Below are 139,983 nucleotides of genomic sequence, written 5' to 3' on the forward strand. Positions count from 1 at the left end.
AACCTGTCTCCAAAAGCGGTGAATGCTCCAACACTGGAAGTTTTTAAGAAGAGACTGGATGGCCATTTATCCGAAATGGCGTAGGGTTTCCTGCCTGAGCAGGGGGTTGGACCAGATGACCTCTAAGATCCCTTCCAACTTTATTATTATTATTATAGGTGAAACACAATGACCCAAAGCCAGTATGTTTGAACTGTACATAAAGTAATTTCTCTGTTTTTTTATCCTAAGGCTCTCCTTGCCTTGTAATGGTGAGAGACCTCTCTTCTTACTTATATATCAATAAAGAGATTTTAATCGTCCATTCTAGGCCAGATTCTATTTGGCAAAGGGCTCAGCAGGCTTAGAACCTTGCTGTGCTTTTTTTTGGGGGGGGGGGGGGGCCTTGCAAAGCCTGTTTTTGAACAGGCATCTTGGCAGCTGCACTTAAAAGCCACTTGAGTCCTCTTCTGAATGCTAGGAAATCGTGCAAGAATAGAAATGGAACGGAATGTGCCCAAGAATTGGACAATATCCACCAGCTTTAGGCTTTCTTATCTTAATTCTAAACTGCTGTTTCTCAAGCTGAAGATGCTACTGAGTCAGGTAACAGAATATCTGCAAGCAAATAACTGAGATCAGAGAACACCAAGGACTCCACAATTCTGGAGTTGAAATCTTACCCACACTGGCAGGGGAATTCTGGGCGTTGAAGTTTATCCATGCAGTTGGGGAATTCTGGGAGCTGAAGTCCATTCATGCAGCTGGTAGGATTCTGGGAGTTGAAGTCCATCTATGTGGCTGGAAAATTCTGGAATGTGAAGTCCACCCATGTGGCTGGAGAATTTTGGGCTGTGAAGTCCACCCGTGCTGCATGGGAATTCTGGGAGTTGAAATCTATCCATGCTGGCAGGGGAATTCTGGGAGTTGAAGTCCATTCATGAAGCTGGCAGAATTCTGGGAGTTGAAGTCCACCCATGTGGCTGGAGAATTCTGGGATGTAAAGTGCACCCATCTTGAGGTTACTGAGATGGTTGAGAAACACTGGTTTACATGACACTAAAACTGTATGTAACTGCTTTGCCTCCGCATGGCTTCTCAGCCATGCTGGTTTGTGAAACAAGGTTAGTGCACACCAAGGTAATTGTGATTTATCCAACAAGCCACGTTTAGCACAAGCCAGCAGCCCAGCTTCACTTCAACAGGAATTTATAATGAGCTCTCAATCACCACCTTCCCTTTAAGAGCGTGAGAGAAAGGGGAGATTTAATTCAATTCAATACAAAAAGGAATAAAGTTGTTTCTTTAAGAATGAGGACGCTCCGTCCCACCGGGAGGTTTCAACTCGATAGCCTTCGGACCGCAATGGTAGTTCCCATCCGCATCCCCCTCTCCCTCCGCCTTGATTGGATTCGCCCAGTTTTGCTCGCAGAGCTTCTACGGACGAGACCACTCGCCACCGACTGATTTCATATTCGCCGCGTATCTCCCCCTTTCTTTACCGGTTGGTTGGTATTACCCCCCCTTAGAGGCTGCTAGGATTAGCCCGGCGCCTCTTTTCCGGTTCGACACCCCCGCGGACCTGTTCAAAATGGTCTCGCCCCGTAGAAATCGGTGTAGACATATCCGGGAGAGACCACTTCAGGGCTTCCAGAAGGGGAGGAACTAGGAAAGGAATCGATGGGGCTTCTCTGAATGTGGCTGATTGTGCATTAATCTGAAGGCAAGGAAAAAATAATTGTGCATGAAGGTAAAATGAGTAGGGGGGGGGCTCAGACTGCCGCCCCCAGGTTTGGTTGTAAGCCGGTCGCTTTCTGTGCTGCTCAAAAGGCTTTTGTGTGCATGCTGAATTAAACTGCATTTATTTATTTTTTTGCACTTCTTGAATAAGCCACGATTGGCTGAGCTCATGCTGGGCCTTACATCTGACACACGATTGAACCAACAACAGTGGCTTGAGTTTGCATAAATGATCAAACCATGTTTGCACGTTGATTTAGTGTAATGTGCAAATCTAGCAACAATACAGCACATCTGGGGTTTTAAGGAGCCTGGGGTTTTAGCAAATTGGGGCAACGTCCCTGGAGTAGAATTGCTACCAGGCTGGGTCTAGTCCAGTTTCTTTTTTAATTTCCCATAATGCCCCAGAGTGATGGGCGATGCATTATGGGAAATGAACTGGCTTCAGGTTTTGGATCAGAAAAATGTGTTAAGGTGTCCAAGTTAACCAATACGAGGCACTAGGTCAGTGGTTCTCAACCTGTGGGTCGGGACCCCATTTGGGGTCGAACGACCATTTCACAGGGGTTGCCAAACAACACAGTCCGCCATTTTTTTTCCCCCTTTTCCTTAGCTGTGCTACTCCCTTTTATTCTATTGGCTTTTGAAAGCCAATAGAATAGACTCTCTTGAATAGAGTCTAATTTTATTGGCTTTCAAAAGCCAGTAGGAATTGTCCAGGCTGTCTCTGCCCTGCTGAGCCCGCCAAAAGCCCCATTCTGCAAACGGTGCTGCACCAGTTGAGTAGTCCTCAACTTATGACTGGTTGAGTAGTCCTCGACTTACAACCGGTTGGGGGTCGCGACATTAAAAAGGCTGCACTGGGTGAATCTTTATATTCCTCCTGAATTTCCCTTGTGAGTTGTTGCCAGGATAATGTTTGGTATGTCTGCATCATTTCTCACCAGGTTGTAAAACCAGGTTCCACCTCTCTTTTGGCGCTAAAGCTGACCACACGTTCGAAACAAGCCATGATTAGCTCGGTCAAGTTTCTGGAAGATAAAATGGGGAGGACTTCGAATTGCTGGAAAATTGAAAACTTGCTTTAAAAAAATTGTATGGTTCGCTGTAAACTTAACGCTCCATCTGAAGGTCAGGTCTAGCTTAGACCTCAAGTTAGTTCTTCTCTTTAGGACTCTGGTTCCCATCATCCTCAGCTTGCCCGCTGCTTAGTTGAGCTGCAAACCTCACTGAGATTTCTTTTTTCAATTTCCTAGGATAGGTGATTAATTCCTCCCTCCCCTCTCTGAGACTTTTGGAGTCCAGTCAAGATGGTGAGTTCCCCGTTTCTGATCTTTGAGGAGGATCCTTCATGATGCTCCTCATGGCTTCCCCGAAGCTGCGTCTCTCGTCCTCAGCTACCTCTCTTTGGTTTCCCCCTCCAGCACGGAAGGCTGAAGGTGAAGACAACCGAAGAGCAAGCTGAAGCCAAACGCCTGGAACGGGAGAAGAAGCTGCACCAGTATGTGACGGCCACCAAGGCCATCTTTGAGAAGGTAAACACACGTGAGGCTGGGGCTCCCTCGTCTGCTCCTGGGACGAAAAGGAAGGTCTGGTTTGGATGGGGACATCTTGCCGTGTGGGCCTTCGAAATCCTGGCCCTTCTCGCTCGTTTGAAGAACTCTTAGTGTTGGGATGGATGGATGGAGAGGTGTGTGTGTGTGTGTGAGAGAGAGAGAGAGAGAGAGACAGAGACAGAGACAGAGACAGATATGGATGGATAGAGATAGACAGACAGACATGCATAGTGGATGAATGGATGGATACTGTAGATCAGTGGTTCTCAACCTTCTTAATGCCGCGACCCCCAACCGGTCGTAAGTCGAGGACTACTCAACTGGTCGTAAGTCGAGGACTACTCAACTGGTGCAGCACCATTTGCAGAATGGGACTTTTGGCGGGCTCACAGGGCAGAGACAGCCTGGACAATTCCTATTGGCTTTTGAAAGCCAATAGAATTAGACTCTATTCAAGAGAGTCTATTCTATTGGCTTTCAAAAGCCAATAGAATAAAAGGGAGTAGCACAGCTAAGGAAAAGGGGGAAAGAAATGGCAGACTGCATTGTTTGGCGACCTCCGTGAAATGGTCGTTCGACCCCAAATGGGGTCCCGACCCACAGGTTGAGAACCACTGCTGTAGATGGATGGATAGATATGGATAGAGATAGATACATATGGATGGATAGAGATAGATAAATAGATAGAGACAGACAGACAGACATGCATGCATAGTGGATGGATGGATGGATGGATGGATGGATGGATGGATGGATACTGTAGATGGATGAATAGATATGGATAGAGATAGATACATATGGATGGATAGAGAGATAGATAGACAGACAGACAGACATGGATGCATGATGGATGGATGGATCCTGTAAATAGATAGATAAAATGGACAAATAGATACAAAGGATGGATGCATGGCTGGATGGAGAGAGATGACAGAGACAGACAGGCAGACAGATAGGATGGATAGATGGGATGGAAGAACAAACAGACAGATAGATAAATGATGGGTGGATAGATATGATAAATAGATGGATGCGGGGGGATAGATTGCACTGCATAGTTTTGCTAGCAAATTGCCATTTTGAGGCAGCACAATTTTTTTTCAGTGTGCTTGGGGAAAAGCCTTAACAGAATTAGGAAGAGCCTTTGAAAGCTTTAAGGTTTTTGCGTGCCAAAACCTCCCTTTCATCTCAAATCACCCCCAGAAAGTTCCAGAAGAGGGTGATAGTGCCCTCTGAAGCCCTGGGAGGCAAAAAAGAAAGAAGATTTCATTTTTCGAAAGACGCAAAACAATGGCTTGTCCCAAATGGACCCAGATCAAGAAGCCAGACCAACATGACCTGCCAAACAGCTTTTGAGTGAAGGTTTAGCAAACATTGTCTGGAATCGGACAATGCAGTAAACCATCTAAGTTAACCAAAACTGACGCTTGTGTTTCCCGAACGTGCTGGGCCACAACAAACGACACAGTAGCTTATGGAGAAGGTGTGGTCAACACATGTTGTAGAGAGGGGCCCCATTTGCACAAAACATGGCACTTGGGCTGGTCTGGTGTGATTGTAGGCCCAGCCGTCGGGTGACTAGGCTTTGAAGTCACAATTCTGGGTTGTGCTGAGGGGATCTTTTTCACCCTTGGCGACTCACTTTAAGAGGGGTGGACTTCAACTCCCAGAATTCCTCAAACACGATTCTCACTCGGCGTTTTTTTCACTGTGACCATTTTGTGTATCGAGAGAATGTATTGTGCGGTTCTGCAATATCTTTTGGAAGGGCGTTTGTTTGTTCATGACCTGTTTAACTGAATTTGACCAGGAATATGATGAATGGAAAACACTGTAATTGTTTAAAATCGCTGCCAATTTCTTCCCTCTCTCTCGGTTTCTGTCCATCTTTACTCCTTCCCTTCTTTCCTTCCTTCTCTCTTCTTCCTTCCCCTCTCCTTCCCTCCCTCTCTCACCCACTTGCTTCCTTCTGTTTCCTTCCTCCCTCTGTCATCTTCCTTCCCTCCCTCCGTCTCCTTCCTTCCTCCCTCCCTCCTTCTGTCTCCTTCCTTCCTTCCTCCTATCTCCTTCCCTCTTCCCTCCCTCCGACTCCTTCCTCCCTCTCTTTCCTTTCTCCCTCCCTCTGTCTCCTTCCTTCTTTCTTCCCTCCCTCCCTCCATCTCCTCTCTCTCTCTCCCTCTCCTTCCTTCCTTCCTTCCTTCCTCCCTCTCTCTGTCTCTTTCTTTCCTTCCTTCCTCCATCTCCTTCCCTCCTCCCTCTGTCTCCTTCCTTCCTTCTTCCCTCCCTCCCTCCGTCTCCTCTCTTTCTCTCCCTCTCCTTCCTTCCTCCCTCACTCTGTCTCCTTCCTCCCTTTCTCCTTCTGTCTCCTTTCTCCCTCCCTCTGTCTCCTTCTTTCCTTCCTTCCTTCCTTCCTCTGTCTCCTTCCTTCCTCCCTCCCTCCCTCCTTCCTTTTTCCCATCTTCCTTCCATCTTCCTTCCCTCCTTCCTTTTTCCCATCTTCCTTTCTTTATTCCTTCCTCCCTTCCTCCCTCCCTCCTTCCTTTTCCCCATCTTCCTCGCTTCCTTTTCACATCTTTTTCCTCCCTCCCTCCCTCCCTGGGAGTTCAACTCCCACTTATCCTAAAGTACCCAAGGATGAGGAACACAGTTAAGGGGAAACCCCCCCCTTAAAAAAAACAACACCTTCCTTGCTTGGTGTGAGAAATAGGAGGGAGGCAGGGAGCGAAGGGGGTGGGGCACGCCGCCATCTTAACTTTCCGCTTCAGAGGAAACTGGGACAACTGGACAAGGAAGCTCTGGAGCTGACCAACCAGGTCCTCAGCGCCAATCCGGATTTTGCCACGCTCTGGAACTTTCGGCGAGAGATCGTCCTGTGTCTGGAGAAGGAAGAGTGAGTAGCGGGGAGGTGGGGAGGGCCGCGGGGAGGGGGAGGAGGGTCTCTCCGTGGACCAGGTCCCCGTGTCCGTATCTCCACCCCTTCCCATCTCCCGTCAGGAGCCCCGAGGAGATGCAAGCCCTGTGCAAGGCTGAGCTGGCCTTCCTGGAATGCTGCTTGAGGGTGAATCCCAAATCCTACGGCACCTGGCACCATCGCTGCTGGGTGATGGGGCACGTCCCGGAGCCGGATTGGGCCCGCGAGCTGGAGCTGTGCGGGAAGTTTTTGGAGATTGACGAGCGCAACTGTGCGTAGTTCTTTCCTTCCTCTCCCGGTGGCCCCCGACTAGCGAAGATAACAGAATACCGCTGGAAATTCAGGGCAGTCTTTCTCAAACATGGCAACTTTTAAGGCGTGTGGACTTCATTTCCCAGAATTCCCTCCCTGGCTGGGGGATTCGGGGAGATGAAGTCCACACGTCTTCAAGTTGCCATGTTGGAATAGAAGGACGATGAAGAGAGAAGGAGGGTTGGTCCAAGTTAAGTTTTGACCCTTCTCTGGGGCGCCCTCTGCAGTTCATTGCTGGGGATTCTGGGAGATGAAGTCCACATGTCTCAAACTTGCCATGTTTGACCCTTCTCTATGGTGTCCCCTGTTGTTCACTGCTGCGGATTCTGGGAAATGGTCCACACGTCTTAAAATTGGCATGTTTGACCCTTCCCTGTGGCGCCCCCTGCAGTTCACTGCTGGGGATTCTGGGAGATGAAGTCCACACGTCTTAAAATTGCCGTGTTTGACCCTTCTCTGTGGCGCCCCCTGCAGTTCATTGCTGGGGATTCTGGGAGATGAAGTCCACACGTTTTAAAGTGGCCGTGTTTGACCCTTCTCTATGGTGGCCCCTGTTGTTCACTGCTGGGGATTCTGGGAAATGGTCCACACGTCTTAAAATTGGCGTGTTTGACCCTTCTCTGTGGCGCCCCCTGCAGTTCACTGCTGGGGATTCTGGGAGATGAAGTGCACACGTCTTAAAATTGCTGTTTTGACCCTTCTCTGTGGCGCCCTCTGCAGTTCATTGCTGGGGATTCTGGGAGATGAAGTCCACATGTCTCAAACTTACCATGTTTGACCCTTCTCTATGGTGTCCCCTGTTGTTCACTGCTGGGGATTCTGGGAGATGAAATCCACATGTCTTAAAATTGCCGTGTTTGACCCTTCTCTGTTGCGCCCCCTGCAGTTCACTGCTGGGAATTCTGGGAGATGGTCCACATGTCTTAAAGTTGCCATGTTTGACCTTCTCTGTGGTGCCCCTTGCAGTTCACTGCTGGGACTACCGGCGTTTCGTGGTGCAGCGGTCCAAGGTGTTGCCCCAGGATGAGTTAACCTTCAGCGACAGCCTGATTACCCGGAATTTTTCCAATTATTCTTCCTGGCATTATCGCAGCCTGCTCCTCCCGCAGCTGTACCCTGATCCCCAGCACCAAGGCCGGATCCCGGAGGAAATCCTTCTGAAAGGTGGGAATCGGGAATGGAGGGGTGGGGGGAGGCATTGGGAGGGGACCCCCCCCCTTAGAAGAGGTTCAGGGTTTTCCTGGGGTGGGGTGGGGGGCTGACTTCCCCGGGAGGGAGGGAGGGAGATAGATAGATAGATAGATAGATAGATAGATAGATAGATAGATAGATAGATAGATAGATAGACAGACAGACAGACAGACAGACAGACAGACAGACAGAATTAGATGATAGATAGAATTAGATGATAGATAGAAGATGATAGATAGATAGATAGATACAATTAGAAGATATAAATAGATAGAATTAGATGAGATAGATAGATAGATAGATAGATAGATAGATAGATAGATAGATGATAGAGACAGATAGATATAGATACAATTAGATGATGTAGGTAGGTAGGTAGGTAGGTAGGTAGGTAGATAGATAGATAGATAGATAGATAGATAGAATTAGATGATAGAGATAGATAGATATAGATACAATTAGATGATAGAGGTAGGTAGGTAGGTAGGTAGGTAGATAGATAGATAGATAGATAGATAGATAGATAGATAGATAGATAGATAGATAGATAGATAGATAGACACAATTAGATGATATAGATAGATAGGTAAGGTAGGTAGGTAGATAATAGATGGTTATATATACAAACAATTAGATAGATTATAGATGATACAGAATTAGAAATAGACAGACAGACAGACAATTAATAATAAGGTAGATAGAGTTGAACTCCAAAGGTCTTAAAGTAAATAAGGTTGAGGAACCGATGTGTAGCCTATCCATTTCCCGCTGCTTGCTGCTTCTCATCAAAAGGCAAATAAACCATATTTCTGAACTGCTCTTCTCTCCTCTCTTGATCACCACCCCATCTCATTTTTGCTGCTTTTTGGTTTTCCTTTGAATCTCTTTATTTATTTATTTGAGTCTCTCGAACCCATGGTTGAATCCATGCCAGCCGTTCTTGCCAAACCCTCCAAAAGGAGCTGATTTTATCAGCCGGGGATGGTTCCCAGCTTTTGTGTAGGCTGCCCCGTTCATTTCCTTCTTCCTGATCGTCAGAAAGAAGCGCAAACTTCATCCTTCTCTTCATAACCGTGCACCGCCTTCCTTTAATTGTGCCGTAAATCATGTTTTGGACAGATTCTTTTATCCCAATTGAGCTTTGAGTGGCTTTATCAGATGTTCCTTTCTGAAAGGGGAGGAAAAAAAATCTGTTTTTCCCCCCCCCCCCTTTTAAAGGTCTGGCAACTCAGTCTGGGAAAGGGAGTTTTCCTCTTATTGTTATTAACTCTCACAAATCATTTCTGGGCAATGAAAAAGCATATCTGAAGTTTTGTGGGTTTTTTTACCTCAGAAGTATTTTTTAGGCAGGAGATCACTCCTTATTTTTTTGTGCCCTTGATCCCAAGTTCACCCTTCACATGGGCTATTATTTAACCTGCATGTTTTTCCTCACGTTGTTGGAATACGGGTAGTCCTCGACGTACGACGAGGCCAGAATTTCCACTCTTAAGCTAGGCGGTTAAGCGGGTCGCACCTGATTTTGTGGCTTTTTTTTTCCCCTATGGGGATTATAAGGGAATTGCTACTGTTGTTAAGTGGATCGCGCAGTCGTTAAATGAATCGGGCTTCCCCCCATTGACTTGGAAGCCGGCTGGGAAGGTCACAAATGGTGACCCCGGGACAGTTCAACTGTCCTAAATACAGGCCAGTTATCAATTTTGAGCAGGTGACTGGGGGGGGGGGAGATGCTGGACGGTCATAAGTGTGAGGACTGGTCATAAATCACTTTTTTTCAGGGCTAAACTTGAATGATGGCTGAATGAATGTTTGTAAGTCAACGACTGTAGCTACGGTATTTTTTCTTATCTACCTTCTCTTCACTTTTCTTTTTCTTTCCTTCTTCTCTTCTTTCTCTTTTTCTTCTCTTAACTTCTTCCTTTCTTTTTTCCTTCCATCTCTCTTCTCTCCTCTTCCTTTTCTGCTCTTAACTTTCCTTTCTTTTTCCTTCCTTCCTTCTTTTAACTTTTTCTTTTCTTCCTTCTCTTCTCTCTTCTCGTTTCCTTTTCTCTTTTTCTTCTCTTTTCTTCCTTTCTTTTTTCCTTTCTTTCTTTTTTCCTTCTTCCTTTCTTCCTTCTTTCCTTTTCCCTCCCCTCCTCTCCCCTCCTTTTCCTTCTTTTTTCTTTAAACCTCTTCCTTTCTTTTTTCTTCCCTCTCTTCTGTTCTCCTCTTCTTCTCTTCCTTCCTTTTTTCTTTCTTCCTTCTCTTCTTCTCCTTTTCTCTTTTTCTTCTAACTTTTCTTTTTCCCTTCCTTCTCTCTTCTCTCCTTTTCTCTTTTTCTTCTCCTTCCTTTCTTTTTTCTTCCTTCCTTCCTTCCTCTCCCCTTCTCTCCTCTCCTCTTCTTTCTTCTCTTAACTTCTTCCTTTCTTTTTCCTCCCTCTCTTCTTTCCTCCTCTTCTTCTCTTAACTTCTTCCTTCCTTCCTTTTTCCCTTTGAGCCCTGGTTCTCCTCTTAATCACCCCCCTCCAAAAATAATAATAATAATAATAAAAAGTTTGCGAAAGATTAAATAAACAGAGGGTAAGCTTCACAAATTCCTTTGCGCAAGGAGAGCATTAAAAGGTAATTAATCATAACCCTCTCCAGGGAGAGTGACAGTATCCAAGACAGGTTCCCTTTTAACCTCCACCTCCTCCTTTTTCTCATTCCCTTTTCAGCTCCTTTAGAAATAAGAAAAGGAACAAAAAAAAAAAAAGCCAAGCCAGCCACACCTGCCTGATCTCAACTTTCTCATGATCGAAAAATGTTGAGTGGTTTCTGTTTGCAAAAACCACGATAGCTACCATTCTCGGACTGCCAAAACTTGGCATAATCCCTGTGCACCCAATGCTTTAATTTTTTTTCTCCCCTGGAGCAATTTTACTTGTCTTTGTTTGTGTGTGTGGCTTTTTTTGGTCTGGGATGGTGCTGTCGTTCCACGCGAGGGAAAACGGGTGCTCAGCTCGGAACAAACCAGGATCCACCATCTTTTGGGGATGTCCACAAACGGGGCTATCCAAGAAGTAACATTAAGATTCGTCTCTCTCCTTGCCGGAGGGAGAATTCATCCTGCAGTTGAGTCTGGACCAGGTTTTCCCCCTGGGTTAAACGTCAGCTTTTGGAGAGTAGAAAATTGGTCGTTAAGTGGAGCAGCCGATAAGTGAGACATCCAAGAGTCGCCATTTGCGGCCTTTCCTGCCGGCTTCCCTATTGGTTGGGAAAATCACAAATGACGGTCAAATGTCTCCGGGACACTGCAACCATCCTAAATCCTTGCCAGTTGCAAGCACCCAAATTTACGGTCGTACATGCGAGGACCAGTCATTAAGTCACTTTTTTTCCAGTGCTGGAGTTGCTAGGATTACCTCCAATGTGGCACTTTGGATGTGAAAATGCTTCTTGTTGATATTTATGGCTAAAAATATCAGCTGTTTTTTGGCAGTTGCCAAGGATTCCAATTCGTCTTCTGGTCCTCTCTGTTTATTATTATTATTATTATTATTATTATTATTATTATTATTATTATTATTACTACTACTACTACTACTACTACTACTACTACTACTACTACTATCATCGTTATCATTATATATTAAATTTATGTGCAGCCCATCCCATTGTCAAGCAACTCTGGCTGGCTTAAAACATCATAATAAATATATATAACAATATAAAACCATGAAAATTGTTGTTGTTGTTGTTGTTGTTGTTATAAATTTATATGCAGCCCATCCATTGTCAAGCAACTCTGGGTGGCTTAAAACATCATAATAAATATATATAACAACATAAAACCATGAAAATTGTTGTTGTTGTTGCTATTATTATTATTATTATTATTAATTTATATGCAGTCCATCCCATTGTCAAGCAACTCTGGGTGGCTTAAAATATCATAATAAATATATATAACAACATAAAACTATGAAAATTGTTGTTGTTGTTATTATTATTATTATATAAAAATGGGTCTTCAAACTTGGCCCTTTTATGACTTGTGGACTTCAACTCCTGCTGGCTGAGGAATTCTGGGAGTTGAAGTCCACAAGCCAAAAAAGGGCCAAGCTTGGAGACCCCTGATATAAAACCATGAAAAATATTTAAAACATTTCGGGATAAGAATGAAAAGATTTGATCCGATCTTCTCTCTTCCAGAGCTGGAACTGGTGCAAAATGCTTTCTTCACGGACCCCAACGATCAGAGCGCCTGGTTCTACCACCGCTGGCTTCTGGGCAGAGGTAGGAGCCAGGCAGCCATCTTGTTTTCAGGGAAATTCAGCTCCAGGCAGATTCTGAGGAGGGGTTTTGTTTCAGGCCTCCCCAGGATAGGAAGGGGGCAGGGTGAGAGGTTTATCTCCAGATAAATCAAAATTATCCCCACAGAATCTTCCGGTTGCTGCTGAGGACATTGGAGGCCAAGAGAAATGAGGCTGAAAGTTAAAGGAGTTGGTGGTCTCTGAGCTTGGTAGTTTTCTTGCAGACGTTTCCTGACCCAGCTAGGAAACGTCATCAGTGCGAGGGTCAATATAGCACTACTAGTTCGGTCATGAAACGTCTGCAAGAAAACAACTCTTCCTCCATTTCTCCCTCCCTTCTGCTCTGCAATTCCCACACCATTCTAGCACTGATGATGTTATCTAGTTGGGTCGTGAAACGTCTGCAAGAAAACAACCAAGCTCAAGACCACTAAAAGCCCCACAGATCCTCCTCCTCTTCCTCCTCCCCTTCTGCTCTGCAATTCCCACACCATTCTAGTACTGATGATGTTACCTAGTTGGGTCATGAAACGTCTGCAAGAAAACAAGTAAGCTCAAGACCACTAAATACCCCACAGATATTTCTCCTCCTCCTCCTCCTCCTCTTCCATTTCTCCTTCCTGTCTGCTCTGCAATTCCCACACCCTTCTAGCACTGATGGCGTTACCTAGTTGGGTCATGAAACGTCCACAATAAACCAATCCAGCTCAGAGAGCACTGAGGACCCCCACAGTCTTTCTCCTTCTGCTCTCCTCCTCCTCCTCCTTCTCCTCTTCTTCCATTTCTCCTCCTCCTCCTCCACTCGGCACATCTCTCTCCCTTCTAGCCCTGATGCTGTTCTCTAGTTGGGTCATGAAACGTCTGCAAGAAAACCACCCAGCCGAGAAGCCACCAAAAACCCCACAGTCCAACCCTAATCTACAAATACTCTTTTTTTAAAAAGGGAGATTATTGATGCTCTCGTGAATTAGAAAGCTTTGCAGGCCCGGTGATCTCAACTCTCAGAATTTCCCTAACCAGCACCATCCCGCAGGGTAAAACTCCATATATCTGGCCCATGCTTCTGGTACAGGACAGCACTTATAAAAAAAAACCATCTTCCACTCCCCCGTTCAGATGCCTTTGTTTCCCACTCGGTTTCTGCTTAGGTGATCTGGAACCAACCATTCGCTGCGTCTACGTCAACAGGGAAAACACCTCCCTGGCAGTGGCCTTCTCTCATCCTGTGGCGGTGAGTTCCAAAGGCTGTCGAGGAAAAAAAAAAGATTTTTCAGAAGTCTGCTGGCCGGGCTGACCGTTTCCCTCTCTCCTTTTTTAGGTGGCTCCAGCATCTCATGACCTGATCGTTTTCGGAGATGAGTCCCCGCTGGTGGTCCGCTGGCGCACGCCGGACGGAAAAAATAAACCCGGACTTATGTGGGTATCTTTTGAAACTTAGCTGGACTGTGGAGGAGCTACTGATGGATTTCTGGGGAGCAGAGAAACAAAGGGGGGGGGGTGTTCTTTAGTTGCATATGCTTAAAGTAGCCAGGCTGCCTTTAAAATTAAATCTATGCAGGCAGTCCTCGACTTAACCGCAGTTTGTTTAGTGACCGTTTGCAATTGCAACGGCACTGAAAAAGGGGACTTAAGACCTTTTTTTCACACTTAATTACCATTGTGATAACGTCATGTGATCAAATCGTGATTCCCTTTTGCAACCCCCTGACAAGCAAAGTCAATGGAGATGCCAGATTTACTTAACAACCAGATTACTAACTTCACAACTGCAGTGATTTACTGAACAACCTAATCAGGATAGATCTGGAAGGGACTTTGGAGGTCATCTAGTCCAACCCCCTGCGCAAGACCCCAGACCACTTCAGACAAATGGTTGTTCAGTCTGTTCTTAAAAACCTTCAGACAATTAGAATAGAATAGAATAGAATAGAATAGAATAGAATAGAATAGAATAGAATAGAATAGAATAGAATAGAATAGAATTAGAATATATGGAATTAGAATAGAAATAAGGAATAGAATAGAATAGAATAGAATATATGGAATTAGAATGGAAATAAGGAATAGAATAGAATATATGGAATTAGAATAGAATAGAATAGAATAGAATAGAATAGAATAGAATAGAATAGAATAGAATAGAATAGAATAGAATTAGAATAGAAATAAGGAATAGAATAGAATAGAATAGAATAGAAATTGGAAGGGACCTTGGAGGTCGTCTAGTCCAACCCCCTGCGCAAGCAGGAGACCCTAAATCACTTCAGACAAATGGCTGTCCAATCTCTTCTTAAAAACCTCCCGTGTGGGAGCACCCACAACTTCAAGTGGCAAGCTGTTCCACTGGCTAATTGTCCTCAAATGTTACGAAGTTTCTCCTTAACTCCAGGTTGCTTCTCTCCTCGATCAGTCTCCATCCGTTGCTTCTTCTCCTGCCTTCGAGTGCTTTGGAAAATAAGTTGACCCCCTTCCCCTTTGTGGCAGGCCCTCAAATACTGGAATACTGCTATCACGTCACCCCTAGTCCTTCTTTTCTCTAGACCGGCCATACCCAATTCCTGCAACCAACTGTATGTAACAAGACACGTCGTGAAATGGGACAAAACTCAAATGAGCAACTGTATGTCTTGCCTGGCAATAGAAATTTTGGGCTGGGTTGCGGTCGTACGTCAACAACTACCCGTAAATGCAACACACACTTGTCAGCCTGTCGGCTTATGCTCAAATGCTGTATCTTGCAGAAATCCAGGCATTTTTAATTTGTATATTAACCAGGGGAGATCGGGGTGGATTTAATGGCTCTCCGGAGATCAGGTTAGGGGAGGTGCATCTTAAGAGCGCACATGGAAGGTCAAAAGGAGGAAAGAATTGCAAAGAGATGATATCAAACTTCTGCAGGAATCCTGCTCAACAGACTCTGCGGGAATGCTTTATTTCCATTTTAGGAAACTCCTAAAGTGGTGTTCCTCAATCTGGGCCACTTGAGGAATCCCTCTTCAAATGGCCCAGGTGGAGAAACACCACTTTAGGAGTTTCCTAAAATGGAAAAAAGTCTGTTGAGCAGGATTCTTGCAGAAAAATGGGCAGGATCAAAGGAATTCCAACTATAGCAATTGATTCCTTTTTAGAATGATGGACTTCAAAGAGCTAATTGCTGTTGCTAAAACCCGGGTATTGTGTATTTTCGCTTACTTTGTGTGGTTCTTTTGAACGAACTTGGTGTGGTCCAGCCAGGAGGCAGCCGTTTTATTTGAGAGCAAAGAACGCTCAAGGTGGCTGTTTACAAGGCTAAGCGAATCGCTGTCATTAAGCGAATCGCACGGTCATTAAACGAATCTGGTCTGACGTTAGTAGCCAGCTGCGAAGGACACAAATAGGGGTCACAGGACCCAGGGACGCTGCAATTGTAGTTACTACGTGGTGGGTTGCCAAGCATCTAAATTTTAATCGCAGGACTGTGAGGGGGACGGTCGTAAGTGTGAGGACCCTGCATCCGCCCCTTTTTTTCACGGTCGTTGTAACTTCCAATGGTCACTAAACGAAGACAATTGAGTCCCCAAATTCCCGTTCCTAAGCGAGAGCCTTGTGAAGCGAGTTTTGCCCCACTCTTTCTCGCCACCGTCATTAAGTGAATTGCGGCGATTGTTCCGTTAGGTAACAGGTCAAGTAAATCCAGCTTCTTCCATCAACTCTTGTCAGAAGGTCACAAAAGGGGACACCGGGGACGCGGCAATCTGTCATAAATATGAACCGGTTGTCCTTTTGAAGTTTGATCACGTGACCCTGGGGAATGCTGCAACGGTTGTAAGTGTGAAACACGGCCATAAGTCACTTTGTTCTTTGTTGCAACGTCAAGCGGTCACTAAACAAATTGTCGTAAGTAAATTGGGTATGTCTAGCGCAGGGGTAGGCAACTTTGGCTCTTTTATGATTGGTGGACTTCAACTCCCAGAATTCCTGAGCCAGCATGCCTCAGCTTGGAATCCTCTCCTTTTCCCCTCAGCGTGGCTGGCTCAGGAATTCTGGGAGTTGAAGTCCACCAGTCATAAAAGAGCCAAGGTGGCCTTCCTCTAGCCTAGGCCTAGGACGCTTTATGGCTCGTGGACTTCAACTCCCAGAATTCCTGAGCCAGCCTGGCTCAGCATGGAAACCTCCCTCTCCCCTCAGCATGGCTGGCTCAGGAATTCTGGGAGTTGAAGTCCACCAGTCATAAAAGAGCCAAGGTGGCCTACCTCTAGCCTAGGCCTAGGCCGCTTTATGGCTCGTGGACTTCAACTCCCAGAATTCCTGAGCCAGCCTGGCTCAGCATGGAAACTTCTCCCTTTCCCCTCAGCGTTGCTGGCTCAGGAATTCTGGGAGTTGAAGTCCACGAGTCATAAAAGAGCCAAGATGGCCTACTCCTGGTCTAGTCTAAGGAAGAGAAGGACGAGGGGTGACATGATAGCAGTCTTCCAATATTTGAGGGGCTGCCCCATAGAAGAGGCAGTCAAGCTATTCTCCAAAGCCCCTGAAGGCAGGACAAAAAGCAATGGATGGAAACTCACCAAGGAGAAAAGCAACCTAGAACTAAGGAGAAATTTCCTGACAGGACAATTAACCGGCGGAACAGCCTGCCACCAGAAGTTGTGAATGCTCCAACACTGGAAGTTTTTAAGAAGAGACTGGACAGCCATTTGTCTGAAATGGTATAGGGTTTCCTGCCCGAGCAGGGGGTTGGACTAGATGACCTCCAAGGTCCCTTCCAACTTTATTATTATTAAGTCGAGGACCGCCTGCATAAGAAGCGGGGGGAGGCAGCTGCATTTGCCTTGTTCCAGAATGTTGTTGTTGATTCCTTAAATCCGGCCATTTTGCCAGCTGTGTGACTTGCCAACATCTGCCCTCAATGATCATTGGCCTCAACACACTTTTCGGGTCCTCTGGGCTGAAGGACATGTGCAGAAGGAATGTGTCCTCTTCAAAGGTGATGCAACTGTACACATACACACACACACACCCTGTAACCTCTACCCCCCCACACACCCGATTTTCCTGCTTCCACTGGACCCCTCACCCCCTCTTTCTTCTCCGCAGGCCACAAGGACTGCTGGAACCAGGATTCGGTGACCGAGGAACAGGTGTTCAGGTAAAGGGGTGGCCCAGATCTCAGGATGGGGGCCTTGGGCTGGGTTCACACAACACGCTAAACGAGGGAGAAGCAAGTTGGGAGTCTCAGCAAAAGATACAGGCCAGAGTTTATCGGATTGAGCAACCAGGAAGTCAGGTTAACGATGCACAGAGCAAAAAGGTTAGCTGGTTAGTGTCTGGGTGGATGTGGGTCCTTTCTTCTTTTCCTAATCTATGGAACGAAAGCTGTCTTTGCAAAGTGCTTCCCAGAATGCTGGCTAGGGAACTCTGGGAGTTGTAGTCCATTCATACTGGTTGGAAAATTCTAGCAGTTGAAAACTACCCATATTGGCTAGGGAACTCTGGGAGTAGAAGTCCAAGATGACTAGGGAATTCTGGGAGTCCAAGTTGGCTAAGGAATTCTAGGAGTGGAAATCTATCCAAGATGGCTAGGGAACTCTGGGAGTTGTAGTCCATTCATACTGGTTGGAAAATTCTAGCAGTTGAAGACTACCCATATTGGCTAGGGAACTCTGGGAGTGGAAGTCCAAGTTGACTAGGGAATTCTGAGAGTGGAAGTCCAAGCTGGCTAGGGAACTCTGGGAGTGGAAGTCCATCCAAGTTGGCTAGGGAATTCTGGGAGTGGAAGTCCATTGACTTGAACTACTATTATTAGTTGGAAGGGACCTTGGAGGTCATCTAGTCCAACCCCCTGCTCAGGCAGGAAACCCTACACCATTTCGTACAAATGGCTGTCCAGTCTCTTCTTAAAAATTTCCAGTGTTTTTAAGGAATTCTGGGAGTGGAAGTCCATCCAAGATGGCTAGGGAACCCGGGCAGTTGTAGTCCACCCATCTTAAAATGGCCGCCTTTGAGAAACACCGCTTTAGGGTACAACTCTTCTAAATGCCGATTTGACTCGCTGATTTTTGCCTAATGAAAACAAGAGGCCTGGTAATCTCCACTTAGCGCCACAGAAACTCCTGTGGGGAAGCCAGGCAGCTAATCCACCTCTAATAAGCCTTCAGTCACCGCAGCCAATTTTGGCAACAACGCACAACAGCAAAGAGAGAAGGCGGAAGCGGCACCTCGTTTGAGAAAACAACACGACCGTTGTGCAGCCTGCACCACAGCTCAGCCCAAACCGTTGTGCAGCCTGCACTACAGCTCAGCCCAAAGTTTCTTTCCGTTGCTAAACGAGACAGCTGTGAGGTGACTTTTGCCCCATTTCACGACTTTTCTTGCCAAAGTGGTTAAGTGAATCCCTGCGGTTGTTAAGTGAGGACAGGGGCAGGCAACCTTGGCTCTTTGATGACTCGTGGACTTCAACTCCCAGAATTCCTGAGCCAGCATGGGGGAACTATGGCCCCCTTTAGGACTCGTGGACTTCAACTCCCAGAATTCCTGAGCCAGCATGGGGGAACTATGGCCCCCTTTAGGACTCGTGGACTTCAACTCCCAGAATTCCTGAGCCAGCATGGGGGAGCTATGGCCCCCTTTAGGACTGGTGGACTTCAACTCCCAGAATTCCTGAGCCAGCATGGGGGAACTATGGCCCCCTTTAGGACTGGTGGACTTCAACTCCCAGAATTCCTGAGCCAGCATGGGGGAACTATGACCCCCTTTAGGACTCGTGGACTTCAACTCCCAGAATTCCTGAGCCAACAGCTTGGAAACTTCTCCCTTTCCCCTCAGCATGGCTGGCTGAGGAATTCTGCGAGTTGAAGTCCACAAATCATCAAAGGGCCATAGTTCCCTCACGCTGGCTGAGGAATTCTGCGAGTTGAAGTCCACGAGTCCTAAAGGGGGCCATAGTTCCCCCATGCTGGCTCAGGAATTCTGGGAGTTGAAGTCCACCAGTCATAAAAGAGCCAAAGTTGCCTAACCCAGAGTTAGGAACAAAGGTTGTGAGGTGAACCTGGCGTCCCATATTGACTTTGCTTGTCAGAAGGGGAATCACATGATCCCAGGACACTGCAACCGTCATAAGTACATGCCAGTTGCCAAGTGTCCGAATTTTGATCACGGGGAAGTGCTGCGACAATTGTTCAGTGTGAAAAACAGCCCTAACTCACTTTTTTTTCCCGTGCCGTTGTGACTTCAAACGGACGCTAAATTAATGGTCGTACTTCAAGGACTCCCTGTGCATCTTTGTCTGTGCCAGACCTTCACACACACACAAAGACACACAAAAACATACACAGAGAGAGACGTATTACAGGTAGTCCTCAAGTTACGACTGCAACTGAGCCCAAAGTGGCTGTTCAGTAAAACATTGGTCAAGTGAGTTTTGCTCCATTTTACGACTTTCCTTGCATCGTTGTTAAGTGAGTCCCTGCAGTGGTTAAGTTAGCAACACGGTTGTGAAGGGAATCCGGCTTCCCCCATTGATTTTAATAATAATAATAACAACAACAACAACAACAATAAATTTGGAAGGGATCTTGGAGGTCATCTAGTCCGACCCCCTGCTCAGGCAGGAAACCCTATCCCATTTCAGACAAATGGCTCTCCAGTCTCTTCTTAAAAACTACCAGTGTTGGAGAAGGGAGGGAGGGAAGGAAGGAAAGAAAGAAAAAAAAGAATAACAGACTCAGAAGGGACTTGGGAGATCATCTAGTCCAACCCCCTGCTCAGACAGGAAACCATTTCAGACCAAAGGCTGTCCAGTCTCTTCTTCAAAACTTGTTTCTGTTCTCGGTCCTCTTCCGTTCTTGGGCACCCAGAGCCCGTTCTCTCAGCCCCAGGGCGGACCGAGATCTTGCCGTGAGCTGGCCAAAGGGGAAACCGAGTCAGCGGGGGTGATTTATTGGCCAACTGACGGCACGAGTCAGGCTTCCTTCAGCCGGGGAAGGGCTGTGAGCCGTGCCTGACTCATCGGAGCAAGGCCCGCTCACCAGGGTTAATAAGTTGGGAGATGCGCGCATGGCGTGTTCAAGGGGGGGTGACGTCATGGGTGGAGGGTGGGGTGAGCCAGTTCGGATTGGGGTGCCCTGAGCCACACAACGCTGAAAATTGGGGAGGGGGGGGAAGTAGGCCCTGGCATCATGGTTGCAGCCAAGGGGCTGCAAGGCAGCCCAGGGGTTAAAAATCGGGGTCTGGCCAGGAGGGGGGGGGTTCAGCAACTTGGAGACGGGTGGACTCCCAACTCCCAGAATTCCCCAGCCAGCATGGGTGGATTTCAACGGCCCAGAATTTTCGGGTTCCGAATTTAGTTTTTTTTTTCTCTCGGTTGGTTTTTCTGGGAATCGTGAGAATGCGTTGTTTGGCATTCTGAAAAAGGGTTTATCTGTTCGTGATCTGTTTAATGAATTGGATCAGATGTTGGGTGAATCGGTTGGAAGAGAGAGGGGTTCATAATGGCCAGCCCTTCTTTCTTTCCTTTCTTCCTTCCTTCCTTCCTTCCTCTCATTCCCATCTCCTCCTTCCTTCCTTCTTCTCTCTCCCTTCTTTCCCATCTTCCTTCCTTCTTCCCTCCCTCCCTTCTTTCCTTCCTCTCATTCCCATCTCCTCCCTTCTTTCCCATCTTCCTTCCTTCCTTCTTCCATTTCTTCCTTCCCTCTTCCTCCCCTTGCCTCCTTCCTTCCCTCCCTCCCTTCCTCCCTCCCTCCCTCCTTCCTTTCTTCTTCCCTCCATTCCTCCCTCCCTCTCTTCTTTCCGATCTTCCTTCCTTCTTCCCTCCCTCCCTCCCTCCCTTTCTTCCTCCTTCCCATCTCCTTCCTTCTTCCTCCCTCCCTTCCTTTCTTCCTTCCTTCCCTCCCATCTTTCCTTCCTCTCATTCCCATCTCTTTTCTTCCTTCTCCCACCCTCCCCATCTTCCTTCCTTCTCTCCCATCTTTCCTTCCCCCTTCCTTTCTTCCTTCCCTCCCTCCCTCCCATCTTTCCTCCTTCCCTCCCTCTCTTTTCTCTCCCTTTTCTCCTTCCTTCCCTGTTAACAAGCGCCCAGCACTTGCTTCCCCTCCCATTTCATGCTGTGGCTGAGTTTTCCCTAAGGGCTACTCCCTTCCTGACCTCCTGCCTCCTTCTCCTGCCCCAGGTGCGAGTTGTCCGTGGAGAAGTCAACCGTGCTGCAATCTGAGCTGGAATCCTGCAAGGAACTGCAGGCCTTGGAGCCGGAGAACAAGTGTAGGTTGATAAGAGCTACTTCGCTCCCACTCGACGTGGGTGGATCCTGAGAAGAGACCCTAACAGTAGCGTCAAATGTTTTTGCTAAGTTACTAGGCCTTAAGACTGTACTAAGCATCTGTAGAACGAAATTCTTTTGCGCTTCCCCGCAGCTCTCTCTCATCCAGAAAAATATGCGGAATAAAGGAAGCTCGTGTGAATGAACGAGCAGCACTGATTTGAGGTCGGGGGATCGCTTGATTCAAGCTGAATCTCTCCTTTTTTCCTCCTTAGGGTGTCTCCTGACCATCATCCTCCTCATGAGAGCTTTGGACCCCTTGGTGTATGAGCAGGAGACCCTCCGTTACTTTGCTGCCTTGAAGGTCAGCCCGGGACAGACACACCGAAGGCTGGTGTCAAATCACACTTTGTTCGGAAGCTGGCCTTGCGCATGTAGCATGCAACATCTTCCCTCAGCAGCTGGGGATTCGGGTCACTGCCCTCCCGGTGCACCCCAAGAAGGTCAGGCTGGAAAAAGCCACCCACTCCCCACCCCGTCTCGGTGGGATGCCTTCTGGCGACGAAACAGCACCCCTGAGCACGTGCAGAGCTCTCCCACTTTCTTCAGCCCCCTTTGCTTCTTCTCACATACATCCAATAGAGCAGTGGTTCTCAACCTTTTAATGCCGCGACCCCCCAACCGGTCGTAAGTCGAGGACTACTCAACCGGTCGTAAGTCGAGGACCACTCAACTGATGCAGCACCGTTTGCAGAATAGGACTTTTGGCGGCTCAGCAGGGCAGAGACAGCCTGGACAATTCCTGTTGGCTTTTGAAAGCCAATAGAATTAGAGTCTATTCAAGAGAGTCTATTCTATTGGCTTTCAAAAGCCAGTAGAATAAAAGGGAGTAGCAAAGCTAAGGAAAAGGGGGGGAAAATGGCAGACTGCGTTGTTTGGCGACCCCCGTGAAATGGTCGTTCGACCCCAAATGGGGTCCCGACCCACAGGTTGAGAACCACTGCAATAGAGGGAAATTAACAGAAAGCTCCCTGGCTTACAAATTAATTGGAAAAAACATCTCAGGATATCTTAGCAAGATTCTGGGACCGTATGTGTTTTTCATCCTCGGCTACTTTAAGAGGGGTGGACTTCAACTCCCAGAATTCCCTAGCCAGCGAAGATTTTTACCAGAATTCAATACAGATAAAGAACACGTGTGGCTAGACCGCCTTTGTCACATTTTTTTAATAAACTTTCTTAATAGATGGTGGGAATTCAGTCCACGTAATATATCTTGACTTCAGCAAAGTGGAGAAAAAGTCCAGGGAATTCTGGGAGTTGAAGATTTCCCCATTTTAAAGTATGCTGGCTGAGGAATTCTGGGAGTTGAAGTCCACCCATTTTAAAGCCTGCTGGCTGAGGAATTCTGGGAGTTGAAGTCCACCCATTTTAAAGCCTGCTGGCTGAGGAATTCTGGGAGTTGAAGTCCACCCATTTTAAACTTTGCTGGCTGAGGAATTCTGGGAATTGAAGTCCGCCCCTCTTCAATCAAGCTGGCTAGGGAATTCTGGGACTCGAAGTCCCTCCCCCCCCCATTTTAAAGCAAGATACAGTATTAACCTTGTGAATCCTAAAGCTTCCTCCTTCCGTTATGTATTCAAGAGGGACAGTAAATAATATTTATAGGTTACTTATATGTAAAGGTGTAAGTCTGTATATATGTTGTATATAGTATGTTTTAAATGTGTCTTACGTACGTGTACACTTTGAGAGCAAGCAACTAAATTTCATTTTTAATGTGTGCCGTTGTGCCCACAGGGAAAAAAATGACAATAAAGGTTATCTAATCTAATCTAATCAGTCTGGCTGGGGAATTCTGGGACTTGAAGTCCCCTCATTTTAAAGCACAGTGGCTAGGGAATTCTGGGATTGAAGTCCCCTCATTTTAAAGCACAGTGGCTGGGGAATTCTGGGACTTGAAGTCCACCCCTCTTCAAGTTGCCACGGGTGAGAAACACTGCGGTGGCTTTACACAACATGGATCCATCTGGATAGGTTGTCTTGTCTGTTTTGTTGCTGCTACCCTGGCGATGCTCCCATGCTAACCTCTGGTTCTCCTCCCACAGGCCGCAGACCCCATGCGCTCCTCATATCTCAATGACCTACGGAGCAAGTTTCTCATTGAGAACAGTGTCCTCAAGATGGAGTACGCCGATTCGCGCGTGGTGGACCTCTCCCAGAAGGTACTTGACAAGAAGTCCTCAATGGAACCGCATCTACAGGGAGGGAAGTGTGTAGTGGGGTGCCCCAGGGCTCTGTTCTAGGCCCAGTGCTCTTCAACATCTTCATCAACGATTTGGATGAAGGGATAGATGGGGAACTCATCAAATTTGCAGATGACACCAAGCTGGCAGGAATAGCCAACACTCCAGAAGACAGGCTTAAGACACAGGAGGATCTGGACAGACTTGAACACTGGGCGCTATCTAACAAAATGAAATTCAAGGGTGAAAAGTAAGGTTCTACATTTAGGCAAGAAAAAACAGATGCACAGGTATAGTATAGGTGGTTCTTTGCTCAATAGTAGCAACTGTGAGAGGGACCTCGGAGTCCTAGTGGACAATCCCTTAAATAGGAGCCAGCCGTGTGCTGCATCTGCCAAAAAGGCCAACACAGCGCTGGGCTGCATTAACAGAGGGATAGAATCAAGATCATGTGAAGTATTAATACCACTTTACAACGCCTTGGTAAGGCCACACTTGGAATACTGCATCCAGTTTTGGTCACCACGATGTAAAAAAGATGTTGAGACTCTAGAAAGAATACAGAGAAAAGCAACAAAGATGATCAGGGGACTGGAAGCTAAAACATAAAGAACGGTTGCTGGAATTGGGGATGTCTAGTTTAACGAAGAGAAGGACGAGGGGGGACATGATAGCTGTGTTCCAATATCTCAGGAGCTGCCCCAAAGAAGAGGGAGTCAAGCCATTCTCCAAAGGGCCTGAAGGCAGGAGAAGAAGCAACGGGTGGAAACTAACCAAGGAGAGAAGCAACCTAGAACTCGGGAGAAACTTCCTGACAGTGAGAACAATTAACCAGTGGAACAACCTTGGAGGTCATCTAGTCCAACCCCCTGCTCAGGCAGGAAACCCTATACCATTTCGGACAAATGGCTGTCCAGGCTCTTCTTAAAAACTTCCAGTGTTGGAGCATTCACCGCTTCTGGAGGCAGGTTATTCCACTGGTTAATTGTTCTAAGTCAAGAAGTTTCTCCTTAGTTCTAGGTTGCTTCTCTCTTTGGTTAGTTTCCATACGTTGCCTCTTGCCCTGCCAGCCACTTCCTCTTTTTGCAGCTTTCCAGGAAATTGGTCAATAAGCTAAAATAAGAAATGAGATGGGCCAACTTCCCTGCTTTAAAAGTTGTTAGCAAATGCGGTGGGTCTGGGCTAATAATTAAAAAAAAAGTCCCAATTATTTTCTCCCCAAGGCGGAACCAGATTTAAGTTCTGCGGTGTGGAAAGGCAATTTTGGGGCTGCTTTTTGGGGGGGGGGGCTTTGTGAAAATCAGATGGAAGGACAGATGGAGGGCTGGTTGAGGGGAGGTATCACCTACACCGCCCTCTTGCTAATTACTTGTCGGTTCGGCGCCGTCGTAACTCTGAACGGTTGCTAAATGAACCGTGTGCGACAACGGAAAGGAGCTGTGCTGGGCCGGATACCGTGGAGAGGACATGCCTATCAAAGTCACAACTGAACGGTTAAAATAACAGACCACAAATTTTGTTGTTGTTGTGTGTTTTTTGCTTTCCTCAGAGCCTGACCAGTCTCTGCCACCTGGAACACCTGTTGTTGGTCACACACCTGAATCTCTCTGACAATCTTCTCTCTGCCTTGCCCCCCACGCTGGCCATGATGCGCTGCCTCGAGGTAAGCCCCCCCCTCTTATTTTACAGCTCGGCTTCCTGGTGCCCCCCCCAACAGAGCCCTGGACCCATCAGCCACTGCTTCAGGGCTCAGCACAGGTGATCCTCAAGCTAAAGCCATTCATTTAGGCCAGGGATAGGCCACCTTGGCTCTTTTATGACTCGTGGACTTCAACTCCCAGAATTCCTGAGCCAGCCGCGCTGAGGGGAAAGGGAGAGGTTTCCAAGCTGAGCCAGGCTGGCGGAGGAATTCTGGGAGTTGAAGTCCACCAGTCCTAAAGGGGGCCATAGTTCCCCCATGCTGGCTCAGGAATTCTGGGAGTTGAAGTCCACCAGTCATAAAAGAGCCAAGATTGCCTACCCCTGCTCTAAACTAATAAAGTCTACATTAATTAACATTAATTATGCTTTCATATGTTCCTCTAACTGAAGGGTCTTCAAACTTGGCTCTTTTATGACTCGTGGACTTCAACTCCCAGAATTCCTGAGCCAGCATGGGGGAACTATGGCTCCCTTGAGGACTTGTGGACTTCAATTCCCAGAATTCCTGAGCCAGCATGGCTCAGCTTGGAAACCTCTCCCTTTCCCCTCAGCGTGGCTGACTCAGGAATTCTGGGAGTTGAAGTCCACGAGTCATAAAAGGGCCAAGGTTGCCTACCCCTGATTTAGGGAATGTTCACAGTTACGACAGCAATGGGGGGGGGGAAATGACTTAACCAGTCCTCACAGTTACGACCGTTGTAGCTTCCCCGTGTTAACGTGGTCGAAAATTCAGGCCACCGGCGCGTATTTACGACGGTGGTCACCTGATCGCCATTGGCGACCTTCCAAGCCAGCTTCCGATCAAGCAAAGTCATTTGGGGAAGCCGGATTCATTTAACGACCGTATGATTCACTTAACGACGGGGGGAAGTCATCAAGTTGGGCACGACTCATTGAACAAGCCCCTCCCCCTTGCTCAGCAATGGAAATTCGAGTCCCTGGGGTGGTCCAAAAGTGAGGACTACCTATGAGCTGTACAGGTAAGTCCCCGACTTATGTCGGAAGGTCGCCAAAGGGGATCCCGTCACCCCAGAGCACTGCAACCGTCATAAGTACAGGCCCATTTCCAAGCCTCTTCATTTTGATCACGTGACCCCAGAGAGGCCACGACGATCGTAAGCGTGAAAACCGGTCGCAAGTCACTTTTTCCAGTGGCGGCATAACCATGAACCGTCGTAAGTCGAGGACCACCTGGGTCTCTTGATTCTCTGCTTTCTCCCACCCGTCCCCCCAGGTGATGGAGGCCGACAACAACCAGATCGAGAGCCTGGAAGGGCTGCCCCCTCTGCCTTGTCTGGAGGAACTCTCTCTCCGCAACAACCGTATCCTGGCGGGCGGGCCAAGGCCGGTCCTGAAGGGGGGGGGAGAAATTAACGGGCAGTGGGTTGGGGTATCTTTGAGCAGAGCTCTCCTTGACTCGTTTTGCGTCCGTCAGGCATCCAGCGAGCCTCGGCCCTCAGGAGTCTGGCCACTTTCCCTGCCTTGGCTCAGCTCAACCTGCAAGGAAACCCCCTGTGTGAGACCCCCGGGGTCCGGTCAGAGCTGGCCAGTCTGCTGCCCAAGGTGACCACCATCCTCCTCGCCTGATTTCCCCCGGGTGGGGGCAGACAGCAGCGCCCGAGACCCTTAATTTATTGAAAATTAAAAGCAACCCAATCAGAGGCTTTGTGCTGTGAGTTTTATTTTATTATTTTATTTTATTTTATTATTTTATATTTTATTATTTTAATTTATTTTATTTTATATTTTATTTTATTATTTTTCTTTTCTTTTATATTTTCTTTTATTTTTCTTTTATTTATTTTCTATTTTATATTTTATTTTATTTTATTATTTTATATTTTATTTTATTTTATATTTTATTTTATTATTTTTTATTTATTTTATTTTATATTTTATTTTATTTTTCTTTTCTTTCATTTTTTCTTTTATTTATTTTCTATTTTCTATTTTATTTTATTATTTTATTTTTTTAATTTTATTATCTTATATTTTCTTTTATTATTTTAATTTAATTTTATTTATTTTATTTTATATTTTGTTATTATTTTTCTTTTATTTATTTTATTATTTTATATTTTATTTTTCTTTTATTTATTTTCTTTTATTATTTTATTTTATTTTATTATTTTTCTTTTATTATTTTTCTTTTATTATATTTTCTTTTATATTTTCTTTTATTATTTTTATTTTATTATTTTATATTTTATTTTATTTTTTGTTTGTATCTCGTCTTATTTTTTTAATATTTTATTAAGGCAACGGAAAATTCCAGAACACATTTCTCCTCCTATGTTGCCCAGAACAACAACAACCCTGTGAGATGGGCTGGACCAAAGTCACCCAGCCAGCTTTTGTGATTAAGGTGGGACTAGAACTCACTGTCTCCTGGTGATTGGCCCAAAATCATCCAGCTGGCTTTCATGCCTAAGGTAGGACTAGAACTCACCATCTTAAAGCGCTTGACACCTGACTCATATTTATGACGGTCGCAGTGTCCTGGGCTCACGTGATCCCCTTTGGCGACCTTCTGACCAGCAAAACCAATGGGGCAGGCAGATTCCCTTAACAACCCGGTTCCTAACTTAACACCTGCAGTGACCCACTTCACAACAGTGGCAAGAAACGTCGTAAGGTGAGGCGAAATCCACTTAACAGAAATTTTGGGCCTCAATTGTGCTTGTAAATCATGGACGACCCACACGCTGATCCAGGCACGGATTCAACTGTAGCCCATCATCCACAAAGGAGGGGGGTTTTTTTCCCAAATTTTCACAGCACGGATTCGCCACGTCGTTAAGCAAGACCCGGCCCCAATTCGTAAACCGGTGGATTAAAGCAGCATTCTTCCCAGCTGGCACTCTTTTAATTTTGGGGGGGCCGGATCCGAACACCCCGAGTTTCCACCCTTGGCAGTCAGTTTAAAGGGTAATGTGACAAGCTGCCTTCCGGTTGCATCCATCGCAAACTTAAGAGGATAATTGCACAATGAAAATATACTTCTTAGGTTGCTTGCAGATAGTCCTCGGTTTTCAACTCACCCCTTAGCGATGCTTCAAACTTACAACATGCCTTCCCAGGGGGACTTACAACCCACTTCCGCAGTTACAATTACCACCCCTTCCCTCGTCTACGACCGTCGCAATGTGAATCCATAAAGAGCAGACTCCATTGAAGGCATACGTCTACCTGTACGTACCTATCTGTAAATACACGTAGTGGTTTTCCCCCCACCCCTTCCATCTAAAACATGAATTGTTAACGGATTATTCTGGGCCTCTTAGTGGCGTGCACATGTACACACACGCGTAGGTACAAAGGAATCGGTTCGTCTTGCAAAGCGTGAGGTTAATTTGGGGGAAGCGTGTGTGGGCCTGCGAGGGAAAAATGGGACCGCTTCTCAATCCCACTGCACAATTAATAGCCAGAAGTCACGAAAGCGCCTGATTCTTCAAGCTGGTTTTTATTTTCCCTTTTTCTTGTTGTAAATCAGGGGTGTCCAACCTTGGCAACATTTAAGACTGATGGACTTCAACTCCCAGAATTCCTGGCGGAATTCTGGGAGTTGAAGCCCACCAGTCTTAAACATAGCCAAGGTTGAATATGCCTGCTCTAAAAATCCATTTCCTAGCTGCAAGCCTAACCTGCTACGGTATGCACCCAAGTCATGCACGTGAAGCATTACCACTTTACAAGGCCTTAGTAAGGCCACACTTGGAATACGGCGTCCAGTTTTGGTCACCACGATGTAGAAAAGATGTTGAGACTCTAGAAAGAGTGCAGAGAAGAGCAACAAAGATGATCAGGGGACTGGAGGCTAAAACATATAAAGAACGGTTGCTGGAGTTGGGGATGTCTAGTTTAACGAAGAGAAGGACGAGGGGGGACATGATAGCTGTGTTCCAGTATCTCAGGGGCTGCCCCAAAGAAGAGGGAGTCAAGCTATTCTCCAAAGCACCAGAAGGCAAGACAAACAACGGATGAAAACTAATCAAGGAGAGAAGCAACCTGGAATTAAAGAGAAACTTCCTGACAGTGAGGACAATCAGTGGAAGGGCTTGCCTGCTTGACAGGGTTGGACTAGAAGACCTCCAAAGTCCCTTCCAGCTCTGTTATTTTATTAGTCTAACAAAGAGAAGGACCAGGGGTGACATGATAGCAGTCTTCCAATATTTAAAGGGCTGCCACAAGGAAAAGGGGGGTCCACCTGTTCTCCAAAGCACCCGAAGGCAGGAGAAGAAGCAACTGATGGAAACTAATCAAGGAGAGAAGCAACCTGGAACTAAGGAGAAACTTCCTGACAGTGAGAACAATTAACCAGTGAAACCACCTGCCACCAGAAGCTGTGAATGCTCCAACACTGGAAGTTTTTAAGAAGAGACTGGACAGCCATTTGTCAGAAATGGTCTAGGGCAGGGGTAGGCAACCTTGGCTCTTTTATGACTCGTGGACTTCAACTCCCAGAATTCCTGAGCCAGCTGTGCTGTGCTGGCTCAAGAATTCTGGGAGTTAAAGTCCACGAGTCATAAAAGAGCCAAGGTTGCCTACTGGCTCAAGAATTCTGGGAGTTAAAGTCCACGAGTCATAAAAGAGCCAAGGTTGCCTACTCCTGGTCTAGGGTTTCCTGCCTGAGCAGGGGGTTGGACTAGATGACCTCCAAGGCCCCTTCCAACTCAGTTATTCTATTATTTTGCATCCAGCCAAATAACCCCACACACAGAGAGAGAGACACACACACGCACACTTTAGAAAATCTGCTTTGAGCACCCATTTGTGTTCATTTCTTCTCCAAACCGCCTCCTCTGAGCGGAAACCCTGTTTTGTTTTGTTTTATTATTGCCTTGCTTCATTTCTGCGTGGAAGTTGTGATTCAGAGGTTTGCGCGCTGGGGCTGACGTCCCTGTCTTTTGCCACATCTCCTGCGCACAAGGGTGTGTTGTGTGTGCTAGGAAGGGATTACAGCGTCCTGGGTTGTGTCAGAAGCAGGCAGTTTCGTTCTGACACGAACTGACCTTCTTATCAAAAGAGCCTGGATTTCAAGGCAACACGCCAATTACCTCATGGACCGAATGTCTGCTTTGAGAGGGCTCTGGAAAGAAAGCTAGGCGCCTGTTCTTTAGAGGCAGTCCTCCACTTACGACCAGTTCAACCCCAAACCTCCGTCGCTAAGCAAGACGGCTGTGAGGCGAATCCTGCTCTGTCTTATCGTCTTTTCTTGACGCCATTGTGAAGCAAATCGCTGCCATTGATGAGTGAGTCCCACCGTGGCGTGCCGGCAGGTCACAACAGCGGACCCCGCCACCCGGCAGCAGCGCTGCGACCGTCGTAAACACGAACCACTCGCCAAGCGTCAGAAAGCATCATTTTTACAGGCATCCCTCAGAGTAGCAGTTTGTTTACCGACTATTCAATCACAACAGCGTTGGAAAAAAAGGGATTTATGACCGTTTTTTCTCACTTAGGACCATTGCAGCATCCCCAGGGTCAGGTGATCAAAATTCAGAGAGTTAATGGGGAAGCCGGATTCACTTAACAACCGCGATGCTTTCAGAGGGTTGGCAATTGCTTCACGTTTATGACAGTCGCAGCATCCTGGAGGTGTCACGTGATCCCCTTTGGCGAGCTTCTGACGAGCCAAGTCGACAACGCCGTTCCTAACTTAACCACTGCCGGGGATTTGCTGAACAGCAGTGGCGGGAAAGGCCGTAAAACGGGACAAATGTCTTGCTTAGCAAATGTCTCGCTTAGCAACGGAAATTCAAGGCTCAAGGCCCCTCTTACGATTTATTCAGCCCGTCCCATGACAAAGGGATTCCTCTCGTTCAAAAACACCATTTTTTTATATAGTTAAGACAGTGATGGCGAACCTTTTTAGAGACCGAGTGCCCAAACTGCAACCCAAAACCCACTTATGCATCGTCGGGTGCCGGGTGGGTGTGGCCCATTGGCTGGGTGTGGCCAATTGTGTGGGCGTGACCCATTGGCTGGGCGTGGCTGCGCTGGTAATGGCAGACTGGGCGGGACTAAAAAGTTCAATCGATTCCAACTTTGCGAGATCTTTTTTTTTCCCGCGAGAAGTTGAAATTGACTGATTCACTGAACCTTTTTTTTTTTTTTTTGCACACTTCGGTGGAGGTCTAAAGCGAAAAGATTTTATAAAACCCAGCTGAAGGCCTAAGTAAGGTCGTAAGTGTGAACACTAGTCCTAAATCCCATTTTTTTCCCAGTGAGGTTGTCATCCTGAACGGCCACTAACTGATCTGTTGTTAAGTCAAGGGGGAGCTTTGTTAGCGTCATAGAAAAGAGAGAAAAACAAGTCAAATTCAAATACCAAAAAAAAAGTATTTTGTTATGTAATAATAATAACAATAACAATAATAAAGTTGGAAGGGACCTTGGAGGTCATCTAGTCCAACCCCCTGCTCAGGCAGGAAACCGTATACTATTTCGGACAAATGGCTGTCCAGTCTCTTCTTAAAAACTTCCAGTGTTGGAGCATTCGCCGCTTCTGGAGGCAGGTAGTTCCACCGGTGAATGGTTCTCACTGTCAGGAAGTTTCTCCTTAGGTTGCTTCTCTTCTTGATTAGTTTCCATCTCTTGCTTCCTGTCCTGCCTTCAGGCGCTTTGGAGAATAGCTTGACTCCCTCTTTTTGGGGGCAGCCCCTGAGATACTGGAACGCTGCTATCCTGTCCCCCCTCGTCCTTCTCTTCATTAGACTAGACATCCCCAATTCCAGCAGCTGTTCCTCGTATGTTTTAGCCTCCAGTCCCCTCATCATCTTTGTTGCTCTTCTCTGCCCTCTTTCCAGAGTCTCGACATCTTTTTTTACATCGTGGCGACCAAAACCTGATGCAGTATTCCAAGTGTGGCCTTACCAAGTCCTTGTAAAGTGGTATTAACACTTCACGTGTTAGTTAGCACATTTCAACAAGACTACAAAGTCCATGTTGCGGGCCGTACGAAGTCCACATTGCATGGACTTCGACACCCATCTGTAGGGCGAGACACGTTTCCTACGCAGAAGTGACAACTCAGCGACTCAGACTTCATTTCCTGGTGGCTGATTGTTATTTGACTTCAGAGTTGAATCAATCAAAGGGGTCAGGATCTGCCTGCAGGGTTCACTTTTCGTCCTCGCTTTACGTGGAGATGGTCCTCGCTTTACAACCATAACTGAGCCTTTACTTTCATCTGAAAGGCATCACGGTTGTAAAGCGGGTTGCCAGGGGACCGTGTCTCATTTTATGAGCTTTTCTTTCTTTCGTTTTTGCAATGGTTGCTAAGCGTACACGGGGCAGTCGTAGAACAAACGCCACGGTCGTTAAGTGGACACTGTGGTTTTTAAGCGGACACCCGTCGTTTGGTATGGGCGTCCTTTGCCAGACCCACCGGAAGTCAACCCTGGTTTCTTGGGGGAAAAAATGTTGTTTAAATCATCGTTCCCCTGACCACGGAGGGCCGCAAACGGTCATAAATGTGAATCCCAAAAAACAGAGTCGCGTGACCCCGACAGCCGCATGGGTTATGTTACACAATCAGCACTGACCAGCAATGATGAGGTTACTTAGTTTGGGTCATGAAATGTCTGTGAGAAAGCCACCTAGCTCAGAGAGCACCAAGGATCCCACAGTCCTCCTCCTCTTCCTCCTCCTCATTCCATTCCCCTCCTCCTCCTCTCCCTTCTAGCACTGATGATGTTACCTAGTTGGGTCACGAAACGTCTGCAAGAAAACCACCCAGCTCAGAGAGCACCAAGGACCAAGTCATTCTCCTCCTCCTCCTCCTCCTCCTCCCCCTCCTCCTCCCCCTCCTCACTCCATTCCCCCCCTCCTCCCACTTCTAGCACTGATAATGTTCCCTAGTTGGGCCATGAAATGTCTGCAAGAAACCACCAAGCTCAGAGAACACCAAGGATCCCATCATCATCATCCTCTTCCTCCTCCTCCTCCTCCTCCTCCTCCTCCTCCTCCTCCTCCTCCTCCCTTCTAGCACTGATAATGTACCCTAGATGGGCCATGAAAGGCCTGCAAGAAAACCACCAAGCTCAGAGAGCACCAAGGACCCCACAGCCCTTTTCCTCCTCCTCCTCCTCCTAGCCCTGGTGACATTATCTACTTTGGATAATGAAACGTCTGCAAGAAAACAACTCAGCTCAGAGCGCACCAAGGACCCCCTCATTTCAACCCTGAGCGACCAATGTTCTCTTTTATTGGCACAACCGACACCCATATGACTCTCCCCAGCTGACTCTCCAGCTCTCTCTAACCGGAGATAGACAGAAATGGTAGCTATCTAGATTTTCTTTAACAACATGATGGGCTTTGAAGATACCCGACAGTCGTCTCTCTCCCGGATGCTTTTAAGTGGCTCTTGCCGGGGGTTGGACTAGATGACCCTCGGGTGTCCCTTCCCGCTCGACAATTCGGCGATCCTGACTCCAACATGGCTCGGTCCTACTTGCTTTTCCCAGCACCGGCTAGACCTGGCCTGCTTCCCAGCTGGCTCTCCCTGCCTTAGCAGCTGGTCTAGCTGGATCCGTCACTCCCCAACTTGCAAAGGTGTGGCGAGGTGATCCCTCGGGCGTATGTCGCGCAGCAGCAGATCCCCAAAAACAGAAAAGCTGGCTTCCTCTCCTCTCCCGCCTCCGCCCTGCCTCCTCATGTGCCAGCCGTATCGTCCGACTCTCCCAAGGAAATTGGCGAGGCCAACTCAGCCATGCCCGACCGCGGGAATTCTCCAGAATCGCTTTCCTTGCAACATCTTGGCAAATTTAATCCGTGGAACCACCTGCCACCAGAAGCTGTGAAGGCTCCAACACTGGAAGTTTTTAAGAAGGGACTGGACAGCCATTTGTCTGAAATGGTATATAGGGTTTCCTGCCTGAGCTGGGGGTTGGACTAGATGACCTCCAGGCTCCCTTCCGAGTCTGTTATTGTTATTCTTTTTTTTTCCTTCCTTCTTTCCTTCCTTCCTTCCTTCCTTCTTTCCTCCCTCCCTCCCTCCCTTCTCCAACACTGGAAGTCTTATAAGAAGAGACTGGCCAGCCATTTGTCTGAAATGGTATATAGGGTTTCCTGCCTGAGCTGGGGGTTGGACTAGATGATCTCCAGGGTCCCTTCTGAGTCTGTTATTGTTATTCTTTTTTTTCCTTCCTTCTTTCCTTCCTTCCTTCCTTCCTTCTTTCCTTCCTTCCTCCCTCCCTCCCTCCCTTCTCCAACACTGGAAGTCTTATAAGAAGAGACTGGCCAGCCATTTGTCTGAAATGGTATATAGGGTTTCCTGCCTGAGCAGAGGGTTGGACTAGATGACCTCCAAGGTCCCTTCCGAGTCTGTTATTATTATTAAATTTAAGGATTTCTTTTTTTTTTAAAGGGCACCCCAGCAGAAAAATCTGGACAGATACGCACGGACATGACTATAGATAGTCCTTGACTTACGCTCAATCGTTTTCCAGCGCGTTTCAACGGTGCTGGAAAAAAGCGAATTATGGACGTATTTCACACTTGGGACCATCACGTGATCAAAATTCGGGTGCTTGGCAGCCGACTCGTATTTATGACGGTTGCAGTGCGTCGTGCAATTCCCTTTTGCGACCTTCTGACCAGCAAAGTCAATGGGGGAAGCCTGATTCGCTTAATGATGGGGTCACTAACTGAACAGCCGCAGGGGTTGACTGAACAACTGGGACAAGACTGGTCATAAAATGGGGCAAAACCCGCTTAATGGCTGTTTCGCTTAATAACGAAAGTTTGGGCTCCAATTGTGGTCGTAAAGCGAGGACTCCCTGTGCCTTCTTTCCGAGGAGTTGCACCTGCTGGTTTTCAGCCTGCCCCGTGCCTTTCCAAGCACAGTGACTGCGCCCAAGGGAGAAAAAAAAATACAGTTTGTCTACATTTTGAAGGAAGATGGTTTGTATTCGCCCTGTCTTCTGGGCATGAAAGGGGCATGATTTAAACCAGGGTTTAATCTGAGATAGTTTGGCTGCAGGGCTGGTGTTCAGCTGCAGGACAAAGTCATGGGGCCCCTGAGCAAGTGCAGAGTATTTGTCTTCCGAAGGAGATTGCTGACATACGCGCAAAGGGAGCAATTTGTAGCCATGGTTAACATACAAATACACACACCCACAGCACCTTTGCATAGGCTGCACAATTATTTTGTCCCTGGCGTGCTTTTTAAAGCTCACAACTCGTGTTGTGACCAAGTTTGTTAAATGCGGGCCAGGCTAAAGAAGAGTGCCTCTGAGCGCTTACGAAGTATGGGGTCTTTTATACTGAGCATTAACAACGAGGCTGGCTGGGGCATTCTGGGAGTTGAAGTCCACGCATCTTAAAAGTTGTTGAGTGGACATATGCCATACAAGCACTTGATGTAGTAGTAGTAGTAGTAGTAGTAGTAGTAGTAGTAGTAGTAGTAGTAGTAGTAATAATGGTTGAAGAAAAAAAATGGCTTTGGAAGAATATCTGAAGAACAATGATGAAGATGCACTGAAATTAGTATATCAGGAAGGTTTACTGACTACTGGAGAGACCAAACTGGCCTACAAGAAAGACCAAATGAAGAACAGAATAGAGGCATGGGAAGACAAAGCACTATTATGGCCAGTACATTAAAAAAAAAAAATAGCTGGGAAAGCAGATAATAACAAGACCTGGCAATGGCTAAGAGCAAGAAAGTTGAAGAAAGAGACAGAGGGACTAATTCTGGCTGCATAAGACCCAGCCTTAAGGACAAAGACATACAAAGTCAAAATTGAGATGACAGCAACAGACAGTAAGTGCCGCCTCTGCAAAGAAACCGAAGAAACAGTGGACCACCTGGTAAACTGCTGCAAGAAGATCGCACAGACTGACTACAAGCAGCTGCACGACAAAGTAGCAACAACGGTGCATGGGAAGATCTGCAAGAAATATCATTTGCCTGCCAGCCAGAACTGGTGGGATCATAAAATAGAGAAAGTCATACAAAATGATAAAGTTAAACTGCTCTGGGACTTCAGAATTCAAACAGACAAGCTCCTGCAACATAACACCCTGGACTTAACAATTGTCGATAAGAAAGACCAAAAAAAAGTCTGGATAGTGGACGTGGCAGTGCCTGGAGACAGCAGAATAGACGAGAAAGTACTGGAGGAGATAACAAAATACAAAGACCTACAAATAGAAATAGAAAGACGGTGCCAAAGGCAAGGAAGGGTAGTACCAATAGTAATAGGCGTCTTGGGTGCAATCCCAAAACAACTGGAGCACCACTTGAACACCATTGGCATTGATAAATTCGCCATTAGTCAATTGCAAAAGGCAGCCTTCCTAGGAATTGCTTCCATCCTGCCACGAGATCTGTAATACCATCAAACATCCACATCTGCCTATCCCAGGTCCTTGGGAAGGACTTGATAGGTAGACAAAAATGCCAAATCCAATCTGAACATCTGGCTGACTGTGCGATAATCCTTCCTTCCTTCCTTCTCTCCCTCCCTCTCAGCCCTCTGATTGGATGGATCTCGGTATGCTAAGTGCCAATCTCCTGGGGCATTTGAGGTACAAGGCACCCCCCAAAATCTGGAACATGCCAGGATGAGAAAGAATCTCCTTGAAAAGTTATACAAAGATACACCCCAAAACCAGGGTAGAGGGATTGAATTACCATAGGAGAACGAAGGGCTGGATTACAGCGCCCATCAGTGGCAGGCTGAGGATGGGAATTGTAGTCCCAACACCCGGAGGAAAGAAAGTTGATTTCTGTCCTGGCAGACGTGTGTGTGTGTGTGTGTGTGTGTGTGTGTGTGTGTGTGTGTGTGTCCGATTTCTCAGAAAGAGCAGCATCCAGACTGAAAAAAACAATACGTTTCTAAAAGTAGAGGCGATTGGTGCAAATATGGGCCACGTGAAAAAAAAAACTAAGCTAAAACAATAAAGCAAAATAATAAAATAATAGCATAATAAAATCAAATAATAAAATCGAACGTTTTTTTTTTCTTATTTGTGTCGTGGCCTGGCTGGAATTCCCCTGCTGTTTTCAATTCTTTCCCAACTTAAGATAAGAGGGGAAAAGTCTCTTTGGCCTAATTTTTAATTTTCCTTTTCCTTCCATTGTTGAGCTGATTTAGCAATCCTTGCTGGGGGGGGGGGGTTGCTTATAACGAAAGTGAAAGTGGGGAATTTTGCTCCCTGGCGTTCAAAAGGGGTCTTTCCAGCTGGAGGAAGAAAACCTACGTCAGGCCAGTATCAGTCCTCTGCCTGAATAGAGCCTCCACATTCCAAGGCAGTCTACGCCATCGTCAGAGGACCTTGAACAGTCTCAGCTGGTGAAGAATTCTATCTGGCAGGCCTTTGTAGGAAGCCACGGGAACAGCTCCGGGCGGTTTAATTCAGGAGGAGAAAGTTTTAACAAAGTTTTAAAGCTTTTCAAAGCGTCAAAAGCTTTTAAAGCTTCAGAAACTTTTATTCTGTTTTTTTTTGAAAGTTCTAAAAGTTTCTTAAAAACGTTTTTCAAAGTTTTCAAAGTGTTTTCCAAGTTTTCAAAGTTTTTTTAAAAGTTTTTAAAAAGTCTTCAAAGTTTTCAAAAAGTTTTCCAAGCTTTAAAAAAAAGTTTTTCAAGCTTTCAAAAAGTTTTCCAAGCTTTCAAAAAGTTTTCAAAGTTTCTAAAAAGTTTTTTAAAAAGTTTCCAAAAAGTTTTAAAAGTTTTAAAAAAGTTTTCAAAGTTTCTAAAAAGTTTTTTTTTAAGTTTTTAAAAAGTTTCTTTAAAAGTTTTTTTAAAAAGTTTTCCAAGTTTGAAAAAAGTTCGAAAAGAAGTTGGAAAAGTTGGAAAAGACGTTTGCAAAGTTGGAAAAGAAAAACTTTGAAAAAGTTGGGAAATTTTTTTTTTTTCTTTTCTTGGGCTACGCCAAAACAAGTCCCGATTTGTGGATTAGGGGGGAATGGGTGACTATTTTTATTCTTCTTCATTAAGACCCCTCCCCATTATAGAAATATGGGGTGGAGGGTGTGAAATACTTGGGGATAAAAATACCAGTCATTGGTGCGGGGTCAGCTTGACCCCTTACACCCATGCCCCCTTTCCAACTATCCTTCCCTCCCCACACACACACACACACACACACATACACACACACTTCTCCTGTCTGCCAGGCCAGGGAGTTCATCCTGGCCCCCGGCTGACCCTCTGACTCAACTTCCCAGGCGCTCCCCTGTCCTTGCCTCCCCCCATACCTGGGAAGTTCCCCGCTCGGGGAGGGGCCGGCAGCCTGGGCCCTCCCCTCCCCGGATGCTTCTCATATTTGAGACACCAGCCGGCTCCACCCCAGACTTTGACATCAGTTGCGCATCCTTCTTCGGCTCCAGAGCGCGCCTGGGGCGAAGCGAGCCGGATCGGAGCTGAGCCGCCGAGTGCCAGGTGAGTGGGGGGCCCGGGGCGAGCGGGTGGAGGGCCCCCAGAGACGTGGGAAGCTGAAGAGGGTCTTTCCCTACTGGTGGGCAAGTTCAGGCAAGGAAAACCCCAGAGGAGGCGTCCTACATAGGCAGCTGGGAGGCTGAAGGGGGCGCGGGGAGGAGGCAGAAACAGGAGCATCGCTGCTGGGGAGATCAGAGACGGGAAGGAGAGAGTAAGTAGGTAGTAGGTAGGTAGGTAGGGTAAGGAAGGAGGGAAGAAAGGAAAGAGAAGGAAGGGAGGGAGGCAGATGGAAAAGGAGGAGGGAAGGAAGAAAGGAAGGTAGAGAAGGTAGATGGAAAAGGAGGGAGGCAAGGGAATGGAAGGAAAGGAAAGGAAAGGGGAGAGAAAGAAAGGGGGAGGGAGGGAGGAAGGTAGATGGAAAAGGAGGGAGGGAAGGAAGGAAGGAAGGTAGAGAAGGAGGGAAGGAGGGGAGGAGGGAGGTAGATGGAAAAGTGGGAAGGGGAGGAAGGAAGGAATGAATGAAGGAAGGAAGGAAGGAAGGAAGGAAGGAAGGAAGGAAGGAAGGAAGGAAGGTAGATGGAAAAGGAGGGAGGCAAGGCAAGGGAAGGGAAGGAAAGGAATGGAAAGGGGAGGGAAAGAAAGGGGGAGGGAGGAAAGGAAGGAAGGAAGGAAGAGAAGAGGGAGGGAAGGAAGGAAGAAGAAAGGAAAGAGGGAGAAAGGAAGGGGTAAATGGAAAAGAAGGAGGGAGGGAAGTAAAAGAGAAAGCTGGAAAGGAAAGGAAGGAGAATGAGAGGGAGAGAGGAAGGAAGGAAGGAAGGAAGGAAGGAAGGAAGGAAGGAAGGAAGGAAGGCCAGGCAGGTAGGCACGCCCTGGATTAGGGAGGGACTCCCAGGTGTCTCCAGATGTGCGCACAGGTACCCGGGGCCTTCTAGAGCCGGCAGTGGATGCCGGGCAGGTGTGGGGAGTTAGAAAGAACTTGAGAAGGAGTTGCGAAAAAGTTTGTGGTGGACAGGAACTCTGGAGCACACACACACACCCGCCACCCGAGGGAATGGGACGAAGGCAAGGAGAAGGAGCAGAGATATGGGGGGGGGAGGCAGAACCCCAAAAGGGGGTTCCTTTAATCCCACCCGTGGGTCAGGATGGGACAGAAAATTAGGAACCGTGCAGCTGTTGGAAGACACGCGCGTCGCCCGGCGGGACTCGCGCACGTGGGAATCCGGCGCTGCCAAACAGCGCACGCGAACTGCGGGGGCGGGTGGGGGAAGGGCAGGACTACAGAGCCCATCATCGGGAAGATGGGAGCGGTAGTGCGGATCGCTTGGACCCTTGGGGCTGGAAGGAGAGTCTCCCCCCCCCAGACTTGCAAAGGGGATCCTGCCTTCCTATGGTCGTCGGGACGGTACTTTGGGGGATCGAATCGCGGGCGGGGGGGGGAAACCGGCTCCTCTCGTTTCGAATCACAACAGCCCCGCGAGGTAGGCCGGGCTTTGCCAGAATCCGGGGAGCAGGGACTTAAAAACACGGCTGGGGCGCAGCTTTGGCTAGAAATCCGTCTTGTATTTGGTTACCTTGGAGAAAAATCGCGGTGAGCTAATTAGGTGTAAATCATAAAAGATACTCGTGTTGAACTGAATTAACTGAGAGGCGCCGGACTCGAACCCCGAACCCTTTTCGGGGACAAATCCGTGGGCTTTCCCGGTTCGCGCAAGACCCGACGTGCTGAGCTACCCACGAGTTGACACTTAAGTTAGCAGATCGTGAATGACCCGGTTGGACGGGTTTGTGGCTGAGCACCTGTTGCGGATCACTAAAGAGTTGTGGGTCAAAGAACAAGGATAGGGAATTTGGGGGGGAAGGGAGGTTGTCTTGCACGTCCTTTGGGGGGGGGTCCAGAGCGCATTTCATAAAGCTAATGGACAAGCCCAACGGAGCTTAGAACAGAATAACAGAGTTGGAAGGGACCTTGGAGGTCATCTAGTCCAACCCCCTGCTTAGGCAGGAAACCCTATACCGTTTCAGCCAAATGGCTGTCCAGTCTCTTCTTAAAAAGGAGGAGGGGGAGGAAGAGGAGAGTAGAGTTGGAAGGGACCTTGGAGGTCATCTAGTCCAACCCCCTGCTTAGGCAGGAAATCCTATACCATTTCAGACAAATGGCTGTCCAGTCTTTTCTTTAAAAGGAGGAGGAGGAGGAAGAGGAGAGGAGAGTTGGAAAGGACCTTGGAGGTCATCTAGTCCAACCCCTTGCTTAGGCAGGAAACCCTATACCCTTTCAGACAAATGGCCGTCCAATCTCTTCTTGCGCAACCAAATTGTTGCAGGAGGAGAGGTGTGATGGCCTATAATGGTCTTGTTTCCCAACCTGGGCGACTTTAAAAGAATGGGTGGATTATAATTCCCATAATTCCCCAGCCAGCGAGGGAATTGTAGTCCCTCCCCCCATCTTAAAGTGGGGAGCTTGGGAAATTGAAGTCCACCCATCTTAAAGCTGACCAGGTTGAAAAGCACTGATCTGTGCTGACACACACACACACACACACACACACACACAAAACACCCCCCCCCCAAAAAAACAGGAATTCCCTTTTGCGAGAAAGTTTCTGACCATTAATAACATGGTTTTGTCGGTAAAGGGATTTCCAAGTTCTCCGTGTTGTGTGAATGAAGTTACCAGCTTTTTGCCTTAGTTTATTTCTTTTCGGAGTGCAGGACATGAATTCAGTTTTTCATTCTTGGAAAAATTAATTCTGGTTTAAAGTTGGAGGAACTCCGGGCCGTGTGATAGCAAGACCCGTCCGTCTGTTGGACACGCTTTAATCAATCGCTCAGAATGGAGCTGGAAGGAACCCTGGAGGTCTTCTAGTCCAACCCCCTGCTCAAGCAGGAGACCCTATGCCATTTCAGACAGGTGGGTGTCCAGTCTCTTCTTACAAACTTCCAGTGATGGAGCACCCACAACTTCTGTGCAAACTGGTTCATTGGTCAAATCTGGAGGGTTGGATTAGATGACCTCAACACCCCCCAAGATGAAGGTTGTAGGAGTCTGGCGATTTGCAAGGGGGGAATTCAGCAGCAGAATGATCTTGTACAGACCAGGATCAATGATGACTTCAGAGCATCAAAGCCCTCAACGGATCTTCTGTTGCTCTGACCCAGGATAAAGAGATGTGTGAATCCGGTTTGAGACCAATTGGCACTGGGGGAAAAAGCCAAATAAAGTGCAAAATTGTTGCATGGAAACCAGCTGGATGGTTTTCTTTCTCTCTTTCTCTTCAAATTTGTCGGCACCAAAATGTTTGGGGGTTTTTTTGTGTGTGGTTTTTTTGAGTCGAACGTTTTGACTTGGCTGACTTGACTTTTATAACTGCACATTGGATGGTTTGGTGGCATCTGCCTTTTCGTGACACTGCTGATGACTGGATCCTCATTTAGCGACTGTTTACAGTCACGAGGTGGGGGGGATGAAAAAAGAAAGTTGCAGCTATTCCTCGCGTTTACGACCTTTGCAGGTCTGCAACACAGAGGAAAGCTGAAGGAAGATCATAAGCACAGCTTCACTTAGGGACCATTTTGTTTTATAACCAAGTGGGGTGGTCACTAAAAAAAGGACTGCCTGTAAAATGGGCACTTTTTAGTCATGGCTAAAAATGTCTAAACAGGTTACTCCCAGACTTAAAATCTTAATTTATTAGTCTACAGATATTGGAGGGGCGATGTGTCAGTTTTAAGGGCCCAGAGGGAGGCGATCCTTGTAGTGTGTGTGTGTGTGTGTGTGTGTTGTATAGGCTTGAAGAGTTTTAAATTGATTTTTCACTTTGCCATTCGGTTCACAATCAGAGCTGGATCTGTCAAGTTTGCAGTGAATCAGGGCTTTTGTCTAGGGTAGGGGTGGGGAACGATGACTCCTTTTATGACTTGTGGACTTCAACTCCCAGGATTCCATGCTGGCTCAGGAATTCTGGGAGTCCAAGTCCACCAGTCATAAAAAGGGGCCATCGTTCCCCACCTCTGGCTAGGACAGGGGTAGGCAACCTTGGCCCTTTTATGACTGGTGGACTTCAACTCCCAGAATTCCTGAGCCAGCCACACTGAGGGGAAAGGGAGAGGTTTCCAAGCTGAGCCAGGCTAGCTCAGGAATTCTGGGAGTCGAAGTCCCCGAGTCATGAAGGGGCCATAGTTCCCCCATACTGGTTGAGGAATTCTGGGAGTTGAAGTCCACAGGTCATGAGGGGCCATAGTTCCCTCACGCTGGCTCAGGAATTCTGGGAGTTGAAGTCCACAAGTCATCAAAGGGTCATAGTTCCCTCACCTTGGCTCTTTTATGACTCGTGGACTTCAACTCCCAGAATTCGTGAGCCAGCCACGCGGAGGGGAAAGGGAGAGGTTTCCAAGCTGAGCCATGCTGGCTGAAGAATTCTGGGAGTTGAAGTCCACAAGTTATGAGGGGGCCAAAGTGGCCTACCCCTGGTCTGGGACATCGGCTTCCAGAAACATCATTCCAAAAAGAAATGTACTTTGCCTACGCCCAGAGGAAGTCTTCCCTTCTTTCTTGCAGCAGCCTGTATTTTAAAACAGAGAGCTGGGTGTGAAATCCTTCTTGAATTGCAAAGTACTGAGAGGATCACTTGATAGGCTCAGATTTTTCTGCCTTTTTCAAAGGTGCCCAGATTGTACTTCCCAAAGTGCTAAAAAAAACCGAGCCTTGCTTAACCATGATTTGTTGAGTAAACCACAAATGGTAGTGTAGTACTCAGGCAAAGCCTCCAACCCTGGTTTGCAGGCCACAATTTTAAACAAAAAATAAATAAATAAAGAAAGAAAGAAAGAAAGAAAGAAAGGAAGGAAGGAAGGGAGGGAGGGAGGGAGGGAGGGAGAGAGAGAGAGAGGGAGGGAGGGAGGGAGAGAGAGAGAGAGAGAAAGAAAGAAAGAAAGAGAGAGATAAAGAGAGAAAGAAAGAAAGAAAGAAAGAAAGAGAAAGAAGGAAGGAAAGAAAGAAAGAAAGAGAAAGAAGAAAGAGAAAGAAAGAAGAAAGAGAGAGAAAGAAAGAGAAAGAAAGAAAGAAAGAAAGAAAGAAAGAAAGAAAGAAAGAAAGAAAGAAAGAAAGAAAGAAAGAAAGAAAGAAATTGTATTTATTTAATCTGTAGAGCTGCCCATGTCATTCAAAGAAGTACTGAGCTGGCCAACACATTCAGTACATTAAAAAGAGGAAAAAAATACCATCTGAATAAACTGAGCAATTGGAGAACTATAGAGTGTGCCATTTCCTAGATCAGCTCGATCATGGCTAATGGGGTAGACTGCTCCTGATCACAGTGCCAGCCACCCGGGAGGGACCCTTCCATGGAAACTCCATTCCAGCACCCCCAAAAGCAAATTGACGTTTCTCCCCCACCCCCAATTAAGTTATTTTTAAATTCACTTCCCTCTTCCATACACACACAAACCCAAAACCCCACCCCGGTGACACTTTAAAATTCAGCAACCACCCATATTGTTGATTTTTTTCTGTGTGAGAGCCGTGTGGCTTAGCTTCCCAAGGAACCACCCTGGGAAACCAGTTTGCTGATAGCTGCTGTACTCCTCAAACAGGTCTCTTGGGATGGAGAGTTCGAGACAGGTGGCTTTTCCCTCCCGCCTGGTTAAAAAAAAAAAAGGGGCTTCCCCAGTTGGATTCCTGCCTGCTCTGTCTCCGTGTAAAGGCCCGGGGTTTTGCAAGGAGGTGGGGAAAATGGAAATGGACACCGAAGTCCCTTGCTTTGTAGCTTCATTATGTAAATGCCGTATTTCTCAACTTTGAGATGGGTGGACTTCAACTCTCAGAATTCCCCAGCCAGCATGGCTGGCTGGGGAATTCTGGGAGTTGAAATCCACCACTCTTCAAGATGCCGAGGTGGAAGACTACGGATGGGATCCAGGCTGAAATTTTCTCCCTTTCTCCTTCCACTTTCTATTTTTCTATTAATAGAAAAACTCTTTATTTTTCTCTTAAATTTTGTTTTCTTAGGGCCGTATGGAATGATTTTCCAGGCGCTTTAGTTTTTTTTTTTTTTTGGGGCAAACTTTGAAAGGAAAGGAAGAGGGGCATTGTGGGAAGGCCCTCCGCTGGCAGACCTCCAAGGTCCCTTCCAGCCCTACGACTTTATGATCAACGCTAGCTGTTTTCTATTCCGTTGCTTATTCTATTCCGTTCCTTATTCTATTCTACTCTACTCTACTCTACTCTACTCTACTCTACTCTACTCTACTCTACTCTACTCTACTCTACTCTACTCCACTCCACTCCACTCTACTAGCCTTCAGTAGCTGTGAATGCTCCAACCCTAGAAGTTTTTAAGAAGAGACTGGATAGCCATTTGTCTGAAATGGGTTAGGGTTTCCTGCCTGAGTAGGGGGTTGGACTAGATGACCTCCAAGATCCCTTCCAACTTTCTTATTCTTATTATTAGGGTACCACACCTTAAGAGAACACCCGATTTTTTTTAAAAAAAGTCTTATGTTTCTTCACCAGCCCGGTTCAGGCCGGTGCTAAATTGGATGGTTTGTATAAGCAGAGAGGTGTGGTACGCCTGTATTGAAGAGAAAAAAAAAATAACATTAAAAACAAAAGTGTGGTTACTCTGGTTTGACTTAACATGTCGGCCAAACCCTGTCATTAGGGTTTGCTAACTGCAACCCTTGAAGAGCGACACAATTGTGGGAAGCTAGTTTAATGATGCTGCTTTAAAGAAACCACAACATAGCGTTTTAGAGGAATCTGGAGAACACAGATTTGCCAAGGCTGAGAATTGTGTGCAGGCTGCTATGAGTAGAATAGAATAGAATAGAATAATAAAATACAGAATAGAATAGAATAGAATAGAATAGAATAGAATAGAATAGAATAGAATAGAATAATAAAATACAGAATAGAATAGAATAGAATGAATAGAATAGAATAGAATAATAAAATACAGAATAGAATACAATAGAATAGAATAGAGCTGGAAGGGACCTTGGAGGTCTTCTAGTCCAGCCCCCTGCTCAAGCAGGAGAACTATACCGTCTCAGACAGGTAAATGTCTAGTCTCTTCTTAAAAACCTCCAGTGATGGAGTGCCCAAGATTTCTGGTGGCAAGCTGTTCCACTGGTTGATTGTCCTCACTGTCAGGAAGTTTCTCCTTAACTCCAGGTCGCTTCTCTCTTTGATCAGTTTTCCAACCATTGTTTCTCGTCCTGCCTTCAGGCGCTTTGGAGAATAGTTTGACCCCCTCTTCTTTGTGGCAGCCCCTCAAATATTGGAACACCGCTATCATGTCCCCCCTATTTCTTCTTTTCTTTAGACTAGTCTCGCAGCCATTCTTTGTATGTTTTGGTCTCCGGGCCTTGGATCATCTTAATTGCTCTTCTCTGAATTTTTTTTCCAAACTCTCAACCTCTTTTTTGTGATAAGGTGACCACAATTGGCTGCAGTATTCCCTTGGTGTGTTTGCTCTCGACCGTGTCTCACAAAATCCGCAACGAAACTTCACCAGTTGGAAAGCCAAGCCTCTGCAAATAGTCCTGGGCAGGGCCGCTTCCGAGAACATGCCTGGTCTTTCTTAAGTAATGTCTGCGCAAGGAAACCGAGGGAGCGTTGGATGGAATGCATAATTATCCTTGGGAACTCACTGTTACTAGACGTGGCAAGGATCTTCTTGAGCCTCAGTGATGATGAAGCAAGATTGCAAGGGAGGAGGAAATTTTAGCACGGCCTGTGAGCAGCTACACCTGGTCGGATCCTCCAAACCTGGAGGCAAGGAGAATAATTATCTGATGATTTGATTTATCAAATTTAAAGACCGCCCATCTGATTCTGGGCTGTATCTCATTAGATAGACAAAACCATGCAAAATAATTATTATAACCTTCACATAAAGAATGAAGAATATTTGGAATAGAATAGAATAGAATAGAATAGAATAGAATAGAATAGAATAGAATAGAATAGAATAGAATAGAATAGAATAGAATAGAATAATAATTAGAATAGAATAGAACAGAGCAGAACAGAACAGAATAGAATAATAATTAGAATAGAATAGAATAATAATTAGAATAGAATAGAATAGAATAATAATTAGAATAGAATAGAAGAGAAGAGAAGAGAAGAGAAGAGAAGAGAAGAGAAGAGAAGAGAAGAGAAGAGAATTTTACTTTAAGACTTGTGAACTCCTATCCCTTCATGTGGGGAGATTGGAGAGGAAGGGATTATAAGAGAGTAAGCAGGGCCACAATGAGCACGCTAGCTAGAGAATTCTGGGAGTTGAAGTCCAAAAGTCTTTAACTGGCCAAGATTGGAGACTCCTGATCTAGACCCTCACTTGATCCTAAACCATAATCTACTGTACTTTCTTTGTTTTAAGCATAGTGTATTGTAGCTGTGGTGGACATAAACCAAGTTTTGTGGTTTCATGGGCTACAACATGAACTCTGCCTATTGAGTCACACTCCACAAATTGAGCACAAGTGCCAGCTTCTAGCACACTGTGGGTGTAAGGTTGATTTTACAGCGACAATTGAGTCTTAATCAACAACTCATCGTGGGAAGAGTTGGCTTCTGTTGCTTTCCAGTCCTGCCATCCTGGCTTTGATCCAGACGTTTTTCAGCCCCCCCCCAGCCCCCCCCTTTACACAACACAGCCATGGTTCCTTCAAACATCCAACGGGCAGTTTTTGAATACAGCTGTGGAGAGTTTGCCTGTCGCCAGATGTTCTCCAACATCTGTGGAGAAGCTGGTTTGAATCTCCCTCTAGCAGAAATGGGGGCGGGGGGGCTTTGCTGCCCCTGCCCCTTAATTCCAGCTGTTTTCCCCCTCTCTGCATCCGGTTGACTCCAATTCCTCGGTTTATTTATCTAGATACACATCCTCGGTTTACAACCGTTCATTTAGTGACCGTTCAGAGTTACAACGACCCTGAGAAAAGTGAGTTTACATCCAGTCCTTGCCCTTACGACCGTTATAGCATTGCCACCGCTGCATTTGCCTTACAGTAACAGTTACCCCGATGCACAGTCTTAAATGCCGGTCGTCCTCAATTTACAATGGTTAGTTTAGTGACCGTTTGACGTCACAACAGCACTGGAAAAAAGTCACTTCGGACCATTTTTCATGCTTAAGGACCGTTACAGCCTCCCCCTGGTCACGTGATCAAAATTCAAATGCTTGGCCACGGACTCATACTTATGACGATCGCAGGGTCCCCCTGGGGTCATGTGATCCCTTTTGTGACCTTCTGACTCATTTAACGACCTTGTTACTCACTTAACACCTGCAGTGATTTAATTAACAATCACGGCAAGGAAGGTCGAAGAATGGAGCAAAACTCACTTCACAAATAATAATAATAATAATGTTGGAAGGGACCTTGGAGGTAATCATCATCATCATCATCATCATGATAAAGTTGGAAGGGACCTTGGAGGTCATCTAGTCCAACCCCCTGCTCAGGCAGGAAACCCTATCCCATTTTGGACAAATCGCTGTCCAGTCTCTTCTTAAAAACTTCCAATGTTGGAGCATTCACCACTTCTGGAGGCAGGTTGTTCCACTGGTTAATTGTTCTCACTGTCACGGAAATTTTGGGGGTCCATCTCAGTTGTAACTTGAGGACTACCTGTATATTCGTAGGCCTCATTACGCTGGCAGTCCCTTTCAAGGGGTGGTTCCTTGTCGCGGGACAGGGATCCAGTTGATCCAGAAAATCGGGAGCATTCAACAGCTTGTTAAAAAAGAAAAAGAAACGAAACGAAATCCACGTTCGGAAGGCAGTTATGGAAGGAAATAACCGCTTTGTTCCTTTTTTTGAAATTTATTTTGTACATCTATTTATTTATTAAACACGGATGCTGCCCTTCTCCCTAAAGGTGACTCTGGTGCGGATTACCGACGTCCCGTTAAAAAGTGCCCTATTAAACCTCCAAACAATAAATAAGGATCGTAAATGGAGGTAGTCCTCAGTTTATCAGCCAAAGAATTCTGCTGCTAAGGGAGACAACTACTAAGTGAGTTTTGCCCCCTTTTATGCTCCGTTGTTGAGCGAACCGCTGCAGTTGGTTGTTAAGCTTCCCCCCCCCCCCCGACTTTGCTTGTCAGACGGTCTCAAAGGGGGATCACGTGACCCAGGGGGACACTGCAACCGTCGTCAGTACGAGTCAGTTGCCAAGCGTTTGAATTTTGATCACGTGACCGTGGGGACGCTGCAACGGTCGTAAGTCTGAAAAAAATGGCCGTCAGTCCCTTTTTTTTTTTCCAGTGATGTCGTAACGTTGAACGGTCACTAAATCAACTGCTGCAAGTCAAGGACTTGCCTGTATTTAAAAATCAATTAAAATAAAAGTCGGTGGAGATTCTCCATCCTCCAAGTCGTCCCAAAGGAGCTTTTTTTTTTTTTTTCAGGAGGCAATTGGACTTTTTTTGTTTCTCTTTGAAGATGTTTCGATTCTCATTCCAGAAGCTTCTTCAGCTCTGACTGGAAAGGCAGAATATATAGAACAGTGGTTCTCAACCTTTTTAATGCTGCGACCCCCAACCGGTCGTAAGTCGAGGACTACTCAACCGGTCGTAAGTCGAGGACTACTCAGCTGGTGCAGCACCGTTTGCAGAATGGGACTTTAGGCGGGCTCAGCAGGGCAGAGACAGCCTGGACAATTCCTATTGGCTTTTGAAAGCCAATAGAATTAGACTCTATTCAAGAGAGTCTATTCTATTGGCTTTCAAAAGCCAATAGAATAAAAGGGAGTAGCACAGCTAAGGGAAAGGGGGGGAAAATGGCGGACTGCGTTGTTTGGCGACCCCTGTGAAATGGTCGTTCGACCCCAAATGGGGTCCCGACCCACAGGTTGAGAACCACTGCTTTAGAATATTCCTTCCGTTCCCCACCATCCAGGCAGAGCTGAAGAAGCTCCTGAGATGAGAAGCGAAACGTCTTCAAAGAAAAAAAAGAAAGTCCAGTTTGCCTCCAATTAAAATAAAGCTTTCATTTTTGCACAAAAAGGAAAGAACTTTACCCAAAATGGGATTATTGTAGTACCATACAGACTTCTCCGGTTGTGATGTGTTTAAAGGCCCAGAATACGCCACGCAATTAGACATATTGTTATATTTGGCATGAAGAGACTAGAGAAAATTAATACAAAATGCATCCTTAATTATTGGTCAGGTTTTCTGTAAGATTCAAGGCCTTAGGGAGCTGGGCACACTTTTCACGTGTGTGAGCTGAGCCAAAAGCACTCAGTACATGCTCCGTGACCGTCTTCTTTCTATTCTGGTTCACATAACTCCAGCAAAGGAAGATAATAGAGATAATCCTCACTTAGTAACCGTTCAAACCTACGACAGACTTCATTACGACCCATTTTCGAAACTCCAGCAGCCTCACACCGATACACACAAACACACACACGATCACATTTTAGGCGCGTGACAACCATCTCACATTTACAACTATTTGCAGTGTCCCCCAGTCATGTAACCGCAATTTTTGGCAGGTTTTTTTTTTTTTTTTTGCTGGTTTTTGATATTTACTGCTGATTTTTTGGTTAAAAAAAAAAAACACCCCTCCGGGAAAATCGGTTCATTTAACTATCGCCACAAAATGGTCATAAATCGAGCACAGTCACACGGTGGTCCGCTGAACAACCACGACCTAAGACCCTAAGTCTGGGCTGACGTGGTCACTCGCTTAATGACCGCCGCGACTTCGGACCCTAATTCTGGGCTCACACGGTGACCTGGTGAACAATTGCCACGATTGATGACCGTCATTCCAGGCTCCATTTCAGTCATAAGTCGAGGACCATCTTACCAACCCAGGTGGAGATGCTTTCACTACAAAAGTCCATGTCGAAGCCAATTGATGACCAAACACAAGGTGTGAAACAAAAGGACTTTTAGTTTGGTACCAAGATATAAGTGGGCCCGGCTTTGAAAGCTATCAAGGCCCCAATTACAGTTTTACTGCAGTTTTTTTTTATAATCATTCACATATACCCCTTTGTCCTCTCCCCAATAATACATGCATAACATATAATATTGATTGATTGCAGCCCCTCTAAAGCTTTCTCGCTTGCTATGCAAAATAGCTAAATGTCACGCCACCTATTGCCCACCTCAGGTCACGCGTATCTTGCAAAGCGTCTAGTTTCCTGTCCAAACTATGTGATTTTTGGGTTTTCTTGTGAGTTATTCGTGTACCCATCCTGGCTAAGTGGTTTCTGACACAGTGAATCTGTGAATCTGTCTTGTTTCATGGCCCCTGCACACACACACACCCCGCAGCCCCCTTCCTCACAATGCTATCAAGTATGCCAACTGTTAGCAATTCCTGGAAAATAGATGGGGAAGAAATGGAGGTAGTGACAGATTTTATCTTCCTGGGCTCCAAGATCACCTCAGATGGGGACTGCAGCCAAGAAATTAAAAGACACTTGCTCCTGGGGAGGAAAGCTATGGCAAATCTAGACAGCATACTCAAAAGCAGAGACATCACCCTGCCAACAAAAGTGTGTATAATCCAGGCCATGGTTTTCCCAGTTGCAATTTATGGATGTGAAAGTTGGACCATAAGAAAGGCTGAGCGCCAAAGAATGGAGGCCTTTGGACTATGGTGCTAGAGAAGACTCCTGCGAGTCCCCTGGACTGCAAGGCGATCCAACCAGTCGGTCCTAGAGGAGATCAACCCGGACTGTTCTTTAGAAGGCCAGATCCTGAAGTTGAAACTCAAGGACTTTGGCCACCTAATGAGAAGGAAGGACTCACTGGAGAAGAGCCTAATGCTGGGAAAGATGGAGGGCAAGAGAAGAATGGGACAACGGAGAATGAGATGGCTGGATGGAGTCACTGAAGCAGGAGTTGTGAGTTTCAATGGACTCCAGAAGATGGTAGAGGACAGGAAGGCCTGGAGGAACATTGTCCATGGGGTCGTGATAGGTCGGACACGACTTCGCAACTAACAACAACTGCAAATCCCCTAGCGAGCAGAAAGAAAAAAATCATTTAGCGGTCTAAGAGTAAATGTTTCTCTCGCAATTTCTTCTTCTCATGTCCATCACACCCACACCTGGGTCCTATCTCCACCTATGACTCTTCTTCTGATCCCCAGGGCCTCACCTGCAGGTATATTCTTTCATCTGACTCTTCATACAAAATGTGTTTTCTTAGAAGGAGCTTTTCAAGTGTGGGCTCTGGAATCTGGGTGGAACAAAGGAGGAGGAAATGAATGATAGATCGAAAATAAACAGGATAACGCAATCTAAATATATTTTTGACCTCAACACAGCCCCGTACAGGAATGGTTTTTGCATTGGAAACAATGCCGATAGTGACAGAAGAATAATTAATATTTCTCCCGCCCTGGCCAAGCCTTGGAAAGCCTATCTATCACCACTTTGGACATGCTTTCTAATTTGTTGTGTTACACTTGAACACCCAAGCATAGACGACCAAGTTTTATTTATCTTACTTCTTTCTTTTATTTCACCGTTTCCACCCTTCCTGCAGGCTAACTACAATATCCCAAGCCCCATTCTTTCCATCGTATTTTGGTAGCCAAGATAAACTTGTCTGAAAGTTTATTTATTTTATTATTTTTTTTGTGATGTCCCAAGGCACAACACAATTTCTGCAAGCATGCCTTAGCGGACACGTTGGCTTCCTTCCAGGTTAGATTTCTACTTGCAGGGAATTGGAGTTGACTTCTAGTAACAGAGAGAATTCAAAAGTCGTAGCTGGAAAGGGAAGGGTCTATATATTGGCTACCGAAATCTGGTTTATTCTTCTTCTTCTTTTAGGCAAGCATTTAGACATGTATTCAGGTTTTCTTGGCCATGGGGAAAAAAAGGACAATTTGCATTCATAAACTCACACAGGACTGCAACTTGCATTATAAAAGTTTTTAGGCCGGCCAGCTTTCCTTCAGCATGTAAATTTAAAAAAGTTAAATTTAAAAATGTAAAATGCAGAGATTAAAAAGCCGGTTGCTCATCCAGGTTGAATTTCTACAAACACCAAAACTGGTAAAAATGTGTATTTTTTTTCCCCCTCACATGATGTACAGCAAGCCTTGTTTGCCATCACATAACACCGATTCCTGGTTTATGTATGGTTTGTCAAGCAGCAGCCATTGAGCAAGCCTTTCTTTTAGGGCAGAGGTCTTCAAACCTGGCAACTTTAAGACTTGCGGACTTCAACTCCCAGAATTCCTCAGCCAGCCAGTGCTGGGCTGGCTGAGGAATTCTGGGAGTTGAAGTCCACAAGTCTTAAAGTTGCCAAGTCTGAAGAGCCATTTTTTAGGTTTTGTAAGATAGCCGGGAATGCAACCCGGTCTGTTCAAAGGGTAGGGTTTCATTTCAGACACAGTGGGTCGACCTGCTGTCAAACTCAAGCCACTCTTCCTCCTGGAGATTCGTTCTTCAGGTAGACTGCCCCTGAAGCTGGAGGCTTTACTCGACTCTCTCCTTTTACCCCGAGATTAAATCTAAATATAGGATTGGTCGATCAAGCTCCAATCTCAGTGTTTCTCAACTCGGGCAACTGTAAAAATGGGTGGACTTCAACTCCCAGAATTCCCCAGCCGGCAAGGGAATTCTGGGAGTTGAAGTCCATCCATCTTAAAGTTGCCCAGGTTGACAAACACTGCCCAAATCAAAGGGGGGGGGGGAAAAACACAGGACATTTGGGATTATGGGGAAGGAGACTTAAAACAGCCTGGAAACAAACAGATGTTGGTTGAACCCCTGACCTGTTTTTTTTTCTTCCAATCCCTTTGATATCTGGACATCTTGGCCAGACACACACACACACACACACACACACACACACACACACACACACCAGAGTCCAAATTTTATCAGCCATTTCCACCCCTGTGAAAGTACAGCTTGTTTCTCTCTCGTCTGCTTTCCTATCTCAGCCTTCGGTTTCCTTCTAGCCTTTAGCCTCTTTTGGCTTCTCCACATCTGTCCACATCTGGCAAACAGGATGGGTGGGCTTGTGGGGGGGGGGTGGAGAAAGGAGGGAGGCCGGGAATCCCCCCACCCCTTGGCCGGCTGACCCCTCAACTCTCCTTTCCCTGGCGCTGAGTCAGGGGACAGAAAAAGGGGAAGGGCGACAGAGCTTGCGAAAGATCTTAGGGACTAGAAACTTGGCCCCGTCTGCATTGGAGAGAAAGACGGGGTCAAAGTTAGTCACAAGGCTGGATGTGATTACACAAACACACACACACACACACACACGAAGCAAAGTCCCCGAACTGTGGCAAAGGTTTTCACATGATACATGGAACGTGATTTCTTGAATTTGGGCTTAGCTGCTTGGAAATTCAGCTTGCGAGGCAAATTGTGTTTCCTTCACAACGAAGCGTCTGCAGGATGTGTGAAGGCCAGCAATGTGTTTTGAGGGAGAACGGGATGTTTTGAATTTTGGATTTTGCATTTAACAGCCTTCTCCCAGCTGGTGGATGCCTTTCGCCACCACCCGCCTCTCGTCCTCGACTTACACATTTCCATTGTTAAGTCAGGTTGTTAAGTGAGTCACATTCAGTTTTACAACCATTTTTTTTTGGGCCACAGTTTGTTAAGCAAATCGCTGCAGTCGTTAAGCAAATCCGGCTTGCCCCTGTCGGAAGCCGGCTGGGAAGGCCGCAAATGGAGATCACGTGACCCAGGTGCTGTTCTAAGCAAGGCGGTTGCTAAGTGAATCACGGAACCGTCGTAAATACATGCCCGTTTGCCAAGCACCCCAGTTTTGATCATGTAACTGTGGTGATGCTATAACGGTCGTAACTGCGAGGACCAGTTGTAAAGTCACTTTTTTCCCCAGTGCCCTTGTAACTTCCAGCAGTCATTGTACGAATGATTGTAAGTTGAAACAACCCTGTACTTTTTGAAAGAGGTATGAGGGGGGGGAGTCAAAATAATCCCACCTTGCTTTGGCTAGGTCCAAATTTTGATCATGTGACGGTTGTAAGAGCGAGGACCGGTCGTAAAGTCACTTTTTTCTCATTCTAACTTCAAACGGTCGCTAAATGAACGGTTGTAACTTGAGGACCACCTGTAGCTTTAAGGAAAATCTTATTTTTCTAATAAAACTCACCTGGTCAACCGGCTGGAATCCTAAAGCTCAGAGGGAGAAAAGCCCTTTGCAAGGATCATCCCAGCTGGTAAAACTTTAAAAAAATATTGCATTAATGGAAGCAGATCTTTGTTATCGAGGGTTTGTGATTTAGCACGGTTTGTGAATTCGGCTCATTGTGGTTTATGGCGTGAACCTCGGGGAAACAAACTGTGACTTAATGTGTGGCTTGCTTGTGTGTGCTGAAGTTAAGACCACTTGAATTGGCAGGGATGCAAGTATCGTACGGCTCCAGGCTGTTGAAGCTGGCTTGATCCCTAAGCCATTGTTAAACAGGGGCTTAATGTCCAGGCAAAGAAGGCCTAGGACTCTGACTTGTAAGGCAGAGCCTTCAAACTTGGCCCTTTGATGACTTGTGGACTTCAACTCCCAGAATTCCTCAGCCAGCGTGAGGGAACTATGACCCTTTGATGACTGGTGGACTTCAACTCCCAGAATTCCTCAGCTAGTCACGCTGCCTGAGGAATTCTGGGAGTTGAAGTCCACAAGTCCTAAAAAGGCCAAGTTGGAAGACCCCTGTTGTAAGGTAAGGGGAGCCAGTTGGCCCTACAACCGGGGTCTCCAAACTTGGCAGCTTTAAGACTTTTGTGGATTTCAACTCCCAGAATTCCCCAGCCAGTTTTCATCAGCTATTTTTTTTAACTTTGCTGAAGTCAAGGTATATTACGTCTACTGCATCCCCACTATCTGTTAAGAAAGTTACTCTATGAAAAAAAAGGCAATACAGGTGGTCTAGCCCCATTTGTTCTTTATCCATGCTAAATTCCAGTAAACCTTTGCTGGCTGGGGGAATTCTGGGAGTTGAAGTCCACTCATCTTCAAGTGGTTTTAGACCAGGGGTCTTCAAACTGGGCCCTTTGATGACTTTTGGACGTCAACTCCCAGAATTCCTCAGCCAGTCATGCTGGCTGAGGAATTCTAGGAGTTGAAGTCCGCAAGTCATCAAAGGGCCCAGTTTGAAGACCCCTGCTTGTGGACTTCAACTCCCAGAATTCCTCAGCCAGGCACGCTGGCTGAGGAACTTTGGGAGCTGAAGTCCACAAGTCATCAAAGTCTCATAGTTCCCTCACGCTGTCTGAGGAATTCTGGGAGTTGAAGTCCACAAGTCATCAAAGGGTCATAGTTCCCTCATGCTGGCTGAGGAATTCTGGGAGTTGAAGCCCGCAAGTCATCAAAGGGCCCAGTTTGAAGACCGCTGCTTGTGGACTTCAACTCCCAGAATTCCTCAGCCAGGCACGCTGGCTGAGGAATTCTGGGAGTTGAAGTCCGCAAGTCATCAAAGGGCCCAGTTTGAAGACCCCTGTTTTAGACCGAATGCTCGATTGCCCGGAAAGATGGAGGCAAGTTGTGAGTTTTCCTGCAATACAACTGCATAGTCAGAAGTTGCATCGTAACCCCAGGGATCTCTCGGCTGCTCTTTGCCTGGCATTGCCAGCCGGTTTTGGGGGGCTCCGATGCCATTCCGGAATCTCTATCCTGTCTTTTTCATCGCCTCTCCAGCTTCTTCCGGAGGACTCTCGGGTGCAAACGGGGAAACGATTAACCAAAACAAACAAAGTTGGTCCTTCTGCTTTCTAGCCTCGAAACAGGGCTTGTGTGGTTAACCCCCCCCCCATTCTTCCTCCTCTGCAGACGCCATGCCTGTATCGGATCCACGAGGAGATGCAGGCCGGTGGGCCAACGTCAGCTACCGGGTACGCCAGCCGAATTCGGCAGAACCGGCTCCCAGAAGAAGGAAACAAACCTGGTTTCACAAATTCTGCCGGTGCTGTGCGGGCCAGCGGGATGACACCGACTGGACACCCGCACCAGGCGAAGTCCCGGGAGCCCGGCGAACGGATCCTGTCATTCGGGGTGAGTTGTTGGGGGGGCTGAGAGACCACCTCAAACCTCCAGAGAGAGATTTGGGGGGGAGGGGGGGAGAGGTGAGCTCAGTCGGGGACAAATTTCCACCCAATAACAATCAGAACAGAGCTGGATGGGACCTGGGAGGTCTTCTAGTCCAACCCCCTGTTCAAGCAGGAGACCCTATACCAGAGGTCTTCCAACTTGGCCCTTTGATGACTTGTGGACTTCGACTCCCAGAATCCCTCAGCCAGCGTGTCTGGCTGAGGAATTCTGGGGGTCGAAGTCCACAAGTCATCAAAGGGCCAAGTTTGAAGACCCCTGCCCTAGACCATTTCAGATAGGTAGCTGTTCAGTCTATTCTTAAAAACCTCCAGTTATGGGGCACCTACAAGTTCTAGTGGCAACCTGTTCCACTGGTTAATTGTTCTCACTGTCAGGAAGTTTCTCCTTAATTTCCAGGTTGCTTCTCTCCTTGATTAGTTTCCATCCATTGCTTCTTGTCCTGCCTTGAGGCACTTTGGAGAATAGCTTGACTCCCTCTTCTTCGGGGCAGCCCCTGAGATATTGGAACACTGCTATCATGTCCCCCCTTGTCCTTTTTCCTCATTAGACTAGACCAGTGTTTCCCAAACTTGACAATTTTAAGGCATGTGGACTTCAACTCCCAGAATTCCACAGCCAGCGTTGCTGGCTGTGGAATTCTGGGAGTTGAAGTCCTCATGCCTTAAAATTGTCAAGTTTGGGAAAAACTGGACTAGACATACCCAATTCCTGCAACTGCTCTTTATTGTAGATTTTAAAGTTTGGTTTGGAAAAATGAGCAATCTTTTCCCCCACCAATTAAATCCAGGAGGAACACCCCACCCCTGTTAATTTTCCTGGAAAACAGGCGGGGTAGACATGCAAAGCCATCCATTAAAACGATCCTTTGGCTTCTGAGATGTTTCCAGATGTTTCTCAGCAGTTTGGCGACAATTCGGAGCGGCGTTTTGCAACCTGGGCCCCTTTGAGGTGGGTGGACCTCAACTCCCAGAATTCCCTGCTGGCTGGGGAATTCTGGGAGTTGAAGTCCAGCCATCTGAGGGTTCAGAAATGTAGATAATCCTTGACTTACGACCGCAGCTGGGCCCCCAAATCTCTGTTCCTCAGCGAGACACTTATTAAGCGAGTTTTGCCCCAGTTGTTAAATGAATCTCTCCAGTTATTAAGTAAGTGAGACAAGTTGTAAAGTCAGTCTGGATTCCCTCGTTGACTTTGCTGGTCAGAAGGAGATCACATGACAGACGCCCCTGGGACACTGCGACCGTCATAAATAGGAGTCGGTCGCCAAGCATCTGAATTTGGATCACGTGACGATGCCGCAGCGGTCGTCAGCCTGGGGGGGAAAAACGGTCCTACGTCACTTTTTTTCAATGCCATTGTTGTAACTCTGAATGGTCATTAAACGAAGCATTGTAAGTTGAGGATTGCCCATGGTGGTTTAAAGCTTCCATATTTTCACATTCTTCTCTCTGAACTGAGTTCCGGTTTGGGGGCTCCAACGGGAAGAAATTTCCCCGGGTTTTGCATTTTGCAAAACCTTCAAATTAGGCCGGATATTTAACAACAACAATAATAATAATAATAATAATAAAGTTGGAAGGGACCTTGGAGGTCATCTAGTCCAACCTCCTGCTCAGGCAGGAAACCCTATACCAGGGGTAGGCAACCTTGGCCCCTTCATGACTCGTGGACTTCAACTCCCAGAATTCCAGAGTCAGCATGGGGGAAACTTTGGCCCCTTCATGACTGGTGGACTTCAACTCCCAGAATTCCTGAGCCAGCATGGCTCAGCTTGGAAACCTCTCCCTTTCCCCTCAGCATGGCTGGCTTAGGAATTCTGGGAGTTGAAGTCCACCAGTCATAAAAGAGTCATAGTTCCCTCACGCTGGCTGAGGAATTCTGGGAGTTGAAGTCCACCAGTCATAAAAGGGTCATAGTTCCCTCACGCTGGCTGAGGAATTCTGGGAGTTGAAGTCCACCAGTCATAAAAGGGTCATAGTTCCCTCACGCTGGCTGAGGAATTCTGGGACTTGAAGTCCACGAGTCATAAAAGAGTCAAGGTTGCCTACCCCTGCCCTAAACCATCTCAGACAAATGGCTGCCCAGTCTCTTCTTAAAAACTTCCAGTGTTGGAGCATTCACCGCTTTCTGGAGGCAGGTAGTTCCACTGGTTAATTGTTCTAACTGTCAGGAAGTTTCTGACAGTTTCAGATATCCTGCACCTTTCTTGCGTGGTCTTTGAAGCCACAATCTGGATTGGGATGCCAAAACGGATCCTGGCCGGAATGAGCGACTCTCCTCTCCTTTTTCCCCCCGCGCAGAAGGCATGCTGGTCATCAAAAAGATCGATTTAATGAGCGGCCGCACGGGGGCCAACCGGCGCGCCCACCACACGGACGAGTTCGAATACAACAACCTGATCATCCGTCGCGGGCAGCCCTTCGACATGACGCTTCATTTCCAGCAGCCGTATGATTCCGAGGACCACCGGGTCTGCCTCGAGTTCCTGATTGGTAAGTCTGCCAAAGGAATGGGGTTCCTTCGGGTTTCTAGTCCTCATGGCTCCCCCTGGGAAGTCTGAAAGGGCCGAGATCAAGTAGAAGAATGTTGGCGAGGCGGGAGTTTGGGAATGTTTCAGTGGCCAGGAGAGAGGCTGGGAATGCACCGTCATGGGTGGCACATGTATGTTTTGGAGATCATATCTGAGCCATGGGAGGGGGACCTGGCTGGTTCTAAACTTGGGAAAGGTGACCTTTTATTTCTTGTCTTCCTCCCTCCCTCCCTCTTGTCCGTCTTTCCTTCCTTCCATTCACCCATCCTTCCATCCTTCCATCCATCTCTCCATCTTCTTTCTTCCTTCCTTCCTTCCTTTCCTGCCTGCCTTTCCTTCCTTTCTCCCTCTCTCTTATCCTTTCTTCCTTCCCTCCCTCCTTTCCTTTCCTCCCTCCCTCCTTATTCCAATCTCCTTCCTTCCCTCCCTCCCTCCCTCCCTCCTTCCCTCTCATTCCTTCCCTCCCTCCCTCCCTCCCTCCTTATTCCAGTCTCCTTCATTCCTTCCTTCCTTCCATCCTTCCTTCCTTCCCTCCCTCCCTCCTTATTCCAGTCTCCCTTCCTTCCGTCATTCATTCATTCATTCTCTCCCTCCCTCCCTCCCTCCCTCATTCCAGTCTCCTTCCTTCCTTCCTTCCTTCCTTCCTTCCTTCCTTCCTTCCTTCCTTCCTTCCTTCCTTATTCCAGTCTCCTTCCTTCCTTCCTTCCTTCCTTCCTTCCTTCCTTCCTTCCTTCCTTCCTTCCTTCCTTATTCCAGTCTCCTTCCTTCCTTCCTTCCTTCCTTCCTTCCTTCCTTCCTTCCTTCCTTCCTTCCTTCCTTCCTTCCTTCCTTCTTCTTTCCTTCCTTCTTTTCTTCCTTCCTTTCTTTCCTCCCTCCCTCCCTCTCCCTCCCTCCCATTGTAAGGCTGGCTGGAGAATTCTGGGAGTTGAAGTCCCCATGTCTGAACGCCCCCACCCCAGAAACTCTGCTCCAGAATTTTTGACTTTTAAATGCAACCCACGATGCTACCTTTTTGCATCAGACCAGCTGGGGGAAAAAACCCTGACTCGTCCATTTCTACGTCGAATCCTTTCCAGGTCAGCCTGATGGGTGTTGGGGCCGTTTCCAGGGTCACCCATCTTCTGAGATGGTGGGCTTTTGGCTTCCAGCAAGCTTATATATATATATATAATTCTGGACTTGCAACGTGAGTTTGTGTGTCTTTTAGCCTCAGGGTTTATTTTTAAAACAACGGTGGTCCTCGGACCATCATTCGGGGTTTGTTTCTCCTCTCAAAAAAAAGTGGCGTGCAATTTGGGGCGGTCGTAGGGGGGTCCTACTTAGGGTGGTCTAGCAAAGGGGCCTCTAAAATTACCAAGAACCATTAACAGGCTTCCTCCAACAGGACCCAACCACCACATCAAACGAACCGATAAATGCAAGGTTGTCGTAACAGCGATTATATCTCTCCTTGTCATTAAGCCTTCGATGGGGGGGGGGAGAGGCTATTTTGAGCTTCCAGTGACACACACACACACACCGGCAAAGCAATTAACCAAATTGCAATCCCAATTACTTCAGCCTACCCTGCTTCTTTTATGCAAGGGGTGGGTTTTGGCAAGCAGGCTCAGACAGAAAACCAACTGGTGCAGCTGTCCCAGGGTGCTTAATTTTGCCCTCGGCGGAGTCCTGCCTGGTGCAGAAAACTTAAGCCGAAGGGGAGCAAGTGGTCCCTCCATACTTCCAAGGAGGAGAATTGCTTCTGTTTACTGGTGGAACTGGTTTTGCCTTTTTTTTTTTTTGATGATGATGATGATTATGATTATCGCCAACCTTGCTCTGCTCAACCCGGTGAGGAATTTGAGGCATTGCTAAATTCCTTGAGGTTTGCAAAACAGGGCAAGACGCGCAACGCCTGCCTGCTTTGGCTTCCGGCCCAGCGAACATCGTTCTGCACATCTCTCCGCTTGCTGAATTTTATTTATTTATTTTTCTTTAAATTTTATTATTATTCTTATTATTCTTTTGGCTCCCAACAGCCCGGAGAGCTAAGGGTGGCAACTTCTCGCAAAGGCTGTCATTTCGTCCGATCTGGGCTTTGGGATCACATCTGCCCTCCTTGGTCTTGGGCCACGTCTGCCTTCCCTTATCGCCAGCCCGGAATCTTGGTTTGTTTGGTTGGTTTTTTTCCCCTGCCACTTCTAGGAAAATGCCCAAGGCAGAGTTTGGGAAATCAGGAAGGGACAGAATGTCGAAATTAAAATTTTGCAAAAGGAGGAGAGGGCGGCTTTGCGGGTCGAGGTTTAATCTCCTGCCTGCTTCTCCCCAAACAAAGGGCCGAGTGAGAAAAGACCCCAGCTACAAATGTATTTGAAGTCGGTAATTGGGTGATTCCTCTGATTTCTAAAAGCTTATTAGTTTAATACAGACTTCAGTTGGTTCTTGAACTAGATGAGTTGGGTGGATCTCAGCTTTCAGATTTCCCCAGCTAGCATCCATCCTTCCTTCCTTCCTTCCTTCCTTCCTTCCTTCCTTCCTTCCTTCCTTCTCCCTCCCTCCCTCTTTCTCTCTCCTCCCTTCCTTTCTTTTCTTCCTTCCTTTCTTCCTTCCTTCTCCCTCCCTCCCTCTTTCTCGCTCCTCCCTTCCTTCCTTTCTTTTCTTCCTTCCTTTCTTCCCTTCCTCTCTCCCTCCCTTCCTCTCTTCTTCCTTTCTTCTTTCCTCCCTCCTCCCTCTCTCTCTTTCTCTCTCCTTCCTTCCTTCCTCCCTCTCTCTCTTTCCTTCCTTCCTTTTCGTCCTTCCTTTTCTTCCGCCCTTCCTCCCTCCCTCTCTTTCTCCTTCCTTCCTTTTCTTCCTTCCTTCCTTTCTTCTTTCCCTCCCTCTTTCTCTCTCCTTCCTTCCTTCCTTTCCTTCCTTCCTTCTTTCCTTCCTTCCTTCCTTCCCTCCCTCTCTCTCTTTCTCTTTCCTTCCTTCCTTCCTCTCTTCTTCCTTCCTTCCTTCCTCTCTCCCTCCCTTCCTCTCTTCCTTTCTTCTTTCCTTCCTTCCTTCCCTCCCTCTCTTTTTCTTCCTTCCTTCTTCCTTCTCATTCTTTTTTCTTCCCTTCCTTCCCCCCCTCTCCTTCCTTCCTCTCTTTCCTTTCCTTCCTTCCTTTCTTCATTCCTTCCCTCTTTTCCCTTCACCTCTTTCCCTTCCTTTCTTCCTTCTTCTGTCTCCCTCATTCCTTCCTTCCTTCCTCCCATTGTAAGGCTGGCTGAGGAATTCTAGGAATGGAACTCCACCCATCTCCAGGTCACCAAGGTTGAGAAAAATTGTACAATAAGTAAAATTTGAGCAAAAGCCCAGAGTGTCCACCTCATCACAGGTGTCTTCCAGAGGTTGGGAAGGCAAAACCCAAACATCACAGCCACTTTGAGGACATTGACAGATGTGCTCCTCTAAACCAGAGGTCCCCAACCTTGCAAATTTAAGACTTCTGGATGTCAACTCCCAGAATTCTCCAGCCAGCTATGCTGGCTGGGGAATTCTGGGAGTTGAAGTCCACAGGTCTTAAAGTTGCCATGGTTGGGGACCCCTGCTCTAAACACTTCCCGACCGAACAGAGCAGGAAGCCATTCAGGAATTTTGGACATTTGCCATCACAGTATACTTGCTTATTTAAATTTATTGGCTCCCCAGCTCCAGTGGACTCTGATTCGGATAAATGGAATCAGAGTCACGATAGATGGAAGATTTTTCTTCTGAAGTCGGATAACGGAGTCACTTTTTGAGGAAAAAAAAAAAATATTGCCAGCCGGATCAGGCTGGCCATGCGACGGGATCAGGCATCCCTGCCAGGCTGAGGTTCCGTGTAGATTTTCCAGGAGGTGTAAGAGCTGCTGAGCACGTGCAGAGCACCGTTCTCTTTTGCCAAGCAGGCCGGGTGAAAAAAGGGGCTTTTCAGAAGATTTTACCCTCCTTATTGAAACGGAGAGATGTTATGATAGAAGGGAATATTTGCAGCTCAGGGTTGGACTACAGGGTCCTTGGTAGTAGTAGTAGTAGTAGTAGTAGTAGTAGTAGTAGTAGTAGTAGTAGTAGTAGTAAGAGGAGGAGGAGGAGGAGGAGGAGGAGGAGGAGGAGGACTTTAGGATGCTTGGTGCTCTCTGAGCTTGGTGGTTTTTTTGCAGACATTTCATGACCCAACTAGGTAACATCATCAGTGCTACAGGGAGTGGGGTTTATGGAATGAGGAGGAGGAGGAGGAGGAGGAGGAGGAGGAGGAGGAGGAGGAGGAGGAGAGTGACTGTGGGGTCCTTGGTGCTCTCTGAGCTTGGTGGTTTTCTTGCAGACGTTTCATGACCCAACTAGGTGACATCATCAGTGCACTGAAATCTTTGTCCAGGCTAGAAAGAAATATCTCAGATGGCGTTTCATGTGCTCCGTCGGTTAAAATTGAGGGGCCTGAAACATCAAAAGAGAACACAATGCCTGCCTTTGTGAGTTGTTTTAGTTAAGAAGAGTTAATTGGAGACTCAGATCTCCGTCTAGTATGATTTATTTTCTTAGGCTCCTGGCCAGAAAAACCAACAATAACCTACGATCATATCAACTTCCTGGCCCTTTGATAAGTAAAGCGTGACTGGGTGTTGAAGCTGTTAATATGCCTCCCGGCCCTTCCAGTCACGCTTTTGAATTCGATCAGCGCTCTTCTTGAGATCAAGAAGGATCCAAGGCTAAACAAATCTTGGTTGCCACAATATAAAAAAGATGTTGAGACTCTGGAAAGAGTGCAGAGAAGAGCAACAAAGAGGATCAGGGGACTGGAGGCAAAAACATATAAGGAACGGTTGCTGGAATTGGGGGTGTCCAGTTTAATGAAGAGAAGGACGAGGGGGGACAGGATAGCCGTGTTCCAGTATCTCAGGGGCTGCCCCAAAGAAGAGGGAGTCAAGCTGTTCTCCAAAGCGCCTGAGGGCAGGACAAGAAGCAACGGGTGGAAACTAATCAAGGAGAGAAGCAAGCTGGAATTGAGGAGAAATTTTCTGACAGTGAGAACCATTAATCAGTGGGACAACCTGCCACCAGAAGTTGTGTGTTCTCCATCACTGGAGGTTTTCAAGAAGAGACTGAGCAACCATTTGTCTGGAATGGTATAGGGCAGGGGTAGGCCACCTTGGCTCTTTTATGACTGGTGGACCAACTCCCAGAATTCCTGAGCCAGCATGGGGGAACTATGGCCCCCTCATGACTTCTGGACTTCAAGTCCCAGAATTCCTGAGCCAGCATGGGGGAAACTTTGGCCCCTTCATGATTTGTGGACTTCAACTCCCAGAATTCCTGAGCCAGCATGGGGGAAACTATGGCCCCCTCATGACTTGTGAACTTCAACTCCCAGAATTCCTGAGCCAGCATGGGGGAAACTATGGCCCCCTCGTGACTCGTGGACTTCAACTCCCAGAATTCCTGAGCCAGCATGGGGGAAATTATGGCTCCCTCGTGACTCGTGGACTTCAACTCCCAGAATTCCTGAGCCAGCATGGCTCAGCTTGGAAACCTCTCCCTTTCCCCTCAGCATGGCTGGCTCAGGAATTCTGGGAGTTGAAGTCCACCAGTCATAAAAGGGCCAAGGTGGCCTACCCCTGGTATAGGGTTTCCTGCCTGAGCGGGGGGGTTGGACTAGAAGACCTCCAAGGTCCCTTCCAGCTCTGTGATTGAAGTGTCTTGTAACTCTACTTGTAACTCTACGCCACCAGGAAGTGCTTCTACGGGGACCTTATTCCAGTGGGAACTTGCCTCTGGACGTCTCTCTCTTTCTCCAGAAATGAAATGCGTGCCCTAAATTGGGCACCCCACCCTACCCCACCCAAGGGAGCATGGCACAATTAATTATTGCGTACGGTTGCAGCATAAAAATATTGCTGCATCAAGCACAACGCCCAGCTTCTGCAGGGAACAGTGGCTGGGTAGCTGCAATCATATAAACATAGCAACAAAACCATCGAGAGATTGTGATGCAAAGACAGTCCTGGTCTAGCAACCGACTTAGCAACCTCTGCAACTTTTAAGAGGCGTGGACTTCAACTCCCAGAATTCCCCAGCCAGAATTTTAATTCTGGGAGTTAAAAATCCACCCATCTTAAGGTGAAGAAACAGGGCTAGATGGATAATGTCTGGTGTCTTTCCGTCTATCTGTTTACTTGACTCATTCTACAAACCAGCTTATTAAGCTTATACGTTTATAACGATCGCGTCATCTTGTGGCAGGGAGTTCCATCGGCTGCGTGAATTTGGGGGCTTGCTTTCGATCTCAGCAAATCGGCATCATCAAAATGATCTCAAGTCACAATATAAAAGGGGCCAAAGAGCATTTTTTTAATAAAAAAAAATCATATTATTGATCCATGAAAAAGTATCCTTTTTCGGATTTTTCTGAAGGGATAACCTGGTCAGATTCCACCAATGTATTAATTCTTAATGAGGGCCAAGCCACACATCAAGGAGACTCTGGAGACTGCCCTGAAAATGTCAAATTGTGGTGTCAACCAATCCACAAACTTACAAAACTTGGAAGTTTAGTCTTGATATGTAACCAATTTCCCACCGATGGTTGATCCGTCCAAATCACACCAGCCTAAAACTGTCCAAACCATTGTTTAAAAGCATTCAGGCATTGGTAAGCCATCTGTGACCTTGGACAAAGTCCATCATGGCTCCAACATCAGAAAAGTGTTGGGAGAAAAGAGAAGTACTTGGGTGAGAAACAGTGGAAGCCCTTCCTGGCAAAGGAGAACCTGGGATGATCCTTCAAAGTTCTAGAGAACTTCTCCATGAAGAGAGAACTAAAGAAATGATCATAATTTTGAAGGCTACCTGGATGTGGTTACATCTGGTGGAGACCAAGCCCCGGAAGAACCTTAGGTAGACCATCAAGCACCAAGATAGGAGCGTCCTTGTTCTTTGGGAATCTTTTTCATCCTTAGGACTTCAACTATTTGCTACACCTGAAGTAAATATGACTTCTGCTTCGTAACAGAGATGTCTGCAGGAGAAATCTCTCCTCACGTTCAAGATGGAGCCCAAGTGAAGTAGGTCAACTGGGCAAGAAGAAACAATGGAAGCCCTTCCTCGCAAAGGAGAACTTGGGATGATCCTTCAAACTTCTAGAGAACTTCTCCATGAAGAGACAACTAAAGAAATAATCATAATTTCAAAGGCTACCTGGATGTGGTTACGTCTGGTGGAAACCAAGTCCTGCAAGAACCTTAGGTAGACCATCAAGCACCAGAATAGGAGAATCCTTGTTCTTTGGGAATCTTTTTCATCCTTAGGACTTCAACCATTTGCTACACCTGAAGTAAATATGACTTCTGCTTCGGAGCGGAGATGTCTGCAGGAGACCTTGAAGATGGAGTCCACGTGAAGTAGGTCAGGGAACACCCCCGCCAGCTGCGAGAAGAACTTCTAGAAATATGGTTTTAAGACTTAGAACCAGCCCTTTCTGGCAAAAAACCTTTTAAAAAAATCTCACGAGGTGAACGTCTTCTCCAGGGAGGAAAGGATGCTAAATTCTAATTATAGGAAGTGCTGAGTTGTAGTCCTTACCTCTAAAGGAGAGAGAACCAGTTGCCGTATCTGAAAACTAATTACTTCTTCATTCCAACACCTTGAATGCTGGATGACTTAGGTTAGGAAATAGATTTATGGATGTATTTATTTTTTCTACGCAGTGGAAGAAAGGAAGGGAAGCCATTCCATAAAGCCCCGGATTTTCCCGCCTGTCGCTTCCCTTTGCATATCAATAGCAGGTGTGGCTGTATATTCAGCAGCAGGGAGACCACACAATTCAAAATATCCGAAAAGGAGTTCCAGCTTTTTCATTAAATTTCATTATATCCGAAAAGGGGCTCAAGCCACAACTTACGAGCACAACTGAGTCCATTTCCGTTGCTAAACGAGACACTCGTTTAGTGAGTTTTGCCACATTTTACAACCACTGTCATAAATACGAGTCGGTTGCCAAGCGTCTGAATTTCGATCACGTGACCGTGGAGACATTGCAACGGTCGTAAGTGTAAAAATCGGTCCTCGGTCCTCTTTTTTCCCCCAGTGCTATTGTAACTTCAAACGGTCACTAAACAAAACCGTTGTAAGTTGAGGACGGCCTGGATATTCAGCGGCATAAAAATTCAGAGCATGTAAAAAAGAGCATCAGTTTTGTTTTTTTCCCCCCACGGGTTTCTTCCTTGTCTTTTAAGCTTTTGTGACGTGCCGGGTTGCTAAATGAAGGCCTAACACAATGGTTCTCAACCTTTTTAATGCCGCGACCCCCAACCGGTCATAAGTCGAGGACTACTCAACCGGTCATAAGTCGAGGACTACTCAACTGGTGCAGCACCGTTTGCAGAATGGGACTTTTGGCGGGCTCAGCAGGGCAGAGACAGCCTGGACAATTCCTACTGGCTTTTGAAAACCAATCGAATTAGACTCTATTCAAGAGAGTCTATTCTATTGGCTTTCAAAAGCCAATAGAATAAAAGGGAGGAGCACAGCTAAGGAAAAGGGGGAAAAAATGGGCGACTGCGTTGTTTCCCGACCCCCGTGAAATGGTCGTTCGACCCCAAATGGGGTCCCGACCCACAGGTTGAGAACCACTGGCCTAACGTGTTATTTCTTTTCTTTTTTATTTTTTTTTCTCTCCTCGGGCCAATTCTCCACTCTCAACTTTCTCCAAAGGGGAAAGGGCAGCAGGTTGACGTAAGTGTGAGCTCACCTCTCTGCTTTTTTGCTGCCTGAAACTGAACCGGTTGCATTTCTGCCTAAAGCAGGCTCGGACACTTTTAAGACTGGTAGACTTCGATTCCCAGAAGACCCCTGGTCCGGATCCAAGCCCGCGGTTTCATCAAAATGGCCGACTGAGGAATTCTGGGAGTTGAAGTCCACAAGTCATCAAAGGGCCAAGTTGGAAGACCCCTGGTCTGGATCCAAGCCCACCATCAAAATGGCTGACTGAGGAATTCTGGGAGTTGAAGTCCACAAGTCCTAAAAGGGCCAAGTTTGAAGACCCCTGGTCTGGATCCAAGCCTGCAGTTTCATCAAAATGGCCGACTGAGGGATGCTGGGAGTTGGTCCACAAGTTCTAAAAGGGCCAAGTTGGAAGACCCCTGGTCTGGATCCAAGCCCACCATCAAAATGGCTGACTGAGGAATTCTGGGAGTTGAAGTCCACAAGTCATCAAAGGGCCAAGTTTGAAGACCCCTGGTCTGGATCCAAGCCTGCAGTTTCATCAAAATGGCCGACTGAGGAATTCTGGGAGTTGAAGTCCACAAGTCGTCAAAGGGCCAAGTTGGAAGACCCCTGGTTTAGATCCAAGCCTGCAGTTTCATCAAAATGGCCGACTGAGGAATTCTGGGAGTTGAAGTCCACAAGTCCTAAAAGGGCCAAGTTTGAAGACCCCTGGTCTGGATCCAAGCCCAGTTTCATCAAAATGGCCGACTGAGGAATTCTGGGAGTTGAAGTCCACAAGTTATCAAAGGGCCAAGGTGGAAGACCCCTGATCTAGCTAGAAAATCCAGCCTCTAACCTTTGTCCTCGCTGCCCCTGTTACCTGAGAGGTGAAAAGAGCCACACCTGGAGAACAAGTTTTTAGTTTTTTTTACCTTGCTTGCCCTAACCTGCAACTCCTAAATAATAGGGAAGGAAGAGAACAGCAGAGGTTGTGTCTTTTCCATTTTTCTTCTACTGTAAGTCTCGTAACTCCCTTCTCAACAATGTTTCAGCAATGTTTTTCAACCTGAGCAACTTTTAAGATGGGTAGATTTGTGTTGGTTGGGGAATTCTGGGAGTTTCGGGGCCCTTATAACCCGTCTTCAAGGGCCAGCATGGGAATTCTGGGAGTTGAAGTCCATCCATCTTAAAGAGCCAGCTTGAGAATTCTGGGAGTTGAAGTCCACCAGTCTTCAAGCACCAGCATGAGAATTCTGGGAGTTGAAGTCCACCCTTCTTAAAGGACCAGCATTGGAATTCTGGGAGTTGAAGTCCACCACTCTTAAAGGACCAACATATGGAATTCTGGGAGTTGAAGTTCACCCTTCTTAAAGGACCAGTATTGGAATTCTGGGAGTTGACATCCATCCATCTTAAAGGACCAGCATTGGAATTCTGGGAGTTGAAGTCCACCAGTCTTCAAGCACCAGCATGAGAATTATGGGAGTTGAAGTCCACCCTTCTTAAAGGACCAGCATTGGAATTCTGGGAGTTGAAGTCCACCGGTCTTAAAGCACCAGCATTGGAATTCTGGGAGTTGACGTCCACCCTTCTTAAAGGACCAGTATTGGAATTCTGGGAGTTGACATCCATCCATCTTAAAGGACCAGCATTGGAATTCTGGGAGTTGAAGTCCACCGGTCTTAAAGGACCAGCATTGGAATTCTGGGAGTTGAAGTCCACCGGTCTTAAAGTACTAGCATTGGAATTCTGGGAGTTGAAGTCCACCCGTCTTAAAGGACCAACATTGGAATTCTGGGAGTTGAAGTCCACCGGTCTTAAAGGGCCAGCATTGGAATTCTGGGAGTTGAAGTCCACCGGTCTTCAAGTGCCAGCATGAGAATTCTGGGAGTTGACGTCCATCCATCTTAAAGGACCAGCATTGGAATTCTGGGAGTTGAAGTCCACCCGTCTTAAAGGGCCAGCATTGGAATTCTGGGAGCTGAAGTCCACCCGTCTTAAAGTTGCCGAAACACTATCCTAAAGCCAAGAAATTCACTTGATTTTCTTATTCTTTTTTCTTCCTCCTATTGCAATCTTTACAGATACTCCGCGACTTACAACAGCTTGTTTAGCGACCATTCAAAGTTACAGCCGCACCGAAAAATGTGACTTGTGACCGTTTTCCATAGTTACGACCCTTGCAGCATCCCGAGGATGACGGGATCAGAATTCAGACGCTTGGCAACCGACTCACATTTACGACGGTCGCAGCGTCCCCCTGGGTCCCGTGATCCCTTTTAGGACCTTCTGACAGACAAAGTCAGTGTGGAATCCAGATTCACTTAACAACTGTGCTCCTCAGTTAACAACTGCAGTGATCCCCTTAAGCACCAGGGCCAGAAAGATGGTAATATGAAGTAAAACTCACTTAAGAGCCACAGAAACTTTGGACTCAATTGTAGTTGTAAGTCAAGGACGATCTCTACTTACGACTGACCCACCATCAGCCAGAAAGCAACACCTTTGATAAGGGACTGTCCCCCCCCCCCAGAATAAGGAACATAAATGTTGCTCCTGGTTGCAAGGGAAAATGGCTGCCTGAGCCACGAAACCACGGTCTGTCCTGACGATCAAGCTGCGGTTAAGGGCACCGTAACCAAGCTAGGTTGGGCCGGGCTCTTGTAAATCCCTTGCATTCATTTTAGATTTATTTAAGGGAGGAAACAAGCGGTGGAATCTGAAGAATTCACATTATCTCTTGAAACATGAATGTTTGGCAGGGGAGAGGGCTGCCTGTTCCCACCATCCAGAAACACGTTGTTTTCACACACCTTATCTAACCTCTCCTAGCAAACAGAGGCTTAACGCCAAGCCAGTCCTCTAAGCTCTGCTTGATTAAAAAAAAAAAAAAAAGTCTGTTTGGGGGACAGTGGGAGCCACCCACCTCAACCAACAAAGGTGGATTTGTTGAAGTTTGGGTGGGAGAGTTTGGCTTCAGACAACCCATGAAAACCCGGGTTATCAAAACAGGCCTCTTGTATTTCCAAGAATGGATGACGCCCAAACAGATCAGTCCTCTTTGCAGGATTTATTGACAGGTAGTTCTCGACTTCATTCGAGGTTACAACGGCATTGAAAAAAGGGATTTACGACCGTTTTTCACACCCTGATGACCCTCGCAGCATCCCCGGGAATCAAAATTCAGACGTTGGGCAACTGACTCAGATTTATGACGGTTGCCGTGTCCCCGGGGTCAGGTGACCTCCTGGCAAGTGAAGTCAACGAGAAACTTAAGGTTGATTTAACAACCGTGTGACTAAGTTAACGATGCAGCGATCCACTGCAAGAAAGGTCGTAAAACTCACAACAAATGTTTCACAACAACAGAAACGTTGGGCTCAATTGCGGTCGTAAGTCGAGGACTACCTGTAATTGGGGGTAACCTGTGACCCCTTTTCACCCTTGTCTTCTTAGGACTACAACTTCGTTGCTTGTACCTTACGATTGATATTGTTTTATTTAGTTATCCCGGTATGATTTAATGTTGTTTGCTTATCTAGTATCCTATGACTATCACTAAGCGTCATATCTTATGATTTATGAATGCATTTTTATGTTGATTATGATCATTAATTAATCACTCGTTGCTTGTATTTACACTGAGAACTTCTGCACGGGAGACAAATTCCTTGTGTGTCCAATCACACTTGGCAAATAAATAGGCAGATGTTGTTGCTTCGTGGGGTTTCAGCCCTTCCAGATCAAGCTGCCTTTGGCAATTGACCGACGGGGATTTTGTCAATGCCGCCGGCGTTCAAGGGATGCTCCCGTTGCTTCGGGATTGCACGCGAGGCGTGTATCGCTATCGCTACTACCTATCGTTAATTCTATAAATAATGCAGATGTTGTTGCTTCGTGGGGTTTCAGCCCTTCCAGATCAAGCTGCCTTTGGCAATTGACCGACGGGGATTTTATCAATGCCGCCGACATTCAAGGGATGCTCCCGTTGCTTCGGGATTGCATGCGAGGCGTGTATCGCTATTGCTGCTACCTATCGTTAATTCTATCAATAACGCAGATGTTGTTGCTTCGTGGGGTTTCAGCCCTTCCAGATCAAGCTGCCTTTGGCAATTGACCGACGGGGATTTTGTCAATGCCGCCGGTGTTCAAGGGATGCTCCCGTTGCTTCGGGATTGCGCGCGAGGCGTCTATTGCTATCGCTACTACCTATCGTTAATTCTATCAATAATAAAATTACATTTATTCATTTTCCCTCTGGCAGGCCCCAATCCGCAATCCTCGAAGGGGACCCACATTTTGGTGCCCGTCAGCAGCTCTCTGCCCGGCATGGGCTGGTCGGCGGAAATGACCAGCTCAGACGACAACAGCATGTGTCTCCGCGTCTGCCCCTCGCCCAGGGCGGTGGTGGGCAAGTACCAGTTCAGCGTGAAGACCCGGAGCAGGGCGGGCGAGTACGCCGCCCCCTTCGACCCCAACAACGAGGTGTACATCCTCTTCAACCCCTGGTGCCCAGGTGAGTCCTGGGGAGAATAAGGGGGTGAGAGAGAAACACAGAGGGGAGGGTAAGACCGGAATCCACAGCCCGGCTTTGCTCAAGTGGGCGTTTTGTAGCTCAGTTGGCAGCTTAGCTCCCAGAATCCCTTTGTTAGCACGACTGGGGAATTCTGGGAGGTGAACAGCCCGATGTCTGGAAGGCTGACGGAGCCAGCCGTTTACTGGAGTGTCGTGTCTGTTATTGATCTGCCTATATATGATTAATTAAAGAATGTCCCTCTGTTTTGTTTTTTTTGGGGGGGAAGACAATCACTTTGGATGGGTGGAGGGAGAGAGGGAAGGAGGGACGGAGGGATAAATGGATGGATGGATAAAAGGAAGGAAGGAGGAAAGAAGGGATGGAGAGATGGATGGAAGAATGGGTGAATGAATGGATGGATGAATGGTTGAATGGAAGGTAGGAAGGAAGGAGATGGAGAGGAAGGAAGGAAGGAAGGAAGGAAGGAAGGAAGGAAGGAAGGAAGGAAGGAAGGAAGGAAGGAAGGAGATGGAGTGATCAATGAAAGGTGGGTGAATGGAAGGAAGTAGAGATGGGATGGATGGATTGAGGGAGGGAAGGAAGGAAGGAGATGGAGAGATGGATGGAAGGATGGAAGGATGGGTGAATGAATGGATGGATGAATGGTTGAATGGAAGGTAGGAAGGAAGGAGATGGAGATAATGGAAGGAAAGAAAGAAAGAAAGAAAGAAAGAAAGAAAGAAAGAAAGAAAGAAAGAAAGAAAGAAAGATGGAAGGAAGGAAGGAAGGAGATGGAGCGATTAATGGAAGGGTGGGTGAATGGATGGAAAGAAGGAAGGAAGTAGAGATGGAAGGATGAATGGATGGATGGATGGAAGGAAGGAAGGAGATGGAGCGATCAATGGAAGGGTGGGTGAATGGATGGATGGAAGGAAGGATGGAAGGAAGGAAGGAGAGATGGAAGGATTGATGGATGGATGAATGGATGGATGAACTCCCAGAATTCCCCAACCAGCCTTACAATGGGAGGGAGGGAGGGAGGGAGGGAGGGAGGGAGGGAGGGAAGGAAGGAAGGAAGGAAGGAGTCATCCATTCACACCTTTAATCTTTTTCTTAATAATGATTTATAGCAGTGCTTCCCAAAGCTGGGTGAATTACCCCAAATTTGGCCAAAGTGGTCTTTCTGTGAGTAACAACACACAAAACCATTACCCAATCACAACTGACACATTAAAATCGGCTCGATGGGGTTTACGTCCATTGGGTAAATACATCGTAACCCAGTCCTTGACTTAACAACCCTTCCTTTCGGCGACCAAAGTTACAACCGCAGGGAAAAGCGTGACTTCAAACCAGTCCTCACACTTACGACCACCTGCAGGATTCCCCACAGTTACGCGACCCAAATCCAGGCCCGCAGCAAACCGGCCCGGATTTCTAACCACCACAGCCTCCCGGCGTCCTGGGATTCCCCCCCCCCCACTTGTGACATGGCCAGCCGGCTTCCGGCCAGCACGCAAAGTCAACGGAGGAAGCCGGATTCGCTTAGTGACCGCAGGCTTCGCTTAACGACGGCGGCGGTTTTGCGGAAGAACTGTGGCAGAAACCTGGCGGAACTGGGCAGAACTCCATCCCCGCCTCGCTGAACGGCACCAATGCGGGTGTGGTCGTAAGCGGAGGAGCCCCCGGCATTTTGCCAGGTGGACGGTCGGGTAGACGGTCTAAAAAAATCCACCGCGAGTTTTTCCCACGGTTCCTCAAAGATGCTCAAAACAATCCAAGCTCAATCTCCTCGCCCCGACACACACCCTCTTGACCTGGGTGCGAAAGGCGCTGGCTTAATTTTCTGCCCGAGTCAGCAGGGCGTGGGAAGGAGTAAACCTTGATTGCTTATCTACCTAGACAGGTCGAGAAAGAGGAAGGGAACGAAGGAAGAACCGGGAGAAGAAGAAAAAAAATGCATTATTTTTTCCTTTTGGCCGGGTTCCGTCTTTCTCAGCGCAAGAGATTACAGGGACGTCCTCGACTTACGACGGTTTGTTTCGTGACCGAAGTGACAACGGCACTGAAAAGAAGGGACTTAGGACCCTTTTTCCCACTTAGCAACCATTGCACCATTCCTGCGGTCACGGGATCAAAATTCATGTTTATGACGGTCGCAGCGTCCCAGGGGGGTGGGAGTGTCACGTGATTCCCCTTCGGCAATTTTCTGACAAGCAAAGTCAATGGGGGAAGCCTGATTCCCTTAACGGCCGTGTGACTCACTGAACAACGGCAGTGATTCACTTAATGACCGTGGCTAGAAAGGTCGTAAAGTGGGGCAAACCCCGCTCCACAAATGTCTCGCTTAGGAAGGGAAATTTTCGGCTCATTTGAAGTCGTAAGTCGAGGAGTGCCTGTAACTGGATTTACTTCCAACACTGGAAGTTTTTAAGAAGAGATCAGACAGCCATTTGTCTGAAATGTATAGGGTTTCCTGCCTGAGGAGGGGGTTGGACTAGATGACCTCCAAGATCCCTCCCAATTCTGTCTATTCTATTCTATTCTTATTTCTGTTCTATTCTTATTTCTATTTATTCTTATTTCTATTATATTCTGTTCTTATTTCTATTCCATTCTTATTTCTATTCTATTCCATATTTCTTTTCTATTCTATTCTATTCTTATTTCTATTCTATTCTATTCTATATTTTCTATTCTATTCTTATTTCTATTCTATTCTTATTTCTGTTCTATTCTGTTCTTGTTTCTATTCCATATTTTCTATTCTTATTTCTATTCCATTCTTCTATTCTATTCCATATTTTCTATTCTACTCTATTTTATTCTTATTTCTGTTCTATTCTGTTCTTATTTCTATTCTATTCTTATTTCTATTCCATTCTTCTATTCTACTCCATATTTTCTATTCTACTCTATTCTATTCTATTCTTATTTCTGTTCTATTCTGTTCTTATTTCTATTCTATTCTTATTTCTATTCTTATTTCTATTTATTCTTATTTCTATTCTATTCTTATTTCTATTCTATTATTTCTATTTTATTCTATTCCATATTTTCTATTCTGTTCTGTTCTATTCTATTCTATTCTGTTCTGTATTTGATTATTCTATTCTATTCTATTTTTGCATTTGAAGGTATTTCTTAGAGCTCAGAGTTCAGTTTGACGACTAGACTTTGACGTGGCCGTTTCTTAAGAGGGGAAAACGGGAATTCCCCCATCCTTGTCTTCGTAAATAAGAAATTCCTTACTTTGGGACCTTCTGGAAAGAAACTGGCAGGTGTGATGTGGTCGTTCCATATAGAAAACCTAGGAACTGTATCACACTCCACACCCTTCTTCCTGTTTCCATCCTGAACGGCTAAGGAGCGGCAGAAAAACTGGGCTGGAGAAAGGAATACATTTCCCCTTGATCTTCATGGCAGGAAAGACCAAAGCAAATAAATCTTTAGCTTGGCATAGAGAAAAGGAGAAAACAAGGACTCACACAAACACACCACCCTAAAGAGAACACTTAGGTCACGTTCCCTGAGCAGGAAGGAAGAGAAAGATAAAACCCTTTGATCCATTTTTTTTAAAAAAAGTGTTGATCAACCATCCGGAAATGACTTCATTATCTTTGTTCATCCGTCGCTGGAAAGTTTTTCCCCCAAAGAGAGATGCCTCAAGTCCTCGGCATACGACCAAAACCGAGTCCCCAATTTCCGTTGCTAAGTGAGACAGTCATTCAGCGGATTTTTGCCCCATTTTATAAACTTCCTTGACACCCTTGTTCAGAGAATCGCCTGACCCCGGGACATTGCGACCGTCATAAATATGAGTCGGTTGCCAAGGATTTGAATTTCGATCACGTGACTCTGGGGATGCCCCAACGGTCGTAAGTGTGAGAAACAGTCCTGAGCCCACTTTTTTCACTGCTGTTGTAACTTCAAACAGTCACTAAATGAAGCGTTGTAAGTCAAGGACTGCCTGTATTTTAGAAGAAGAGCATTTTATTGTGGCAATGTTAACGAAGCTCATTTGTTTCCGGAGGGATTGCAAAGCGGCTCACGCATAAAGGAGGAAAACAAACATGAAATCCATTTTTATTTGCCAGAAAATATCAGCAGATGCAAAAGTATTTTAATTAACAGAGAGAGAGAATCAAGATCACGTGAAGTGTTAATACCACTTTACAAGGTCTTGGTAAGGCCACACTTGGAATATGGCATCCAGTTTTGGTCACCACGATGTAAAAAAGATGTTGAGACTCTAGAAAGAGTGCAGAGAAGAGCCACGAAGATGATCAGGGGGCTGGAGGCTAAAACATATAAGGAACAGTTGCTGGAATTGGGGATGTCTAGTTTAACGAAGAGAAGGACGAGGGGGGACAGGATAGCAGTCTTCCAATATCTCAGGGGCTGCCACAAAGAAGAGGGAGTCAAGCTATTCTCCAAAGCGCCTGAAGGCAGGACAAGAAGCAACGGGTGGAAACTAATCAAGGAGAGAAGCAACCTAGAACTAAGGAGAAACTTCCTGACAGTTAGAACAATTAACCCAGAGGAACAACCTGCCACCAGAAGCGGTGACTGCTCCAACACTGGAAGTCTTTAAGAAGAGACTGGACAGCTATTTGTCCAAAATGGTATAGGGTTTCCTGCCTGAACAGGGGGTTGGACTAGATGACCTCCAAGGTCCCTTCCAACTTTACTACTACTACTACTACTACTATTATTATTATTATTATTATTATTATTATTATTATTATTAATTTCTCCAACTAAAGAATGTTTTTTTTTTAAAAAGCTACATTAGATCACCAAGGCCCGCTTTGTGGCTGAATCGACTCCTTCCTCCCTTTAAAATATTTTCAAAAGAAATGCTGGAATGTTTCCCATTCACTTGAATTTCCCTCGCTTTTTTTCTCCTCTTTTAGAGGATACGGTCTACCTGCAACAGACCGACTGTCTCAAGGAATACGTGCTGAACGAAACGGGGAGAATTTATTACGGAACAGAAAGTCAGATTGGGGAGCGAACATGGAACTACGCCCAGGTAAGATGCTTTTTCTCGTTGCAATAATGTTTGAGGAGCGAATGGTCTTTGAAAGGACTCTGGAGTTATAGCTGTGCCTACAAATCCCAAATCGCCTTTGGGTCATATTTCCTGTGAGCAGCTGCCCTGCAAGAATTTAGTGGCTATTTTGTTAAGGTTGAAAAACTGAGAAATCTAAGGAAGCAGTGAGGAAATATAAGATGTTTGATGTGATGAAGAAAGAAAGAAAGAAAGAAAGAAAGAAAGAAAGAAAGAAAGAAAGAAAGAAAGAAAGAAGGAAAGAAGGAAGAAAGAGGGGGAAGGAAGGAAGGAAGGAAGGAAGGAAGGAAGGAAGGAAGGAAGGAAAGAAAGAAAGGAAAGAAAGAAAAGAGGAGGAAAGGAAAAAAGAGAAAGAAAGAAAGAAAGAAAGAAAGAAAGAAAGAAAGAAAGAAAGAAAGAGGGGGAAGGAAGGAAGGAAGGAAGGAAGGAAAGAAAGAAAGAAAGAAAGAAAGAAAGAAAGAAAGAAAGAAAGAAAAGAAAGAAAAGAGGAGGAAAGGGAAAAAGAGAAAGAAAGAAAGAAAGGGGAAGGAAGGAAAGAAAGAAAGGAAGGAAAGAAAGAAAGAAAGAAAGAAAAGAGGAGGAAAGGGAAAAAGAAAAAGAAAGAAAGAAAGGAAGGAAGGAAAGAAAGAAAGAAAGAAAGAAAGAAAGAAAGAAAGAGAGAGAAAGAAAGGGGAAGGAAGGAATGAAAGAAAGAAAGAAAGGGGAAGGAAGGAAGGAAGGAAGGAAGGAAGGAAGGAAGGAAGGAAAGAAAGAAAAGAGGAGGAAAGGGAAAAAGAGAAAGAAAGAAAGAGAAAGAAAGGGGAAGGAAGGAAGGAAAGAAAGAAAGAAAGAAAGAAAGAAAGAAAGAAAGAAAGAAAGAAAGAAAAGAGGAGGAAAGGGAAAAAGAAAAAGAAAGAAAGAAAGAAAGAAAGAAAGAAAGAAAGAAAGAAAGAAAGAAAAGAGGAGGAAAGGGAAAAAGAAAGAAAGAAAGAAAGAAAGAAAGAAAGAAAGAAAGAAAGAAAGAAAAGAGGAGGAAAGGGAAAGAAAGAAAGAAAGAAAGAAAGAAAGGGGAAGGAAGGAAAGAAAGAAAGAAAGAAAGAAAGGAAGGAAGGAAGGAAGGAAGGAAGGAAGGAAGGAAGGAAAGAAAGAAAGAGGAAAGAAAGAAAGAAAGAAAGAAAGAAGAGAGAGAAAGAAAGGGGAAGGAAGGAATGAAAGAAAGAAAGAAAGAGGAAGGAAGGAAGGAAGGAAGGAAGGAAGGAAGGAAGGAAGGAAGGAAGGAAGGAAGGAAGGAAAAGAGGAGGAAAGGGAAAAAGAGAAAGAAAGAAAGAGAAAGAAAGGGGAAGGAAGGAAAGAAAGAAAGGAAGGAAAGAAAGAAAGAAAGAAAGAAAGAAAGAAAGAAAGAAAGAAAGAAAGAAAAGAGGAGGAAAGGGAAAAAGAAAAGGAAAGAAAGAAAGAAAGAAAGAAAGAAAGAAAGAAAGAAAGGGGAAGGAAGGAAGGAAAGAAAGAAAGAAAGAAAGAAAGAAAGAAAGAAAGAAAGAAAGAAAGAAAGAAAGAAAGGAAGGAAGGAAGGAAAGGAAGGAAGGAAGGAAGGAAGGAAGGAAAGAAAGAAAGAAAGAGGAAAGAAAGAAAGAAAGAAAGAAAGAAAGAAAGAAAGAAAGAAAGAAAGAAAGAAAGAAAGAAAGAGAAAGAAAGGGGAAGGAAGGAAGGAAAGAAAGAAAGAAAGAAAGAAAGAAAGGGGAAGGAAGGAAGGAAGGAAGGAAAGAAAAGAGGAGGAAAGGGAAAAAGAAAAGAGAAAGAAAGAAAGAAAGAAAGAAAGAAAGAAAGAAAGAAAGAAAGAAAGAAAGAAAGAAAGAAAGAAGAAAGAAAGGAGAGGGGAAAAGAAAGAAAGAAGAGGGAAAAGGAAAAAAGGAAGGAAGGAAGGAAGGAAAGAAGGTAGGGAAAAAGAAAGAAAGAAAAGAAAGGGAGAGAGAGAGAGAGAGATTAGACAGTTATTTGTCTGAAATGATATAGGCCAGAGGGATGGACTAGAACACCTTCAGGGTCCTTTCCAATTCTGTTTTTCTGTATAAACAAAAGCTTTATTAGTGAGGAAGGGAAGGGAAATAGAAAAAAAAAGGAAAGGAAAATAGAAAAGAGGAAAGAGGAAAGGAAAGAAAAAGAAAGGTAAATAGAAAAGATATTTTTTTAGAGAGGAAAATCACTTTGGATGGGTGGAGGGAGGGATAAATAGATGGAAGGAGGGAGGGAGGGAGGGAGAAGAAATGAAGGAAGGAAGGAAGGAAGGAAGGAAGGAAGGAAGGAAGGAAGGAAGGAAGGAAGGAAGGAAGGAAGGAAGGAAGGAAGGAAGGTTGAAAATGACACCAACATGGCTAAGTTCCTCACTAGGGTAGGGGAACCCCCAGAACGTGGTCCAAATGGCTGCTCCGTTGACCTTCCTTCTTTTCTCCCATCAGTTTGACCAAGGGATCCTGGATGCCTGTTTGTTCATGCTGGATAAGCGCGGGATGCCTCACGCCAGTCGGGGAGATCCGATCATGGTTTCCCGCGTCGTCTCGGCCATGGTGAGTTGTGATAATGAACCCAGATGGGAAAATGCCAATTATTATTTCATTTATCTGACTGCACGCTTTCCACTGTTTTTGTTCATAATCTTCCACGATTACTTCAATTAATTCTCCCCGTCCTTTCCTTTCTTCAGTAGCCATTCTCTGTATTCCTTTCTTTTCTCTCTCTCTCTCTCTCTCTCTCTCTCTTCTTCTTGGGCATTAAATTAGCTAACTAAATCCAAGTTCAGCTGCGACTTAGCAACTGAGTCCAGATAGTCCTTGATTTACCACCACGGTGGAGCCCAAAATTTCCATTGCTAAGCAAGACCCTTGCTGTGAGTTTTGCCCCGCTTTACGACCGTTCTTGCCACCATTGTTGAGTGAATCACCACAGCTGATATGTTAGCAACACCGTGGTTGTCCGAGGTCGCAAAAGGGGATCACATGATCACACGGCGACCATCTTAAAGACGAGTCAGTTGCCAAACATCTGAATTTTGATCACATGACCGTGGGGAGGCTGCAACGCTCATAATTGGGAAAAATAAAAATCTCTGTGTCGCAATTTGGCTAGAACGCAAACTTTGGATACACACGTAGTCCTTGACTTACAATCGACACTTCGAAGTTACAACGGCACGGCACTGAAAAATGTGACTCGTGACCGCTTTTCACACTTAACGACCGTTGCGGCGTCCTCACGGTCACGTGATCAAAATTCAGAGGCTTGACAACTGACTCGTATTTATGATGGGGGGGGATCCCTGTTGTGACTTTCTGACAAACACAGTCAGATTCGTTTAACGACTGTGTGGCTAATTTAGAAACCGCAGCGATTCCCTCAAAAACCGTAGCAGGGATGATCGTCAAACTCACTTAAGAACTGTCTCGCTTAGCGGCCAAAATTGCGGTCGTAAACCGAGGACTGCCTGTCTCCAAAGACGGAATTAACACCCTCTCTCACCTCAGCTTTCTGTTTTTTACCCACCAGTTCTATTTGCACAGATCTGTTAATATGTCTATTTTTTAAAAAAATAAATAGTCCAGGGAGAACCAAATATACCACAAAAGCCTCATTTTTCTGGATTTGTACATTTAATAAGTATTTTTAAATAAAAAAATAAATAGCCAAGGGGGAACAAAATATACCACAAAAAACTCATTTTTCTGGATTTGTACACTTAATAAGTATTTTTAATAAAAAAATAAATAGCCCAGGGGGAACCAAATATACCACAAAAAACTCATTTTTCTGGATTTGTACACTTAATAAGTATTTTTAATAAAAAAATAAATAGCCCAGGGGGAACCAAATATACCACAAAAAACTCATTTTTCTGGATTTGTACACTTAATAAAAGTCAATTGCGGGAACGTGGCGCAGCCTTTCAACCTGACGAATTAGCAAATGTGTAAATTAATTGAGGCAGGTCTGGTACATCCGGTTGGATCGACCTGTTTCTGTTGAAGGAAATCACACAGGTGAAGCCAAGGCCTGTCTGTCTTTTCGTCCATAATTGGGGTGCCTTTCTTGCAATATTGGGGAACAGGATAATTGCTTAGGTTCCCCGACGTTAATCAGAGCCTTTTTGTTATCGTAAGGCCGGATGGCTGCTTCACCAGGCCTGAATCACACACAATATTCTTCAAAGAGGCCACGATGCGTTGGGAATTATCACAACGGGGTGTATCTCATTCCTACTGCTTCTGTTTAATTTCCTCTCAGCTCCTCTGCTTTTTCCTGTCCCTTTGCTGGCTCAGCGATGGTTAGGCCCCGAGGTCATTCTTCTCACCACAATCCACACAAAAAAAACTGTGTGCTGTAATAAACCTGAAAGGGTCACAAAACTTGAGAAACCACAACGAGCCACAGGAATGACCTCTTGAGGAAACGACACTGTAAGAGTTATACGGGCGCAATAAAAACAGAAATTCAGGCCAGGCAAGGGAGAAAACCTTGAAAAGAATCTCAGATATTTTAGGCCAAGCGATGATTTATTTATTTATTTATTTTTGTCTACAGCTAGTCCTCCACTTATAACCAGAATCGAGAGCAGACATTCGGTTGTTAAGTGAGTTGGGCTTGGTTTTACGACCCTTTTCCCGTGGTCGTTAAGCGAATCGCTGCAGCTGTTAAATGAAACAGGCGGTCCTTAAACGAAACTGGCTTTGCTGATCAGAAGTTGCTTGGGAAGGTCACAAATGAATAGAATAGAATAGAATAGAATAAGGGATAGAATAGAATAGAATAGAATAGAATAGAATAGAATAGAATAGAAAATATGGAATGGAATAGAATAGAACAGAATACAGAAAGAAGAAAAGAGAAATAAGAAATAGAATAGAATAGAAAACAGAAAGAATAGAATAGAATAATAAAATACAGAATAGAATAGAATAGAATAGAATAGAATAGAATAGAATAGAATAAGGGATAGAATAGAATAAGGGATAGAATAGAAAATATGGAATGGAATAGAATAGAACAGAATACAGAAAGAAGAAAAGAGAAATAAGAAATAGAATAGAATAGAAAACAGAAAGAATAGAATAGAATAGAACAATAAAATATAGAATAGAATAGAATAGAATAGAATAGAATAGAATAGAATAGAATAGAATAGAATAAGAAATAGAATGGAATATAGAATAGAATAGAATAGAATAGAATAGAATAGAATAGAATAGAATAGAGAACAGAATAGAATAGAATAGAATAGAATAGAATAGAATAGAATAGAATAGAATAGAAGGGACCTTGGAGGTCTTCTAGTCCAGCCCCCTGCTCAAGCAGGAGAACCTAGACCATTTCAGGGGATCACACGACTCTTGGACGTTGCAACCGTTGTAAATATGTCCCGATTCTCAAATATGCCTAATCTGATCTTGCAATAGTCACAAGTGCGAGGACCAGCCATGTCATTTTTTTTTCAGTGCCCTCGTGACATCCCTGCCGTAGGCCTTGTTTCGATCCACGACGATGTTGTGTTGTTTCCTCCCCAGGTGAACTCTCTGGACGACAACGGCGTGCTGGTCGGGAACTGGACCGGGGACTACTCCCGCGGCACAAATCCTTCAGCCTGGGTGGGCAGCCGGGACATTCTGCTGAAGTATCTCCGTACCGGATACCCCGTGCTCTACGGGCAGTGCTGGGTGTTTGCCGGCGTCGTGACCTCAGGTGGCCGCTGTTCGCGGTTGACGTGGGGAGGGTAGTGGGTCACGAGAAAAGAAACGAGAGCATCAAGGAGGGTGCGGGGGGGGGGCTGTTCTAGGTTGTGTTTTGTTTTGGGGTTTTTTTTTTTACAAATTTTATTAAATGTACATTTTAAAAACAAAAATGGACATGATTCAACTTCCCTGGCTTCATGCTATTAGTATTACCTTATGTTACAGAAAGAACAACAGAAACTTAAAATACATTCTATAACAGCACAGAGTATAACAAACTGTGCGTATAACATCTGTAAACTTTTTGATAAACCATTTTTCAATCGTCAAAATAAATATTAAAAAAAAAAAAAACTCACCAACATGCTGGAAATTTAGAAGGCTTCCATGGACTTACTATGTGATAGTAAGTCCATGGACTTACTATCACATGTGGTGGGAATGTTCAAAGGGGCAAAATTTTGGGAATCGGATAAAAAATTGGCTGGAAGAAATACTATTACCAAAAATTGATTTAAAACCAGAAACCTTCTTATTAGGGATTATTAATGATAAACTCAGCAAAAACATCTTTTTACTTACTATGGCATATTTTAACCACAGCAAGATTGGCATGCGCCTAAAAATGGAAAGGAAAGGAAACCCCCACTGAGGAAGAAATAATAAATAACATTTTATCCTGCGCCGAAATGGACAGGTTAATTCTAGAGATTAAAAGTAAAATGGAAACAGAGTATTATGAAATTTGGAAAAATGTGTACGATTCGTTAGAGATAAGGAGGATCGCTGAGATGATTATCGATTGACTAGTTGATATCATGTTGTTGTTGTTAATTGCGAAGTCGTGTCCGACCCGTCGCGACCCCATGGACAATGTTCCTCCAGGTCTTCCTGTCCTCTACCATCTTCTGGAGTCCATTTAAATTCACACCTACTGCTTCAGTGACTCCATCCAGCCATCTCAGTCTCTGTCGTCCCCTTCTTCTAGTGCCCTCAATCTTTCCCAGCATTAGGCTCTTCTCCAGTGAATCCTTCCTTCTCATTAGGTGGCCAAAGTACTTGAGTTTCAACTTCAGGATCTGGCCTTCTAAAGAGCAGTCGGGGTTGATCTCTTCTAGGACTGACTGGTTTGAACGCCTTGCAGTCCAAGGGACTCGGAGGAGTCTTCTCCAGCACCATAGTTCAAAGGCCTCAATTCTTTTGCGCTCAGCCTTTCTTATGGTCCAGCTTTCACAGCCATACATTGCAACTGGGAAAACCATGGCCTGGACTATACGCACTTTAGTTGATATCATAAGGACTTCTTATTAGTACCTATATTAGGACACAACTGGGGCTGGTCTAGATTGTGGAGGTTTTTAAAAAGAGATTGGAGAGCCATTTGTCTGAAATGGTCTAGGGCAATGGTTCTCAACCTGTGGGTCGGGACCCCATTTGGGGTCGAACGACCATTTCACGGGGGTCGCCAAACAACGCAGTCCGCCATTTTTCCCCCCCTTTTCCTTAGCTGTGCTACTCCCTTTTATTCTATTGGCTTTTGAACGCCAATAGAATAGACTCTCTTGAATAGAGTCTAATTCTATTGGCTTTCAAAAGCCAATAGGAATTGTCCAGGCTGTCTCTGCCCTGCTGAGCCCGCCAAAAGCCCCAGTCTGCAAACAGTGCTGCACCAGTTGAGTAGTCCTTGACTTACGACCGGTTGAGTAGTCCTCGACTTACAACTGGTTGGGGGTTGCGGCATTAAAAAGGTTGAGAACCACTGGTCTAGGGCACAGGTCGGCAACCTGCGGCTCCGGAGCCGCATGCGGCTCTTTGAGCCTTCCCATGTGGCTCCCAGCCTCCTCTGCCTTTGCAGAGAGAGACAGAGACAGAGAGAGGCAATTGCGCTTCCCTGCTTCTCTCTCTCTCTCTCTCTCTCTCTCCCTCTCTCTCTGTGTGTGTTTGTGTTTTTGTGTGTGTGTGTGTGTCTGTGTGTATGTGTAAAAGAGAGTGCACTCACAGTATTCTCCGAGGAGCTGAAAAGCTTACTGGGCGGAGCTCCTCCCTTTGCTGCGTCTCTGCAGGAAGCAGGAAGCAGGAAGGGCAAGAGAGAGCTAGCTAGCCCAGCTAGGCTGACTCAGGAATTCTGGGAGTTGAAGTCCATGAGTCATAAAAGAGACGAGGTTGCTTGTTGGACAACAGCTTGAAGCTTGCCAGGTGAGCAACAGATAGGAGGGGGGGAGAAAGAGAGAGAGAGAAAGAGAGAGGGAGGGAGAGAGAGAGAGGAAAGAGAGAGAGAGAAAGAAAGAGAACGGGGGAAGAGGAGTGGCAGACCAAGGGCAGATAGAGAGGGAGGGAGAGAGAGACAGACAGAGAGAGAGAGAGACCCTTTTGACATCTAAAATGAAGATAACACTGCATATATCCTTTTTTTACCTGTGTGTGTGTGTGTGTGTGTGTGTGTGTGTGTATATACACATATACATATATATACACACACAGATACACACAGAAACACACACACACACACCTATAATAAAGGTAAAAAAGGATATATGCAGTGTTATCTTCATTTTAGATATCAAAAGGGTTTTGCGGCTCCCAGTGTTTTGTTTTTGGTGGGAAACGGGTCCAAGTGGCTCTTTAAGTGTTTTGGGTTGCCTACCCCTGGTCTAGGGTCTCCTGCTTCAGCAGGGGGCTGGACTGGAAGACCTCCAAGGTCCCTTCCCATTTTGTGATTCTACTATAACCTGGCTCCAGACTTTTCCTTTTAATCTTTTAATCCAATCAGTCCTGTAGGGGGGAAAAAGGGAGAATAATAATAATAACAGAATAATAACTTTTAATTGCCGTCGAGACTTCATAATTTCTCGATGGCCAATGAACCCCGCACACGGACACCTTTTGCTCTAAGTTCAAGACAGCAAGCATCCCATCAGAAAAGTCCCCCCCCCTCAATTTTGGGGGATACCGATAGAGTGCAACCATTAGGCCTCTCTGCTGATACCCTTCCTCTCTGTCTCTTTCCCTCCCCAGTCCTGCGGTGCCTGGGCATTGCCACCCGGACTGTCACCAATTACAACTCGGCGCACGACACGGATGTCAGCCTCACCATGGACATCTACTTTGACGAGAATATGAAGCCCCTGGAGCACCTGAATGCTGACTCTGTCTGGTGAGGACTTGGAACCTTCTCCTCCTCCTCCTCCTCCTCTTCCTCCTCCTCTTCTTCCTCCTCCTCCTCCTCCTCCATGGACGTTGGGGTGGTGTGGATGAGGACAGGTGTGCAGAGAAGAACAACAATAAGTTAGTCTCCTGTTAGCTGGGCCTTCAACTTGATCAGTGTTCTTCAAGAGATCAAGAAGCATCCGAGGTTAACAAATCTTGGTCGCCACGGTACAAAAAAGATGTTGAGACTCTGGAAAGAGAGCAGAGAAGAGCAACAAAGAGGATCAGGGGACTGGAGGCTAAAACCTACGAAGAGCGGATGCAGGAATTGGGGATGTCTGGTTTAATAAAGAGAAGGACGAGGGGGGACATAATAGCAGTCTTCCAATATTTGAGGGGCTGCCTCAAAGAAGAGGGGGTCCACCCGTCCCAAAGGTGCTTTTTCAAATGGTAACTGGACTTTCTTGTTTGTCCTTGAAGATGTTTCCCTTCTGATCCAAGAAGCTTCATCAGTTCTGACTTATTCAGTCATAACTCAAGAAGTTTCTTGGAGGAGAAGTGAAACGTCCTCCAGGAAAAAACAGAGAAAGTCCAGTTGCAACTTTTGAAAAAGCACTTTTGGGACAACCGAGACCTGGATAACTGAGAATTCTCCACAGACAAAGGGGTCCACCTGTTCTCCAAAGCCCCTGAAGGCAGGACAAGAAGCAGCGGGTGGGAACTAACCAAGGAGAGAAGCAACCTGGAACGAAGGAGAAATCTCCTGACAGTGAGAACAATTAACCAGTGGAACAGCTGGCCACCAGGAAGTTGTGAATGCTCCATCACTGGAGGTTTTGACGAAGAGACTGAAGGGCTGCTATTTGTCTGAAATAGTATAGGGCAGTGGTTCTCAACCTTTTTAATGCCGCAACCCCCAACCGGTTGTAAGTCGAGGACTACTCAACCAGTCGTAAGTCGAGGGCTACTCAAATGGTGCAGCACCGTTTGCAGAATGGGACTTTTGGCGGGCTCAGCTGGGCAGAGACAGCCTGGACAATTCCTACTGGCTTTTGAAAGCCAATAGAATTAGACTCTATTCAAGAGAGTCTATTCTATTGGCTTTCAAAAGCCAATAGACTAAAAGGGAGTAGCACAGCTAAGGAAAAGTGGGGAAAAAATGGCGGACTGCGTTGTTTGGTGACCCCCGTGAAATGATCGTTCGACCCCAAATGGGGTCCCGACCCACAGGTTGAGAACCACTGATATAGGGTTTCTTGCTTGAGCAGAGGGTTGGACTAGATGACCTCCAAGGTCCCTTCCAACTCCGTTCTTCTGTTACATACTGAATGCTTGAATTTCCTCCTTGCAGGAATTTCCACGTGTGGAACGACTGTTGGATGAAGCGACCGGATCTGCCTTCAGGTTTCGACGGGTGGCAGGTGGTGGACGCAACCCCCCAGGAATCCAGCAGTGGTAAGTTTGGGGGGGGTGAAACAGAACTCCTATGAAATGGGTGTCAAGGTTCCGACGGATGAACCCAACTGAGTGAACGCCGCCAAGATGATCCAGTCTCTCAGTGCAAAACTTTATTGAGTACGTCCTTTTGGCACGAACGAAAGCGAAACCAGCTCCGGTTAATTCCCGCGCAAACCACTATAATTAAAATATAGAACCCTCCATTCCCTTCTTAGTGAAGGTCACATTGTCTAATCAAGTGTCAAAATACCGTTATGAGAAAGTGTCTATAGGTTGGCAAACATCTGCTGAAACGTCCTTGGTTCCCACAACTTGACTTCTTGTTGTCTGGAGTTTGCATTCCATTTCCCCCTCTCCTTATGTTGGCAATATCATGTGCGTGCTTCGAACTTGATGACGAGATCTCCACATTTGGAACCCTGGAGAAGGTTCCAGATTGGAAGCGTGACGCTGGGTGGAGGAGTCGGTCCTTCTTCTACCTTTCCTTCCTCGCGTCACCTTCCATGTCTTCCCACAGGGATCTTCTGCTGTGGGCCCTGCTCTGTGGAGGCCATCAAGAACGGTCTGGTCTACATGAAATACGACGCTTCCTTCTGCTTTGCCGAGGTGGGTCCTTCTTTTAGCGATGGACAGATCCCGGGAGGCTTAGTCGAAATCGGTCCTTCAGGCACAGCGGGGAGAAAATTGGCAAGAGGACGGATGAGTGACGATTTGTCTCCTCAGGTGAACAGCGACAAGGTGTATTGGCAACGCCAGAGAGACGGCACCTTCAAGATCGTCTATGTAGAAGAAAAAGCCATCGGGCATCTCATCAGCACCAAAGCCGTGGGATCCCATCAGCGCCAAGACATCACGAACATTTATAAGCATCCCGAAGGTACAACAACGCTGAGCGGGGAAGGATTGGGACAACGGCGACATAAATACAGTTATTCCTTGACTTGCAACCATTTGTTCAGTGACCGTTTGACATTATCAACTGTACTGGAAAAAAAGTACGTTACCGCTGTTTTTCACACTTACGACCGTGGTCATGTGATCAAAATGCAGATCCTGACAACTGACTCGTATTTATGACGGTCGCAGTGTCCCAGGGTTGGTGGTCACGCGATCCCCTTTTGCAATCTTCTGACAAGCAAAATCGACGGGGGAAGCTGTATTCACTTAACGACCGTGTCACTAATTTAACAACTGTGGTGATTCACTCACTCGTAAAATAAAATTAGCAAATGTCTCGCTTGGCAACATAAATCTGGGATTCAGTTGTGGTTGTAAGTCAAGGACTACCTGTAAAGCAAGGAAATCTGGAGTTATATTTTGGGGGTGGACTTTTTGAAAAGAAAGGAGCAAATCCTATTTTCTGCTTTTATTCCGATACAAGAAGGAAGATTTATTTCTGTTCTGTATGCATTTCCATCAGGAGCTTGGGATTTCAGATGACTTCAGGTAGTCCTTGAGAGATGGTCATGTTGCTTATGTTGCTAAGTGAAACATTTGTTAAGTGAGTTTTGCCCCATTTTATGACAGGTGTTAAGTGAACCATTGCCTCTGCTAAGTTAGTAACAAGGTTGTTAAGTGATCTGGCTTCCCCATTGATTTGCTTGTTAGAAGCTCGCAAAAGGGGATCACGTAACTCCGGGATATTGCAACCGTCGTAAATATAAACCAGTTGAATATTGAACATGTGACTGGGGGGGGGGGAAATGCTGCAACAGTCGTAAGTGTGAAAAACAGTCCTGGGTCACTTTTTTCAGTGCCATTGTAACTTCGAACGGTCACTAGATGAACTGTTGTAAGTCGAGGACTGCCTGCATTTCATCAAGGTCTTCTTCGTATCTCTCTTTGATCCGAGGGACCCCTTTTTTGAATTCTCCGTTCTTTCTCTCCACAGGAACGGAAGCGGAGCGCAAAGCAGTGGAAACCGCCGCCAAGCACGGCACCAAGGCCCACATCTACACCAACAAGGAGTGGGGAGAAGACATCTCAGTGACGGTCGACACTGAAGAGGCCTACACCGGACAGGACATCTCCTTGAGGGTCATCCTGAAGAACCGGAGTTCGATGCCTCGCAACGTCTCTCTCAACCTCTTTGTGGCGGTCATGTATTACACAGGAGTCACCGGCAGCAATTTTAAACAGGAGCAGCGGCAGGTCCAGATTCCTGCAGGAGGAGGTAACCATCTGCGGCTGCCTGAGGCACGGCATCTTGTGCCAAAACTGGGAGGGACCCGAGGGTATTGGAATTCATTTGTTGGAATGTATTTCAATGCAGCAACTTGAGTAGTATTCAGCCAGCAGATGGCAGTGTTTACAAGTTTGGATCTGTGGTATATATGTTCTTTGTTGAAATAGTTGAGCAGTAAAGCACATGGTGACGGTGCTTTTTGTTTGAGCTATGGTGCTATATATATATAAACAGAAGGAGAAAGGTGCTGCGAAGCGGAACGGGTTATGCGAAATAAGGAAAAGGAAAACTTGGCATTTGTGTATCCTGAGGGTCTCCCCATACATGACCCCAAATTTGTCCGCCTTCCTTCTCACAGCTCAACCAGTTCCGATGGTCATCTCCTATCCCGAGTACAAGACCCATCTGGTGGACCAAGGAGCCATGAAGCTCAGCATTTCCGGGAAAGTAGCTGAAACCGGACAGGTCATTGCGAAGGAGCACACTTTCCGTCTTCGCACCCCGGACCTCACTCTGACGGTACGACATGGACTCTTGGCTGTCTTCACCAGCCGTGTCCGACAAACTAGGATTCTCAGGAGATGTTGGTTAGATAAATTTATTTTTGCAGCTGTCCCCAAATTTGGAGCTACCGGTTCCTGTCAAGAGACGTGTTCTTTGGGATAAGGGGAACTACATTCTACATTAGTCCTCATTTAGTGACTGACTTTTTAAGCGGTTGTTCATAGTTACGACCATGACAAACAAGTAACTTCACGACAACTCTTTGTCTTTACGGCCTTCACAGGTCTGTCAAGCCAAGGAAAGCTCCCGGAAGGTCATAAGCAAAGTCATGGTTTCACTTACTGACCACTTCAGTTAATGACAGGTGCCAATGTGGTGGCTAAATAAGGATGAGCTGTATTCTGTAGGGAGGGTCACTGGGAGTACTGCCATACCATTCAGATGTTTGTAAAAAATACTACCCCTAGGAGGGTGTATTATTTCACTTTGCAAAATTTCCTTTGGATATATCTAAAACCAGTGTTTCTTTGCGCCAGGGAGTAATTATATATAAATATATTTCTAAAATACAGGTAATCCTCGAGTTACGACCACAATTGAGCTCAAAATTTCTGTTGTTAAGTGAAACATTTGTTACGTGAGTTTTGCCCCATTTTACATCTTGCCACAGATGTTAAGTGAAACACTGTAGGTGATAAGTTAGTAACCCGGTCGTTAAGTGAATCCAGCTTCACAAAAGGGGATCATGCGACCCCGGGACGCTGAGACCGTCATAAATAGGAACCAGCTACCAAGCATCTGGATTTTGATCACATGACCATGGGAGATGCTGCAACAGTCATAACTGAAAAATGGTCATAAGTCACATTTTTCAGTGCCGTTGGTGAATGGTCACTAAATGAATTGTTGTAAGTCAAAGACTGCCTGTAGGCCAGCGATTCTCATCTGTGGGTCGGGACCCCATTTGGGGTTGAACGACCATTTCACGGGGGTCGCCAAACAACACAGTCCGCCATTTTTTCCCCCTTTTCCTTAGCTGTGCTCCTCCCTTTTATTCTATTGGCTTTTGAAAGCCGATAGAAGAGACTCTCTTGAATAGAGTCTAATTTTCTTGGCTTTCAAAAGCCAATAGGAATTGTCCAGGCTGTCTCTGCCCTGCTGAGCCCGCCAAAAGTCCCATTCTGCAAACGGTGCTGCACCAGTTGAGTAGTCCTCAACTTATGACCGGTTGGGGGTCGCGGCATTAAAAAGGTTGAGAACCATTGCTGTAGTTCAAATATCTGAACAACCGGTTCTCTGATTGGATGCAGGCCTGGGCCTCCGAGGCCTAGAACGGACTTCCGGAAGTGGTATCCACGTACTTCCGGCGGGCCGTTCTAGGTCTGCGATGCCTCCTCCAGGCCTCCCAGGCCTAGAACGAACTTCTGGAAGCAGTGTGCATTCAGCCGGTTCTCTAAACTCAGCAAAATTTAGCTACTGGTTCTTCTGAACCGGTGCAAACCGGCTGAACCCCACCACTGGTCCTCAACCTACAACCACAACAGGGGCCAGAATTTCTGTTGCTAAACAAGGCAGAGGTTTAGCGAGTCGCAGTGAATTTTGCGACCTTTTTTTTTTTTTGCAACGAATCAGCGCAGTTGCCGAGTCATGCAGTTGTTAAGGGAATCTAGCTTCCCCCGTTGACTATGCTCGTCGGAAACCGGCTGGGAAGGTCACGTGACACCGTGACACTCCAACTGGCATAAGTACACGCCAGTTGCCAAGCGTCTGAATTTTGATCCCGTGACCGTGGGGATTCTGCCATGGTTGAAAGTGCGGGGACCGCTCATAAGGCGTACACCCCTTTTTTCAGCGCGGTTGTGACTTTTAACGGTCCCTGAAGACTAAAATACTATCTGTAGTTTCTTTTTACGGTCCTCTGACGATCCGTTCGCAACCGCTTAGTGCCGTTAATCCTTCCTCGTCTCTCATCCTCTTCCTCTCTCCTCCGCAGCTGCTGGGTCCGGCCATTGTTGGACAAGAAACCCAAGTCCAGATCGTCTTCAAGAACCCTCTTCCTGTGACCTTGACCCAGGCCACCTTCCACATGGAAGGTTCCGGACTTTCGACTCCCAACACGATGACCGTCGGGTGAGTAGACCTGTAGAAAGCTGCCTATTGTGGCGTTTTTGCTCTTCCTATTATCTGGTATTCTCAGAAGACACAGAATGGAAGAACAGAAGAACAGATTTGGAAGGGAAACCTTGGAGGTCATCTAGTCCAACCCCCGGCTCAGGAAGGAAACCCTGTACCATTTCAGACAAGTGACACTCCAGTCTCTTGTCTAATCTCTTCTTAGAGAGTTTTGGAGCACCCACAATTTCCAGTGACAAGCCGTTCCACTGGTTACTTGTTCTCACTGTCAGGAAATTTCTCCTTAGTTCCAGGTTGCTTCTCTCCTTGATTAGCTTCCATCCGTTGCTTGTTGTTCTACCTTTAGGTTGAGCCCCCCCCCCCCTCGAGGAAGACATTTCTTCACCTTTCAGCCCAAATTCGGGACCACCAAAATAATATTTTATTGCCCTGTCCATCTGACACGTGGTGTTTTTTGAAAAGGACAGATCTTTGCAATCAAAAATTTTAAGAAAGAAGTAGGAATTATTTTGTCTCACAAATGGCCTTGTTACCTGGCCAAGTGATCATGCATACTATCAAAGTGTGAAAAAATATTTGGAAGATGCAATTTTCAGGGGAAGGATGGTCTAAGACAGGGGTCTTTAAACTTGGCCTTTTTATGACTTGTGGACTTCCAACTCCCAGAATTCCTCAGCCAGCATGCCTGGCTGGGGAATTCTGGGAGTTGAAGTCCACAAGCAGGGCTCTTCAAACTTGGTCCTTTGATGACTTGTGGACTTCAACTCCCAGAATTCCTCAGCCAGCGTGCCTGGCTGGGGAATTCTGGGAGTTGAAGTCCACAAGCAGGGCTCTTCAAACTTGGTCCTTTGATGACTTGTGGACTTCAACTCCCAGAATTCCTCAGCCAGCAAGGAATTCTGGGAGTTGAAGTCCGAACATCTTAACGTTGCCAGGATTGAGAAACACTGATTTAAGTCACTTTTTTTCCGGGCCGTAGTAACTTCAAACAGTCACTAAGTAAACGGTTGTTAGTCATGGACTCCCTGTGCATCCTTTTTCCTGAGCGGGATTGGCAAACATGACCCACAATCTCTTCTTTTCACGTTGCAGGGATATCGGTCCGCATCAAACGGTGCGACTCTGCCAGAAGTTCACCCCGCTCCGTGCCGGACGTCGCCAGTTGGCTGCCAGTCTGGACAGCCCACAGCTCTCCCAGGTCCACGGCGTGCTAACCATCGATGTGGCCCAGAGCCCTCCACCGGGCCCATCAGCCTCTCCGGCACCTGTCCGGGGTTCTCCCGCCCGGGGCAGAGCCTCGCCTTCCCGCGTCCGAGGGTCCTCGGCAGCCGCTCGATCCTCCCCTGGAAGACAGCCCGCCAACCACAGCACCCCAGCCAATGCCAACACCAACACAAATGCCAACACAAATGCACGGGCTACCCCCAGTCGACAGCCCAATCCCGGACGAGCCCCCAATGCTCACGGGACGACTGCCACTGCCAGGCCAGGGGCCACGGGGCGACCCGTGTGAGCCAGCTCTTAGCCGTGACTGCCGAGTGCGACATGACAGCACAGCCAAACCAGCTGGCAAAGAGAGGAGGGGGGGGTCCCTGCCCAAGCCACAGAACCACAGTGGGGTGCACCAAGCCCACGAGGCCGGCGAAATGTTTTTCCCGGTGGTGACCGTCAGGAAACGTCTCCACTTCTTCACCCACCGATTTCTCTTTCCTTCGCTTTCGTTCTGCTCCCCCCTTTTTCCCGCCTATTATTGTCTTCTGTGAATAAGCACCCAACCGAATTGGAATTTGTAGGGTGCAATTGAGGCATCTTCCCTCTTCCACACCGTTCGTCCGAGATGGGGGGGGTGTTGAGGACTCGGCTGCTCCTCCAGCTCTGGGACCCCCTTCACCCCATCTGCCCCTCCCCACTGCCCCAGGGGCACGACTCACCCACCCCCGTGCAAGGAATGTTTATAACTCGACACTTATATTTCACCGCGATTCTTGTTTCCTTCTTAAACGCGCCACCAATCTTCACGTCTGCATGCTTGTTTCCCACAAATGGAGAAGTTCTGGAGAGCTTCCAACGGAGAAGGCATAAATTTGCTTTTCAAATTATTATTCTTCCTAAGATGAGTGGGGGCCTTTTCACTTGAGCCAAAGGAATTGTCTAGGAATTTTTCCCCATGGTTCCCCCCCTCTTTTTATTTGGACAGATTTGGGGTGGGGGAGGTTGGGGTTTTATTAGCTCTCCTTTTTTTTCCAGGATTTGTCCTGGAAGTGTATTTAAGGGGGAAGTAAATCGAAATCACATGGCTAAGGAAGGTTAATGCAACGTAAGTTTGGCTAGCCATGCTTCTGCCATTCACGCGCTTAAAATATATGCAGATTAAAAGTGTCCAGAGAGCTGATCATGTAACCCTAAAGCGGAGTGGAGACGGTTTTTAATTACTAGCCAGATTCTTGCTCTTAATTATGTTTCTATCGTACTGCATTTAACCTATATGGAAAACGAATGAAGCAAAAAAAAAGAGAAAAGCAAGGAAAAAAAAGCTGTATTTTTTGTGTGTTCGAACTAATATAGGTATTTATTTGAAAATAAATGGTTTTTAACTCTTAGCGTGTTTTTTAAATAGCGGCGTGCTTTTACGTTTTAATTTATTCTGAATTGTTGCTGAGCTATGAAATGTGTGGGTTGCCTGTCGACCAGAAGTCTTGAAATTGTCAGCTGCAAAGGCTGGCAAGATTATTTGAGCCCAGCGTGCTACAAACTGGATCCAAACTGTAAAAGTAGATTAATATCTTTTGACAGGCTGGTCTCGATTTACAGCAATTCATTTAGGGACCATTCAAAGTTACAACGGCGCTGAAAAAAAAGAACGTGTGACCGTTTTTGACACTTAATGACCGTTGGAGCCTCCTCAGGGACAGGATCAAAATTCAGACGCACGGCAACGTGACTTGTATTTATGACGGTCGCCGTGTCCCAGCTGGATCATATGATCCTCTTTTGCGGACTTCCGACAAGGGAAGTCGACCGGGGAAGCCAGATTCATGTAACAACTAAGTTAGCAGTGATTCACTTCACAACTGTGGCAAGAAAAGTCGTAAAGTGGGGCGAGATTCACCTAACAGCCGTCTCGCTTAGCAACAAAACATTTGGGGCTCCATTGTCGTAAAGTGAGGACCGCCTGTGTTTACGCATAAGCAGGAAGAGGCACCCCAGGGATAGAAACCTAAAAAAAATCACTTTATATGCAGTTGAAACATATTGAGTTTAGAATGAGTTCTTTCATTAATCAGCATCCTTTGATATGTCTCTGACGAAGCGCACATGTGCTCCATAACATTACGTGTGCCATGTAACACTTCATAGCATCCCACGACATCCTTAGTATGATCTAGTTATGGGGTAGGCAACCTTGGCTCTTTTATACTGGTGGACTTCAACTCCCAGAATTCCTGAGCCAGCCATGCTGAGGAGAAACAGAGAGGTTTCCAAGCTGAGCCATGTTGGGTCAGGAATTCTGGGAGTTGAAGTCCACGAGTCATAAAAGAGGCAAGGTGGCCTACTCCTGATCTAGTTAATGCTCACTCTCATATTCGGAAAGCGTGGCATTCACACTGTAATGAGATATAAAGGAGTTTGCAGGTTACTAACACAGGGGTCTCCAATCTGTGGTCCGTGACCCACTATCGGTCCATAGCCTGCTGGTCACCAGTCTGCGGAACAGGCTGACCAGTGTGTGCGCACTCGCCCCCACTCATGCTAGTGCAACCGCGGCTATGCAAACGGGACGAAAACAGGATGGTACTAGTGCCCGTGCAGCAAAAACGGGAGCTGCGAGCGAGTGTGCTACCCGGGTGCTATCACCGCCCTGTTTGTGTCGCGCGGGCTCGCCGTCCCACTTCCGTGTGCGCGTCTGCACAGAAAATGCTTCCCCTTGCCTTTCCCTCCGGTCCGCCAACTGAGAAAGGTTGGAGACCTCTGTCCTAGAGTTCAAATCTACGCCCAGGTAATCCTCAACTCATAACAATTCATTTCGCGACTGCTCAAAGTTACGACGGCATGGTTACTTCAACTCCCAGAATTCCTCCGGCAGGAGTTTTCAGCCCAGCCTGCTTCAGAGGGCAGCGTGACGTTTAAAATCAGCTGTCGTATTTTTTAAGGGGGCTTTGGCAAGTGCCAGAAACAAGTCCTTGACTTACAGTCGTTCGTTTAGTGACCGTTCGGATTCGATGGTCATTGTAAGTTGAGGATTCCCTGTAACTTTGGCAAGTTTTTTTAGCCAGTTTTTAATCAGACTCTACATTCTGTGGGGAGCTTGCTTTGCTTTGTGACTTCAGAGAATTAGAACACATTAATAAAAGGAAGTCCCAGTTTCTGGAGTCAAAGAGGCTCCTCTCCGCGTCTGCCATCTGAACTTTTCACTTGTCATTCCGGCCACTTTTCATTCTTTGCCACACTATAAAATTCAGAATGGCGAGTCAGAATCCCAGCTGCATTTTATCAGAATGGCACTGGAGTTGCTGGGCTACCGAACCACAACTTTTGTGCAACTCTTTGTTAAAGCTGTTCCGTCTTTTGCAAGACGTTGCCTGTAAATGTCTAACTTCTACTTCCCTATTTTTATGATCACTGAACTAACAGCCATTTCTCAGAAATCTTACCCAAGAAAACTGCAGGGACATGTCCAGGCCGTCTTCAAGAACTGGAGGCACAATTTAATGGTCGTGTGATCCCCTGAAATGTTATAGGTTCTCCTGCTTGAGCAGGGGGCTGGACTAGAAGACCTCCAAGGTCCCTTCCAGCTTCTATTCTATTCTATTCTATTCTATTCTTTATTATTCTATTCTATTCTATTTTTCTATTATATTCTATTCTATTCTTTATTATTCTGTTCTGTTCTATTCTATTCTTTATTATTCTATTCTATTCTGTTCTGTTCTATTCTATTCTATTCTTTATTATTCTATTCTATTCTATTCTTTATTATTCTATTCTTTTCTATTCCATTCCATATTTTCTATTCTATTCTATTATTCTATTCTATTCTATTCTATTCTTTATTATTCTATTCTATTCTATTTTTCTATTCTATTCTATTCTTTATTATTCTATTCTGTTCTATTCTATTCTGTTCTATTCTATTCTTTATTATTCTATTCTATTTTCTATTCCATTCCATATATTCTATTCTATTATTCTCTTCTCTTCTCTTCTCTTCTCTTCTATTCTATTCTGTTCTATTCTATTCTATTCTTTATTATTCTATTCTATTTTTTATTCCCATATATTCTATTCTATTCTATTCTATCCTATCCTATCCTATCCTATCCTATCCCATCCCATCCCATCTCATCCCATCCCACTGCAGTGATTCACTTAACAACTGTGGCAAGACACTTAGCAACTGTCTCACTTAGCAACATACATTTTAGGCTCATTTGTGATCATAAATTGAGGACTACCTGTATATGTAATAATTATTAGATGTCTTATAGGAGAGCAATCTTGCCTGTTGAATTGAATTTTTGTTCGAGGCCCTGGCAAATGAAATTTTCTCTTGCAACAGCCTCAGCTGCGATGTCTTGTTTTTCTACGCACAATCCAAAGGCCCAACAGCTGCCCCTTCTCAAAATAAAGTAAAATTTTCCAGTGTAGCTGAAAGGGGGTGAAAAACACACACACAAAAAAGTTTTTTTCCCATGGTACAAAGTGTCTTTTGGATCTCCAGGATCGGGAGAAAATTGCCAACTTGGCGGACTTTAAAAAGGCTTCCTGGTCAACATAGTTCGACTTAATTTATTGCTTCAGTTTTTATAGCTGCCCAGCTCACATTTCCTGACCCTGGGCAGCTTACAATGAACACAAAACACAGTCCCAAAAATGTATAAAACCACCCTAACAAAGAATACGGAGCTCAAAGCAATCGAACGCCATAGATTTGAGGTGATGGGTTCTAGATTTCTCGGCTCAGGTTCCCAAAGATAAACAAACTCATTTAGGATTCCAGGAACAGATTTTTATTGAAATAAAGCTTTGGCAAAAGCTGGTGGTCTTAAACTCATGGAGATTAAGCCACACACACACAAAGCACATATTTATATCCTCTCACGAAGCTAGTCCCCACCCCACCACCCCTATTGAACTCAACAGCCCACCTGCTCATCCCGATCAGCTAATCCGAATCGCCTAAACAGAATATATTTCAGTTCAGCCCCTCCCAAGAAAAAGCCCTTATATTTCATATACCCGTTCACCATGACATGTTGCTGACATTAGCCTTCTCTTTGTTTTTATATTTCCTTGAGCTAGTGGTTACTTCTAGCTTCCCACGGAAGCGACAGATTTCAAAGTAATTATCCTGCCCTGTGTCAAAGCCCTGACTTCTAAAAGCCATTTGGCCATTATTCATTAAAATAGATGGATTTGTATGTCCTTATCGCCCACCTTACAAAGAATAGTGTTAAACAATTTTCTGATATTATTTGATCTCTTACAGTTTCTTCCTAATTGCCTATGTGAAAATGAAAAGGAAGACTTTGACCCATCAGTTCTCAACCTTGGCAACTTTAAGCTAGGTGGACTTCAACTCCCAGAATGGACTTCAACTCCCAGACTTCAACTTTAAGCTAGGTGGACTTCAACTCCCAGAATGCCCCAGCCAGCTATGCTGGCTAGGGCATTCTGGGAGTTGAGGTCCACGTAACTCAGTGGTTCTCAACCTGTGGGTCAAGACCCCATTTGGGGTCGAACGACCATTTCACGGGGGTCGCCAAACAACACAGTCCGCCATTTTCCCCCCCTTTTCCTTAGCTGTGCTACTCCCTTTTATTCTATTGGCTTTTGAAAGCCCACAGAATAGACTCTCTTGAATAGAGTCTAATTTGATTGGCTTTCCAAAGCCAATAGGAATTGTCCAGGCTGTCTCTGCCCTGCTGAGCCCCCCCATTCTGCAAACGGTGCTGCACCAGTTGAGTAGTCCTTGACTTACGACCGGCTGAGTAGTCCTCGATTTACGACCGGTTGGGGGTCGCGGCATTAAAAAGGTTGAGGACCACTGACCTAACTTAACGTAGCCAAGGTTGAAAAATAAGCACTCTGGCCTTGTGGTAGAGTCCGCCTTCTTGCACAGAGCCAATTTAAGGCAACAAACCAGCTTTGCAGGCCAGCATGCTTGGGAGAGGGAGATTAGCTTTGGAAAATCCCCTTGGATTTTGGAGCTGAGCCTGCCTCGCAGGATTGTCGTTATGGGGAGAACTGCAGGGAGAGCCTGCCGTGCAAGGAATCTTGGGTTTTGGAAAGGAAGGCAGACAGAAACCAAATAAAATGAAAAACAAGGAGCCACGTTGGGGATGAACTCAGTCCCTAAATCCCATGAGCCTCAGACACGCGGGACTACAACTCCCATCAACGCCTAGGAGACCAGCAAGAAGGCGGAAGCCCGGCTGGTGCTATCCCTCACACAACCACCAGGGGCCGCTGACGCTCAAGCGGAGGACGGGAGAGTCCCTTTCCCTAAACCGGAAGTGACGATCCCGGTGGGGAGTAAGGCGAGGCGAGTCTCCATGGCAACAGAGCGGAAGTTTAGCTGCGGGAGGAGCGGAGGTCCGGGATGAGTCCCGAAGGGGAGGCCTGTTCGAAAGTAGCTCGCCCTTCCGTGTGGGGAGAAGCGGGGCGGAGGAGAGAGGGGAGCGGCAGGGCGTAAGCCCCTTTTGGGCGTAAAGCTGTCAAAAGGGGTGTGTCGCACGGTGAAGGCCCGGCGCCATTTTGGGAGGGCGGAGCTGCCGCCGGTGCAGGTGGAGCGCAAAGAAGGCGGGAGTAGGAGAGGCGGGTGCTTAGGGGCGGGGCCTCCGCTGAGTGGTTGGACAACAAAGAAGGCGGGATCGGGGGCGTGCCCCGGCGTAGGGACGGGCGCTCTAAGAGGCGTGGCCTCAACCGGGGCGGGGCCACAGCGGAGTGGAGCGCCAAAAAGGCGTGGCTTCGGCCTGTGCGGCCTTTACAGGAAGAGAGAGGATTGCGGCGGGCGATGTAGAGGCGGGGCCTCCGCTGGGGGCGGGGGGAAAATTGAGCGCTTACAAGGCGGGGCTGAAGGCCAGGTTGGCGCGCAAAGAAGGCGGGACAGTGGCCTAGGGGGCGGGACTTCAGGGGGCGCGGCCTGCACTGAGAGGCTGGGCGTCGGCAACGTAGAAGAATCGCGTGCGAAGGAGAAGAAGGCGGGGATTGGGCGGGACTTGAAGGGGGCGGCGGACGCGCGCGAGAAAGGCGCGGTTTCGGTGGGCCGGGACTGGAGCGCCAATAGGGAATGGGTCCGGCGGTAGAGGGGGCGTGCCTTCGGGGTGGGCGTGGCCCGAGCTGTCAGAAGCAGCGCCCGGCCGCCTCGGCTGTCAGTCTGTCCTCCGCTTCGCAGCGAGGCGGTTCTTCTATGGGCGACGAGCGGGCGGCCGAGGAAGTAGCCGCCGCCACCGCCGCCGTCTCCCTGCGGGTTGTGGCCGCGGCCGCTTGGCACGTAGTCCGCGGCCGCCGCTTCTCGGACTTCCCGCGCGTCCTGACCTTCCTGGAGAGCGTGGCGGAGGCGGCGCCCGAGCTGGTGCCCTTCCAGCATCTGGCCAAGCTGCGCCTGGGTCTGCAGGCCAAGGTGGGTGAGCTTCCCGATCTGGACCGAGCAAAGCTCCTCGGGGAAGGGGATGATGGGCACTGGAGGGAGTGATGGGTCCGTGACCCGCTTGTGCCCCGTTTGGGGAGGGGTCACTTAACCAGGTTTGGGAAGCAATGAATGGGGTCTTTCTCCATCTGAGCTACTTTGAAGCCTGCTGGACTTCAACTCCCAGAATTCCCCAGCCAGCACAGCTGGCTGGGGAATTCTGGGAGTTGAAGTCCAGCAGGCTTCAAAGTAGCCCAGATGAAGCAAACGGGGCTAGAGAAACAGCATCTGCCCCAGCGTTGCACTGCCTTCGTTTTGAGTTTAGTGGGGAGCCGGTTGGAGACTTTTATTTATTAATTAATTTTATGAATGAAAAAAAAAAATACCCTCGGGTGGTTTTTAGGCAGAATCGTCCTCCACGGGCCCCCTCTCGCTTTGTCTTTTTTTGCCCAGATTGTCATGAACCTGCTGCAGGAAGATCAGCCCCCCGGGAAAATCTACGATGCTGTGGACAGCTACTTTCCAGAGAACGAGACTCCGCCCAGCCACGCCAAAGCAGTCAGTCTCCCCTTGTCTTTGTAGCAAGGGTCCTACTCTTTGTGGACAGCTCCATTCCCCTGGGCCTTAAGGAGATTCCGTCTCTCTGACCCCCCCCCCCTTTCTCTCTGATTTATTTATTTTTTTTCATCCATAGACGGCTGAGGACCTGAAGATGGTACGAACAGCCCAAGAAAACTTCAGAATCCTGGTACTGAGGTTGCTGAGTGACTGTATCAAGAGGGAAATCTATGTGCAGGTAAGGCTGGGAGGACATGGGTATCTACAGAAGGCTGAACCCCTTATCTGTCTGTCTATCTATCTTATCTAATCTATTTATCCAACCATCCATCTATCTATTCACCCATCCATTTATCCTTCCATCCATCAACCCATCCATTCATCCATCCAACCATCCATCTATCTATTCATCTTTCCCACCCCCTATCTATCTATCATCTGTCATCTATATCACTTCTTTTCTGTTTCTCTATATCATCTCTGTCTCCCGCTCTTTCTATCTATACCAGCGATTCTCAACCTGTGGGTCCCGACCACCATTTTTTTTCAGCTGGCGGCACCGCGCATGCGCGCCACGCCGCACATGCGCACCGCGCATGGGGACGCCGCCGCGCATGCGCGGCGCATCCTTATGACCAGGGTCGCCAGGAAAAAAAAGGTTGAGAACCACTGATCTATACCTATCATCTATATCACTTCTCTATTTCTCTATATCATCTGTCTCCCTCTTTATCTCTTGCTTTCTTCTCTTTATCTATTTTTATGTAATCTATCATCTATATCACTTCTCTATTTCTCTATATCATCTCTGTCTCCCTCTCTCTCTTGCTTTCTTCTCTTTTTCTATCTATATCTATTTAATCTATCATCTATATCACTATTTCTCTATATCATCTCTGTCTCTCTATCTCTTGTTCTCTTTCTCTTCCTCTCTCTCTCTTTCTCTCTCGCTCCCTCCCTCCCTACTGCCTATCTCTTTTCTCTCTCCCATCCCCTTCCCCCCCTCTGTCCTCCTCCACCTCTCCCTCTGTCTAATTTTTACTGAGATTATCAACATAGAAGTGAAACGGAAAAAAACAAGAAAAGGTGTTATCTTCCCGCTCTTTTCAGTCCAGTACCACCCAGCTAAGAAACTCGCAGCCTCAGCTTTTTACTTTTGCCCAGTTAGTCTAGAACAGGGGTAGGCAGCCTTGGCTCTTTTATGACTCGCGGACTTCAACTCCCAGAATTCCTGAGCCAGCCATGCTGAGGGGACAGGGAGAGGTTTCCAATCTGAGCCGTGCTGGCTCAGGAATTCTGGGAGTTGAAGTCCACGAGTCATGAAGGGGCCATAGTTCCCTCACACTGACTGAGGAATTCTGGGAGTTGAAGGTCCACAAGTCATCAAAGGGTCATAGTTTCCTCACGCTGGCTGAGGAATTCTGGGAGTTGAACTCCACAAGTCCTCAAAGGGTCATAGTTCCCTCACGCTGGCTGAGGAATTCTGGGAGTTGAAGTCCACAAGTCAGGTCCTAGTTCCCTCATGCTGGCTGAGGAATTCTGGGACTTGAAGTCCACAAGTCATAAAAAGGTCCTAGTTCCCTCACGCTGGCTGAGGGATTCTGGGAGTTGAAGTCCACAATTCATAAAGGGTCATAGTTCCCTCACGCTGGCTGAGGAATTCTGGGAGTTGAAGTCCACAAGTCATCAAAGGTCATAGTTCCCTCACGCTGGCTGAGGGATTCTGGGAGTTGAAGTGAGGAGTTCCCTCATTCTGGGAAGTTGTCATAAGTTCCCTCACGCTGGCTGAGGGATTCTGGGAGTTGAAGTCCACTCAAAGGGTCATAGTTCCCTCACGCTGGCTGAGGAATTCTGGGAGTTGAAGTCCACGAGTCATACAAGAGCCCAGGTGGCTTACCCCTGGTCTAGAACCACTTTCGATAGCAACAAACCTATCTCATCTCCAAATCCCAAAAGTCAGAATTTCATTTTTTGTTTCCTACTGTCTCGAGCCCAAAACCTACAAGCAGTTTGCATCCAGACAAAGCTGGATGTGTTCTTTTCTTGGATGAGAGCAATGCATTTCAGCCATCGCCACTACTGCCGTCGGTTTTCCCAGCCATTCTGCCATCAACAGGGAAACCTTGAGCCACACCGAGGGAAAAGAGGTCACAGCAAAGGAACCGGTTGCCTCTTTTGCCAGACGGGGTGAATTGAGCACCCCAGCTTCAAAGGGCAAATTTGAAGATGACAGAGCCTGCTTCGGGGCCTGGACAGGTGTTTGGCTTTCAATTATAAAGCCCAGTGCGTTGGGCATCCCTTTAGGCCTTATACAGACCGAACAGCCATTTGAACTAATATAGGACAGGTTCTCCTGCTGGAGCAGGGGGCTGGACTAGATGACCCACAAAGTCTCTTCCAATTCTGTTATTCCTCCTCCTCCTTTTCAAAAAGAGAATGGACAGCCATTTGTCTGAAATGGTATAGGGTCTCCCGCTTGAGCAGGAGGTTGGACTAGATGGCCTCCAAGGTCCCTTCCAACTCTGTCCGTCTATCCTATTCTAAACCCCAAGATCAGGGGTAGGCCACCTTGGCTCTTTTATGACTCGTGGACTTCAACTCCCAGAATTCCTGAGCCAGCCTGGCTCAGCTTGGAAACCTCTCCCTTTCCCCTCAGTGTGGCTGGCTCAGGAATTCTGGGAGTTGAAGTCCACCAGCCATGAAGGGGCCATAGTTCCCCCATGATGGCTCAGGAATTCTGGGAGTTGAAGTCCACGAGTCATGAGGGGGCCAAAGTTTCCCTCATGCTGGCTCAGGAATTCTGGGAGTTGAAGTCCATGAGTCATGAAGAGGCCATAGTTCCCCCATGCTCGCTCAGGAATTCTGGGAGTTGAAGTCCACCAGTCATAAAAGAGCCAAGTTTGAAGACCCCTCAGAGGAACATATGAAAGCATAATTAATGTTAATTAATGTAGACTTTATTAGTTTAGAGCAGGGGTAGGCAACCTTGGCTCTTTTATGACTCGTGGACTTCAACTCCCAGAATTTCTGAGCCAGCATGAGGGAAACTATGGCCCCTTCATGACTCGTGGACTTCAACTCCCAGAATTCCTGAGCCAGCATGAGGGAAACTTTGGCCACTTCATGACTCGTGGACTTCAACTCCCAGAATTCCTGAGCCAGCATGGGGGAAACTATGGCCCCTTCATGACTCGTGGACTTCAACTCCCAGAATTCCTCAGCCAGACTTTATGACTTGAAGTTCATGAGTCATAAAAGAGCCGCGGTTGCCTACCCCTGGTATAGGGTCTCCTACATGAGCAGGGGCTTGGACTAGATGACCTCCAGGGTCCCTTCCAACTCTGTTATTCTGTTATTCTTCCTCTTCCTCCTTTTCAAGACGAGACTGGACAGCCCCTTGTCTGAAATGGTGTAGGGTCTCCTGCTTGAGCAGGGGGTCGGACTAGACGACCTCCAAGGTCCCTTCCAACGCTGGTCTTCTGTATTCAGTAAAGACTGTCCTGTTGTTTGTTTAATTTTTTTTTTGTGGCTTTTAGGAATACCTGGAAACGGATTACGGGGAAGCCTTTGTGAAAGTGGTGGAGGAACTCTTCTGCGATTACCTCTGCCAGCTGGAACACATTCTCCCGGAGCCCAAATTCCAGCAGGTACGAAGGGGGGGGGGGGTAAAAGAGCCAGAAAGATAGCTGATGGGGGGAGAGGGAAAAGAAACGGCACTTGGGGCAGTGGCATTGCTGCTTTGTGGTAGGGCTGGATGAATTACAGGCCGTCCTCAACTTACAGCCGCCATGGAACGCCACGTTTACGTTGCTAAGTGGAAGCATTGGTTCGGTCAGTTTTGCCCCATTTTACAACCTTTCTTCCCTCCATTGTTAAGTGAATCGCTGTCAGTTGTTGAGTTAGGAACGTGGTGGTTACCAGGAGACTGGGAATTCCAGTGCCTCCTTAGCCATGAAAGCTGGCTGGGTGACTTTGGGCCAATCAGCAGGAGGCGGTGAGTTCTAGTCCCGCCTTAGCCATGAAAGCCAGCTGGGTGATTTTGGCCAATCATCAGGACATGGTGAGTTCTAGTCCCGCCTTAGGCATGAAAGCCAGCTGGGTGACTTTCGGCCAATCAGCAGGAGGCAGTGAGTTCTAGTCCCGCCTTAGTCACGAAAGCCAGCTGGGTGACTTTGGCCAATCATCAGGAGATGGTGAGTTCTAGTCCCGCCTTAGCCACGAAAGCCAACTGGGTGACTTTGGGCCAATCATCAGGAGGCAGTGAGTTCTAGTCCTGCCTTAGGCATGAAAGCCAGCTGGGTGACTTTGGCCAATCACCTGGAGACGGTGAGTTCTAGTCCCACCTTAGGCACAAAAGCCAGCTGGGCCTGTCCTTGCCTCTCAGCCCAACCTACCTCACAGGGTGGTTGTCCTGCAGCAAACAGGAGGAGAAAAGCCTGCTAAAATACGTTGACCGCTAAATACGTTGAGTTATTTGTTAAAAGAGTAACGGCGAGATACAAGCCAAAATAAAAACCGGCCCTGCAGATCACACGCAATTCTGGGCTTCCCCACACAAGGGCAGAGTGTGTGTGTGTGTGTGTGTGTATTTGTGTGTGCTGTACCTTGGGGGGGGGGCAGAATATTCCACGGGGCTGCACCTGTCGGCGTGCTTTAACCGGCGGGATCCACAGCGTCCTTTCCTTGCCAGACTGGGTGGGCTTGGATGGGGAAACGGGGGCGGGGGGAAAATTCCTCTTCTCTCCCTTTCCTTCCCAGCTGTTGGAGGCTGCCAGCCTCCAGACCCCCCACCAGCTTTCCCAACCCAGCATGACCATCCTAAACCAGTACTTCACCGCTGTGGGATACCAGCCTGCAGGTAAGTCTTTACGGGAGCCCCAGGGTGGGGTGGGGGGTCTTCTGTGGCCCCTTAACCTGCTCCCTCTCCTCTAGGTTGTGCTGAGGCCCCCTCCACCCCTCCCCATCTGTCAAGCACCCCACGCCAGAGCGAGGACGAGGACCCCCCCTCGCCGCCTTTGACCCCACAGCCGGGCAGGAGCCGAAGAGAAGATTCCCCTATCTGCCTCTCAGAAGGGTAAGCATCAGCCTGGACAGGTGGTCCTCGGCTTACGACCAAACTCGGTTGCTAAGCGAGACAAGTTTTCTCCCCCTTTTGCGACCTTTTTTTGCCCCAGTTCTTAAGGGAACCCTGGGAGTTTTTGAGCGAATTTGGTTTTCCCCATTGATTTTGTCTTGTTGGGAGATTGCGAAAAGGGGATCACACACACACACACACACACACACTCACACACACACACCCCAGGACGCTGCAGCTGTCACAAATACGAGTCGTTTTGCCAGGCGTCCAGATTTTGATCCCGTAAACCAGGAGGATGCTGTGAAAAAGGATCACAAGTCCCATATTGTAACTTCAAACAGTCGTTAAAGGAACGGTTGTAAGTTCAGGACAACCTGTAACACGGTCGTTAAGTGGATCCAGCTTCCCCCATTGAGTCCGCTCGTCAGAGGGTCACAAAAAGGGGATCGCCTGACACACACACCCCGGGACGCCGCGACCATCATAAATACGAGTCGGTTGCCGAGTGTCCGGAGTTTGATCGCGTGACCGTGCGGGGATGCTGTGACGGTTGTGTGAAAAAGGAGTCCCTTTTTTCAGTGCCATTGTAACTTTGAATGGTGACTGAAGCAACGGTCATAAGCCGAGGACTTCCCTTTGTTGTATTTCTCTTTCCCAATCTTGCCGCTTTTAAATAGCTGACCGTATCCCCTTTGTTATCTTCAGGGAATTGCACAGACTGTCCTCAATCAACTCGGAAACGGGTAGGTTTCAAGATCTCTCTCTTTTAACAACCCTGCAGAGTTAACACAGATGTACAAATCCAGTCCCACCTGAGGTGGTTGTTAAGTGAGTCACTGCAGTTCATTGAGTCGCTGTTGTTAAATGAATCAGGCTTCCCCCCTGACTTTTTGCTTGCCAGGCGGTCGCCAAAGAGGACCCCGGGATGCTGCCACCGTCATAAATACCAGTCAGTTGGCTCTTTGAGCCTTCTCCTGCGGCTTCCAGCCTCCTCCGCCATCAGCAGAGACAGACAGAGAGAGGCACTTGCAATTCCCTTCTCTCTCTCTCTCTCTCTCTCTCTCTCTCTCTCTCTCTCTCTGTATGTGTAAAAAAGAGAGTGGCCTCACACTGTTCTCGGACAAGCTGACAAGCTTATTGGGCGGGGCTCCTGCCTTTGCTGCGTCTCAGCAGGAAGCAGCAGAAAGCAACAGCTCTCTCTTTCCTCCCTCTCTCTCTCCTTCTCTCTCCATATCTCTCTCTCTCTCTCTCACTCTCTCTCTCTCTCTCACACACACACACACACACACACAGAGTGGGGGAAGAGGACTGGCAGAGCAAGGGCAGGAGAGAGCCAGCCCAATAAGAATGAGCTTGTGTGAGCTTGTCGGAGAACAGCGTGAAGCCAGCTTGCCAGGTGAGCAGATCAGAGAGAGAGAGAGAGAGAGAGAACTCATGCACAGCTGCCTCTATTTCTTTTTCATTAAACTCTTCAATCAAGCGCCCTCCCTCTCGCGCGCATACGCACGGACGCACCCAAGATTTGCAGGTCCCAGTCTTTTCTCTGGGAAACGGGTCCAAGTGGCTCTTTGATTGTTTGAGGTTGCCGACCCCTGGCCTAGAAGAAGCAAAACCACCTCCGGTTTTCCCCCTCGAAAGCTTGCTTATTAAACAACAGATTCCCTCGCCCCCACCCCACTGGGTGTTCACCACGTCCTGTAGTAATACTTCTTGCTACGGGGACTGTCCACCTCTCCATCGAGCGCCCTGCGTTAGTGACCTTGGTGTTCCTGCAGGCTTTCAAAAGACGCCCCTGCTGGCTGGGGAATTCTGGGAGTTGAAGTCCGCGCATCTTCCACGTTGCTACGGTTCAGAAACACTTGATTTAGACGCTAACCCTGGGTAAAGGCTTGGAAATAAATCTCTTGTTGTTGTTGTTTCTTTCTGTGGATGCAGCTGAAGATCTGGTGCCAGATTCAGAAAGCGAAAGAACCACCTCCCCTTTGAAGGTGAGGAAGAAGCTGAGCGATGGTTGGGTAGCAGGCGGGATTAAGACCAAGAGGATGAACAGAGGAGCAGAACACTCTTAGCTTACCTGCTGAAGGCCTGGACTGCTTGGCGTTAAAGCCAGGGTAACCCCTTTAGAATGTGGGGGTCCTTGGTGCTCTCTGAGCTTGGTTCTTTTCTTGCGGACGTTTCATGACCCAACTAGGTAACATCATCAGTGCTAGAAGGGAGGAGGGGTTTGTAGAATAGAGGAGGATTGTGGGGTCCTTGGTGCTCTCTGAGCTTGGCTGTTTAAAGAGTCAGCATATTGCCCCCCCCCCCTCCAAATAATCTGGGTCCTCATTTTACCAACTTTGGAATGCTGGGTCAGGACTGAACTGCTGGCAGTCGGCAGAGTTAGCCTGCAATACTGAATTCTAACCACTGGGAAGGGGAGGGGAGGAAGGAAATGGAATGAGAAGGAAGGAAGGAAGTGGAATGGGAAGGAAGGAAGGAGATGGAATGAGAAGGAGGAAAGAAGGAAACGAGAAAGAAGGAAAAACAGGCAGGAAGGAAACGAAGGAAGGAGAAAGAAAAAGAATGAAAAGGAGGAAGGAAAGGAGCAAAAGCACACACACTTATACACCGCTTCACAATGCTTCACAGCCCCCTCTAAGCGGTTTACAGAGTCAGTCTCTTCTTCCCTCCCCCCCCCCAACAACCTGAATCCTCAGGATGGGAAGGCTGAGTCCACCCCAAGCCAGTCAGCATCGAACTGCTGGCAGTGGGGCAGAGCCTGCAACCCTGTACTTTAATCACTGCGCCACACTGAGGCCGGATGCTCAAGTGTTCCTCCCTTTTCCCTCCACCCCCCCACCCCACCAGGGCGAATACCAGACCACCCGTCATCGCACCCTCATCCCCACTTTTCAGGAGCACCTCAGGGACAGCAGCAGCCCGTGAGTGACCCCTGCATACCTTTCAAAATTGCTTAACTTGAGACAACGCGCAATCTGGACGTTTCCGGCCAGGCGGTTCCTTGGCTTCCGCCACGTTTGCCCTGATGTGAGGGAGGGGAATCGACAGTCTCTCCTCCACTTCCGACCGCCGTTGAGCCCGTCTTTTCCGTCGCAAAGCGAGACCGTTCCTCTGTGAGCTCGGCCCCGTTTTGCGACCGTCCTCGCTGCACAGGGGCGCTAAGGGCATCACGGCGGTTGTTAAAATCAGCCGCCTGGTTAAGCAAATCTGGCTTCCCCGTTGCCCGTCGCTTGTCCGAAGGTCGCAAAAAGGGGGATCGCGGGAACGCCGGGATGCTGCGACCGTCATAAATACAAGTCGGTTGCACAAGCGTCTGAATTTGGATCGTGCAACCGCAGGGATGCTGCAACGGTAGTTAAGCGTGAAAAATTTAACTGGCAGCATCCCTGCAGTCGCGCAATCCAAATTTAGACGCTTGTGCAACTGACTCATATTTATGACGATCGCAGCGCAGCTATAACTGTTGTGATTCCTCGCCAGCCAGTGGATCCGGCAGTTGAGTCTGAGGAATCAGAGGATGAGGAGGGGCCTGGAGTGACATCAGAGTCAGAGGAAGGCTCTGAGGAGCTCCAGGACTTACAGTCGGACGAGGAGCCTGGCCCTTCTACTCGCTGAGACACAGCTGTGCTGGGAGCCTGAGTTGGACAGTGATGAAGAACAGCTGGGACAAATCACGGATGCACGAAGGCACAGGCAGGAGAAGCGAGTAGGACAGAGGAATGCAATGGGGTGCCTCCAAAGGCAAAGGAGAAGGCGTTAGGAAGCCATGCCTTGGCTGAATATTAAAAGGGAAGGCGTGGGAGGTGCTGGTTGCCAAAGACAACCGTTTGTGTTGGGGATCAAGTTTCTGTGAACTGTGTTTGTTTGCCTTGGACACTGACTCAGGTCTGTGAATAATAAAAGGGGATTGTTTTTTTCCTGCGGTTCCAGCCTGCTCGTTGGAAGAAAGGTTTTTCCTTGTGAGTTTAACAAGGACTCGTGTAGGCTGGGACAAAACAATCACTTTGAACACTCACTAAACCAGTGGTTCTCAACCTTTTTAATGCCGTGACCAACTGGTCATAAGTCGAGGACTACCCAACCGGTCATAAGTCGAGGACTTTCCCTGCCCGGGAGTGCTGTGCATGCGTGGTGCCGCCCCCTTGCGCCGGCTGAGGCGTAGCTGGCAAGGGGCAGCGACAGCGCAGGGCGACCACCGGCTGGGCCACCAGCTGGCCCAGCCCAAGGGAGATAAGGCACCCGCCGGGCCCCATGCGCGCCAGCAACCCTCCCTGCGCCCACCGGCCTCCCACCTCCCACCCCTGGCCCTCTTTTACTTATATTTTTAGTAGTTGCTCAGCAGGGAGGAGTGGAAGCTTCCAGACAGCTCGCCTTCGCTGCGTTTGCAGAATGGGGCTTTTGGCGGGCTCAGCAGGGCAGAGGCAGCCTGGACAATTCCTATTGGCTTTTGAAAGCCAATAGAAGTAGACTCTATTCAAGAGAGTCTATTCTAATTGGCTTTCAAAAGCCAATAGAATAAAAGGGAGCAGCACAGCTAAGGAAAAGGGGGAAAAAATGGCGGACTGCGTTGTTTGGCGACCCCCGTGAAATGGTCGTTCGACCCCAAATGGGGTCCCGACCCACAGGTTGAGAACCGCTGCACTAAATGGACTGCCATTAAGTCGAGGACTACCTCTATTTAAGTCGAAGGCCACCACAGCTGCAGTGTCCCACAATGGAGAACACTGGCATGAGGGGGACGGGGGCAAAGATTTACCTGCCGTTGTTTCCGGGCGCTCCTGAAACTGAGGAGGGAACGATTGCTCGCCAGTTCAGCGCCCGTTAACAACAAAGGGTGCCTGGGAAGACTAGTTTGGGGACAAGGATAGGCCCCGACAGTGGCTCGTCCCGCCTCATTTTAACATTTCAGCTTTTTAAAAAAAATTTCCTTCAAGGTTGAATAGTTCTCCGTTGTGATTGAACATCTCCGGCTGTCCCTCCGATAGAGACTTCCGAAGCCCAGCATTCGCCGGCGATTTTAGAACTTTATTCAGAAAACACGATAAAAAACTTGGACTTGGTTTCATCTGGAGGACGGAAGAGGAGTAGACGGCAGAGTGCGTTTTGTCTACGGCCGAGGCGGCGCGTCGAACGGCTCGCGTGTTTTGCGAGTTTGTCTCAGGAACGTGAAGGGCGGGACCCTGAGTGGTTGAGGCACCTTTGGGAACTGGAATGTTAGAAAGCCTTGGAAAAATAAAAGTGTTTGCAAATGCCTTTCTCGGAGGGGTCCTGGGGGGGGGGGCGGGGAACTCTCTGAGCTGGGTCAGATGTTTCGTGACCCAACGAGGGAATGTCATCAGTGCTACAAGGGAGGAGGAAGAGGACTGTGGGGTCCTTGGTACTCTCTGAGCCTGGCTGTTTTCTTGCAGATGTCTCATGACCCAACTAGGGAACATCATCAGTGTTAGAAGGGAGTGAGGTTTGCAGAGAGGAGGAGGAGGAAGAGGACTGTGGGGTCCTTGATGCTCTCTGAGCTTGGTTGTTTTCTTGTAGACGTTTCATGACCTAACTAGGTAACATCATCTATGTTAGGAGTGGGGTTTGTGGAGACGAGGAGGAGGACTGATGGGTCCTTGGTGGTCTCTGAGCTGGGTTGCTTTCTTGCAGACGTTTCATGACCCAACTAGGGAACGTCATCAGTGCTAGACGGCAGTGGGGTTTGCAGAGAGGAGGAGGGAACGATAGGAGGAGGAAGAGGAGAAGTGTGGGATCCTTGGTGGTCTCTGAGCTGGGCGGTTTTCTTGCAGACGTTTCATGACCTAACTAGGGAACATTATCAGTGTAGGAGGGAGTTGGTTTTGCATGGAAGAGGAGGAGGACTGTGGGGTCCCTGATGCTCTCTGAGCTTGGAGGTTTTCTTGCAGACGTTTCATGACCTAACTAGGTAACATCATCTATGTTAGGAGTGGGGTTTGTGGAGAGGAAGAGGAGGACTGTGGGGTCCCTGGTGCTCTCTGAGCTTGGTGGCTTTTCTTGCAGACGTTTCATGACCCAACTAGGGAACGTCATCAGTGCTATTGGCAGGGAGTGTCTTCCACGGAATGGGAAAGAGTGAAAAATTGAGGTTTGTCGCCCTCGGAACAAGAGGAAGAAGCAGCGCTGGCTTCTCCAGCCTGGAGGAATCGGCGTGCTTCTAAAGGAAAGCGCTATCCTGCCTGGCTTGGCGTTTGGGGATTAGCCGAGAGCTTTGATTTCCTCAGCAGCCCGGGGGGGGGGAGGAAGCAGGGCCCCCCTCAAGGCTGATCCTCCCCCCCAAAGATGGGGTTCACTTGCTGGGTGACGCGGATGAAGGTGGTCCGACGGCTGAGCTCCTTCAGCTTGGCGGCGCCCACGTAGGTGCAGGTGGAGCGGATCCCGCCCAGGATGTCCCTCAAGGTGTGCTCCACGTCCCCCTTGAAGGGCACCTCCACCACTTTGCCTTCGGAGGCCCTGCGGGGGGAAGAGTGAGGAGGGGGCGTTGCAAGGAAGGTCCTCCCCTGGCGGACCTCCCAGCTCCCTTCCAGCGCTGTGACTCTATGATCGGCTAGCTCTTTTAGGGCAGGGGTCTGCATGGCTGGCTGGGGAATTCTGGGAATTGAAGTCCACAATTCTTTTAAGTGGCCGAGATTGTAGATTCCTGGTCTAGGCTACCAGTGGGATCCAGGGTGAAAGTTCCTCCCTTTCTCCTTCCCATTTATATTTTTCTATTAACTCACATATATACATATATATATATACACATACATGTATATACGTATACACAAACATGCACATATATATATATATACATACACATATATACACACATATACATATATATCATGGGTGTCAAACTGCTGTCTCATGGGCCGGTTTCATTGTACTGAAGCCGTCCCACCCCATTGCCGGCACTGGCAAAACCGGCCCAATACGTGACATCGCGAGTTTGACATCCGATATACTTGTACACACACACACATATATGTGTGTGTGTATGTATATATGTATATATATATTGTGTGTGTGTGTGTGTGTGTGTGTATGTGTGTGTATGTGTGTGTGTATATATATATATATATAAATTTGATTTTGTTGACAAAGTTAAAGGGAGACTAGCATAGCTATTTCGAGCTATTTAGCTCTCATCGGCTAGCCATACCCTTCTGAGATTCAAACTTGGGCTGATTGCATGTTAGCTGATGAGAGCCAAATAGCTCAAAACAGCTATACTAGTCTCACTTTAACTCTTTGTCAGCAAAATCTAAATTTACAGAAATAGTTTATTGCAGTAGCGAGTTGAGCCTGCAAAACGCTCCTAGATTGGGGCTGAAAGGCAAAAGTAATCATAACAGTAGACCAGGTGCTCTATTAGACACTTACTATATATATATATGTATGTATGTATATATGTAGGTCTTCGTTGTTTGGGTTTTCTCCCGCGTAAGATTGGAAGTGTCTTGGCGACGTTTCGACGAAGTCCCATTCGTCATCTTCAGGCTGGTGTTTTCAGCTTCGTGCTTCGAGGAGCACGAAGCTGAAAACACCAGCCTGAAGATGATGAATGGGACTTTGTCGAAACGTCACCAAGATACTTCCAATTTTACGCGGGAGAAAACCCGAACAACCAAAGACCTACATACAAAAACCCGCGAAAACCTCAGAAAACAAATATGTGTGTGTGTGTGTGTGTGTGTGTGTATGTTTTCTGAGGTTTTCGCGGGTGTTTGTATGTAGGTCTTTGGTTGTTCGGGTTTTCTCCCGCGTAAAATTGGAAGTGTCTTGGCGACGTTTCGACAAAGTCTCATTCGTCATCTTCAGGCTGGTGCTTTCGGCTTTGTGCTTCTAGGAGCAATGTGTGATTGTAGCTGTTTCCTCCTTTTAACTGCCAGTGGGGATATGAACTGATTGGATGAGAGCTTGGCTGTGTTCTGATTGGATGGAGGTGTATTCTGATTGGTTAGGAGCTTGGCTGTGCTCTGATTGGCTGGGGAGTTGGCTGTGTTCTGATTGGCTGGGGAAGTGTTCTGTTTGGGTGGGGGCTTTGTTGTGCTCAGGTTAGTCTGAGTTGCAGGGGGGTTTAAAATGGTGAACTGCATTGCTATTTTTTGGCTTCGCGTTCGTGGTCGTGCCTCATCTTCATGGTGGTGTCAGTTTGCTTCATGTATGGATTGGAGGGGTTTAAAGTGGCTAATGATGCAGCTGTGGTCTGGCTTCTGGTTTGTGGTCGTGCCTTATCATCGGTGTGCCACTGAATAACCAAAGACCTACATACATATATATATACATACACACACACACACACAGAGAGAGATTGCACTGTGTGGAATGATTTTTTTATGAATTTTAGTTTTTTTTAGGTTTGTTTTTTTTTTTTTTTTTGGTAAACCTTAAAAGGAAAAGGGGCGTTGCAGGAAAGTCCTCCATTGGCAGACCTCCAAGGTCCCTTCCAGCCCAATGACTCTATGATGCTAGCTAGGGAATGCTGGGAGTTGAAGTCTGCAAGTCTTAAAGTGGCCGAGCTTGCAGACCCCTGATCTAGTCTTAGCCCCTGATCTGTGTCAAGATTCAAATTAAGCAGAGGGGAACTGCCTGGAAAACCCATCTCTTCGTCACTTGGGAATGGATCCTACTGTCTTACTCCTCCTATAATAGATTGGGAGAAGCAGGGATCCTTCCCAGGTGGAAATTCACCATGGTGGCGGAAGGGATGGTAATCCAATAGCACAACGATCCCATGGACCGTTTCCTGCTATCGCCGAGTGAGGGGCGCTACAGGAAAGTCCTCCGATGGCAGACCTCCAAGGTCCCTTCCAGCCCTTCTGACTCTATGATGCTGATTGGGGAATGCTGGGAGTTGAAGTCCGCAAATCTTAAAAGGGTAACCATTAACGTTAACCACTTCCGGTTTCCGTACCGATAGTCGGCTACTCCTCCGGTGTATTTCTTCATAGACACCTCGGAGCTCATGCCATAAAAAAGCTTGTATTTCTTGCCTTCCTTTTCAATCAGGTCCCCCCCAGATTCGGTGTGTCCAGCCAACATGCCTCCCACCATCACAAAGTCTGCACCGGCGCCTGTGGGACACAATTCAAATTATACAGGCAGAGCCAGCAGCTCTCCCGCCCAAGACGCAAAGATAGATGATAGATAGATGGATGGATGGATAGATAGATAGATAGATATAGACAGACAGACAGACAGACACAGATAGACATAGATGATGACAGATAGATACAGACATAGATAGATAGTTGATGTCAGAATCCAATTATATTTCATCTTTAATCATCAAATATAGAAAACTCCAATTCTGCCTTCTCTGGATTCTGCCATAAGAGGGAGAGAAGGGGGAGAACAAAGGGGCTTTATGGCCCTCACTTCCTTCAGTAGACTTCTAAGGAGCTGAATGTGTTTATTGCAACCTCAAAGAGTTTGAATGTAAATAGCACCAAAGAACCTTACCATAACAAAGGGGGCTATTTACCTTTCATGTAGTTTATCTGAAGTCTCCATCCAGACGGAAGAAAGGAACAAAGGGGTGGAATTGTGATGCCTGAAACTATCACTGGAAGGGGGGGTGATTGGGTGGGACTGCTGGGGAACCCCTTAAAACCTTGAATGGGAGAGCTTGGACCCCAAGTCCTGTCTAGCACGCCTGCAACCACTTCTTCTTAATAAAGGATTCCTGTTGGAAGAATTATTCCAAGAGTTCTGTCATCTTAAGATGCAAAGTGGGGTGGGTCCTTACAGATAGATAGATAGATAGATAGATAGATAGATAGATAGATAGATAGATAGATAGATAGATAGATAGAGACAGACAGACAGACAGACAGACAGACAGACACAGATAGATAGATAGACATAGATGATAGATACAGACACAGATAGATAGACAGACAGACAGACACAGATAGATAGACATAGATGATGATAGATAGATAGATACAGACATAGATAGATAGATGATAGAGTTAGATAGACAGAGACACAGATAGACATAGATGATAGATAGATAGATAGATAGACACATAGACAGACAGACAGATAGATAAATAGACATAGATGAGAGACAGACAGATAAATAGATATAGATAGATAGATAGATAGATAGATAGATAGATAGATAGATAGATAGATAGATAGACAGATAGACAGAGATAGAGATAGACACAGATGAGATAGAGATAGATAGATAGATATAGATAATAGAAATAGATAGATATACATATATAGATAGATACACATATATATACATACGTATACATATACATATACACAGGCAGTCCTCAACTTACAACAGTTCATTTAGTGACCGAAGTGACAACGGTGCTGAAAAAAAGGGACTTATGACCATTTTCCCACACGACCGTTGCAGCCTCCCCCACGGTCACGCGATCAAAATTCAGACGGTCGCAGCATCCCCGGGGGGGGGGGAAATTGTCACGTGATCCCCTCTTGGGACCTCCTGACAAGCAAAGTCCATGGGGAGGGAAGCCAGATTCACTTAACAACCGTGTTACCAAATTAACAACTGCAGTGGTTCCCTTAACAGTTGCGGCGAGAAAGGTCGTCCAACGGGGCAAAACTCGCCGTGTTTCCCCAAAAGGAAGGCCTACACCAACCATAAGCCCTAGCTTGATTTTGGGGGGGTGGGCCTAATATGAGGCCTACCCCAAGAATAAGCCCTAGTTTTGGGGCGAGGCACACACCTAAAAATCAAGCTAGGGTCGGGGTGGGGGGTAGGGGAGCCGCCCCGCACCCACTCAACTTGCAGCCAGGCCTCCTCGCCGGCCCACTTCTTCTGAGGCCTCTTTTACAGCCAGGCTTGCATTTTTCAGTCACGGGTCTTTCCAGAAGGCTTCTACAGCCGAGAATCGAGCGATGGGCTCAATCCGTGGCTCAGTTCTGCAAGAGATCTGCAGCCGAGCACCAAGCCATGGATTGAATCTATAGCTCGGTCGTCGGCTGCTTCGGCCTTCTGGAAAGGCCTAACTGCAAGACCCAGGCCCAAATACAGCTACAGAACTTCTGCCCCAGAAGAAGTGGACCGGCTGGGTGGTGCTGTCGTTGACGGAGGTAAGGTAAGGCCTACCCCCAAAATAAGACCTGGTGCCTCTTTTGGAGGCAAAATAAAATAATAATAAGACCCGGTCTTATTTTCGGGGTAACACGGTACTAACTGTCTTGCTTAGCAACGGAAATTTTGGGCTCAATTGTTGTAAGTCGAGGACTAACCCGTACAGGCTAGTTCTCACTTAACAACCATTCCTTTGGTGACCAAGGTTACAACAGTACGTGGGAAAAGTGGCTTAAAAACGGTCCTCGCGCTTACGACCGTCACGGCATTCCTACATCAAATTTGGGACGGCTGGCGACTGGTGTGGATTTACGACGGTTGCAGCATTCCAGGCTCACGTGATCCCCATTTGTGACCTTCCCAGCCGGCTTCCGACAAGCAATAGGGGATTCCAGATTCGCTTAACGACTCCCTGACTCACTTAAAAACGTTTTTAATCACCGTGGCAGGAAAGGTCATAAAATTGGGTGTGCTCGCTTAACTGCTCTGCTTAACGGAGGAAAGTATAGTCTCAATTGCTGTTGTAAGTCGAGGACTGCCTGTATTGCCCCAGCACTATCTCAGCACACCTAACCGGCAGAATATGGAAAACGGGGTTTTACCAAAAGCTTTGGCCACATCCCCTGGGCAATGGCAGCCTCCATCCTGCAGAAAAGAGAGCAGAAAGTTAAATCTCAGCCTGCCCGTATTTTATTTAAGCAGACATCAACTCATGCAAAGGGGTGCAAAGGAACAGGTAGAGCAAGATTCTAGTCCTCAAGGACAATATAAATATGAGCCAGACAAAGAGGAGGTTGAGTGAAGCAATGATTGCGCTGGACTTGTGAGAATTATACTGTTTGCCCAGATCAGGGGTAGGCAACCTTGGCTCTTTTATGCCTCGTGGACTTCAACTCCCAGAATTCCTGAGTCAGCATGGCTCAGCTTGGAAACCTCTCCCTTTCCCCTCAGTGTTGCTGACTCAGGAATTCTGAGAGTTGAAGTCCACGAGTCATAAAAGAGCCAAGGTTGCCTACCCCTGGCCCAGATCAACAAGGATTCTTAAACCGGCTTGTACGGCAACACAGAAGGAAACCCTGAAAATGATGTCAAAAGCCAAAGAAAGCCACTTGATTCCAATATAAACATGTGTTTTCCTTTATCCAACACCTTTATTCTATAAAACATTACTGAAGTCTCTGGTAACTTGTCCCCTTCCAGGAACACTACAAATCTCCAATCCGGGCAACTTGAAGACCCAGAATTCCCTAGCCAGCATACTCATTGTGGCCCTGCTTACTCTCTTATAATCCCTTCCTCTCCAATCTCCCCGCTTTAAGGGATAGGAGGAAAAAAAAAACAGGCATGGCTGGCTGGGGAATTCTGGGAATTGAAGTCCACTTACTCTCTTATAATCCCTTCCTCTCCAATCTCCCCGCTTTTAAGGGATAGGAGGGGAAAAAAAACAGGCATGACCGGCTGGGGAATTCTGGGAGTTGAGGTCCACAGGTCTTCAAGTTGCCAAGATTGGAGACCGCGATCGGCAGATTGCTGTTCCTAGAACTTAAATACGGTTAAGTAGCAGCTTTCACTTTCTCACCGAGATGATGTGTCCCCCGAGACCGTGGGCAGCGTCCGCACACTCCATGACGGCGCTGAGTTGAGGGTAGCCCACCCCGGTCTTCTTCCGGGTGGTACAAACGGAGCCTGAAATAAGCCAGGATTAAGCCAGGAAGATCCCTATCAAGAATCTAATGGTCCCTAGCTGCAAGATTACTTGTGGGGCAATATTGGAAGAAAAACTCTTTGCCTACTATGGAAGAATGGATAGTTAAGGTGTCTAATTTAGCAGAAATGGCGAAAATCTCCGCCTATTTGAAGGACCATTCACAAGAAAAATATATTTCGGTTTGGAGAAGATGGATTGATTATATTCAAAAGAAATATGAGACTGAAAAGTATTATCTTGCTTATGAGTAGATTTTAGATTATTTTTAATAGTTCAATATGGTTGAATTTATATTATTTTTAGTATTATGGTTTAATTATGTTATTATTTTTGTTTTTAATTTGTTAATACTTGTTTTGAAAAGGAGTTAAAGTGTGTTATGGATTTGATTGTTAGTATAGTCGGGTTATGTTAGTTAGATTATGCTTGTTTATTTTTTTACCCTGTAATCAGGTCTGGGAAGTGGGGGAGGGGGGGAAGGGGTGGGAGGGGTTTGGGTTATAATGTATTCAATTTGTAAAACTTTTAATAAAATAAAAAATAATAAAAAAGAATCTAATGGTCCCCAGCTCTTCAGCAGGGGCAACCTAGACTAAAATTTTCAGCCCAGATCGATCGGGCGTTACCTGGTCCGATCCCCACTTTGATGATGTCGGCGCCTGACAAAATGAGTTCCTCCACCATTTCGCCCGTCACGACGTTCCCGGCCTGCAGAGGCAAAAAAAAAAAAAAAAAAAGAGGGGCAAGAAATGGGTGAGACCCACGTGAAAGCAGCTAGGCAACTTTGGGCCATGACCTGGAGATGGTGAGTTCTAGTCTCCCCTTAGCCATGAAAGTCGACTGGGTGGCTTTGGGCCAATCACCAGGAGACTGAGTTGTAGTCCCGCCCTAGGTATGAAAGTCGACTGGGTGGCTTTGGGCCAATCACCAGGAGACTGAGAGTTTTAATCCTGCCCTAGGTGTGAAAGCCGACTGGGTGGCTTTGGGCCAATCACCAGGAGACTGAGAGTTGTAGTCCTGTCCTAGGCATGAAAGCCGACTGGGTGGCTTTGGGCCAATCACCAGGAGACTGAGAGTTGTAGTCCCGCCCTAGGCGTGAAAGCCGACTGGGTGGCTTTGGGCCAATCACCAGGAGACTGAGAGTTGTAGTCCCGCCCTAGGCATGAAAGCCGACTGGGTGGCTTTGGGCCAATCACCAGGAGATGTTGACTTCTAGTCCCACCTTATACATAAAAACTGGCTAGATGATTTTGGGCTAATTACCAGGAGGTGGTGAATTCTAGTCCTGCCTCAAGCACAAAAGCTGGCTGGGTGATTTTGGGTCAATCCCCAAGAAGCTGTGGCTTCTATTCATGCCTTAGGTGTGAAAGCCTAAGTGACTTTGGACCAATCCCCCTCTCTCTCTTAGCCCAGCCCACCTCACAGGGTTGTTGTTCTAGAAAAAAAAAAGAAGGAAAGCATGTTGGAGATATCGGCCACCTTGACTTATTTGTAAAAATAATAAAGATGAGAGAGGGAGAGGGAGGGAGAGAGAGAGAGACAGAGATAAAGATAGATAGATAGATACATAGATAGATAGATAGATAGATAGATAGATAGATAGATAGACAGACAGACAGACAGACAGACAGACATAATGGATAGATAGATGAGAGATAGATGATAGAGATAGATAAACAGACAGACAGACAGACAATGGATAGATGAGAGATAGATGATATAGATAGATAGATATAGAGATATGAATAGATGGATGATAGATAGATAGATAGATAGATAGATAGATAGATAGATAGACAGACAGATAGATACATAGATGACATATAGATAATAGATAGATGAGAGATAGATAATAGATAGATGATAGATGATAGAGATAGATGATATAGATAGATAGATAGATAGATAGATAGATAGATAGATAGATAGATAGATAGATAGATGTAGGTAGGTCGATAGGTAGATTAGATAGATAGATAGATAGATAGATGTAGGTAGGTCGATAGGTAGATTAGATAGATAGATAGATAGATAGATAGATAGATAGATAGATAGATAGATAGATAGATAGATAGATAGATAAGTGACAGACAGAGAGAGAGAAAGAGCCAACTGAGGACCAAAACCCACAACGGACCACACAGCCAAGTCTGAAACGTGAAAATTTTAAAACCACCTTTTAAAAAGTCTTAAAATCTTCCCTGCTGGCCTCAAGGGGAACCGTGGGATGTCCACGTACCATGATGGTGTGATCCGGGTACCGCTTCCTCAAATCCCTCAAGAACTGGACGAAATGTTCGGAGTAGCCGTTGGCCACATCCAGACAGATGTACCGGATCTGCGGCACAGCCTCCAGGACTCGCTCCAAGTGCTCCAGGTCGGAGGTGCCGGTGCTGGCAGCCACGTTCTAAGGGCAAGCGGCGAGCAGAGAATTCACAAACATGGAAGGAAAAAAAAAAAAAGGCTACGGACTGAGTTGAAAAGTCCCGCAGAGCCATTAACAAGAAGCTAACAGAATAACAAGAGCTGGGAGGAACCTCAGAGATCTCCTAGTCCAGCCTCTTGCTCAAACAATGAGCCGAGGTGGCGCAGCAGTTAGAGTGCAGTACTGCAGGCCACTTTAGCTGACTGTGTTCAGCAGGTCAGCGGTTCAAATCTCACCGGCTCAAGGTTGACTCAGCCTTCCATCCTTCTGGGGTAGGTAAAATGAGGACCCAGATTGTTGGGGGCAATGTAAAATATATATATACATTGCTTACTGGTGTACACCGCTTAGAGAGTGCTTGCACTTAAAGCGGTATATAAGTCTCATAAATAAATAAATAATAAATAAATAAATAATGAACAGAAAACCTTATTATACCATTCGTGAACGAACGAATAAAAGTCAGGCAAAAGCGATGGGGGAGGGTTTGGAGGTGGGATAAAGAGTTATAAATCGATCCATCAAATACATTTGCGAGAAAGAAACTATAAAGCAGTGGTTCTCAACCTTTTTAATGCCGCGACCCCCAACCGGTCGTAAGTCGAGGACTACTCAACCGGTTGTAAGTTGAAGACTACTCAACTGGTGCAGCACCGTTTGCAGAATGGGACTTTTGGCGGGCTCAGCAGGGCAGAGACAGCCTGGACAATTCCTATTGGCTTTTGAAAGCCAATAGAATTAGACTCTATTCAAGAGAGTCTATTCTATTGGCTTTCAAAAGCCAATAGAATAAAAGGGAGGAGCACAGCTAAGGAAAAGGGGGGGGGAAATGGCGGACTGCGTTGTTTGGCGACCTCCGTGAAATGGTCGTTCGACCCCAAATGGGGTCCCGACCCACAGGTTGAGAACCACTGCTATAAATTGACAGTCTCAGCTTCATACAGAGAACACATATATAAAATGTTTTACAGGTGGCACTTGCCACCAACAAGATTAGTGAAAATGTTTAAAAGCATGGCAGAGAAATGTTGGAAATGTAAACACAAAGCAGGTACTGATTATCATGTGATGGACATGTGTTAAAGCAAGGAGATGTTGGACAATAACACACACGTGGTTAGAAAAAATGTTAGAGAAACACACAGGCTATAAACCTGATTTTTTTTTTATTAGGTATACCGCCAGAAAAACTTGACAAGCAAAGTACATATTTGATTCTACACCTGATAACAAGCGGCAAGAATTATATTTGAACAATATGGGAAGGACGAAGAAACACCACGAAGAAATAATTTAAAAAAAAAATACTAGACTGTGCGGAAACAGACAGACTTACTTTAAGGTTGAAAGAAAAAGAAGAAACAGAATATTTTCAAACTTGGGACCTCTTTTATCAATTTAGGGATTAGGAATTTAGTAATAGTAATAGTAGTAAAGTTGGAAGGGACCTTGGAGGTCATCTAGTCCAACCCCCTGCTCAGGCAGGAAACCCTACACCATTTCGGACAAATGGCTGTCCAGTCTCTTCTTAAAAAATTCCAGTGTTGGAGCATTTACTGCTTCTGGAGGCAGGCTGTTCCACTGATTAATTGTTCTCACTGTCAGGAAGTTTCTCCTTAGTTCTAGGTTGCTTCTCTCCTTGATTATTTCCACCCGTTGCTTCTTGTCCTGCCTTCAGGTGCTTTGGAAAATAGCTTGATTCCCTCTTCTTTATGGCAGCCCCTGAGATATTGGAATACTGCTATCATGTCCCCCCTTGTCCTTCTCTTCGTTAAACTAGACATACCCAATTCTAGCAACCGTTCCTTATATGTTTTAGCCTCCAGTCCCCTGATCATCTTTGTTGCTCTTCTCTGTATTCTTTCTAGAGTCTCAACATCTTTTTTACGTCGTGGTGACCAAAACTGGATGCAGTATTAAGACACTCAGACAACCCGTTTTTGTTGAACTAATTGTTATTGAACTCTGTTTAAAAAAATAATAATAAAACTTTTTTAAAAAATACATTTGAGCCCGTTGTTAAATGCAGGCGGGGCCGGCAGTTGTAACTTGAGGAGGGATCCTAAGTCGCATTTTTGAAGCCTGTCATAGCTTTGAACGGTTGTTCAATGACCCATCGGTCGTAAATGGAGGACTGGGGTGTGGGGTGGACACGAGACGGGGAAGTGAAGGCGAAGGGCCAGATCACACACCCACCTGGAGACAATCTGGATTCTGAGCTGCAAATTCCTGCCACTCCTCCACCGTGCAGTGCTTGTGGATGGCTGTGAAGAGAGAGAACTGGGGGAAGGAGACAACATTGAAAGAGGAGAGCTAGCGGTTGAGGCACTTGGCTAGGAAGCGGGAGGCTCTGAGTTCAAATCCCGCCTTAGCAGGGAGAGCCAACTGGGTGACATTGTGCCCTGTCTCTCAGCCCAAGCCACCTCACCAGGTTGTTGTTGTCGGGAAAATAGGAGGGGGAGGAAGGGGTGATGGAGAGGGAGGAGAAAGAAGGAAGGAAGGAAGGAAGGAAGGAAGGAAGGAAGGAAGGAAGGAAGGAAAGAAAGAAAGAAAAAAAGAAAGACGTTAAAAGAGGGAAGGAGAAAGGAAGGAAGGAAGGAAGGAAGGGAGGGAGGGAGGGAGGAATAAAAAGATAAGGAAGGAAAGAGGGAGGGAGGTAGGGAGAAGGGAAGGAAGGGAGGGAGGGAGGAAGAGGGAGGAAGGAAGGGAGGGAGGAAGAGGGAGGAAGGAAAAGATAAAGAAGGAAGTTGAAAGAGGGAGGGAGGGAGAAGGGAAGGAAGAAAGGAAGGAAGGAAGAAGGAGGAAGGAACAGATAGAGAAAGAAGAAAGTTGAAAGAGGAAGGGAGAAGGGAAGGGAGGGAGGGAGGAAGAGGGAGGAAGGAAAAGATAAGGAAGGAAGTTGAAAAAAGGAGGGAGGGAGGAAGGAAGGAAGGAAGGAAGGAAGGAAGGAAGGAAGGAAGGAAGGAAGGAAGGAAGGAAGGAAGGAAGGAAGAAAGGAAGGAAGGGCTTGCAGATGAAGTTAGTGACAACCCACTTGGACAATCCATGACTCTCCCTCGTTTTTAAGAAGATCCATCAAAGAGAAAAGGTCAAATTACAGAAGTCTCAGCAGCCACCATTCCAAGCCAACTCATACCTCAGGCAGCTGATGCCAGCGTTGGTCAACCCTTGGATCCTTTCAGGCGGGTGGACTTCCACTCCCAGAATGCCCCAGCCAGCTACGCCTGAAACCACCCAAGGTTGACCAACGCTGCCTAATCGGTGTGTTTTTTTCGCAGACGCGTACCTTGCTCAAAACCTTGGCCATCTCAAAGGTCCCCACCGTATCCATGTTGGCGGCGATGATGGGGATCCCCCGGTAGGTCTGCTTGGAGTTCCGGAAGGTGAAGGACCTCAGGAGATCCACCTAGATGAAAGGGGAGCCAATGCAGAGAAGAATAACACCCCAAAACTTTGAAAAGTTGATTTTCCCAACCTCCGCCAGGCCTTTGGCCGCCAAGAAGGGCAGCCTGTCAATCACCCGGCACACCTTATACCGGTTGCGAGCAGGAGAACTTTGCCGGAACTTCGTACCGGTTGTCCTTCACTTATGACCGGAAATTTCCATTTGAGGTCATTAAATGAGCAGCACCCGGCTTTCTCTTTCTTTCTTTCTTTCTTTCTTTCTTTCTTTCTTTCTTTCTTTCTTTCTTTCTTTCTTTCTTTCTTTCTTTCTTTCTCTCTCGTTCTTTCTTTCTTTCTCTCTCTCTTTCTTTCTTTCTCTTTCTTTCTTTTTTCTTTTTCTTTTTTAAAATATGTTTTAGGTTTTATTGGTTTTTTTCCCCTACATATCACCAATCAATATTTGGTAAACAGTGAGTTGTCTGAGTTTGTATTTACAAATAATCAATCAGGGGCTGCCCCAAAGAAGAGGGAGTCAAGATATTCTCCAAAGCGCCTGAAGGCAGGACAAGAAGCAACGGGTGGAAACTAATCCAGGAGAGAAGCAACCTGGAACTAAGAAGAAACTTCCTGACCGTGAGAACAATTAACCAGTGGAACAACCTGCCTCCAGAAGCGGTGAATGCAACACTGGAAGTTTTTAAGAAGAAACTGGACAGCCATTTGTCTGAAATGGTCTAGGCCAGTGGTTCTCAACCTGTGGGTCAGGACCCCATTTGGGGTCGAACGACCATTTCACGGGGGTCGCCAAACAACGCAGTCCGCCATTTTTTCCCCCCTTTTCCTTAGCTGTGCTACTCCCTTTTATTCTATTGGCTTTTGAAAGCCTATAGAATAGACTCTCTTGAATAGAGTCTAATTCTATTGGCTTTCAAAAGCCAACAGGAATTGTCCAGGCTGTCTCTGCCCTGCTGAGTCCGCAAAAGTCCCATTCTGCAAACAGTGCTGTACCAGTTGAGTAGTCCTCGACTTACGACCGGTTGAGTAGTCCTCGACTTACGACCGGTTGGGGGTCGCGGCATTAAAAACGTTGAGAACCACTGGTATAGGGTTTCCTGCCTGAGCAGGGAGTTGGACTAGATGACCTCCAAGGTCCCTTCCAACTTTTATTATTATTATTACTCTTGTTACAATTCGTTTCTACGGTCCCATATTCCACCTAGTAGCTTTCCTTGATTTTTCTGTTTGTCCAAGGATATTCTCTTTTATCGCCCTTAAATGAGTACATTTCTTGACAGTTTTAGAAGATAACAATTAAATACCTACAAATATCCCCCACCTCATTGTTAACCTTTTTTTCTAATCAACCATAGGTTCTCCTACTTGAGTGGGGGGACTGGACTATAAGACCTCCAAGGTCCCCTCCAACGATGCTATTCTGAAAAGTAGGGGAGACATGATAGTAATGTTCCAATATTTGAGGGGCTGCCCCAGAGAAGAGGTGGGGGTCAAGCTATTCTCCAAAGTGTCTGAAGGCAGGACGAGAAACAATGGTTGGAAACTGACCAAAGAGAGAAGCAAACTGGAACTAAGGAGAAACTTCCTAACAGTGAGGACAATTTTTAGCTTATGCGTATCTTAATTACATCCAATCTTCATAAACAATCCATGTCCTGTTATTAATTTTTACCCAATTTTTAGTTTCTCATCAAGATATTCCTTGCTAGCACACTCACCCTTCACCCTCGCAAACCCTTATTCTCATGTTCCCACTGGGAAGAGCAAACGCTAAGTAAACATGCCTTTCTCCGATTTAAGAACCATTAGATACATTTATTTATTACGATTTACATTTATTTATCTCAATTATTATTATTATTATTATTATTATTATTATTATTATTATAACTGCCTCGCCATCTGCATGGAGGACGAAAAAGATATTTCTACCTCACTCCGGGATTTGAGCGTACTCCGTTTCGGTCTCAAAAGGACATCCTTGAAATCCAGCTTAATGTCATTATCTATGTGGGGCATTTTGGATTCCTATAAATTAAAAAAATAATAATAATCAAAAGCAAAGCCCTGGAAATCTGGAACATCGGGGACCAAATCCCAAACTTTTTCTTCTCTAAACCTTAAGTTAAACGATCTCTAATGCAAATTATTTTCAACAGGACTTGCCAGCTAAATATTAATTTTCTTACAAGCTTTCTTAGAACGTTCATTGATTTTTTTTCCCCTTCCAAATAAGCATTCATTCACGCGCACAAATGCTGTGCAGTATTTTTATTTCCCCATATGCAACAAGTTGTGGTTTTCTTTATTTTCTTCTCTTGCGCTTAGAACTGCCGTATTTAATATAGATTGCTTATTTATTCAATTTATATGCTAATCCATTGTTGTAGACTCTGAGCAGCTACTCAGACATGTTTTTTTTTTTTCAAAAATCAACTGGACTTTGTTTTTCCTGAAATATGTTTCGCTTCTCATCCAAGAAGCTTCTTCAGTTCTGACTGAAGGGTGGAGGATGGAAAGATTTAGATTCCTTTGCAGTCATCTGGTTATTAGTATTCTCCCTAGAGTCTTGAGGTCACCTGGAGTTTTATTTGGGCCCTCAGGGATACCTGACAAACGGTGCAAACGGTGTGGATAAAACGTGAAATGTCTTCAAGGAAAAACAAAGTCCAGTTGGCTTTTTGAAAAAACACCTTTGGGACAATTATGTCCCGGATGACTGAGAATTTCCATAGATATTTTCCATAGGGTTGCAAGACTTTATTGCCCAAGGTAATTAACGATAATTTTCAGTTTGCACTTTCAACTTTGTGACACTTTCAGTTCTCTTACTATGGGTGAATTGGGTTGCTTTCGGGAGCCAAAGGTTGTGGCCAATAAATGTTTATGATCTCAGTGTCACCATCAGCCTCGACTTCCGCATGACCGTTCCCATCATTCTAAACCAGGGCTCTTCCAACTTGGCCCTTTGATGACTTGTGGACTTCAACTCCCAGAATTCCTCAGCCAGGCATGCTGGCTGAAGAATTCTGGGAGTTGAAGAGTCATCAAAGGGCCAAGTTCCACAAGTCATGGCAAAGGAAGTCCACAAGTCATCAAAGGCCAAGTTGGAAGACCCCTGCTTGTGGACTTCAACTCCCAGAATTCCTCAGCCAGGCACGCTGGCTGAGGAATTCTGGGAGTTGAAGTCCGCAAGTCATCAAAGGGCCAAGTTGGAAGAGCCCTGTTCTAAACACACACACATACAAAAAGAAAATTGAATTGAATTTCAAAAGTCCAGTTTTACCACAGGCGAATCTCTCACTCCCATAACTCTTTTATCAGCCCTCTTCCTAATCTCCAATCTCTCCAAACCACCATTACCTCAATACACAGTTACAAGATAGGGCTCTTTTAAACATCCTCTGCCCATCATGCTAAGACTTCCTCTGCTCACGCTAAGAGTTCCACCTTGGGGCGCAATCGCTTCATCCCCAATCAGGAAAGCTTTAAGTGGGCTTGGACCACTTAAGACTCTCAAACGTCTCTTCGATCTAGGGAAGCCCTTGGCTTTGCACTTTACCTCCCCAATCTGGCAGGACTGCAATTCCCATGAACCCCGGCCAGCGCCATGGGAGTTGTAGTCCTAGCCCACCTGGAGAGCATGAGATTGGAGAATGACAGATTAGCCTAAACCAGCCAGCCAGCCTGACCCAACCTTGGTCGTTTGAAACAGAGTTGGACTTCAACTCCCAGAATTCCCTAGCCCAGCATGGCTGGCTGGGGAATTCTGGGAATTGAAGTCCACCCATCTTCAATTTGCAAGATTAGGAAACACTGGCCTAAAGGGTGCCAGTATTGCACCCCCAATTCCAGGATGCCCAGTTTGGATTTCAAAGCTTGCATCACATCCCAATTGTCCAATTTTTAGGGTGCGGAGCATATAGGGGAGCGCACGAACCCCACTTCCGGTTCCCCGTTTTCGCTTTCCGCCAGCTTCCGGTCTTTCGGCGCTCCCCGACGGGCGGGGGGGGGGAAAATAGGCGACCGCGACCACCTCTCGGTCTCCAAAGGGCTCCGCTAAACCCTTCGCAGCTGGCCGCCGTTCGTTTTTGTTTTTTTTTTAAAACAGCGGAGCAGTGGCTTGTGGGAAATGTAGTTCTCTCTCCAACCGTCTACATTAGGCCCACTAGGATTAATAACTACAGCTCCCATAAGGGAGCGCGCTCAATCGGGATGACGTCACGCGCAGACGACAAGGCGGCTCGGCCTACTAGAGAAGAAAAACTACAACTCCCAGCGGTCAAAGCGTCACAACCGTCTCGCGCCGAGCGGCCATGTTAGTTTCCTTTTCTTTGTCAGGTCCTCTCTTCAACTCAGCTTTAATTAATTATGTAGAAACAGAATTATAGCTCCATTCTTCACGATATCGGCGGTTCTCTTTTTTTTTTAACAAGAGCCTATTCGAAAAGAAGAGCCGTGACAGAACCGCGGGGCGTGCTGGGAAACGGAGTCAGCCGCTCCATTCATCGCGGCGACTCTAGTGGGGGGAGGGAAAAAAAAAAGACAGCATCTCCCATGGTGCAACGCGACAGCGGCGGAAGGATACGTAGCACGCCCTCCTGCTTGGAGTTCACTGACTGAAAGGAAGGAGAGGCGGAAGTGACGTCACAGGCGACCGAAAAAACATCCCGGGGCGGCTCTCTGCGAAGCCAGTTCCGCTTCCGAGGTTGGAGGTCGGGCGGCGCTGAGGCACCGGGCGGGCGAGCGAGCGGAGCGGCCACGATGCTGATAAAAGTGAAGGTGAGGCGGGAGGCTCCGGCGCGCCCAGGCACGGCGGCATCCCTGGGGAACGCCGGCCGCGGTGCATTATGGGCGGTGGGAATTGGCTCCAGCAGCAGCGGCAACAGCAGGCAGAAGTCAAACCGGTCGAGCTGCTTCCTCGCCTTCTTCAGCCGGCAGCGCTCCCCGCCCTGAAGGGCGGCCTTCCTTAGGGGGACACAATCAACACAGTGCCCAGAAAAAGGGCTCCATAACACCAGGCGGGTAGCCTCCTTCAGTCGAAGCCCGAGGGATATTTGCCTTTTTCAGATATTTCTCAATGAAAGCTCAGCTAATTTGAGGCAACTCTTTGATCTGGGGGGTCTTCCAACTCGGCCCTTTGATGACTCGTGGACTTCAACTCCCAGAATTCCCCAGCCAGCCTGCTTTAAGATGGGTGGACTTCAATTCCCAGAATTCCCCAACCAGCATGCTTTAAGATGGGTGGACCTCAACTCCCAGAATTCCCAAGCCAGCGTGCTTTAAGATGGGTGGACCTCAACTCCCAGAATTCCCAAGCCAGCGTGCTTTAAGATGGGTGGACTTCAACTCCCAGAATTCCCCAGCCGGCATGCTTTAAGATGGGTGGACTTCAACTCCCAGAATTCCCCAGACAGCGTGCTTTAAGATGGGTGGACTTCAACTCCCAGAATTCCCCAGCCGGCATGCTTTAAGATGGGTGGACTTCAATTCCCAGAATTCCCCAGACAGCGTGCTTTAAGATGGGTGGACTTCAACTCCCAGAATTCCCCAGCCAGCCTGCACGATCCAACATAATTAGTCGGCGATCTAAATTAGTACGGGCAGTCCTCAATATACGACCACAATCCGGCCCCAAAGTCCTGTTAAAGTGAATTCTGCCCCCTTTGACCACCTTCCTTGCCACGGTTGCTAAACGAATCGCTGTGAGTGGTTAAAGGAGTAACACGGTTGCTAAGTGGATCCGGCTTCCCTTTATTGACTTTGCTTGTCAATAGATCCAAAGCAGCCTTCTGGGCGTGCTGCTCTCCAGAAGGAGAAATTAAAAGAATGACAATAAAAAATTTGTTTAATGAAGAGAAGGACTAGGGGTGACATGATAGCAATCTTCCAATATCTCAGGGGCTGCCCCAAAGAAGGGGAGGGGGTCAGCCTGTTCTCCAAAGCACCAGCTGGAAGGATGAGAAACAATGGTTAGAAACTGATCAAAGAGAGAAGCAACCTGAAATTAAGGAGAAAGTTCCTAACAGTGAGGACAATTAACCAGTGGAACAGCTGGCCACCAGAAATTGTGGGTGCTCCATCGCTGGAGGTTTTTTTTTTAAAAGAAGAAATTGGACAGCCATTAGTCCAGAATGCTGCAGGATCTCCTTGAACGGGGTTGGACTAGAAGACCTCTTAAGGTGTCCCTTTCAACTCTCATGCTATCATTCCGAACACCGATTCGCTGTGCGTTGAACTTCTGTTCAGATATTTGAAATTCAAAATATTAGTAACTGCAGCGTGCACGAAATTAAAGATCGTGCAAAGTCTTGAGGCCTAAATCAACTTGGAGACGTAGAGTCATTTTGGATGTTAATTACAAGCCGGCTCTTCTTGAACGCGCAGATGATAATTAGAAGCTGGGAGGGCTTAGCTGTAAACCCCCAGCAAGATTTATTAGCCTGGTGTGCCTTGGTCCAAATGGGATTGAAGCCGGAAATGTCGATTTGTAAAATCCTTTTTTTATTTCTGCATAAGCAAGGAGAGGTGCCCGCAGATACGAGGTTAGCGGACCCAGCCCCCATCTCTCTTTAGAAGTGAAACATGGGATGGGATCCTGCAAGAGGGAGTGGACGATGGTGGTTTGAGAAACCTTTTTTCTTTTTTTCTCTCCTTTCGTTGCAGACGCTGACGGGGAAAGAGATTGAGATTGATATCGAACCGACAGACAAGGTATCGGCCCTCAAAAGGACGGGGTGGGTTTTGATCTTGCTGACCATCCTTGTCCCTTGTCCTGCTTTGGTTTTCGTGTGCAGTTCACCTTTTCCCTTTCTCTGCGACCTTTTAGGTGGAAAGAATAAAGGAGCGGGTGGAAGAAAAGGAAGGCATCCCACCTCAACAGCAGCGACTCATCTACAGCGGCAAGCAAATGTAAGTATCCACCAAGGGAGGACACTACCTGTATTTCCATGTAAAAAACAAGCAAAGTCAAGGAAACAAGCCAGCCAACGCCCAGCCCCAGAGCAAACAGGACCAGATAAACAATTAGGAAAGACCACCATTTTCTCATCGTGGAATATAAACCTCACCCCAGTCAAAACCAATCGGGCGACCAGCCAACTCCATTCTTCCATTCCTGATGATGACGTTCCCTGGCTTGGTAATGAAACACTTGTAGGAAAAACAAACACACCAATAGTGCAACTCCGAGCTATGGATAATCCTCAAAATAACCTACAGCTAACTTCCAAAGATACATTCCGAATTCTTTGTGGTGCATTCCAAATTATGTCTTATCTTAGCCTTTTTTTTTTAAGACACTTGTTCTTTTTAACGCTTTCTTTGTGGTAATTCTTTTATACGTTTGTCATATATATATAGAGAGAGAGAGGGAGGGAGAGAGAGAGAGAGAGAGAGAGAGAGAGATAGATAGGTAGGTAGGTAGGTAGGTAGATAGGTAGGTAGATAGGTAGATAGGTAGATGATAGAGATAGATAGATAGATAGATAGATAGATAGATAGATAGATAGATAGATAGATAGATAGATAGATAGATAGATAGATAGATAGATGATAGATAAATAGATGATAGATAAATAGATAGATGATAGATAGATAGATGATAGAGATAGATAGATAGAGATAGATAGATAAATAGATAGATGATAGAGATAGATAGATAGATGATAGATAGATAAATAGATGATAGAGATAGATAGATAGATAGATAGATAGATAGATAGATAGATAGATAGATAGATAGATAGATAGATTGGTGGGTTTCGTATTTTAACTTCCTTTGAATGAACTAAGGTAGGTAAAGAATAATATAATATATAATATAATATTCCCAGTTAAATATGATTATTGTTATGAGCTATGTTATTATGTTGGGAGTTATATCACAACATTATGACGTTGAAATATGCCTAAATGAGGGCGGAGGTTCGTTTGGCAACTCGTATTTGCAACGGTTGCCGTGTCCCGAAGCCACGTCAGATCCCCCTTTTACGACGTTCCGCCCAGCAAACTCAGTGGAGAAAGCCCAATTCACTTAACATACGGGTTATGCAGTGACTCGGGGCAAAATTCACTGAACTGTCTCACTTAACCACAAATTTGGGGTTTAGTCGTCATAAGTCAAGGACCACCTGTAGATCTTTTTTTAAAAAAAAAAATAATATTTTATTAATTTTCTAATTTTATGTTTGAGTATTTGAAAAGCAACATGGTGGCTGGGTAATCAGTAGTTCCATAATAAAATCTTGAGTGCAAATCTCAGGTTACAACATCAGATAATAATAATAAAGTTGGAAGGGACCTTGGAGGTCATCTAGTCCAACCCCCTGCTCAGGCAGGAAACCCTCTACCCTTGCAGACAAATGGCTGTCCAGTCTCTTCTTAAAAACCTCCAGTGTTGGAGCATTCACCGCTTCTGGAGGCAGGTAGTTCCACTGGTTAATTGTTCTAACTGTCAGGAGGTTTCTCCTTAGTTCTAGGTTGCTTCTCTCCTTGATGAGTTTCCATCCCTTGCTTCTCTTTTCCCCTTAACATTTACTATCTCATATTCAAGCTAGTACAGTTCTAATTATATCAACTCAATAAAAACATCATTATTACATCTAATCAATAACTTTTTGGCTCATATGTATCTCGGTTACATTCAGTCTTCATAAACTGTATCCCGTTGTTAATTTTTACCCAATTTTTAGTTTCCCGCCAACATCCCAATTTAACCTTTGATGTTTATAATCTTCAGACTTTGGGTGTCCCAAGATGTCCCTTATCTCGCTGCGTCACAAAATGTAATATCCAGAATGCGCATTTTATCTATTTGAGCACAATCTTGTTCTATTTCCTAAAAGCTATTTGTTTCCCACCCTATTAAATCATCTACTTCAGTGGTTCTCAACCTTTTTAATGCTGCGACCCCCAACCGATCCTAAGTCGAGGACTACTCAACTGGTGCAGCACCGTTTGCAGAATGAGACTTTTGGTGGGCTCAGCAGGGCAGAGACAGCCTGGACGATTCCTACTGGCTTTTGAAAGCCAATAGAATTAGACTCTATTCAAGAGAGTCTATTCTATTGGTTTTCAAAAGCCAAGAGAATAAAAGGGAATAGCACAGCTAAGGAAAAGGGGGAAAAAAATGGCAGACTGCGTTGTTTGGCGACCCCCGTGAAATGGTCGTTCGACCCCAAATGGGGTCCCGACCCACAGGTTGAGAACCACTGATCTACTTAATAATGCAATATCCCCTTTAATAAATCAAAACCATTATATCTTTTTTTTTTAAGACCACCCTCCTTCCAGGCACCAGACTCCAAATATACCCAGGTGATGCTCTGTGTGTCTGGAACTTGCCCCGCCCGCCCCGAAATTGGGGTTCACCCCGTTTTTTTTCCCTCCCCACAGGAACGATGAGAAAACGGCGGCCGACTACAAGATCCAGGGCGGCTCAGTCCTCCACTTGGTCTTAGCCCTGCGTGGCGGCCTGCGATGATGGCGTCCCCCGATACCCGTCGTGCCCCCCCTTTCCCCAAAGCCACCGGATGTGGGTGACCCTCGCCCCTCGCGTCCATGGGAGGCCCGTCGGATTCGGCGCATCTCGCAGCCCCCCGTTTCGTCCGAATCCCGGGAGGACGGCCTGCCAAATGTCTGTTCCTTGGCGAGCTGTCCTCAGAGAGGGTTGTGGGTGGGTTGTGTGTTAGGGGAGGGGGGTGCTCTTTAAGTTATTGGGGTGTAGCATCCGGCCGGCTGCGTGTGGGTAAGGGTCCATTTGCTGCTTTTCGGGGCCTCCCCCCTCCATGGGTTGAAAAGTCTCTCTTCTTCCCTGTTCGTCCCCCCCATCGTGGCTCATAAATGTTCAAATAAACGTTTCACAACCATCACGGTGTCGTTGTGTCTCCTGGGATCTGGAGATTTCCTTTTGGGGGGGGTCCTTGATTCGGCTCGACTCTGCCTTTGCTAAGTCCTCCACTTACGACCGGCCTTTAGTGAACCATTTGAAGTTGAAACAGACACCCCCCCCCCAAAAAAAAAGGTAGTTTTAAGGCCCGGATTTAAAGGTCCGAATCGTGAACACACACACACACCATCGCATTGCAATTTGGGCACTCTACAACCAGCCTGTCTTTGCCATTTTCTGCGTGTCGTGGTTCACGTGACCACGATTTAGGACCTTTTTTGGGGGGCTGGAAATGGACGTATTTTTTCTTGCAGCGGTCGTTAAACGAATTGTGAGGTTATCGTTGTGTGCAATGGAGGTTTGTCGGGAACCGACATTTATGTCTGGTTTCCGACAAGCCTCCATTGCAGGCACTGGAGTCATTTGACCTCGTGGTTCGCTTAATGATCCCTGCAAAAAAAAAAAAAAATTCACAATCATGACCTGCTTAACAACCAGCAGAGGTTAATCATAATTCTGGACCCGATTACAGTCGTAAATGGAGGACTGCTAATATTTGAGCTAAGAAAGTCAATCTGTTCATATTTCCAATATTGGGCTGATAAAAATTTGGGGAAGAACCCCCTCCAAATTTAATTTCTCTTAAAAAACAGCAATAGGTTGCTTTATTTTTTTGATTTATATCCTGCTTTTGCTTGGTACAATTCGGAGCGTTTTTATTTATTGAAAAGATTTGTGCAGCAACTCCCATGATGCCCTATGAGGTGAACACGCCTGTGAGGTGAGGGGCTGAGCGCCTGGTCAAAGGCACCCAGCTAGTTTTCGGCCCTAAGGTAGGACTAGAACTCGCCGTCCCCTGGTGATTGACTCAAAGTCACCCAAGTAGTTTTCTTGTCTAACACAGTACTAGCCCTTTTCTGGCGACTGGCTCAGGCACCCAGCTGGCTTCCATGCCTAAGGTGGAACTAGAACTCACCGTCCCCTGATGATTGGCCAGTCACCCAGCTGAATTCAGTGCCGCCTAGTTGTTGGCCAAAGTCACCCCCGTTGGCTTTCTTATCTAAGGCAGTACTAGAACTCACCCTCTCCTGGTGATTGGCAAGGGATTAACATATAAACCAGTTAGTGGAATCCTTTAGCATTGATGATGTTCCCCAGTTGGGTCCTGAAATGTCTACAAGAAAACCACCAAGCTCAGAGAGCACCAAGGACCCCCCAGTCCTCCTCTTTCTTCTTCATCTCCTCCTCCTCCTCCTCTCTCCATAAACCCCCCTCCCTTCTAGCACTGATGAGGATACCTAGTTGGGTCATGAAATGTCTGCAAAAAAACCCACCAAGCTCGGAGAGCACCAAGGACCCCATCGTCGTCGTCCCCTCCTCCTCCTCCCCATCCCCCCTCTCACACTGATGATGTTCCCTAGTTGGGTCATGAAATGTCTGCAAGGAAAGCCGCCAAGCTCAGAGAGCACCAAGGACCCCATAGCCCTTCTCCTCTCTCCCTCCCTCCCTCCCTTCCTTCCTCCTCCTCCTCTCCACACCCCCCTCGCCTCTAGCATTGATAACAGTCCTTAGTTGGGTCCTAAAACATCTGCAAGAAAATAACCAAGCTCAGAGAGTACCAAGGACCCCATCGTCTCCTCCTCCCCCTCCTCCTCCTCCCCCCTCCTCCTCCTCACTCCATTCCCTCCCTCCTCCCACTTCTAGCACTGATAATGTTCCCTAGTTGGGCCATGAAATGTCTGCAAGAAAACCACCAAGCTCAGAGAGCACCAAGGACAGTTGTCCTCCTCCTCCCCCTCCTCCTCCTCTTCCTCCTCCTTCTGCTCCTCCTCCTCCTCTCTTCTCACACTGATGTTGTTCCTAGTTAGGCCATGAAAGGCCTGCAAGAAAAGCCTCCAAGCTCAGAGAGCACCAAGGATCCCACAGTCCTCCTCCTCCTCCTCCTCCTTTCTCCACAATCCCCCCTCCCTCCTAGCACTGATGATGTTCCCTAGTCGGGTCACGAAACGTCTTCAAGGAAAACCACCCGCCGGGCTTCCCCTCCGGGCGGAGCAGGGTTAACCGTCCAAGGAGGCGGGCAGGAACCGGCTGGCTCCGGTTGCGCGCTTTCTGGCCGGCCCGGCGTAGGAAGACCGGGACTTTTCCAGTGTGATTTTGGGGATCGGCTGAAGAACGCACCGACTTCCAGCTGTGCGAATCCCTCCCCCCCTCTCCGCGGCTGGCGCGTCCATTGCAACCTTGCACTTTGGGGCGCACCAAACGGGCTCTGGGCTGCGCCGATCCTATGCTCACCCCCTCCCCCTCTCCTGCTCCTCCTCCTTTCGGGGGACCCCGCGGACAGGCAGGCGATGGATAGGAAACCCGCCTTGGTGGTGTTTGATCTGGGTGAGCGGATTGGATCGCGCGCCCATCGTCCTGGGCTGCGGCTGGGGATTAGGGGAAGGGGAGTGATTGACTTGCCTTGGTTTTTTTTGGGGGGGGGGAGAGGTTGGGTAGATTGGGGAAGCCAGGAGGGTCTTCCTCTTTCATTTGGGGGCAAGAAGGGACCCCCCCCCCAAAATGATATCAGCCTGCTTCTCTCTCACTCTCTCTCTTCTCTCCCTCCCTCTCTCCCGCTCCCTCCCTCACTCTCTCCCTCTCTTTCTCTCTCCCTCCCTCTCTTCCTCCCCCCTCTCTCCCTCTCTCCCTCCCTCTCTCTTTCTCTCTCTCTCCCTCTCTCTCTTTCTCCCTCTCTTTCCCTCTCTCTCTCTCCCTCTCACTCCCACTCTCTCTCTTCCTCTCTCTCTCCCTCCCTCCCTCACTCTCTCCCTCTTTCTTTCTCTCTCCCTCCCTCTCTCTCTTTCTCCCGCCCTCTCTTTCTCCCTCTCTCTCCCTCTCTCTCTCTCCCTCTCCCTCCCACTTTCTCTCTTCCTCCCTCACTCTTTCCCTCTCTCTTTCTCTCTCCCTCCCCCCTCTCTCTCCTTCTCTCTCCCTCCCTCTCTCTCTCTCCCTCTCTCTTTCTCCCTCCCTCTCCCTCTCTCCCTCTCTCCCACTCTCTCTTCCTCCCTCTTTTTCTCGTTCTCCGTCTCCCCCCCTCTGTGTCTTTCTTTTTTGCAGATTATACCTTGTGGCCTTTTTGGGTGGACACCCACGTGGATCCCCCCTTCCAGAAAAAGAGGTGAATAAAATTAGGGGTGGGGGTCTGTTGCTGCAAAAATGGTGGCGGTCCTCTTTAATTTTTCAGCCCCCCCCCCCTTAAAAAACGGAGAAGAGGAACCGGGTCAAGTATCTAAAACAGTTTTTCTCCATCACAGAAACTTTGAAATGGATGGACTTCAACTCCCAGAATTCCTCAATCAGCACAATAAATAAATAATCATCCTCCTGAATTGAAAAGGCTACCTATTGAACTCTGGGAGTTGAAGTTATGCTGGCTAGGGTATTCTGGGAGTCCATCTGTGCTCGCTAGAGAATTCTGGGAGTCGAAGTCCATCCGTGCTCGCTAGGGAATTCTGGGAGTTGAAGTCCACTTGTGCTGGCTAGAGAATTTTGGGGGTTGAAGTCCATCTCTGCTGGCTAAGGAATTCTGGGAGTCGACGTCCATCCGTGCTGGCTAGGGAATTCTGGGAATTGAAGTCCACCCATTCTAACCCAAACTCAGTATTAGTATTGTAACATGAATTTTGGCCTCGCTTGAGGTCGTAAGTTGAGGAATGCCTGTAAAAGAGCTGTAGAATCAGGTCCAGCTTGATTGACAACCACAAACTCGTGATGGACATTCCGTTGGCAGTTATGGTCGTAAGTCAAGAACTACCTGTAATTTTGGGGTGAGGGGTCTTCTGATTGACTCGGAAACGAGCTAAACCACTTCCTGTCCGAATTCTTTCCAGTGATGGCTCGGTCCAAGACCGGAATAAGCGGCCTGTGAATCTCTACCCCGAAGTGCCGGAGGTCCTGCAGCAGCTGCAGAGCGAAGGGATCGCTATGGCAACTGCCTCTCGGTAACTCTGGGCCTTGTTCTCTGAAAATCTTCCCCGTTGATGTAGGCCGCACACCCCTCTGTACACACCCATTGTGGTGAATTAATTGTACAGTCCTAGCCTTCGGGCATTTTTCTGATTTGCAGGGAGCCCTCGACTTTCAACCATTTGTTTTAGCGACCGTTCAAAGAATATAATAGAATAGAACAGAACAGAACAGAATAGAATAGAATAGAAATAAGAAATAGAATAGAATAGAACATAGAATAGAATAGAATAGAATAGAATAGAATAGAATAGAATACAATACAATACAATAGAACATAGAATAGAATAGAATTTAGAACAGAACAGAATAGAATAGAACAGAACAGAATAGAATAGAAATAAGGAATAGTATAGAATAGAATAGAACATAGAATAGAATAGAATAGAATAGAACAGAACAGAACAGAACAGAATAGAAATAAGGAACATAATATAATATAGAGTAGAGTAGAATAGAATAGAATAGAATAGAAATAAGGAATAGAACAGAAAAGAATAGAATAGAAATAAGGAATATAATATAATAGAGTACAGTAGAATAGAATAGAATAGAATAGAATAGAACAGAATAGAAATAAGGAATATAATATATAGAGCAGAATAGAATAGAACAGAACAGAACAGAATAAAAATAAGGAATAGAATAGAATAGAATAGGAATATAGAATATAGAACAGAACAGAAAATGTGGAATGGAATGGAAT

General features: G+C 46.7%; 6 protein-coding genes across 12 annotated transcripts in view; 5 read left to right on the forward strand and 1 right to left on the reverse strand.

The window, feature by feature from the left end:
- Nucleotides 1-1,336: 1,336 nt before the first annotated feature.
- RABGGTA (Rab geranylgeranyltransferase subunit alpha) lies at nucleotides 1,337-26,800 on the forward strand. 3 transcript variants are annotated; one of them, XM_039338034.1, is made up of 17 exons: nucleotides 1,337-1,483; nucleotides 2,976-3,032; nucleotides 3,144-3,254; nucleotides 6,041-6,165; nucleotides 6,270-6,457; nucleotides 7,465-7,662; nucleotides 11,863-11,946; nucleotides 13,112-13,194; nucleotides 13,282-13,383; nucleotides 16,821-16,926; nucleotides 17,037-17,088; nucleotides 21,106-21,194; nucleotides 21,468-21,556; nucleotides 23,301-23,417; nucleotides 24,988-25,101; nucleotides 26,374-26,461; nucleotides 26,575-26,800. In XM_039338034.1, exons 2-17 carry the CDS (start codon nucleotides 3,030-3,032, stop codon nucleotides 26,724-26,726), a joined length of 1,701 nt encoding a protein of 566 aa, XP_039193968.1. In that variant the 5' UTR covers nucleotides 1,337-1,483; nucleotides 2,976-3,029; the 3' UTR covers nucleotides 26,727-26,800. The 3 variants fall into 3 exon arrangements, with proteins under 3 accessions (XP_039193968.1, XP_039193966.1, XP_039193965.1); XM_039338032.1 differs by lacking the exon at nucleotides 1,337-1,483 and adding an exon at nucleotides 1,520-1,729; XM_039338031.1 differs by lacking the exon at nucleotides 1,337-1,483 and adding an exon at nucleotides 1,520-1,702.
- An 11,611-nt stretch (nucleotides 26,801-38,411) lies between these two features.
- Nucleotides 38,412-95,107, forward strand: TGM1 (transglutaminase 1). The gene is made up of 15 exons (XM_039338035.1): nucleotides 38,412-38,532; nucleotides 56,310-56,531; nucleotides 58,889-59,080; nucleotides 72,062-72,313; nucleotides 77,230-77,348; nucleotides 79,820-79,927; nucleotides 82,916-83,090; nucleotides 86,096-86,234; nucleotides 87,579-87,682; nucleotides 88,203-88,291; nucleotides 88,409-88,562; nucleotides 89,577-89,858; nucleotides 90,229-90,389; nucleotides 92,368-92,504; nucleotides 93,600-95,107. The coding sequence occupies exons 2-15, from the start codon at nucleotides 56,315-56,317 to the stop codon at nucleotides 94,018-94,020; spliced, it is 2,550 nt and encodes an 849-aa protein (XP_039193969.1). The 5' UTR covers nucleotides 38,412-38,532; nucleotides 56,310-56,314; the 3' UTR covers nucleotides 94,021-95,107.
- A 5,614-nt stretch (nucleotides 95,108-100,721) lies between these two features.
- On the forward strand, nucleotides 100,722-123,391 carry TINF2 (TERF1 interacting nuclear factor 2). 5 transcript variants are annotated; one of them, XM_039338036.1, is made up of 10 exons: nucleotides 100,722-101,130; nucleotides 101,590-101,694; nucleotides 101,831-101,932; nucleotides 105,231-105,341; nucleotides 106,453-106,552; nucleotides 106,627-106,768; nucleotides 107,477-107,514; nucleotides 108,707-108,759; nucleotides 109,622-109,695; nucleotides 118,057-119,211. In XM_039338036.1, exons 1-10 carry the CDS (start codon nucleotides 100,798-100,800, stop codon nucleotides 118,085-118,087), a joined length of 1,089 nt encoding a protein of 362 aa, XP_039193970.1. In that variant the 5' UTR covers nucleotides 100,722-100,797; the 3' UTR covers nucleotides 118,088-119,211. The 5 variants fall into 5 exon arrangements, with proteins under 5 accessions (XP_039193970.1, XP_039193973.1, XP_039193971.1 ...); XM_039338039.1 differs by lacking the exon at nucleotides 118,057-119,211 and adding an exon at nucleotides 123,158-123,391 and having other exon boundaries at nucleotides 100,723-101,130; XM_039338037.1 differs by lacking the exon at nucleotides 118,057-119,211 and adding an exon at nucleotides 111,709-112,027 and having other exon boundaries at nucleotides 100,723-101,130.
- On the reverse strand, nucleotides 112,467-129,499 carry GMPR2 (guanosine monophosphate reductase 2). The gene is made up of 10 exons (XM_039338042.1): nucleotides 129,324-129,499; nucleotides 127,316-127,411; nucleotides 125,271-125,390; nucleotides 124,181-124,264; nucleotides 121,799-121,966; nucleotides 120,186-120,267; nucleotides 119,431-119,537; nucleotides 118,454-118,496; nucleotides 115,686-115,845; nucleotides 112,467-113,242 (listed from the first exon to the last, which is right to left on the reverse strand). The coding sequence occupies exons 2-10, from the start codon at nucleotides 127,400-127,402 to the stop codon at nucleotides 113,047-113,049; spliced, it is 1,047 nt and encodes a 348-aa protein (XP_039193976.1). The 5' UTR covers nucleotides 127,403-127,411; nucleotides 129,324-129,499; the 3' UTR covers nucleotides 112,467-113,046.
- A 518-nt stretch (nucleotides 129,500-130,017) lies between these two features.
- On the forward strand, nucleotides 130,018-135,255 carry NEDD8 (NEDD8 ubiquitin like modifier). The gene is made up of 4 exons (XM_039338045.1): nucleotides 130,018-130,165; nucleotides 132,050-132,097; nucleotides 132,213-132,295; nucleotides 134,780-135,255. The coding sequence occupies exons 1-4, from the start codon at nucleotides 130,148-130,150 to the stop codon at nucleotides 134,865-134,867; spliced, it is 237 nt and encodes a 78-aa protein (XP_039193979.1). The 5' UTR covers nucleotides 130,018-130,147; the 3' UTR covers nucleotides 134,868-135,255.
- A 2,070-nt stretch (nucleotides 135,256-137,325) lies between these two features.
- LOC120305769 (magnesium-dependent phosphatase 1-like) overlaps nucleotides 137,326-139,983 on the forward strand; it is a 5,893-nt gene continuing 3,235 nt past the window's right edge. Inside the window, exons 1-3 of the mRNA XM_039338044.1 lie at nucleotides 137,326-137,657; nucleotides 138,369-138,429; nucleotides 139,142-139,252. Of these exons, the coding sequence (XP_039193978.1) occupies nucleotides 137,621-137,657; nucleotides 138,369-138,429; nucleotides 139,142-139,252 (209 nt within the window). The 5' untranslated portion in view covers nucleotides 137,326-137,620. The remainder of the gene's footprint in view (nucleotides 137,658-138,368; nucleotides 138,430-139,141; nucleotides 139,253-139,983) is intronic.

Source organism: Crotalus tigris, unplaced genomic scaffold (genome assembly GCF_016545835.1).
Source record: "Crotalus tigris isolate CLP2741 ecotype Arizona unplaced genomic scaffold, ASM1654583v1 scf7180000017690.20705106771:4171800, whole genome shotgun sequence".
Lineage (NCBI taxonomy): Eukaryota > Metazoa > Chordata > Lepidosauria > Squamata > Viperidae > Crotalus > Crotalus tigris.

Coding starts and splice junctions, on each gene's coding strand:
- RABGGTA (XM_039338034.1), top strand. Junction 6,166..6,269: donor CTGTGTCTGGAGAAGGAAGA/GTGAGTAGCGGG, acceptor ATCTCCCGTCAG/GAGCCCCGAGGAGATGCAAG. Junction 16,927..17,036: donor GGAATGTGTCCTCTTCAAAG/GTGATGCAACTG, acceptor TCTTCTCCGCAG/GCCACAAGGACTGCTGGAAC.
- TGM1 (XM_039338035.1), top strand. CDS start 56,315: ATGCCTGTATCGGATCCACGAGGAGATGCAGGCCGGTGGGCCAACGTC. Junction 86,235..87,578: donor CTGAATGCTGACTCTGTCTG/GTGAGGACTTGG, acceptor TCCTCCTTGCAG/GAATTTCCACGTGTGGAACG. Junction 88,292..88,408: donor CTTCCTTCTGCTTTGCCGAG/GTGGGTCCTTCT, acceptor TTGTCTCCTCAG/GTGAACAGCGACAAGGTGTA.
- TINF2 (XM_039338036.1), top strand. CDS start 100,798: ATGGGTCCGGCGGTAGAGGGGGCGTGCCTTCGGGGTGGGCGTGGCCCG. Junction 101,695..101,830: donor CGCCCAGCCACGCCAAAGCA/GTCAGTCTCCCC, acceptor TTTCATCCATAG/ACGGCTGAGGACCTGAAGAT. Junction 105,342..106,452: donor CGGAGCCCAAATTCCAGCAG/GTACGAAGGGGG, acceptor TTTCCTTCCCAG/CTGTTGGAGGCTGCCAGCCT.
- GMPR2 (XM_039338042.1), bottom strand. CDS start 127,402: ATGCCCCACATAGATAATGACATTAAGCTGGATTTCAAGGATGTCCTT. Junction 125,391..127,315: donor CGCTCAAATCCCGGAGTGAG/GTAGAAATATCT, acceptor CCTTTCATCTAG/GTGGATCTCCTGAGGTCCTT. Junction 120,268..121,798: donor ACCCGGATCACACCATCATG/GTACGTGGACAT, acceptor TTGCCTCTGCAG/GCCGGGAACGTCGTGACGGG.
- NEDD8 (XM_039338045.1), top strand. Junction 132,098..132,212: donor ATATCGAACCGACAGACAAG/GTATCGGCCCTC, acceptor GCGACCTTTTAG/GTGGAAAGAATAAAGGAGCG. Junction 132,296..134,779: donor ATCTACAGCGGCAAGCAAAT/GTAAGTATCCAC, acceptor CCCTCCCCACAG/GAACGATGAGAAAACGGCGG.